Here is a 144,179-nt window from a genome sequence, read left to right as displayed (position 1 = left end):
ATGAAGGGGACCCATGGATCGGGACTCTACTCGGTGGTGAGTTGGAATCATGAAGGAAACTCATGGATCGGGACCCTACTGGGCGGTGAGTTGGAATCATGAAGGAGACCCATGGATCGGGACTCTACTGGGCGGTGAGTTGGAATCATGAAGGAGACCCATGGATCGGGAACCTACTGGGTGGTGGCTGGTGAGTTGGAATCATGAAGAAGACCCATGGATCGGGACTCTACTGGGCGGTGAGTTGGAATCATGAAGGAGACCCATGGATCGGGACACTACTGCGCGGTGAGTTGGAATCATGAAGGAGACCCATGGATCAGGACTCTACTGGGCGGTGAGTTGGAATCATGACGGAGACTCATGGATCGGAACCCTACTGGGCGGTGAGTTGGAATCATGAAGGAGACCCATGGATCGGGACTCTACTGGGCGGTGAGTTGGAATCATGAAGGAGACCCATGGATCGGGACTCTACTGGGCAGTGAGATGGAATCATGAAGGAGCCCCGTGGATCGGGACAATACTGGGTGATGAGATGGAAACATGAAGGAGACCCATGGATCGGGACTCTACTGGGTGGTGAGTTGGAATCATGAAGGAGACCCATGGATCTGGACTCTACTGGGTGGTGAGATGGAATCATGAAGGAGACCCATGGATCGGGACAATACTGGGTGATGATATGGAATCATGGAGGAGACCCATGGATCGGGACTCTACTGGGTGGTGAGTTGGAATCATGAAGGAGACCCATGGAGCGGGACTCTACTGGGTGGTGAGATGGAATCATGAAGGAGACCCATGGATCGGGACAATACTGGGTGATGAGATGGAAACATGAAGGAGACCCATGGATTGGGACTCTACTGGGTGTGGAGTTGGAATCATGAAGGAGACCCATGGATCGGGACTCTACTGCGCGGTGAGTTGGAATCATGAAGGAGACCCATAGATCAGAACTCTACTGGGTGGTGAGTTGGAATCATGAAGGGGACCCATGGATCGGGACTCTACTCGGTGGTGAGTTGGAATCATGAAGGAAACTCATGGATCGGGACCCTACTGGGCGGTGAGTTGGAATCATGAAGGAGACCCATGGATCGGGACTCTACTGGGCGGTGAGTTGGAATCATGAAGGAGACCCATGGATCGGGAACCTACTGGGTGGTGGCTGGTGAGTTGGAATCATGAAGAAGACCCATGGATCGGGACTCTACTGGGCGGTGAGTTGGAATCATGAAGGAGACCCATGGATCGGGACACTACTGCGCGGTGAGTTGGAATCATGAAGGAGACCCATGGATCAGGACTCTACTGGGCGGTGAGTTGGAATCATGACGGAGACTCATGGATCGGAACCCTACTGGGCGGTGAGTTGGAATCATGAAGGAGACCCATGGATCGGGACTCTACTGGGCGGTGAGTTGGAATCATGAAGGAGACCCATGGATCGGGACTCTACTGGGCAGTGAGATGGAATCATGAAGGAGCCCCGTGGATCGGGACAATACTGGGTGATGAGATGGAAACATGAAGGAGACCCATGGATCGGGACTCTACTGGGTGGTGAGTTGGAATCATGAAGGAGACCCATGGATCTGGACTCTACTGGGTGGTGAGATGGAATCATGAAGGAGACCCATGGATCGGGACAATACTGGGTGATGATATGGAATCATGGAGGAGACCCATGGATCGGGACTCTACTGGGTGGTGAGTTGGAATCATGAAGGAGACCCATGGAGCGGGACTCTACTGGGTGGTGAGATGGAATCATGAAGGAGACCCATGGATCGGGACAATACTGGGTGATGAGATGGAAACATGAAGGAGACCCATGGATCCGGACTCTACTGGGTGGGGAGTTGGAATCATGAAGGAGACCCATGGATCGGGACTCTACTGCGCGGTGAGTTGGAATCATGAAGGAGACCCATAGATCGGGACTCTACTGGGTGGTGAGTTGGAATCATGAAGGAGACCCATGGATCGGGACTCTACTGGGTGGTGAGTTGAAATCATGAAGGAGACCCATGGATTGGGAATCTACTGGGCGGTGAGTTGGGATCATGAAGGAGTCCCATGGATCGGGACTCTTCTGGGTGGTGAGTTGGAATCATGAAGGAGACCCATGGATCGGGACTCTACTTGGCGGTGAGTTGGAATCATGAAGGAGAATCATGGATCTGGACTCTACTGGATGGTGAGTTGCAATCATGAAGGAGACCCATGGATCAGGACTCTACTGGGTGGTGAGATGGAATCATGAAGGAGACCTATGGATCGGGACAATACTGGGTGATGATATGGAATCATGAAGGAGACCCATGGATCAGGACTCTACTGGGTGGTGAGTTGGAATCATGAAGGAGACCCATGGAGCGGGACTCTACTGGGTGGTGAGATGTAATCATGAAGGAGACCCAGGGATCGGGACAATACTGGGTGATGAGATGGAAACATGAAGGAGACCCATGGTTCGGGACTCTACTGGGTAGTGAGTTGGAATCATGAAGGAGACCCATGGATCGGGACTCTACTGGGTGGTGAGATGGAATCATGAAGGAGACCCATGGATCGGGACAATACTGGGTGATGATATGGAATCATGAAGGAAACCCATGGATCAGGACTCTACTGGGTGGTGAGAGGGAATCATGAAGTAGACTCAAGAATCGGGACAATACTGGGTGATGATATGAAATCATGAAGGAGACCCATGGATCGGGACTCTACTGGGTGGTGAGTTGGAATCATGAAGGAGACCCACGGATCGGGACTCTACTGGTTGGTGAGTTGGAATCATGAAGGAGACCCATAGATCAGGACTCTACTGGGCGGTGAGTTGGAATCATGAAGGAAACTCATGGATCGGGACCCTACTGGGCGATGAGTTGGAATCATGAAGGAGACCCATGGATCAGGACTCTAGTGGGAGGTGAGTTGGAATCATGAAGGAGACCCATTGATCGGGACTCTACTGGGTGGTGAGATGGAATCATGAAGGAGCCCCATGGATCGGGAAAATAATGGGTGATGAGATGGAAACATGAAGGAGACCCATGGATCGGGACTCTACTGGGTGGTGAGTTGGAATCATGAAGGAGACCCCTGGATCGGGACTCTACTGGGTGGTGAGATGGAATCATGAAGGAGACTCATGGATCGGGACAATACTGGGTGATGATATGGAATCATGGAGGAGACCCATGGATCGGGACTCTACTGGGTGGGGAGTTGAAATCATGAAGGAGACCCATGGATCGGGACTCTACTGGGTGGTGAGTTGGAATCATGAAGGAGACCCATGGATCGGGACTCTACTGGTTGGTGAGTTGGAATCATGAAGGAGACCCATAGATCAGGACTCTACTGCGCGGTGAGTTGGAATCATGAAGGAGACCCATAGATCAGGACTCTACTGGGTGGTGAGTTGGAATCATGAAGGAGACCCCTGGATCGGGACTCTACTGGGTGGTGAGTTGAAATCATGAAGGAGACCCATGGATCGGGAATCTACTGTGCGGTGAGTTGGGATCATGAAGGAGTCCCATGGATCGGGACTCTACTGGGCGGTGAGTTGGAATCATGAAGGAGACCCATGGATCGGGACTCTACTTGGCGGTGAGTTGGAATCATGAAGGAGACTCATGGATCTGGACTCTACTGGATGGTGAGTTGCAATCATGAAGGAGACCCATGGATCGGGACTCTACTGGGTGGTGAGATGGAATCATGAAGGAGACCTATGGATCGGGACAATACTGGGTGATGATATGGAATCATGAAGGAGACCCATGGATCAGGACTCTACCGGGTGGTGAGTTGGAATCATGAAGGAGACCCCTGGAGCGGGACTCTACTGGGTGGTGAGATGGAATCATGAAGGAGACCCAGGGATCGGGACAATACTGGGTGATGAGATGGAAACATGAAGGAGACCCATGGATCGGGACTCTACTGGGTGGTGAGTTGGAATCATGAAGTAGACCCATGGATCGGGACTCTACTGGGTGATGATATGGAATCATGAAGGAGACCCATGGATCAGGACTCTACTGGGTGGTGAGTTGGAATCATGAAGGAGACCCATGGATCGGGACAATACTGGGTGATGATATGAAATCATGAAGGAGACACATGGATCAGGACTCTACTGGGTGGTGAGTTGGAATCATGAAGGAGACCCATGGATCGGGACTCTACTGGGTGGTGAGTTGGAATCATGAAGGAGACCCATGGAGCGGGACTCTACTAGGTGGTGAGATGGAATCATGAAGGAGACCCATGGATCGGGACAATACTGGGTGCTGAGATGGAATCATGGAGGAGTCCCATGGATTGGGACTCTACTGGGTGGTGAGTTGGAATCATGAAGGAGACCCATGGATCGGGATTCTACTGGGTGGTGAGATGGAATCATGAAGGAGACCCATGGATCGGGACAATACTGGGTGATGATATGGAATCATGAAGGAGACCCATGGATCGGGACTCTACTGGGTGGTGAGTTGGAATCATGAAGGAGACCCATGGAGCGGGACTCTACTGGGTGGTGAGATGGAATCATGAAGGAGACCCATGGATCGGGACAATACTGGGTGATGAGATGGAAACATGAAGGAGACCCATGGATTGGGACTCTACTGGGTGGGGAGTTGGAATCATGAAGGAGACCCTTGGATCGGGACTCTACTGCGCGGTGAGTTGGAATCATGAAGGAGACCCATAGATCAGAACTCTACTGGGTGGTGAGTTGGAATCATGAAGGAGACCCATGGATCGGGACTCTACTCGGTGGTGAGTTGGAATCATGAAGGAAACTCATGGATCGGGACCCTACTGGGCGGTGAGTTGGAATCATGAAGGAGACCCATGGATCGGGACTCTACTGGGCGGTGAGTTGGAATCATGAAGGAGACCCATGGATCGGGAATCAACTGGGTGGTGGCTGGTGAGTTGGAATCATGAAGGAGACCCATGGTTCGGGACTCTACTCGGCGGTGAGTTGGAATCATGAAAGAGACCCATGGATCGGGACACTACTGCGCGGTGAGTTGGAATCATGAAGGAGACCCATGGATCAGGACTCTACTGGGCGGTGAGTTGGAATCATGAAGGAGACTCATGGATCGGAACCCTACTGGGCGGTGAGTTGGAATCATGAAGGAGACCCATGGATCGGGACTCTACTAGGCGGTGAGTTGGAATCATGAAGGAGACCCATGGATCGGGACTCTACTGGGCGGTGAGATGGAATTATGAAGGAGCCCCGTGGATCGGGACAATACTGGGTGATGAGATGGAAACATAAAGGAGACCCATGGATCGGGACTCTACTGGGTGGTGAGTTGGAATCATGAAGGAGACCCATGGATCGGGACTCTACTGGGTGGTGAGATGGAATCATGAAGGAGACCCATGGATCGGGACAATACTGGGTGATGATATGGAATCATGGAGGAGACCCATGGATCGGGACTCTACTGGGTGGTAAGTTGGAATCATGAAGGAGACCCATGGATCGGGATTCTACTGGGTGGTGAGATGGAATCATGAAGGAGACCCATGGATCGGGACAATACTGGGTGATGATATGGAATCATGAAGGAGACCCATGGATCGGGACTCTACTGGGTGGTGAGTTGGAATCATGAAGGAGACCCATGGAGCGGGACTCTACTGGGTGGTGAGATGGAATCATGAAGGAGACCCATGGATCGGGACAATACTGGGTGATGAGATGGAAACATGAAGGAGACCCATGGATCCGGACTCTACTGGGTGGGGAGTTGGAATCATGAAGGAGACCCATGGATCAGGACTCTACTGGGTGGTGAGTTGGAATCATGAAGGAGACCCATGGATCGGGACTCTACTGGGGGGTGAGTTGAAATCATGAAGGAGACCCATGGATCGGGAATCTACTGGGCGGTGAGTTGGGATCATGAAGGAGTCCCATGGATCGGGACTGTTCTGGGTGGTGAGTTGGAATCATGAAGGAGACCCATGGATCGGGACTCTACTTGGCGGTGAGTTGGAATCATGAAGGAGACTCATGGATCTGGACTCTACTGGATGGTGAGTTGCAATCATGAAGGAGACCCATGGATCAGGACTCTACTGGCTGGTGAGATGGAATCATGAAGGAGACCTATGGATCGGGACAATACTGGGTGATGATATGGAATCATGAAGGAGACCCATGGATCAGGACTCTACTGGGTGGTGAGTTGGAATCATGAAGGAGACCCATGGAGCGGGACTCTACTGGGTGGTGAGATGTAATCATGAAGGAGACCCAGGGATCGGGACAATACTGGGTGATGAGATGGAAACATGAAGGAGACCCATGGTTCGGGACTCTACTGGGTGGTGAGTTGGAATCATGAAGGAGACCCATGGATCGGGACTCTACTGGGTGGTGAGATGGAATCATGAAGGAGACCCATGGATCGGGACAATACTGGGTGATGATATGGAATCATGAAGGAGACCCATGGATCAGGACTCTACTGGGTGGTGAGAGGGAATCATGAAGTAGACTCAAGAATCGGGACAATACTGGGTGATGATATGAAATCATGAAGGAGACCCATGGATCGGGACACTACTGGGTGGTGAGTTGGAATCATGAAGGAGACCCATGGATCGGGACTCTACTGGTTGGTGAGTTGGAATCATGAAGGAGACCCATAGATCAGGACTCTACTGGGCGGTGAGTTGGAATCATGAAGGAAACTCATGGATCGGGACCCTACTGGGCGATGAGTTGGAATCATGAAGGAGACCCATGGATCAGGACTCTACTGGGCGGTGAGTTGGAATCATGAAGGAGACCCATTGATCGGGACTCTACTGGGTGGTGAGATGGAATCATGAAGGAGCCCCATGGATCGGGAAAATAATGGGTGATGAGATGGAAACATGAAGGAGACCCATGGATCGGGACTCTACTGGGTGGTGAGTTGGAATCATGAAGGAGACCCCTGGATCGGGACTCTACTGGGTGGTGAGATGGAATCATGAAGGAGACTCATGGATCCGGACAATACTGGGTGATGATATGGAATCATGGAGGAGACCCATGGATCGGGGGGCTTCTATTGGGTGGTGAGTTGGAATCATGAAGGAGACCCATGGATCGGGACTCTACTGGGTGGTGAGATGGAATCATGAAGGAGACACATGTATCGGGACAATGCTGGGTGATGATATGGAATCATGAAGGAGACCCATGGATCGGGACTCTACTGGGTGGTGAGTTGGAATCATGAAGGAGACCCATGGAGCGGGACTCTACTGGGTGGTGAGATGGAATCATGAAGGAGACCCATGGATCGGGACAATACTGGGTGATGAGATGGAAACATGAAGGAGACCCATGGATCGGGACTCTACTGGGTGGGGAGTTGGAAGGAGACCCATGGATCGGGACTCTACTGCGCGGTGAGTTGGAATCATGAAGGAGACCCATAGATCAGAACTCTACTGGGTGGTGAGTTGGAATCATGAAGGAGACCCATGGATCGGGACTCTACTCGGTGGTGAGTTGGAATCATGAAGGAAACTCATGGATCGGGACCCTACTGGGCGGTGAGTTGGAATCATGAAGGAGACCCATGGATCGGGACTCTACTGGGCGGTGAGTTGGAATCATGAAGGAGACCCATGGATCGGGAATCAACTGGGTGGTGGCTGGTGAGTTGGAATCATGAAGGAGACCCATGGTTCGGGACTCTACTGGGCGGTGAGTTGGAATCATGAAAGAGACCCATGGATCGGGACACTACTGCGCGGTGAGTTGGAATCATGAAGGAGACCCATGGATCAGGACTCTACTGGGCGGTGAGTTGGAATCATGAAGGAGACTCATGGATCGGAACCCTACTGGGCGGTGAGTTGGAATCATGAAGGAGACCCATGGATCGGGACTCTACTGGGCGGTGAGTTGGAATCATGAAGGAGACCCATGGATCGGGACTCTACTGGGCGGTGAGATGGAATTATGAAGGAGCCCCGTGGATCGGGACAATACTGGGTGATGAGATGGAAACATAAAGGAGACCCATGGATCGGGACTCTACTGGGTGGTGAGTTGGAATCATGAAGGAGACCCATGGATCGGGACTCTACTGGGTGGTGAGATGGAATCATGAAGGAGACCCATGGATCGGGACAATACTGGGTGATGATATGGAATCATGGAGGAGACCCATGGATCGGGACTCTACTGGGTGGTGAGTTGGAATCATGAAGGAGACCCATGGATCGGGATTCTACTGGGTGGTGAGATGGAATCATGAAGGAGACCCATGGATCGGGACAATACTGGGTGATTATATGGAATCATGAAGGAGACCCATGGATCGGGACTCTACTGGGTGGTGAGTTGGAATCATGAAGGAGACCCATGGAGCGGGACTCTACTGGGTGGTGAGATGGAATCATGAAGGAGACCCATGGATCGGGACAATACTGGGTGATGAGATGGAAACATGAAGGAGACCCATGGATCCGGACTCTACTGGGTGGGGAGTTGGAATCATGAAGGAGACCCATGGATCGGGACTTTACTGCGCGGTGAGTTGGAATCATGAAGGAGACCCAAAGATCAGGACTCTACTGGGTGGTGAGTTGGAATCATGAAGGAGACCCATGGATCGGGACTCTACTGGGGGGTGAGTTGAAATCATGAAGGAGACCCATGGATCGGGAATCTACTGGGCGGTGAGTTGGAATCATGAAGGAGACCCATGGATCGGGACTCTACTTGGCGGTGAGTTGGAATCATGAAGGAGACTCATGGATCTGGACTCTACTGGATGGTGAGTTGCAATCATGAAGGAGACCCATGGATCAGGACTCTACTGGGTGGTGAGATGGAATCATGAAGGAGACCTATGGATCGGGACAATACTGGGTGATGATATGGAATCATGAAGGAGACCCATGGATCAGGACTCTACTGGGTGGTGAGTTGGAATCATGAAGGAGACCCATGGAGCGGGACTCTACTGGGTGGTGAGATGTAATCATGAAGGAGACCCAGGGATCGGGACAATACTGGGTGATGAGATGGAAACATGAAGGAGACCCATGGTTCGGGACTCTACTGGGTGGTGAGTTGGAATCATGAAGGAGACCCATGGATCGGGACTCTACTGGGTGGTGAGATGGAATCATGAAGGAGACCCATGGATCGGGACAATACTGGGTGATGATATGGAATCATGAAGGAGACCCATGGATCAGGACTCTACTGGGTGGTGAGAGGGAATCATGAAGTAGACTCAAGAATCGGGACAATACTGGGTGATGATATGAAATCATGAAGGAGACCCATGGATCGGGACTCTACTGGGTGGTGAGTTGGAATCATGAAGGAGACCCACGGATCGGGACTCTACTGGTTGGTGAGTTGGAATCATGAAGGAGACCCATAGATCAGGACTCTACTGGGCGGTGAGTTGGAATCATGAAGGAAACTCATGGATCGGGACCCTACTGGGCGATGAGTTGGAATCATGAAGGAGACCCATGGATCAGGACTCTAGTGGGAGGTGAGTTGGAATCATGAAGGAGACCCATTGATCGGGACTCTACTGGGTGGTGAGTTGGAATCATGAAGGAGACCCCTGGATCGGGACTCTACTGGGTGGTGAGATGGAATCATGAAGGAGACTCATGGATCGGGACAATACTGGGTGATGATATGGAATCATGGAGGAGACCCATGGATCGGGACTCTACTGGGTGGGGAGTTGAAATCATGAAGGAGACCCATGGATCGGGACTCTACTGGGTGGTGAGTTGGAATCATGAAGGAGACCCATGGATCGGGACTCTACTGGTTGGTGAGTTGGAATCATGAAGGAGACCCATAGATCAGGACTCTACTGCGCGGTGAGTTGGAATCATGAAGGAGACCCATAGATCAGGACTCTACTGGGTGGTGAGTTGGAATCATGAAGGAGACCCCTGGATCGGGACTCTACTGGGTGGTGAGTTGAAATCATGAAGGAGACCCATGGATCGGGAATCTACTGTGCGGTGAGTTGGGATCATGAAGGAGTCCCATGGATCGGGACTCTACTGGGCGGTGAGTTGGAATCATGAAGGAGACCCATGGATCGGGACTCTACTTGGCGGTGAGTTGGAATCATGAAGGAGACTCATGGATCTGGACTCTACTGGATGGTGAGTTGCAATCATGAAGGAGACCCATGGATCGGGACTCTACTGGGTGGTGAGATGGAATCATGAAGGAGACCTATGGATCGGGACAATACTGGGTGATGATATGGAATCATGAAGGAGACCCATGGATCAGGACTCTACCGGGTGGTGAGTTGGAATCATGAAGGAGACCCCTGGAGCGGGACTCTACTGGGTGGTGAGATGGAATCATGAAGGAGACCCAGGGATCGGGACAATACTGGGTGATGAGATGGAAACATGAAGGAGACCCATGGATCGGGACTCTACTGGGTGGTGAGTTGGAATCATGAAGTAGACCCATGGATCGGGACTCTACTGGGTGGTGAGATGGAATCATGAAGGAGACCCATGGATCAGGACAATACTGTGTGATGATATGGAATCATGAAGGAGACCCATGGATCAGGACTCTACTGGGTGGTGAGTTGGAATCATGAAGGAGACCCATGGATCGGGACAATACTGGGTGATGATATGAAATCATGAAGGAGACACATGGATCAGGACTCTACTGGGTGGTGAGTTGGAATCATGAAGGAGACCCATGGATCGGGACTCTACTGGGTGGTGAGTTGGAATCATGAAGGAGACCCATGGAGCGGGACTCTACTAGGTGGTGAGATGGAATCATGAAGGAGACCCATGGATCGGGACAATACTGGGTGCTGAGATGGAATCATGGAGGAGTCCCATGGATTGGGACTCTACTGGGTGGTGAGTTGGAATCATGAAGGAGACCCATGGATCGGGATTCTACTGGGTGGTGAGATGGAATCATGAAGGAGACCCATGGATCGGGACAATACTGGGTGATGATATGGAATCATGAAGGAGACCCATGGATCGGGACTCTACTGGGTGGTGAGTTGGAATCATGAAGGAGACCCATGGAGCGGGACTCTACTGGGTGGTGAGATGGAATCATGAAGGAGACCCATGGATCGGGACTCTACTGCGCGGTGAGTTGGAATCATGAAGGAGACCCATAGATCAGAACTCTACTGGGTGGTGAGTTGGAATCATGAAGGAGACCCATGGATCGGGACTCTACTTGGTGGTGAGTTGGAATCATGAAGGAAACTCATGGATCGGGACCCTACTGGGCGGTGAGTTGGAATCATGAAGGAGACCCATGGATCGGGACTCTACTGGGCGGTGAGTTGGAATCATGAAGGAGACCCATGGATCGGGAATCAACTGGGTGGTGGCTGGTGAGTTGGAATCATGAAGGAGACCCATGGTTCGGGACTCTACTCGGCGGTGAGTTGGAATCATGAAAGAGACCCATGGATCGGGACACTACTGCGCGGTGAGTTGGAATCATGAAGGAGACCCATGGATCAGGACTCTACTGGGCGGTGAGTTGGAATCATGAAGGAGACTCATGGATCGGAACCCTACTGGGCGGTGAGTTGGAATCATGAAGGAGACCCATGGATCGGGACTCTACTGGGCGGTGAGTTGGAATCATGAAGGAGACCCATGGATCGGGACTCTACTGGGCGGTGAGATGGAATTATGAAGGAGCCCCGTGGATCGGGACAATACTGGGTGATGAGATGGAAACATAAAGGAGACCCATGGATCGGGACTCTACTGGGTGGTGAGTTGGAATCATGAAGGAGACCCATGGATCGGGACTCTACTGGGTGGTGAGATGGAATCATGAAGGAGACCCCTGGATCGGGACAATACTGGGTGATGATATGGAATCATGGAGGAGACCCATGGATCGGGACTCTACTGGGTGGTGAGTTGGAATCATGAAGGAGACCCATGGATCGGGATTCTACTGGGTGGTGAGATGGAATCATGAAGGAGACCCATGGATCGGGACAATACTGGGTGATGATATGGAATCATGAAGGAGACCCATGGATCGGGACTCTACTGGGTGGTGAGTTGGAATCATGAAGGAGACCCATGGAGCGGGACTCTACTGGGTGGTGAGATGGAATCATGAAGGAGACCCATGGATCGGGACAATACTGGGTGATGAGATGGAAACATGAAGGAGACCCATGGATCCGGACTCTACTGGGTGGGGAGTTGGAATCATGAAGGAGACCCATGGATCAGGACTCTACTGGGTGGTGAGTTGGAATCATGAAGGAGACCCATGGATCGGGACTCTACTGGGGGGTGAGTTGAAATCATGAAGGAGACCCATGGATCGGGAATCTACTGGGCGGTGAGTTGGGATCATGAAGGAGTCCCATGGATCGTGACTGTTCTGGGTGGTGAGTTGGAATCATGAAGGAGACCCATGGATCGGGACTCTACTTGGCGGTGAGTTGGAATCATGAAGGAGACTCATGGATCTGGACTCTACTGGATGGTGAGTTGCAATCATGAAGGAGACCCATGGATCAGGACTCTACTGGCTGGTGAGATGGAATCATGAAGGAGACCTATGGATCGGGACAATACTGGGTGATGATATGGAATCATGAAGGAGACCCATGGATCAGGACTCTACTGGGTGGTGAGTTGGAATCATGAAGGAGACCCATGGAGCGGGACTCTACTGGGTGGTGAGATGTAATCATGAAGGAGACCCAGGGATCGGGACAATACTGGGTGATGAGATGGAAACATGAAGGAGACCCATGGTTCGGGACTCTACTGGGTGGTGAGTTGGAATCATGAAGGAGACCCATGGATCGGGACTCTACTGGGTGGTGAGATGGAATCATGAAGGAGACCCATGGATCGGGACAATACTGGGTGATGATATGGAATCATGAAGGAGACCCATGGATCAGGACTCTACTGGGTGGTGAGAGGGAATCATGAAGTAGACTCAAGAATCGGGACAATACTGGGTGATGATATGAAATCATGAAGGAGACCCATGGATCGGGACTCTACTGGGTGGTGAGTTGGAATCATGAAGGAGACCCATGGATCGGGACTCTACTGGTTGGTGAGTTGGAATCATGAAGGAGACCCATAGATCAGGACTCTACTGGGCGGTGAGTTGGAATCATGAAGGAAACTCATGGATCGGGACCCTACTGGGCGATGAGTTGGAATCATGAAGGAGACCCATGGATCAGGACTCTACTGGGCGGTGAGTTGGAATCATGAAGGAGACCCATTGATCGGGACTCTACTGGGTGGTGAGATGGAATCATGAAGGAGCCCCATGGATCGGGAAAATAATGGGTGATGAGATGGAAACATGAAGGAGACCCATGGATCGGGACTCTACTGGGTGGTGAGTTGGAATCATGAAGGAGACCCCTGGATCGGGACTCTACTGGGTGGTGAGATGGAATCATGAAGGAGACTCATGGATCGGGACAATACTGGGTGATGATATGGAATCATGGAGGAGACCCATGGATCGGGACTCTATTGGGTGGTGAGTTGGAATCATGAAGGAGACCCATGGATCGGGACTCTACTGGGTGGTGAGATGGAATCATGAAGGAGACACATGTATCGGGACAATGCTGGGTGATGATATGGAATCATGAAGGAGACCCATGGATCGGGACTCTACTGGGTGGTGAGTTGGAATCATGAAGGAGACCCATGGAGCGGGACTCTACTGGGTGGTGAGATGGAATCATGAAGGAGACCCATGGATCGGGACAATACTGGGTGATGAGATGGAAACATGAAGGAGACCCATGGATCGGGACTCTACTGGGTGGGGAGTTGGAAGGAGACCCATGGATCGGGACTCTACTGCGCGGTGAGTTGGAATCATGAAGGAGACCCATAGATCAGAACTCTACTGGGTGGTGAGTTGGAATCATGAAGGAGACCCATGGATCGGGACTCTACTCGGTGGTGAGTTGGAATCATGAAGGAAACTCATGGATCAGGACCCTACTGGGCGGTGAGTTGGAATCATGAAGGAGACCCATGGATCGGGACTCTACTGGGCGGTGAGTTGGAATCATGAAGGAGACCCATGGATCGGGAATCAACTGGGTGGTGGCTGGTGAGTTGGAATCATGAAGGAGACCCATGGTTCGGGACTCTACTGGGCGGTGAGTTGGAATCATGAAAGAGACCCATGGATCGGGACACTACTGCGCGGCGAGTTGGAATCATGAAGGAGACCCATGGATCAGGACTCTACTGGGCGGTGAGTTGGAATCATGAAGGAGACTCATGGATCGGAACCCTACTGGGCGGTGAGTTGGAATCATGAAGGAGACCCATGGATCGGGACTCTACTGGGCGGTGAGTTGGAATCATGAAGGAGACCCATGGATCGGGACTCTACTGGGCGGTGAGATGGAATTATGAAGGAGCCCCGTGGATCGGGACAATACTGGGTGATGAGATGGAAACATAAAGGAGACCCATGGATCGGGACTCTACTGGGTGGTGAGTTGGAATCATGAAGGAGACCCATGGATCGGGACTCTACTGGGTGGTGAGATGGAATCATGAAGGAGACCCATGGATCGGGACAATACTGGGTGATGATATGGAATCATGGAGGAGACCCATGGATCGGGACTCTACTGGGTGGTGAGTTGGAATCATGAAGGAGACCCATGGATCGGGATTCTACTGGGTGGTGAGATGGAATCATGAAGGAGACCCATGGATCGGGACAATACTGGGTGATGATATGGAATCATGAAGGAGACCCATGGATCGGGACTCTACTGGGTGGTGAGTTGGAATCATGAAGGAGACCCATGGAGCGGGACTCTACTGGGTGGTGAGATGGAATCATGAAGGAGACCCATGGATCGGGACAATACTGGGTGATGAGATGGAAACATGAAGGAGACCCATGGATCCGGACTCTACTGGGTGGGGAGTTGGAATCATGAAGGAGACCCATGGATCGGGACTTTACTGCGCGGTGAGTTGGAATCATGAAGGAGACCCAAAGATCAGGACTCTACTGGGTGGTGAGTTGGAATCATGAAGGAGACCCATGGATCGGGACTCTACTGGGGGGTGAGTTGAAATCATGAAGGAGACCCATGGATCGGGAATCTACTGGGCGGTGAGTTGGAATCATGAAGGAGACCCATGGATCGGGATTCTACTTGGCGGTGAGTTGGAATCATGAAGGAGACTCATGGATCTGGACTCTACTGGATGGTGAGTTGCAATCATGAAGGAGACCCATGGATCAGGACTCTACTGGGTGGTGAGATGGAATCATGAAGGAGACCTATGGATCGGGACAATACTGGGTGATGATATGGAATCATGAAGGAGACCCATGGATCAGGACTCTACTGGGTGGTGAGTTGGAATCATGAAGGAGACCCATGGAGCGGGACTCTACTGGGTGGTGAGATGTAATCATGAAGGAGACCCAGGGATCGGGACAATACTGGGTGATGAGATGGAAACATGAAGGAGACCCATGGTTCGGGACTCTACTGGGTGGTGAGTTGGAATCATGAAGGAGACCCATGGATCGGGACTCTACTGGGTGGTGAGATGGAATCATGAAGGAGACCCATGGATCGGGACAATACTGGGTGATGATATGGAATCATGAAGGAGGCCCATGGATCAGGACTCTACTGGGTGGTGAGAGGGAATCATGAAGTAGACTCAAGAATCGGGACAATACTGGGTGATGATATGAAATCATGAAGGAGACCCATGGATCGGGAATCTACTGGGTGGTGAGTTGGAATCATGAAGGAGACCCATGGATCGGGACTCTACTGGTTGGTGAGTTGGAATCATGAAGGAGACCCATAGATCAGGACTCTACTGGGCGGTGAGTTGGAATCATGAAGGAAACTCATGGATCGGGACCCTACTGGGCGATGAGTTGGAATCATGAAGGAGACCCATGGATCAGGACTCTACTGGGCGGTGAGTTGGAATCATGAAGGAGACCCATTGATCGGGACTCTACTGGGTGGTGAGATGGAATCATGAAGGAGCCCCATGGATCGGGAAAATAATGGGTGATGAGATGGAAACATGAAGGAGACCCATGGATCGGGACTCTACTGGGTGGTGAGTTGGAATCATGAAGGAGACCCCTGGATCGGGACTCTACTGGGTGGTGAGATGGAATCATGAAGGAGACTCATGGATCGGGACAATACTGGGTGATGATATGGAATCATGGAGGAGACCCATGGATCGGGACTCTATTGGGTGGTGAGTTGGAATCATGAAGGAGACCCATGGATCGGGACTCTACTGGGTGGTGAGATGGAATCATGAAGGAGACACATGGATCGGGACAATGCTGGGTGATGATATGGAATCATGAAGGAGACCCATGGATCGGGACTCTACTGGGTGGTGAGTTGGAATCATGAAGGAGACCCATGGAGCGGGACTCTACTGGGTGGTGAGATGGAATCATGAAGGAGACCCATGGATCGGGACAATACTGGGTGATGAGATGGAAACATGAAGGAGACCCATGGATCGGGACTCTACTGGGTGGGGAGTTGGAATCATGAAGGAGACCCATGGATCGGGACTCTACTGCACGGTGAGTTGGAATCATGAAGGAGACCCATAGATCAGGACTTTACTGGGTGGTGAGTTGGAATCATGAAGGAGACCCATGGATCGGGACTCTACTGGGCGGTGAGTTGAAATCATGAAGGAGACCCATGGATCGGGAATCTACTGGGCGGTGAGTTGGGATCATGAAGGAGTTCCATGGATCAGGACTCTACTGGGCGGTGAGTTGGAATCATGAAGGAGACCCATGGATCGGGACTCTACTTGGCGGTGAGGTGGAATCATGAAGGAGACTCATGGATCTGGACTCTACTGGATGGTGAGTTGCAATCATGAAGGAGAACCATGGATCAGGACTCTACTGGGTGGTGAGATGGAATCATGAAGGAGATCTATGGATCGGGACAATACTGGGTGATGATATGGAATCATAAAGGAGACCCATGGATCAGGACTCTACTGGGTGGTGAGTTGGAATCATGAAGGAGACCCATGGAGCGGGACTCTACTGGGTGGTGAGATGGAATCATGAAGGAGACCCAGGGATCGGGACAATACTGGGTGATGAGATGGAAACATGAAGGAGACCCATGGATCGGGACAATACTGGGTGATGATATGGAATCATGAAGGAGACCCATGGATCGGGACTCTACTGGATGGTGAGTTGGTATCATGAAGGAGACCCATGGATCGGGACTCTACTGGGTGGTGAGATGGAATCATGAAGGAGCCCCATGGATCGGGACAATACTGGGTGATGAGATGGAAAAATGAAGGAGACCCATGGATCGGGACTCTACTGGGTGGTGAGTTGGAATCATGAAGGAGACCCATGGATCGGGACTCTACTGGGTCGTGAGATGGAATCATGAAGGAGACTCATGGATCGGGACAATACTGGGTGATGATATGGAATCATGAAGGAGACCCATGGATCAGGACTCTACTGGGTGGTGAGAGGGAATCATGAAGTAGACTCAAGAATCGGGACAATACTGGGTGATGATATGAAATCATGAAGGAGACCCATGGATCGGGACTCTACTGGGTGGTGAGTTGGAATCATGAAGGAGACCCATGGATCGGGACTCTACTGGTTGGTGAGTTGGAATCATGAAGGAGACCCATAGATCAGGACTCTACTGGGCGGTGAGTTGGAATCATGAAGGAAACTCATGGATCGGGACCCTACTGGGCGATGAGTTGGAATCATGAAGGAGACCCATGGATCAGGACTCTACTGGGCGGTGAGTTGGAATCATGAAGGAGACCCATTGATCGGGACTCTACTGGGTGGTGAGATGGAATCATGAAGGAGCCCCATGGATCGGGAAAATAATGGGTGATCAGATGGAAACATGAAGGAGACCCATGGATCGGGACTCTACTGGGTGGTGAGTTGGAATCATGAAGGAGACCCCTGGATCGGGACTCTACTGGGTGGTGAGATGGAATCATGAAGGAGACTCATGGATCGGGACAATACTGGGTGATGATATGGAATCATGGAGGAGACCCATGGATCGGGACTCTATTGGGTGGTGAGTTGGAATCATGAAGGAGACCCATGGATCGGGACTCTACTGGGTGGTGAGATGGAATCATGAAGGAGACACATGGATCGGGACAATGCTGGGTGATGATATGGAATCATGAAGGAGACCCATGGATCGGGACTCTACTGGGTGGTGAGTTGGAATCATGAAGGAGACCCATGGAGCGGGACTCTACTGGGTGGTGAGGTGGAATCATGAAGGAGACCCATGGATCGGGACAATACTGGGTGATGAGATGGAAACATGAAGGAGACCCATGGATCGGGACTCTACTGGGCGGTGAGTTGGAATCATGAAAGAGACCCATGGATCGGGACACTACTGCGCGGCGAGTTGGAATCATGAAGGAGACCCATGGATCAGGACTCTACTGGGCGGTGAGTTGGAATCATGAAGGAGACTCATGGATCGGAACCCTACTGGGCGGTGAGTTGGAATCATGAAGGAGACCCATGGATCGGGACTCTACTGGGCGGTGAGTTGGAATCATGAAGGAGACCCATGGATCGGGACTCTACTGGGCGGTGAGATGGAATTATGAAGGAGCCCCGTGGATCGGGACAATACTGGGTGATGAGATGGAAACATAAAGGAGACCCATGGATCGGGACTCTACTGGGTGGTGAGTTGGAATCATGAAGGAGACCCATGGATCGGGACTCTACTGGGTGGTGAGATGGAATCATGAAGGAGACCCATGGATCGGGACAATACTGGGTGATGATATGGAATCATGGAGGAGACCCATGGATCGGGACTCTACTGGGTGGTGAGTTGGAATCATGAAGGAGACCCATGGATCGGGATTCTACTGGGTGGTGAGATGGAATCATGAAGGAGACCCATGGATCGGGACAATACTGGGTGATGATATGGAATCATGAAGGAGACCCATGGATCGGGACTCTACTGGGTGGTGAGTTGGAATCATGAAGGAGACCCATGGAGCGGGACTCTACTGGGTGGTGAGATGGAATCATGAAGGAGACCCATGGATCGGGACAATACTGGGTGATGAGATGGAAACATGAAGGAGACCCATGGATCCGGACTCTACTGGGTGGGGAGTTGGAATCATGAAGGAGACCCATGGATCGGGACTTTACTGCGCGGTGAGTTGGAATCATGAAGGAGACCCAAAGATCAGGACTCTACTGGGTGGTGAGTTGGAATCATGAAGGAGACCCATGGATCGGGACTCTACTGGGGGGTGAGTTGAAATCATGAAGGAGACCCATGGATCGGGAATCTACTGGGCGGTGAGTTGGAATCATGAAGGAGACCCATGGATCGGGATTCTACTTGGCGGTGAGTTGGAATCATGAAGGAGACTCATGGATCTGGACTCTACTGGATGGTGAGTTGCAATCATGAAGGAGACCCATGGATCAGGACTCTACTGGGTGGTGAGATGGAATCATGAAGGAGACCTATGGATCGGGACAATACTGGGTGATGATATGGAATCATGAAGGAGACCCATGGATCAGGACTCTACTGGGTGGTGAGTTGGAATCATGAAGGAGACCCATGGAGCGGGACTCTACTGGGTGGTGAGATGTAATCATGAAGGAGACCCAGGGATCGGGACAATACTGGGTGATGAGATGGAAACATGAAGGAGACCCATGGTTCGGGACTCTACTGGGTGGTGAGTTGGAATCATGAAGGAGACCCATGGATCGGGACTCTACTGGGTGGTGAGATGGAATCATGAAGGAGACCCATGGATCGGGACAATACTGGGTGATGATATGGAATCATGAAGGAGGCCCATGGATCAGGACTCTACTGGGTGGTGAGAGGGAATCATGAAGTAGACTCAAGAATCGGGACAATACTGGGTGATGATATGAAATCATGAAGGAGACCCATGGATCGGGAATCTACTGGGTGGTGAGTTGGAATCATGAAGGAGACCCATGGATCGGGACTCTACTGGTTGGTGAGTTGGAATCATGAAGGAGACCCATAGATCAGGACTCTACTGGGCGGTGAGTTGGAATCATGAAGGAAACTCATGGATCGGGACCCTACTGGGCGATGAGTTGGAATCATGAAGGAGACCCATGGATCAGGACTCTACTGGGCGGTGAGTTGGAATCATGAAGGAGACCCATTGATCGGGACTCTACTGGGTGGTGAGATGGAATCATGAAGGAGCCCCATGGATCGGGAAAATAATGGGTGATGAGATGGAAACATGAAGGAGACCCATGGATCGGGACTCTACTGGGTGGTGAGTTGGAATCATGAAGGAGACCCCTGGATCGGGACTCTACTGGGTGGTGAGATGGAATCATGAAGGAGACTCATGGATCGGGACAATACTGGGTGATGATATGGAATCATGGAGGAGACCCATGGATCGGGACTCTATTGGGTGGTGAGTTGGAATCATGAAGGAGACCCATGGATCGGGACTCTACTGGGTGGTGAGATGGAATCATGAAGGAGACACATGGATCGGGACAATGCTGGGTGATGATATGGAATCATGAAGGAGACCCATGGATCGGGACTCTACTGGGTGGTGAGTTGGAATCATGAAGGAGACCCATGGAGCGGGACTCTACTGGGTGGTGAGATGGAATCATGAAGGAGACCCATGGATCGGGACAATACTGGGTGATGAGATGGAAACATGAAGGAGACCCATGGATCGGGACTCTACTGGGTGGGGAGTTGGAATCATGAAGGAGACCCATGGATCGGGACTCTACTGCACGGTGAGTTGGAATCATGAAGGAGACCCATAGATCAGGACTTTACTGGGTGGTGAGTTGGAATCATGAAGGAGACCCATGGATCGGGACTCTACTGGGCGGTGAGTTGAAATCATGAAGGAGACCCATGGATCGGGAATCTACTGGGCGGTGAGTTGGGATCATGAAGGAGTTCCATGGATCAGGACTCTACTGGGCGGTGAGTTGGAATCATGAAGGAGACCCATGGATCGGGACTCTACTTGGCGGTGAGGTGGAATCATGAAGGAGACTCATGGATCTGGACTCTACTGGATGGTGAGTTGCAATCATGAAGGAGAACCATGGATCAGGACTCTACTGGGTGGTGAGATGGAATCATGAAGGAGATCTATGGATCGGGACAATACTGGGTGATGATATGGAATCATAAAGGAGACCCATGGATCAGGACTCTACTGGGTGGTGAGTTGGAATCATGAAGGAGACCCATGGAGCGGGACTCTACTGGGTGGTGAGATGGAATCATGAAGGAGACCCAGGGATCGGGACAATACTGGGTGATGAGATGGAAACATGAAGGAGACCCATGGATCGGGACAATACTGGGTGATGATATGGAATCATGAAGGAGACCCATGGATCGGGACTCTACTGGATGGTGAGTTGGTATCATGAAGGAGACCCATGGATCGGGACTCTACTGGGTGGTGAGATGGAATCATGAAGGAGCCCCATGGATCGGGACAATACTGGGTGATGAGATGGAAAAATGAAGGAGACCCATGGATCGGGACTCTACTGGGTGGTGAGTTGGAATCATGAAGGAGACCCATGGATCGGGACTCTACTGGGTCGTGAGATGGAATCATGAAGGAGACTCATGGATCGGGACAATACTGGGTGATGATATGGAATCATGAAGGAGACCCATGGATCAGGACTCTACTGGGTGGTGAGAGGGAATCATGAAGTAGACTCAAGAATCGGGACAATACTGGGTGATGATATGAAATCATGAAGGAGACCCATGGATCGGGACTCTACTGGGTGGTGAGTTGGAATCATGAAGGAGACCCATGGATCGGGACTCTACTGGTTGGTGAGTTGGAATCATGAAGGAGACCCATAGATCAGGACTCTACTGGGCGGTGAGTTGGAATCATGAAGGAAACTCATGGATCGGGACCCTACTGGGCGATGAGTTGGAATCATGAAGGAGACCCATGGATCAGGACTCTACTGGGCGGTGAGTTGGAATCATGAAGGAGACCCATTGATCGGGACTCTACTGGGTGGTGAGATGGAATCATGAAGGAGCCCCATGGATCGGGAAAATAATGGGTGATCAGATGGAAACATGAAGGAGACCCATGGATCGGGACTCTACTGGGTGGTGAGTTGGAATCATGAAGGAGACCCCTGGATCGGGACTCTACTGGGTGGTGAGATGGAATCATGAAGGAGACTCATGGATCGGGACAATACTGGGTGATGATATGGAATCATGGAGGAGACCCATGGATCGGGACTCTATTGGGTGGTGAGTTGGAATCATGAAGGAGACCCATGGATCGGGACTCTACTGGGTGGTGAGATGGAATCATGAAGGAGACACATGGATCGGGACAATGCTGGGTGATGATATGGAATCATGAAGGAGACCCATGGATCGGGACTCTACTGGGTGGTGAGTTGGAATCATGAAGGAGACCCATGGAGCGGGACTCTACTGGGTGGTGAGGTGGAATCATGAAGGAGACCCATGGATCGGGACAATACTGGGTGATGAGATGGAAACATGAAGGAGACCCATGGATCGGGACTCTACTGGGTGGGGAGTTGGAATCATGAAGGAGACCCATGGATCGGGACTCTACTGCGTGGTGAGTTGGAATCATGAAGGAGACCCATAGATCAGGACTTTACTGGGTGGTGAGTTGGAATCATAAAGGAGACCCATGGATCGGGACTCTACTGGGCGGTGAGTTGAAATCATGAAGGAGACCCATTGATCGGGAATCTACTGGGCGGTGAGTTGGGATCATGAAGGAGTTCCATGGATCAGGACTCTACTGGGCGGTGAGTTGGAATCATGAAGGAGACCCATGGATCGGGACTCTACTTGGCGGTGAGGTGGAATCATGAAGGAGACTCATGGATCTGGACTCTACTGGATGGTGAGTTGCAATCATGAAGGAGAACCATGGATCAGGACTCTACTGGGTGGTGAGATGGAATCATGAAGGAGACCTATGGATCGGGACAATACTGGGTGATGATATGGAATCATAAAGGAGACCCATGGATCAGGACTCTACTGGGTGGTGAGTTGGAATCATGAAGGAGACCCATGGAGCGGGACTCTACTGGGTGGTGAGATGGAATCATGAAGGAGACCCAGGGATCGGGAAAATACTGGGTGATGAGATGGAAACATGAAGGAGACCCATGGATCGGGACAATACTGGGTGATGATATGGAATCATGAAGGAGACCCATGGATCGGGACTCTACTGGATGGTGAGTTGGTATCATGAAGGAGACCCATGGATCGGGACTCTACTGGGTGGTGAGATGGAATCATGAAGGAGCCCCATGGATCGGGACAATACTGGGTGATGAGATGGAAAAATGAAGGAGACCCATGGATCAGGACTCTACTGGGTGGTGAGTTGGAATCATGAAGGAGACCCATGGATCGGGACTCTACTGGGTCGTGAGATGGAATCATGAAGGAGACTCATGGATCGGGACAATACTGGGTGATGATATGGAATCATGGAGGAGACCCATGGATCGGGATTCTACTGAGTGGTGAGTTGGAATCATGAAGGAGACCCATGGATCAGGACTCTACTGGGTGGTGAGTTGGAATCATGAAGGAGACCCATGGAGCGGGACTCTACTAGGTGGTGAGATGGAATCATGAAGGAGACCCAAGGATTGGGACAATACTGGGTGATGATATGGAATCATGAAGGAGACCCATGGATCAGGACTCTACTGGGTGATGAGATGGAAACATGAAGGAGACCCATGGATCGGGACTCTACTGGATGGTGAGTTGGTATCATAAAGGAGACCCATGGATCCGCACTCTACTGGGTGGTGAGATGGAATCATGAAGGAGCCCCATGGATCGGGACAATACTGGGTGATGAGATGGAAACATGAAGGAGACCCATGGATCTGAACTCTACTGGGTGGTGAGTTGGAATCATGAAGGAGACCCATGGATCGGGACTCTACTGGGTGGTGAGATGGAATCATGAAGGAGACTCATGGATCGGGACAATACTGGGTGATGATATGGAATCATGGAGGAGACCCATGGATGGGGACTCTACTGGGTGGTGAGTTGGAATCATGAAGGAGACCCATGGATCGGGACACTACTGGGTGGTAAGATGGAATCATGAAGGAGACCCATGGATCGGGACAATACTGGGTGATGATATGGAATCATGAAGGAGACCCATGGATCAGGACTCTACTGGGTGGTGAGTTGGAATCATGAAGGAGACCCATGGAGCGGGACTCTACTGGGTGGTGAGATGGAATCATGAAGGAGACCCATGGATCGGGACAATACTTGCTGATGAGATGGAAACATGAACGAGACCCATGGATCGGGACTCTACTGGGCGGTGAGTTGGGATCATGAAGGAGTCCCATGGATCGGGACTCTACTGGGCGGTGAGTTGGAATCATGAAGGAGACCCATGGATCGGGACTCTACTTGGCGGTGAGTTGGAATCATGAAGGAGACTCATGGATCTGGACTCTACTGGATGGTGAGTTGCAATCATGAAGGAGACCCATGGATCGGGACTCTACTGGGTGGTGAGATGGAATCATGAAGGAGACCTATGGATCGGGGCAATACTGGGTGATGATATGGAATCATGAAGGAGACCCATGGATCAGGACTCTACTGGGTGGTGAGTTGGAATCATGAAGGAGACCCATGGAGCGGGACTCTACTGGGTGGTGAGATGGAATCATGAAGGAGACCCAGGGATCGGGACAATACTGGGTGATGAGATGGAAACATGAAGGAGACCCATGGATCGGGACTCTACTGGGTGGTGAGTTGGAATCATGAAGGAGACCCATGGATCGGGACTCTACTGGGTGGTGAGATGGAATCATGAAGGAGACCCATGGATCGGGACAATACTGTGTGATGATATGGAATCATGAAGGAGACCCATGGATCAGGACTCTACTGGGTGGGGAGAGGGAATCATGAAGTAGACTCAAGAATCGGGACAATACTGGGTGATGGTATGAAATCATGAAGGAGACACATGGATCAGGACTCTATTGGGTGGTGAGTTGGAATCATGAAGGAGAACCATGGATCGGGACTCTACTGGGTGGTGAGTTGGGATCATGAAGGAGTCCCATGGATCGGGACTGTTCTGGGTGGTGAGTTGGAATCATGAAGGAGACCCATGGATCTGGACTCTACTGGGCGGTGAGTTGGAATCATGAAGGAGACTCATGGATCGGAACCCTACTGGGCGGTGAGATGGAATCATGAAGGAGACCCATGGATCGGGAATCTACTGGGCGGTGAGTTGGAATCATGAAGGAGACCCATGGATCGGGACTCTACTGGGCAGTGAGATGGAATCATGAAGGAGCCCCGTGGATCGGGACAATACTGGGTGATGAGATGTAAACATGAAGGAGACCCATGGATCGGGACTCTACTGGGTGGTGAGTTGGAATCATGAAGGAGACCCATGGATCGGGACTCTACTGGGAGGTGAGATGGAATCATGAAGGAGACCCATGGAACGGGACAATACTGGGTGATGATATGGAATCATGGAGGAGACCCATGGATCGGGATTCTACTGGGTGGTGAGTTGAAATCATGAAGGAGACCCATGGATCGGGAATCTACTGGGCGGTGAGTTGGGATCATGAAGGAGTCCCATGGATCGGGACTCTACTGGGCGGTGAGATGGAATCATGAAGGAGACCCATGGATCGGTCTCTACTTGGTGGTGAGTTGGAATCATGAAGGAGACTCATGGATCGGGACTCTACTGGTCTGTGAGTTGGAATCATGAAGGAGACCCATGGATCGGGACTCTACTGGGTGGTGAGATGGAATCATGAAGGAGACCCATGGATCGGGACAATACTGGGTGATGATATGGAATCTTGGAGGAGACCCATGGATCGGGACTCTACTGGGTGGTGAGTTGGAATCATGAAGGAGACCCATGGATCAGGATTCTACTTGGTGGTGAGATGGAATCATGAAGGAGACCCATGGATCGGGACAATACTGGGTGATGATATGGAATCATGAAGGAGACCCATGGATCAGGACTCTACTGGGTGGTGAGTTGGAATCATGAAGGAGACCCATGGAGCGGGACTCTACTGGGTGGTGAGATGGAATCATGAAGGAGACCCAGGGATCGGGACAATACTGGGTGATGAGATGGAAATATGAAGGAGACCCATGGTTTGGGACTCTACTGGGTGGTGAGTTGGAATCATGATGGAGACCCATGGATCGGGACTCTACTGGGTGGTGAGATGGAATCATGAAGGAGACCCATGGATCGGGACTCTACTGCGCGGTGAGTTGGAATCATGAAGGAGACCCATAGATCAGGACTCTACTGGGTGGTGAGTTGGAAACATGAAGGAGACCCATGGTTTGGGACTCTACTGGGTGGTGAGTTGGAATCATGAAGGAGACCCATGGATCGGGACTCTACTGGGTGGTGAGATGGAATCATGAAGGAGACCCATGGAGCGGGACTCTATTGGGTGGTGAGATGGAATCATGAAGGAGACTCATGGATCGGGACAATACTGGGTGATGAGATGGAAACATGAAGGAGACCCATGGATCGGGACTCTACTGGGTGGGGAGTTGGAATCATGAAGGAGACCCATGGATCGGGACTCTACTGCGCGGTGAGTTGGAATCATGAAGGAGACCCATAGATCAAGACTCTACTGGGTGGTGAGTTGGAATCATGAAGGAGACCCATGGATCGGGACTCTACTGGGTGGTGAGTTGAAATCATGAAGGAGACCCATGGATCGGGAATCTACTGGGTGGTGAGTTGGGATCATCAAGGAGTCCCATGGATCGGGACTCTACTTGGTGGTGAGTTGGAATTATGAAGGAGACCCATGGTTCGGGACTCTACTTGGCGGTGAGTTGGAATCATGAAGGAGACTCATGGATCGGGACTCTACTGGGCGGTGAGTTGGAATCATAAAGGAGACTCATGGATCGGGACTCTACTGGGCGGTGAGTTGGAATCATGAAGGAGACCCATAGATCGAGACTCTACTGGGCGGTGAGTTGGAATAATGAAGGAGACCCATGGATCGGGACTCTACTGGGTGGTGGGATGGAATCATGAAGGAGCGCCATGGATCGGGACAATACTGGGTGATGAGATGGAAACATGAAGGAGACCCATGGATCGGGACTCTGCTGGGTGGTGAGTTGGAATCATGAAGGAGACCCATGGATCGGGACTCTACTGGATGGTGAGATGGAATCATGAAGGAGACTCATGGATCGGGACAATACTGTGTGATGATATGGAATCATGGAGGAGACCCATGGATCGGGACTCTACTGGGTGGTGAGTTGGAATCATGAAGGAGACCCATGGATCGGGACTCTACTGGGTGGTGAGATGGAATCATGAAGGAGACTCATGGATCGGGACAATACTGGGTGATGATATGGAATCATGGAGGAGACCCATGGATCGGGAATCTACTGGGTGGTGTGTTGGAATCATGAAGGAGACCCATGGATCGGGACTCTACTGGGTGGTGAGATGGAATCATGAAGGAGACCCATGGATCGGGACAATACTGGGTGATGTTATGGAATCATGAAGGAGACCCATGGAGCGGGACTCTACTGAGTGGTGAGATGGAATCATGAAGGAAACCCATGGATCCGGACAATACGGGGTGATGAGATGGAAACATGAAGGAGACCCATGGATCGGGACTCTACTGGGTGGGGAGTTGGAATCATGAAGGAGACCCAGGGATCGGGACTCTACTGGGTGGGGAGTTGGAATCATGAAGGAGACCCATGGAGCGGGACTCTACTGGGTGGTGAGATGGAATCATGAAGGAGACCCAGGGATCGGGACAATACTGGGTGATGAGATGGAAACATGAAGGAGACCCATGGTTTGGGACTCTACTGGGTGGTGAGTTGGAATCATGATGGAGACCCATGGATCGGGACTCTACTGGGTGGTGAGATGGAATCATGAAGGAGACCCATGGATCGGGACTCTAATGCGCGGTGAGTTGGAATCATGAAGGAGACCCATAGATCAGGACTCTACTGGGTGGTGAGTTGGAAACATGAAGGAGACCCATGGTTTGGGACTCTACTGGGTGGTGAGTTGGAATCATGAAGGAGACCCATGGATCGGGACTCTACTGGGTGGTGAGATGGAATCATGAAGGAGACCCATGGAGCGGGACTCTACTGGGTGGTGAGATGGAATCATGAAGGAGACTCATGGATCGGGACAATACTGGGTGATGAGATGGAAACATGAAGGAGACCCATGGATCGGGACTCTACTAGGTGGGGAGTTGGAATCATGAAGGAGACCCATGGATCGGGTCTCTACTGCGCGGTGAGTTGGAATCATGAAGGAGACCCATAGATCAGGACTCTACTGGGTGGTGAGTTGGAATCATGAAGGAGACCCATGGATCGGGACTCTACTGGGTGGTGAGTTGAAATCATGAAGGAGACCCATGGATCGGGAATCTACTGGGTGGTGAGTTGGGATCATGAAGGAGTCCCATGGATCGGGACTCTACTTGGTGGTGAGATGGAATCATGAAGGAGACCCATGGTTCGGGACTCTACTTGGCGGTGAGTTGGAATCATGAAGGAGACTCATGGATCGGGACTCTACTGGGCGGTGAGTTGGAATCATAAAGGAGACTCATGGATCGGGACTCTACTGGGCGGTGAGTTGGAATCATGAAGGAGACCCATGGATCGAGACTCTACTGGGCGGTGAGTTGGAATAATGAAGGAGACCCATGGATCGGGACTCTACTGGATGGTGAAATGGAATCATGAAGGAGCCCCATGGATCGGGACAATACTGGGTGATGAGATGGAAACATGAAGGAGACCCATGGATCGGGATTCTGCTGGGTGGTGAGTTGGAATCATGAAGGAGACCCATGGATCGGGACTCTACTGGATGGTGAGATGGAATCATGAAGGAGACTCATGGATCGGGACAATACTGTGTGATGATATGGAATCATGGAGGAGACCCATGGATCGGGACTCTACTGGGTGGTGAGTTGGAATCATGAAGGAGACCCATGGATCGGGACTCTACTGGGTGGTGAGATGGAATCATGAAGGAGACTCATGGATCGGGACAATACTGGGTGATGATATGGAATCATGGAGGAGACCCATGGATCGGGACTCTACTGGGTGGTGTGTTGGAATCATGAAGGAGACCCATGGATCGGGACTCTACTGGGTGGTGAGATGGAATCATGAAGGAGACCCATGGATCGGGACAATACTGGGTGATGATATGAAATCATGAAGGAGACCCATGGAGCGGGACTCTACTGGGTGGTGAGATGGAATCATGAAGGAAACCCATGGATCCGGACAATACTGGGTGATGAGATGGAAACATGAAGGAGACCCATAGATCAGGACTCTACTGGGTGGTGAGTTGGAATCATGAAGGAGATCCATGGATCGGGACTCTACTGGGTGGTGAGGTGAAATCATGAAGGAGACCCATGGATCGGGACTCTACTGGGTGGGGAGTTGGAATCATGAAGGAGACCCATGGATCGGGACTCTACTGCGCGGTGAGTTGGAATCATGAAGGAGACCCATGGATCGGGACTCTACTGGGTGGTGAGGTGAAATCATGAAGGAGACCCATGGATCGGAATCTACTGGGCGGTGAGTTGGGATCATGAAGGAGTCCCATGGATCGGGACTCTACTGGGCGGTGAGATGGAATCATGAAGGAGACTCATGGATCGGGACTCTACTTGGTGGTGAGTTGGAATCATGAAGGAGACTCATGGATCTGGACTCTACTGGTCGGTGAGTTGGAATCATGAAGGAGACCCATGGATCGGAACTCTACTGGGTGGTGAGATGGAATCATGAAGGAGACCCATGGATCGGGACAATACTGGGTGATGATATGGAATCTTGGAGGAGACCCATGGATCGGGACTCTACTGGGTGGTGAGTTGGAATCATGAAGGAGACCCATGGATCAGGATTCTACTTGGTGGTGAGATGGAATCATGAAGGAGACCCATGGATCGGGACAATACTGGGTGATGATATGGAATCTTGAAGGAGACCCATGGATCAGGACTCTACTGGGTGGTGAGTTGGAATCATGAAGGAGACCCATGGAGCGGGACTCTACTGGGTGGTGAGATGGAATCATGAAGGAGACCCAGGGATCGGGACAATACTGGGTGATGAGATGGAAACATGAAGGAGACCCATGGTTTGGGACTCTACTGGGTGGTGAGTTGGAATCATGAAGGAGACCCATGGATCGGGACTCTACTGGGTGGTGAGTTGAAATCATGAAGGAGACCCATGGATCGGGAATCTACTGGGCGGTGAGTTGGGATCATGAAGGAGTCCCATGGATCGGGACTCTACTGGGTGGTGAGTTGGAATCATGAAGGAGACCCATGGTTCGGGACTCTACTTGGCGGTGAGTTGGAATCATGAAGGAGACTCATGGATCGGGACTCTACTGGGCGGTGAGTTGGAATAATGAAGGAGACCCATGGATCGGGACTCTACTGGGTGGTGAGATGGAATCATGAAGGAGCCCCATGGATCGGGACAATACTGGGTGATGAGATGGAAACATGAAGGAGACCCATGGATCGGGACTCTACTGGGTGGTGAGTTGGAATCATGAAGGAGACCCATGGATCGGGACTCTACTGGGTGGTGAGATGGAATCATGAAGGAGACTCATGGATCGGGACAATACTGGGTGATGATATGGAATCATGGAGGAGACCCATGGATCGGGACTCTACTGGGTGGTGAGTTGGAATCATGAAGGAGACCCATGGATCGGGACTCTACTGGGTGGTGAGATGGAAACATGAAGGAGACTCATGGATCGGGACAATACTGGGTGATGATATGGAATCATGGAGGAGACCCATGGATCGGGACTCTACTGGGTGGTGAGTTGGAATCATGAAGGAGACCCATGGATCGGGACTCTACTGGGTGGTGAGATGGAATCATGAAGGAGACCCATGGATCGGGACAATAGTGGGTGATGATATGGAATCATGAAGGAGACCCACGGAGCGGGACTCTACTGGGTGGTGAGATGGAATCATGAAGGAGACCCATGGATCGGGACAATACTGGGTGATGAGATGAAACATGAAGGAGACCCATGGATCGGGACTCTACTGGGTGGGGAGTTGGAATCATGAAGGAGACCCATGGATCGGGACTCTACTGCGCGGTGAGTTGGAATCATGAAGGAGACCCATAGATCAGGACTCTACTGGGTGGTGAGTTGGAATCATGAAGGAGACCCATGGATCGGGACTCTACTGGGTGGTGAGTTGAAATCATGAAGGAGACCCATGGATCGGGAATCTACTGGGCGGTGAGTTGGGATCATGAAGGAGTCCCATGGATCGGGACTCTACTGGGCGGTGAGTTGGAATCATGAAGAAGACCCATGGATCGGGACTCTACTTGGCGGTGAGTTGGAATCATGAAGGAGACTCATGGATATGGACTCTACTGGATGGTGAGTTGCAATCATGAAGGAGACCCATGGATCGCAACTCTACTGGGTGGTGAGATGGAATCATGAAGGAGACCTATGGATCGGGTCAACACTGGGTGATGATATGGAATCATGAAGGAGACCCATGGATCAGGACTCTACTGGGTGGTGAGTTGGAATCATGAAGGAGACCCATGGAGCGGGACTCTACTGGGTGTTGAGATGGAATCATGAAGGAGACCCATGGATCGGGACAATACTGGGTGATGATATGGAATCATGAAGGAGACCCATGGATCAGGACTCTACTGGGTGGTGAGAGGGAATGATGAAGTAGACACAAGAATCGGGACAATACTGGGTGATGATATGAAATCATGAAGGAGACACATGGATCAGAACTCTACTGGGTGGTGAGTTGGAATCATGAAGGAGACCCATGGATCGGGACTCTACTGGGTGGTGAGTTGGAATCATGAAGGAGACCCATGGAGTGGGACTCTACTAGGTGGTGAGATGGAATCATGAAGGAGTCCCATGGATCGGGACTCTACTGGGCGGTGAGTTGGAATCATAAAGGAGACTCATGGATCGGGACTCTACTGGGCGGTGAGTTGGAATCATGAAGGAGACCCATGGATCGAGACTCTACTGGGCGGTGAGTTGGAATAATGAAGGAGACCCATGGATCGGGACTCTACTGGGTGGTGAGATGGAATCATGAAGGAGCCCCATGGATCGGGACAATACTGGGTGATGAGATGGAAACATGAAGGAGACCCATGGATCGGGACTCTACTGGGTGGTGAGTTGGAATCATGAAGGAGACCCATGGATCGGGACTCTACTGGGTGGTGAGATGGAATCATGAAGGAGACTCATGGATCGGGACAATACTGGGTGATGATATGGAATCATGGAGGAGACCCATGGATCGGGACTCTACTGGGTGGTGAGTTGGAATCATGAAGGAGACCCATGGATCGGGACTCTACTGGGTGGTGAGATGGAATCATGAAGGAGACTCATGGATCGGGACAATACTGGGTGATGATATGGAATCATGGAGGAGACCCATGGATCGGGACTCTACTGGGTGGTGAGTTGGAATCATGAAGGAGACCCATGGATCGGGACTCTACTGGGTGGTGAGATGGAATCATGAAGGAGACCCATGGATCGGGACAATAGTGGGTGATGATATGGAATCATGAAGGAGACCCACGGAGCGGGACTCTACTGGGTGGTGAGATGGAATCATGAAGGAGACCCATGGATCGGGACAATACTGGGTGATGAGATGAAACATGAAGGAGACCCATGGATCGGGACTCTACTGGGTGGGGAGTTGGAATCATGAAGGAGACCCATGGATCGGGACTCTACTGCGCGGTGAGTTGGAATCATGAAGGAGACCCATAGATCAGGACTCTACTGGGTGGTGAGTTGGAATCATGAAGGAGACCCATGGATCGGGACTCTACTGGGTGGTGAGTTGAAATCATGAAGGAGACCCATGGATCGGGAATCTACTGGGCGGTGAGTTGGGATCATGAAGGAGTCCCATGGATCGGGACTCTACTGGGCGGTGAGTTGGAATCATGAAGAAGACCCATGGATCGGGACTCTACTTGGCGGTGAGTTGGAATCATGAAGGAGACTCATGGATATGGACTCTACTGGATGGTGAGTTGCAATCATGAAGGAGACCCATGGATCGCAACTCTACTGGGTGGTGAGATGGAATCATGAAGGAGACCTATGGATCGGGTCAACACTGGGTGATGATATGGAATCATGAAGGAGACCCATGGATCAGGACTCTACTGGGTGGTGAGTTGGAATCATGAAGGAGACCCATGGAGCGGGACTCTACTGGGTGTTGAGATGGAATCATGAAGGAGACCCATGGATCGGGACAATACTGGGTGATGATATGGAATCATGAAGGAGACCCATGGATCAGGACTCTACTGGGTGGTGAGAGGGAATGATGAAGTAGACACAAGAATCGGGACAATACTGGGTGATGATATGAAATCATGAAGGAGACACATGGATCAGAACTCTACTGGGTGGTGAGTTGGAATCATGAAGGAGACCCATGGATCGGGACTCTACTGGGTGGTGAGTTGGAATCATGAAGGAGACCCATGGAGTGGGACTCTACTAGGTGGTGAGATGGAATCATGAAGGAGACCCATGGATCGGGACAATACTGGGGGATGAGATGGAAACATGAAGGAGACCCATGGATCGGGACTCTACCGGGTGGTGAGTTGGAATCATGAAGGAGACCCATGGATCGGGACTCTACTGGGTGGTGAGATGGAATCATGAAGGAGACCCATGGATCGGGACAATACTGGGTGATGAGATGGAAACATGAAGGAGGCCCATGGATCGGGACTCTACTGGGTGGTGAGATGGAATCATGAAGGAGACCCATGGATTGGGACAATACTGGGTGATGATATGGAATCATGAAGGAGACCCATGGGTCAGGACTCTACTGGGTGATGATATGGAAACATGAAGGAGAACCATGGATCGGGACTCTACTGGGGGTTGAGATGGAATCATGAAGTAGACTCAAGAATCGGGACAATACTGGGTGATGAGATGGAATCATGAAAGAGACCCAGGGATCGGGACTCTACTGGGTGGTGAGTTGGAATCATGAAGGAGACCCATGGATCGGGACTCTACTGGATGGTGAGTTGGTATCATGAAGGAGACCCATGGATCAGAACTCTAATGGGTGATGAGATGGAATCATGAAGGAAACCCAGGGATCAGGACAATACTGGTTGATGAGAAGGAATCATGAAGGAGACCCATGGATCGGGACTCTACTGGGTGGTGAGATGGAATCCTGAAGTAGACTCAAGAATCGGGATAATACTGGGTGATGAGATGGAATCATGAAAGAGACCCATGGATCGGGACTCTACTGGATGGTGAGTTGCAATCATGAAGGAGACACATGGATCGGGACAATACTGGGTGATGATATGGAATCATGAAGGAGACCCAGGGATCGGGACAATACTGGGTGATGAGATGGAAACATGAAGGAGACCCATGGTTCGGGACTCTACTGGGTGGTGAGTTGGAATCATGAAGGAGACCCATGGATCAGGACTCTACTGGGTGGTGAGATGGAATCATGAAGGAGACCCATGGATCGGGACAATACTGGGTGATGATATGGAATCATGAAGGAGACCCATGGATCAGGACTCTACTGGGTGGTGAGAGGGAATCATGAAGTAGACTCAAGAAACGGGACAATACTGGGTGATGATATGAAATCATGAAGGAGGCCCATGGATCGGGACTCTACTGGGTGGTGAGTTGGAATCATGAAGGAGACCCATGCATCGGGACTCTACTGGGCGGTGAGTTGGAATCATGAAGGAGACCCATGGATCGAGACTCTACTGGGCGGTGAGTTGGAATAATGAAGGAGACCCATGGATCGGGACTCTACTGGGTGGTGAGATGGAATCATGAAGGAGCCCCATGGATCGGGACAATACTGGGTGATGAGATGGAAACATGAAGGAGACCCATGGATCGGGACTCTACTGGGTGGTGAGTTGGAATCATGAAGGAGACCCATGGATCGGGACTCTACTGGGTGGTGAGATGGAATCATGAAGGAGACTCATGGATCGGGACAATACTGGGTGATGATATGGAATCATGGAGGAGACCCATGGATCGGGACTCTACTGGGTGGTGAGTTGGAATCATGAAGGAGACCCATGGATCGGGACTCTACTGGGTGGTGAGATGGAATCATGAAGGAGACTCATGGATCGGGACAATACTGGGTGATGATATGGAATCATGGAGGAGACCCATGGATCGGGTCTCTACTGGGTGGTGAGTTGGAATCATGAAGGAGACCCATGGATCGGGACTCTACTGGGTGGTGAGATGGAATCATGAAGGAGACCCATGGATCGGGACAATAGTGGGTGATGATATGGAATCATGAAGGAGACCCACGGAGCGGGACTCTACTGGGTGGTGAGATGGAATCATGAAGGAGACCCATGGATCGGGACAATACTGGGTGATGAGATGAAACATGAAGGAGACCCATGGATCGGGACTCTACTGGGTGGGGAGTTGGAATCATGAAGGAGACCCATGGATCGGGACTCTACTGCGCGGTGAGTTGGAATCATGAAGGAGACCCATAGATCAGGACTCTACTGGGTGGTGAGTTGGAATCATGAAGGAGACCCATGGATCGGGACTCTACTGGGTGGTGAGTTGAAATCATGAAGGAGACCCATGGATCGGGAATCTACTGGGCGGTGAGTTGGGATCATGAAGGAGTCCCATGGATCGGGACTCTACTGGGCGGTGAGTTGGAATCATGAAGAAGACCCATGGATCGGGACTCTACTTGGCGGTGAGTTGGAATCATGAAGGAGACTCATGGATATGGACTCTACTGGATGGTGAGTTGCAATCATGAAGGAGACCCATGGATCGCAACTCTACTGGGTGGTGAGATGGAATCATGAAGGAGACCTATGGATCGGGTCAACACTGGGTGATGATATGGAATCATGAAGGAGACCCATGGATCAGGACTCTACTGGGTGGTGAGCTGGAATCATGAAGGAGACCCATGGAGCGGGACTCTACTGGGTGTTGAGATGGAATCATGAAGGAGACCCATGAATCGGGACAATACTGGGTGATGATATGGAATCATGAAGGAGACCCATGGATCAGGACTCTACTGGGTGGTGAGTTGGAATCATGAAGGAGACCCATGGATCGGGACTCTACTGGGTGGTGAGTTGGAATCATGAAGGAGACCCATGGAGTGGGACTCTACTAGGTGGTGAGATGGAATCATGAAGGAGACCCATGGATCGGGACAATACTGGGGGATGAGATGGAAACATGAAGGAGACCCATGGATCGGGACTCTACCGGGTGGTGAGTTGGAATCATGAAGGAGACCCATGGATCGGGACTCTACTGGGTGGTGAGATGGAATCATGAAGGAGACCCATGGATCGGGACAATACTGGGTGATGAGATGGAAACATGAAGGAGGCCCATGGATCGGGACTCTACTGGGTGGTGAGATGGAATCATGAAGGAGACCCATGGATTGGGACAATACTGGGTGATGATATGGAATCATGAAGGAGACCCATGGGTCAGGACTCTACTGGGTGATGATATGGAAACATGAAGGAGAACCATGGATCGGGACTCTACTGGGGGTTGAGATGGAATCATGAAGTAGACTCAAGAATCGGGACAATACTGGGTGATGAGATGGAATCATGAAAGAGACCCAGGGATCGGGACTCTACTGGGTGGTGAGTTGGAATCATGAAGGAGACCCATGGATCGGGACTCTACTGGATGGTGAGTTGGTATCATGAAGGAGACCCATGGATCAGAACTCTAATGGGTGATGAGATGGAATCATGAAGGAAACCCAGGGATCAGGACAATACTGGTTGATGAGAAGGAATCATGAAGGAGACCCATGGATCGGGACTCTACTGGGTGGTGAGATGGAATCCTGAAGTAGACTCAAGAATCGGGATAATACTGGGTGATGAGATGGAATCATGAAAGAGACCCATGGATCGGGACTCTACTGGATGGTGAGTTGCAATCATGAAGGAGACCCATGGATCGGTACAATACTGGGTGATGATATGGAATCATGAAGGAGACCCATGGATCAGGACTCTACTGGGTGGTGAGTTGGAATCATGAAGGAGACCCATGGAGCGGGACTCTACTGGGTGGTGAGATGGAATCATGAAGGAGACCCAGGGATCGGGACAATACTGGGTGATGAGATGGAAACATGAAGGAGACCCATGGTTCGGGACTCTACTGGGTGGTGAGTTGGAATCATGAAGGAGACCCATGGATCAGGACTCTACTGGGTGGTGAGATGGAATCATGAAGGAGACCCATGGATCGGGACAATACTGGGTGATGATATGGAATCATGAAGGAGACCCATGGATCAGGACTCTACTGGGTGGTGAGAGGGAATCATGAAGTAGACTCAAGAAACGGGACAATACTGGGTGATGATATGAAATCATGAAGGAGGCCCATGGATCGGGACTCTACTGGGTGGTGAGTTGGAATCATGAAGGAGACCCATGGATCGGGACTCTACTGGGTGGTGAGTTGGAATCATGAAGGAGACCCATGGATCAGGACTCTACTGGGCGGTGAGTTGGAATCATGAAGGAGACTCATGGATCGGGACCCTACTGGGCGGTGAGTTGGTATCATGAAGAAGACCCATGGATCGAGACTCTACTGGGCGGTGAGTTGGAATCATGAAGGAGACCCATGGATCGGGACTCTACTGGGTGGTGAGATGGAATCATGAAGGAGCCCCATGGATCGGGACAATACTGGGTGACGATATGGAATCATGGAGGAGACCCATGGATCGGGACTCTACTGGGTGGTGAGTTGGAATCATGAAGGAGACCTATGGATCGGGACTCTACTGGGTGGTGAGATGGAATCATGAAGGAGACCCATGGATCAGGACAATCCTGGGTGATGATATGGAATCATGAAGGAGACCCATGGATCGGGACTCTACTGGGTGGTGAGTTGGAATCATGAAGGAGACCCATGGAGTGGGACTATACTGGGTGGTGAGATGGAATAATGAAGGAGACCCATGGATCGGGACTCTACTGGGTGGTGAGATGGAATCATGAAGGAGACCCATGAATCGGGACAATACTGGGTGATGAGATGGAAACATGAAGGAGGCCCATGGATCGGGACTCTACTGGGTGGTGAGATGGAATCATGAAGGAGGCCCATGGATTGGGACAATACTGGGTGATGATATGGAATCATGAAGGAGACCCATGGGTCAGGACTCTTCTGGGTGATGAGATGGAAACATGAAGGAGAACCATGGATCGGGACTCTACTGGGGGTTGAGAGGGAATCATGAAGTAGACTCAAGAATCGGGACAATACTGGGTGATGAGATGGAATCATGAAAGAGACCCATGGATCGGGAGTCTACTGGGTGGTGAGTTGGAATCATGAAGGAGACCCATGGATCGGGACTCTACTGGATGGTGAGTTGGTATCATGAAGGAGACCCATGGATCGGAACTCTACTGGGTGATGAGATGGAATCATGAAGGAAACCCATGGATCAGGACAATACTGGTTGATGAGAAGGAATCATGAAGGAGACCCATGGATCGGGACTCTACTGGGTGGTGAGATGGAATCCTGAAGTAGACTCAAGAATCGGGACAATACTGGGTGATGAGATGGAATCATGAAAGAGACCCATGGATCGAGACTCTACTGGATGGTGTGTTGCAATCATGAAGGAGACCCATGGATCGGGACAATACTGGGTGATGATATGGAATCATGAAGGAGACCCATGGATCAGGACTCTACTGGGTGGTGAGTTGGAATCATGAAGGAGACCCATGGAGCGGGACTCTACTGGGTGGTGAGATGGAATCATGAAGGAGACCCAGGGATCGGGACAATACTGGGTGATGAGATGGAAACATGAAGGAGACCCATGGTTCGGGACTCTACTGGGTGGTGAGTTGGAATCATGAAGGAGACCCATGGATCAGGACTCTACTGGGTGGTGAGATGGAATCATGAAGGAGACCCATGGATCGGGACAATACTGGGTGATGATATGGAATCATGAAGGAGACCCATGGATCAGGACTCTACTGGGTGGTGAGAGGGAATCATGAAGTAGACTCAAGAAACGGGACAATACTGGGTGATGATATGAAATCATGAAGGAGGCCCATGGATCGGGACTCTACTGGGTGGTGAGTTGGAATCATGAAGGAGACCCATGGATCGGGACTCTACTGGGTGGTAAGTTGGAATCATGAAGGAGACCCATGGATCAGGACTCTACTGGGCGGTGAGTTGGAATCATGAAGGAGACTCATGGATCAGGACCCTACTGGGCGGTGAGTTGGAATCATGAAGGAGACCCATGGATCGAGAATCTACTGGGTGGTGAGTTGGAATCATGAAGGAAACCCATGGATCTGGACTCTACTGGGTGGTGAGATGGAATCATGAAGGAGCCCCATGGATCGGGACAATACTGGGTGACGATATGGAATCATGGAGGAGACCCATGGATGAGGACTCTACTGGGTGGTGAGTTGGAATCATGAAGGAGACCCATGGATCGGGACTCTACTGGGTGGTGGGATGGAATCATGAAGGAGACCCATGGATCGGGACAATACTGGGTGATGATATGGAATCATGAAGGAGACCCATGGATCGGGACTCTACTGGGTGGTGAGTTGGAATCATGAAGGAGACCCATGGAGCGGGACTCTACTGGGTGGTGAGATGGAATAATGAAGGAGACCCATGGATCGGGACAATACAGGGTGTTGAGATGGAAACATGAAGGAGACCCATGGATCGGGACTCTACTGGGTGGGGAGTTGGAATCATGAAGGAGACCCATGGATCGGGACTCTACTGCGCGGTGAGTTGGAATCATGAAGGAGACCCATAGATCAGGACTCTACTGGGTGGTGAGTTGGAATCATGAAGGAGACCCTGGAATCTGGACAATACTGGTTGATGAGATGAAACATGAAGGAGACCCATGGTTCGGGACTCTACTGGGTGGTGAGTTGGAATCATGAAGGAGACCCATGGATCGGGACTCTACTGGGTGGTGAGATGGAATCATGAAGGAGACCCATGGATCGGGACAATACTGGGTGATGATATGGAATCATGAAGGAGACCCATGGATCAGGACTCTACTGGGTGGTGAGAGGGAATCATGAAGTAGACTCAAGAAACGGGACAATACTGGGTGATGATATGAAATCATGAAGGAGGCCCATGGATCGTGACTCTACTGGGTGGTGAGTTGGAATCATGAAGGAGACCCATGGATCGGGACTCTACTGGGTGGTGAGTTGGAATCATGAAGGAGACCCATGGATCAGGACTCTACTGGGCGGTGAGTTGGAATCATGAAGGAGACTCATGGATCGGGACCCTACTGGGTGATGAGATGGAAACATGAAGGAGACCCATGGATCGGGACTCTACTGGGTGGTGAGTTGGAATCATGAAGGAGACCCATGGATCGGGACTCTACTGGGTGGTGAGTTGGAATCATGAAGGAGACCCATGGATCGGGACAATACTGGGTGATGATATGGAATCATGAAGGAGACCCATGGATCGGGACTCTACTGGGTGGTGAGTTGGAATCATGAAGGAGACCCATGGAGCAGGACTCTACTGGGTGGTGAGATGGAATCATGAAGGAGACCCATGGATCGGGACTCTACTGGGTGGTGAGTTGGAATCATGAAGGAGACCCATGGATTGGGACAATACTGGGTGATGATATGGAATCATGAAGGAGACCCATGGATCGGGACTCTACTGGGTGGTGAGTTGGAATCATGAAGGAGACCCATGGAGCAGGACTCTACTGGGTGGTGAGATGGAATCATGAAGGAGACTCATGGATCGGGACTCTACTGCGTGATGAGTTGGAATCATGAAGGAGACCCATAGATCAGGACTCTACTGGGTGGTGAGTTGGAATCATGAAGGAGACCCATGGATCGGGACTCTACTGGGTGGTGAGTTGGAATCATGAAGGAGACCCATGGAGCGGGACTATACTTGGTGGTGAGATGGAATAATGAAGGAGACCCATGGATCGGGACTCTACTGGGTGGTGAGATGGAATCATGAAGGAGACCCATGGATCGGGACAATACTGGGTGATGAGATGGAAACATGAAGGAGACCCATGGATCGGGACTCTACTGGGTGGTGAGATGGAATCATGAAGGAGACCCATGGATTGGGACAATACTGGGTCATGATATGGAATCATGAAGGAGACCCATGGGTCAGGACTCTACTGGGTGATGAGATGGAAACATGAAGGAGAACCATGGATCGGGACTCTACTGGGGGTTGAGAGGGAATCATGAAGTAGACTCAAGAATCGGGACAATACTGGGTGATGAGATGGAATCATGAAAGAGACCCATGGATCGGGAGTCTACTGGGTGGTGAGTTGGAATCATGAAGGAGACCCATGGATCGGGACTCTACTGGATGGTGAGTTGGTATCATGAAGGAGACCCATGGATCGGAACTCTACTGGGTGATGAGATGGAATCATGAAGGAAACCCATGGATCAGGACAATACTGGTTGATGAGAAGGAATCATGAAGGAGACCCATGGATCGGGACTCTACTGGGTGGTGAGATGGAATCCTGAAGTAGACTCAAGAATCGGGACAATACTGGGTGATGAGATGGAATCATGAAAGAGACCCATGGATCGAGACTCTACTGGATGGTGAGTTGCAATCATGAAGGAGACCCATGGATCGTGACAATACTGGGTGATGATATGGAATCATGAAGGAGACCCATGGATCAGGACTCTACTGGGTGGTGAGTTGGAATCATGAAGGAGACCCATGGAGCGGGACTCTACTGGGTGGTGAGATGGAATCATGAAGGAGACCCAGGGATCGGGACAATACTGGGTGATGAGATGGAATCATGAAGGAGACCCATGGATCAGGACTCTACTGGGTGGTGAGAGGGAATCATGAAGTAGACTCAAGAAACGGGACAATACTGGGTGTTGATATGAAATCATGAAGGAGGCCCATGGATCGGGACTCTACTGGGTGGTGAGTTGGAATCATGAAGGAGACCCATGGATCGGGACTCTACTGGGTGGTGAGTTGGAATCATGAAGGAGACCCATGGATCGGGACTCTACTGGGTGGTGAGTTGGAATCATGAAGGAGACCCATGGATCGGGACAATACTGGGAGATGATATGGAATCATGAAGGAGACCCATGGATCGGGACTCTACTGGGTGGTGAGTTGGAATCATGAAGGAGACCCATGGAGCAGGACTCTACTGGGTGGTGAGATGGAATCATGAAGGAGACCCATGGATCGGGACTCTACTGGGTGGTGAGTTGGAATCATGAAGGAGACCCATGGATCGGGACAATACTGGGTGATGATATGGAATCATGAAGGAGACCCATGGATCGGGACTCTACTGGGTGGTGAGTTGGAATCATGAAGGAGACCCATGGAGCAGGACTCTACTGGGTGGTGAGATGGAATCATGAAGGAGACTCATGGATCGGGACTCTACTGCGCGGTGAGTTGGAATCATGAAGGAGACCCATAGATCAGGACTCTACTGGGTGGTGAGTTGGAATCATGAAGGAGACCCATGGATCGGGACTCTACTGGGTGGTGAGTTGGAATCATGAAGGAGACCCATGGAGCGGGACTATACTTGGTGGTGAGATGGAATAATGAAGGAGACCCATGGATCGGGACTCTACTGGGTGGTGAGATGGAATCATGAAGGAGACCCATGGATCGGGACAATACTGGGTGATGAGATGGAAACATGAAGGAGACCCATGGATCGGGACTCTACTGGGTGGTGAGATGGAATCATGAAGGAGACCCATGGATTGGGACAATACTGGGTCATGATATGGAATCATGAAGGAGACCCATGGGTCAGGACTCTACTGGGTGATGAGATGGAAACATGAAGGAGAACCATGGATCGGGACTCTACTGGGGGTTGAGAGGGAATCATGAAATAGACTCAAGAATCGGGACAATACTGGGTGATGAGATGGAATCATGAAAGAGACCCATGGATCGGGAGTCTACTGGGTGGTGAGTTGGAATCATGAAGGAGACCCATGGATCGGGACTCTACTGGATGGTGAGTTGGTATCATGAAGGAGACCCATGGATCGGAACTCTACTGGGTGATGAGATGGAATCATGAAGGAAACCCATGGATCAGGACAATACTGGTTGATGAGAAGGAATCATGAAGGAGACCCATGGATCGGGACTCTACTGGGTGGTGAGATGGAATCCTGAAGTAGACTCAAGAATCGGGACAATACTGGGTGATGAGATGGAATCATGAAAGAGACCCATGGATCGAGACTCTACTGGATGGTGAGTTGCAATCATGAAGGAGACCCATGGATCGGGACAATACTGGGTGATGATATGGAATCATGAAGGAGACCCATGGATCAGGACTCTACTGGGTGGTGAGTTGGAATCATGAAGGAGACCCATGGAGCGGGACTCTACTGGGTGGTGAGATGGAATCATGAAGGAGACCCAGGGATCGGGACAATACTGGGTGATGAGATGGAAACATGAAGGAGACCCATGGTTCGGGACTCTACTGGGTGGTGAGTTGGAATCATGAAGGAGACCCATGGATCAGGACACTACTGGGTGGTGAGATGGAATCATGAAGGAGACCCATGGATCGGGACAATACTGGGTGATGATATGGAATCATGAAGGAGACCCATGGATCAGGACTCTACTGGGTGGTGAGAGGGAATCATGAAGTAGACTCAAGAAACGGGACAATACTGGGTGTTGATATGAAATCATGAAGGAGGCCCATGGATCGGGACTCTACTGGGTGGTGAGTTGGAATCATGAAGGAGACCCATGGATCGGGACTCTACTGGGTGGTGAGTTGGAATCATGAAGGAGACCCATGGATCAGGACTCTACTGGGTGGTGAGTTGGAATCATGAAGGAGACTCATGGATCGGGATCCTACTGGGCGGTGAGTTGGAATCATGAAGGAGACCCATGGATCGAGAATCTACTGGGCGGTGAGTTGGAATCATGAAGGAAACCCATGGATCGGGACTCTACTGGGTGGTGAGATGGAATCATGAAGGAGCCCCATGGATCGGGACAATACTGGGTGACGATATGGAATCATGGAGGAGACCCATGGATCAGGACTCTACTGGGTGGTGAGTTGGAATCATGAAGGAGACCCATGGATCGGGACTCTACTGGGTGGTGAGATGGAATCATGAAGGAGACCCATGGATCGGGACAATACTGGGTGATGATATGGAATCATGAAGGAGACCCATGGATCGGGACTCTACTGGGTGGTGAGTTGGAATCATGAAGGAGACCTATGGAGTGGGACTCTACTGGGTGGTGAGATGGAATAATGAAGGAGACCCATGGATCGGGACAATACAGGGTGTTCAGATGGAAACATGAAGGAGACCCATGGATCGGGACTCTACTGGGTGGGGAGTTGGAATCATGAAGGAGACCCATGGATCGGGACTCTACTGCGCTGTGAGTTGGAATCATGAAGGAGACCCATAGATCAGGACTCTACTGGGTGGTGAGTTGGAATCATGAAGGAGACCCAGGGATCGGGACAATACTGGTTGATGAGATGGAAACATGAAGGAGACCCATAGTTCGGGACTCTACTGGGTGGTGAGTTGGAATCATGAAGGAGACCCATGGATCGGGACTCTACTGGGTGGTGAGATGGAATCATGAAGGAGACCCATGGATCGGGACAATACTGGGTGATGATATGGAATCATGAAGAAGACCCATGGATCAGGACTCTACTGGGTGGTGAGAGGGAATCATGAAGTAGACTCAAGAAACTGGACAATACTGGGTGATGATATGAAATCATGAAGGAGGCCCATGGATCGTGACTCTACTGGGTGGTGAGTTGGAATCATGAAGGAGACCCATGGATCGGGACTCTACTGGGTGGTGAGTTGGAATCATGAAGGAGACCCATGGATCAGGACTCTACTGGGCGGTGAGTTGGAATCATGAAGGAGACTCATGGATCGGGACCCTACTGGGTGACGAGATGGAAACATGAAGGAGACCCATGGATCGGGACTCTACTGGGTGGTGAGTTGGAATCATGAAGGAGACCCATGGATCGGGACTCTACTGGGTGGTGAGATGGAATCATGAAGGAGACTCATGGATCGGGACAACACTGGGTGACGATATGGAATCATGGAGGAGACCCATGGATCGCGACTCTACTGGGTGGTGAGTTGGAATCATGAAGGAGACCCATGGATCGGGACAATAATGGGTGATGATATGGAATCATGAAGGAGACCCATGGATAGGGATTCTACTGGGTGGTGAGTTGGAATCATGAAGGAGACCCATGGAGCAGGACTCTACTGGTTGGTGAGATGGAATCATGAAGGAGACCCATGGATCGGGACAATACTGGGTGATGAGATGGAAACATGAAGGAGACCCATGGATCGGGACTCTACTGGGTGGGGAGTTGGAATCATGAAGGATACACATGGATCGGGACTCTACTGCGCGGTGAGTTGGAATCATGAAGGAGACCCATAGATCAGGACTCTACTGGGTGGTGAGTTGGAATCATGAAGGAGACCCATGGATCGGGACTCTACTGGGTGGTGAGTTGAAATCATGAAGGAGACCCATGGATCGGGAATCTACTGGGTGGTGAGTTGGGATCATGAAGGAGTCCCATGGATCGGGACTCTACTGGGCGGTGAGTTGTAATCATGAAGGAGAGCCATGGATCGGGACTCTACTTGGCGGCGAGTTGGAATCATGAAGGAGACTCATGGATCTGGACTCTACTGGATGGTGAGTTGCAATCATGAAGGAGACCCATGGATTGCGAATCTACTGGGTGGTGAGATGGAATCATGAAGGAGACCTATGGATCGGGACAACACTGGGTGATTATATGGAATCATGAAGGAGACCCATGGATCAGGACTCTACTGTGTGGTGAGTTGGAATCATGAAGGAGACCCATGTGGCGGGACTCTACTGGGTGGTGAGATGGAATCATGACGGAGACCCAGGGATCGGGACAATACTGGGTGATGAGATGGAAACATGAAGGAGACCCATGGATCGGGACTCTACTGGGTGGTGAGTTGGAATCATGAAGGAGACCCATGGATTGGGACTCTACTGGGTGGTGAGATGGAATCATGAAGGAGACCCATGGATCGGGACAATACTGGGTGATGATATGGAATCATGAAGGAGACCCATGGATCAGGACTCTACTGGGTGGTGAGAGGGAATCATGAAGTAGACTCAACAATCGGGACAATACTGGGTGATGATATGAAATCATGAAGGAGACACATGGATCAGGACTCTACTAGGCGGTGAGTTGGAATCATGAAGGAGACTCATGGATCGGGACCCTACTGGGTGATGAGATGGAAACATGAAGGAGACCCATGGATCGGGACTCTACTGGGTGGTGAGTTGGAATCATGAAGGAGACCCATGGATCGGGACTCTACTGGGTGGTGAGATGGAATCATGAAGGAGACTCATGGATCGGGACAATACCGGGTGACGATAGGGAATCATGGAGGAGAGCCATGGATCGGGACTCTACTGTCTGGTGAGTTGGAATCATGAAGGAGACCCATGGATCGAGACTCTACTGGGTGGTGAGATGGAATCATGAAGGAGACCCATGGATCGGGACAATACTGGGTGATGATATGGAATCATGAAGGAGACCCATGGATCGGGACTCTACTGCGCGGTGAGTTGGAATCATGAAGGAGACCCATAGATCAGGACTCTACTGGGTGGTGAGTTGGAATCATGAAGGAGACCCATGGATCGGGACTCTACTGGGTGGTGAGTTGAAATCATGAAGGAGACCCATGGATCGGGAATCTACTGGGCGGTGAGTTGGGATCATGAAGGAGTCCCATGGATCGGGACTCTACTGGGCGGTGAGTTGGAATCATGAAGGAGAGCCATGGATCGGGACTCTACTTGGCGGTGAGTTGGAATCATGAAGGAGACTCATGGATCTGGACTCTACTGGATGGTGAGTTGCAATCATGAAGGAGACCCATGGATCGCGACTCTATTGGGTAGTGAGATGTAATCATGAAGGAGACCTATGGATCGGGACAACACTGGGTGATGATATGGAATCATGAAGGAGACCCATGGATCAGGACTCTACTGGGTGGTGAGTTGGAATCATGAAGGAGACCCATGGAGCGGGCCTCTACTTGGTGGTGAGATGGAATCATGAAGGAGACCCAGGGATCGGGACAATACTGGGTGATGAGATGGAAACATGAAGGAGACACATGGATTGGGACTCTACTGTGTGGTGAGATGGAATCATGAAGGAGACCCATGGATCGGGACAATACTGGGTGATGATATGGAATCATGAAGGAGACCCATGGATCAGGACTCTACTGGGTGGTGAGAGGGAATCATGAAGTAGACTCAAGAATCGGGACAATACTGGGTGATGATATGAAATCATGAAGGAGACACATGGATCAGGACTCTACTGGGTGGTGAATTGGAATCATGAAGGAGACCCATGGATCGGGACTCTACTGGGTGGTGAGTTGGAATCATGAAGGAGACCCATGGAGCGGGACTCTACTAGGTGGTGATATGGAATCATGAAGGAGACCCATGGATCGGGACAATACTGGGTGATGAGATGGAAACATGAAGGAGACCCATGGATCGTGACTCTACCGGGTGGTGAGTTGGAATCATGAAGGAGACCCATGGATCGGGACTCTACTGGGTGGTGAGATGGAATCATGAAGGAGACCCATGGATCGGGACAATACTGGGTGATGAGATTTAAACATGAAGGAGACCCATGGATCGGGACTCTACTGGGTGGTGAGATGGAATTATGAAGGAGACCCATGGATTGGGACAATACTGGGTGATGATATGGAATCATGAAGGAGACCCATGGGTCAGGACTCTACTGGGTGATGAGATGGAAACATGAAGGAGACCCATGGATCGGGACTCTACTGGGGGTTGAGAGGGAATCATTAAGTAGACTCAAGAATCGGGACAATACTGGGTGATGAGATGGAATCATGAAAGAGACCCATGGATCGGGACTCTACTGGGTGGTGAGTTGGAATCATGAAGGAGACCCATGGATCAGGACAATACTGGGTGATGATATGGAATCATGGAGGAGACCCATGGATCGGAACTCTACTGGGTGATGAGATGGAATCATGAAGGAAACCCATGGATCAGGACAATACTGGGTGATGAGAAGGACTCATGAAGGAGACCCATGGATCGGGACTCTACTGGGTGGTGAGATGGAATCCTGAAGTAGACTCAAGAAACGGGACAATACTGGGTGATGAGATGGAATCATGAAAGAGACCCATGGATCGGGACTCTACTGGATGGTGAGTTGCAATCATGAAGGAGACCCATGGATCGGGACAATACTGGGTGATGATATGGAATCATGAAGGAGACCCATGGATCGGGACTCTACTGCGCGGTGAGTTGGAATCATGAAGGAGACCCATAGATCAGGACTCTACTGGGTTGTGAGTTGGAATCATGAAGGAGACCCATGGATCGGGAATCTACTGGGCGGTGAGTTGGGATCATGAAGGAGTCCCATGGATCGGGACTCTACTGGGCGGTGAGTTGGAATCATGAAGGAGACCCATGGATCGGGACTCTACTTGGCGGTGAGTTGGAATCATGAAGGAGACTCATGGATCTGGTCTCTACTGGATGGTGAGTTGGAATCATGAAGGAGACCCATAGATCAGGACTCTACTGGGTGGTGAGTTGGAATCATGAAGGAGACCCATGGATCGGGACTCTACTGGGTGGTGAGTTGAAATCATGAAGGAGACCCATGGATCGGGAATCTACTGGATGGTGAGTTGGGATCATGAAGGAGTCCCATGGATCGGGACTCTACTGGGTGGTGAGATGGAATCATGAAGGAGACCTATGGATCGGGACAACACTGGGTGATGATATGGAATCATGAAGGAGACCCATTGTTCAGGACTCTACTGGGTGGTGAGTTGGAATCATGAAGGAGACCCATGGAGCGGGACTCTACTGGGTGGTGAGATGGAATCATGAAGGAGACCCAGGGATCGGGACAATACTGGGTGATGAGATGGAAACATGAAGGAGACCCATGGATCGGGACTCTACTGGGTGGTGAGTTGGAATCATGAAGGAGACCTATGGATCGGGACTCTACTGGGTGGTGAGATGGAATCATGAAGGAGACCCATGGATCGGGACAATACTGGGTGATGATATGGAATCATGAAGGAGACCCATGGATCAGGACTCTACTGGGTGGTGAGAGGGAATCATGAAGTAGACTCAAGAATCGGGACAATACTAGGTGATGATATGAAATCATGAAGGAGACACATGGATCAGGACTCTACTGGGTGGTGAGTTGGAATCATGAAGGAGACCCATGGATCGGGACTCTACTGGGTGGTGAGTTGGAATCATGAAGGAGACCCATGGAGCGGGACTCTACTAGGTGGTGAGATGGAATCATGAAGGAGACCCATGGATCGGGACAATACTGGGTGATGAGATGGAAACATGAAGGAGACCCATGGATCGGGACTCTACCGGGTGGTGAGTTGGAATCATGAAGGAGACCCATGGATCGGGACTCTACTGGGTGGTGAGATGGAATCATGAAGGAGACCCATGGATCGGGACAATACTGGGTGATGAGATGGAAACATGAAGGAGACCCATGGATCGGGACTCTACCGGGTGGTGAGTTGGAATCATGAAGGAGACCCATGGATCGGGACTCTACTGGGTGGTGAGATGGAATCATGAAGGAGACCCATGGATCGGGACAATACTGGGTGATGATATGGAATCATGAAGGAGACCCATGGATCGGGACTCTACTGGGTGGTGAGTTGGAATCATGAAGGAGACCCATGGAGCGGGACTCTACTGGGTGGTGAGATGGAATCATGAAGGAGACCTATGGATCGGGACAATACTGGGTGATGAGATGGAAACATGAAGGAGACCCATGGATCGGGACTCTACTGGGTGGGGAGTTGGAATCATGAAGGAGACCCATGGATCGGGACTCTACTGCGCGGTGAGTTGGAATCATGAAGGAGACCCATAGATCAGGACTCTACTGGGTGGTGAGTTGGAATCATGAAGGAGACCCATAGATCGGGACTCTACTGGGTGGTGAGTTGAAATCATGAAGGAGACCCATGGATCGGGAATCTACTGGGCGGTGAGTTGGGATCATGGAGGAGTCCCATGGATCGGGACTCTACTGGGCGGTGAGTTGGAATCATGAAGGAGACCCATGGATCGGGACTCTACTTGGCGGTGAGTTGGAATCATGAAGGAGACTCATGGATCTGGACTCTACTGGATGGTGAGTTGCATTCATGAAGGAGACCCATGGATCGCGACTCTACTGGGTGGTGAGATGGAATCATGAAGGAGACCCATGGATCGGGACTCTACTGGGTGGTGAGATGGAATCATGAAGGAGACCCATGGATCGGGACTCTACTGGGTGGTGAGATGGAATCATGAAGGAGACCGATGGATCGGGACAATACTGGGTGATGATATGGAATCATGAAGGAGACCCATGGATCGGGACTCTACTGGGTGGTGAGTTGGAATCATGAAGGAGACCCATGGAGCGGGACTCTACTGGGTGGTGAGATGGAATCATGAAGGAGACCCATGGATCGGGACAATACTGGGTGATGAGATGGAAACATGAAGGAGACCCATGGATCGGGACTCTACTGGGTGGGGAGTTGGAATCATGAAGGAGACCCATGGATCGGGACTCTACTGCGCGGTGAGTTGGAATCATGAAGGAGACCCATAGATCAGGACTCTACTGGGTGGTGAGTTGGAATCATGAAGGAGACCCATGGATCGGGACTCTACTGTGTGGTGAGTTGAAATCATGAAGGAGACCCATGGATCGGGAATCTACTGGGCGGTGAGTTGGGATCATGAAGGATTCCCATGGATCGGGACTCTACTGGGCGGTGAGTTGGAATCATGAAGGAGACCCATGGATCGGGACTCTACTTGGCGGTGAGTTGGAATCATGAAGGAGACTCATGGATCTGGACTCTACTGGATGGTGAGTTGCAATCATGAAGGAGACCCATGGATCGCGACCCTACTGGGTGGTGAGATGGAATCATGAAGGAGACCTATGGATCGGGACAACACTGGGTGATGATATGGAATCATGAAGGAGACCCATGGATCAGGACTCTACTGGGTGGTGAGTTGGAATCATGAAGGAGACCCATGGAGCGGGACTCTACTGGGTGGTGAGATGGAATCATGAAGGAGACCCAGGGATCTGGACTCTACTGGATGGTGAGTTGCAATCATGAAGGAGACCCATGGATCGGGACTCTACTGGGTGGTGAGAAGGAATCATGAAGGAGACTCATGGATCTGGACTCTACTGGATGGTGAGTTGCAATCATGAAGGAGACCCATGGATCGGGACTCTACTGGGTGATGAGATGGAATCATGAAGGAGACCCATAGATCAGGACTCTACTGGGTGATGAGATGGAATCATGAAGGAGACCCATGGATTGGGACTCTACTGGATGGTGAGTTGCAGTCATGAAGGAGACCCATGGATCGGGACTCTACTTGGTGATGAGATGGAATCATGAAGAAGACCCATGGATCGGGACAATACTGGGTGATGATATGGAATCATGAAGGAGACCCATGGATCAGGACTCTACTGGGTGGTGAGTTGGAATCATGAAGGAGACCCATGGAGCGGGACTCTACTGGGTGGTGAGATGGAATCATGAAGGAGACCCAGGGATCGGGACAATACTGGGTGATGAGATGGAAACATGAAGGAGACCCATGGTTCGGGACTCTACTGGGTGGTGAGTTGGAATCATGAAGGAGACCCATGGATCAGGACACTACTGGGTGGTGAGATGGAATCATGAAGGAGACCCATGGATCGGGACAATACTGGGTGATGATATGGAATCATGAAGGAGACCCATGGATCAGGACTCTACTGGGTGGTGAGAGGGAATCATGAAGTAGACTCAAGAAACGGGACAATACTGGGTGTTGATATGAAATCATGAAGGAGGCCCATGGATCGGGACTCTACTGGGTGGTGAGTTGGAATCATGAAGGAGACCCATGGATCGGGACTCTACTGGGCGGTGAGTTGGAATCATGAAGGAGACCCATGGATCGGGACTCTACTGGGTGGTGAGTTGGAATCATGAAGGAGACCCATGGATCAGGACTCTACTGGGCGGTGAGTTGGAATCATGAAGGAGACTCATGGATCGGGATCCTACTGGGCGGTGAGTTGGAATCATGAAGGAGACCCATGGATCGAGAATCTACTGGGCGGTGAGTTGGAATCATGAAGGAAACCCATGGATCGGGACTCTACTGGGTGGTGAGATGGAATCATGAAGGAGCCCCATGGATCGGGACAATACTGGGTGACGATATGGAATCATGGAGGAGACCCATGGATCAGGACTCTACTGGGTGGTGAGTTGGAATCATGAAGGAGACCCATGGATCGGGACTCTACTGGGTGGTGAGATGGAATCATGAAGGAGACCCATGGATCGGGACAATACTGGGTGATGATATGGAATCATGAAGGAGACCCATGGATCGGGACTCTACTGGGTGGTGAGTTGGAATCATGAAGGAGACCTATGGAGTGGGACTCTACTGGGTGGTGAGATGGAATAATGAAGGAGACCCATGGATCGGGACAATACAGGGTGTTCAGATGGAAACATGAAGGAGACCCATGGATCGGGACTCTACTGGGTGGGGAGTTGGAATCATGAAGGAGACCCATGGATCGGGACTCTACTGCGCTGTGAGTTGGAATCATGAAGGAGACCCATAGATCAGGACTCTACTGGGTGGTGAGTTGGAATCATGAAGGAGACCCAGGGATCGGGACAATACTGGTTGATGAGATGGAAACATGAAGGAGACCCATGGTTCGGGACTCTACTGGGTGGTGAGTTGGAATCATGAAGGAGACCCATGGATCGGGACTCTACTGGGTGGTGAGATGGAATCATGAAGGAGACCCATGGATCGGGACAATACTGGGTGATGATATGGAATCATGAAGAAGACCCATGGATCAGGACTCTACTGGGTGGTGAGAGGGAATCATGAAGTAGACTCAAGAAACTGGACAATACTGGGTGATGATATGAAATCATGAAGGAGGCCCATGGATCGTGACTCTACTGGGTGGTGAGTTGGAATCATGAAGGAGACCCATGGATCGGGACTCTACTGGGTGGTGAGTTGGAATCATGAAGGAGACCCATGGATCAGGACTCTACTGGGCGGTGAGTTGGAATCATGAAGGAGACCCATGGAGCGGGACTCTACTGGGTGGTGAGATGGAATCATGAAGGAGACCTATGGATCGGGACAATACTGGGTGATGAGATGGAAAAATGAAGGAGACCCATGGATCGGGACTCTACTGGGTGGGGAGTTGGAATCATGAAGGAGACCCATGGATCGGGACTCTACTGCGCGGTGAGTTGGAATCATGAAGGAGACCCATAGATCAGGACTCTACTGGGTGGTGAGTTGGAATCATGAAGGAGACCCATAGATCGGGACTCTACTGGGTGGTGAGTTGAAATCATGAAGGAGACCCATGGATCGGGAATCTACTGGGCGGTGAGTTGGGATCATGGAGGAGTCCCATGGATCGGGACTCTACTGGGCGGTGAGTTGGAATCATGAAGGAGACCCATGGATCGGGACTCTACTTGTCGGTGAGTTGGAATCATGAAGGAGACTCATGGATCTGGACTCTACTGGATGATGAGTTGCATTCATGAAGGAGACCCATGGATCGCGACTCTACTGGGTGGTGAGATGGAATCATGAAGGAGACCCATGGATCGGGACTCTACTGGGTGGTGAGATGGAATCATGAAGGAGACCCATGGATCGGGACTCTACTGGGTGGTGAGATGGAATCATGAAGGAGACCGATGGATCGGGACAATACTGGGTGATGATATGGAATCATGAAGGAGACCCATGGATCGGGACTCTACTGGGTGGTGAGTTGGAATCATGAAGGAGACCCATGGAGCGGGACTCTACTGGGTGGTGAGATGGAATCATGAAGGAGACCCATGGATCGGGACAATACTGGGTGATGAGATGGAAACATGAAGGAGACCCATGGATCGGGACTCTACTGGGTGGGGAGTTGGAATCATGAAGGAGACCCATGGATCGGGACTCTACTGCGCGGTGAGTTGGAATCATGAAGGAGACCCATAGATCAGGACTCTACTGGGTGGTGAGTTGGAATCATGAAGGAGACCCATGGATCGGGACTCTACTGTGTGGTGAGTTGAAATCATGAAGGAGACCCATGGATCGGGAATCTACTGGGCGGTGAGTTGGGATCATGAAGGATTCCCATGGATCGGGACTCTACTGGGCGGTGAGTTGGAATCATGAAGGAGACCCATGGATCGGGACTCTACTTGGCGGTGAGTTGGAATCATGAAGGAGACTCATGGATCTGGACTCTACTGGATGGTGAGTTGCAATCATGAAGGAGACCCATGGATCGCGACCCTACTGGGTGGTGAGATGGAATCATGAAGGAGACCTATGGATCGGGACAACACTGGGTGATGATATGGAATCATGAAGGAGACCCATGGATCAGGACTCTACTGGGTGGTGAGTTGGAATCATGAAGGAGACCCATGGAGCGGGACTCTACTGGGTGGTGAGATGGAATCATGAAGGAGACCCAGGGATCTGGACTCTACTGGATGGTGAGTTGCAATCATGAAGGAGACCCATGGATCGGGACTCTACTGGGTGGTGAGAAGGAATCATGAAGGAGACTCATGGATCTGGACTCTACTGGATGGTGAGTTGCAATCATGAAGGAGACCCATGGATCGGGACTCTACTGGGTGATGAGATGGAATCATGAAGGAGACCCATAGATCAGGACTCTACTGGTTGATGAGATGGAATCATGAAGGAGACCCATGGATTGGGACTCTACTGGATGGTGAGTTGCAGTCATGAAGGAGACCCATGGATCGGGACTCTACTTGGTGATGAGATGGAATCATGAAGAAGACCCATGGATCGGGACAATACTGGGTGATGATATGGAATCATGAAGGAGACCCATGGATCAGGACTCTACTGGGTGGTGAGTTGGAATCATGAAGGAGACCCATGGAGCGGGACTCTACTGGGTGGTGAGATGGAATCATGAAGGAGACCCAGGGATCGGGACAATACTGGGTGATGAGATGGAAACATGAAGGAGACCCATGGTTCGGGACTCTACTGGGTGGTGAGTTGGAATCATGAAGGAGACCCATGGATCAGGACACTACTGGGTGGTGAGATGGAATCATGAAGGAGACCCATGGATCGGGACAATACTGGGTGATGATATGGAATCATGAAGGAGACCCATGGATCAGGACTCTACTGGGTGGTGAGAGGGAATCATGAAGTAGACTCAAGAAACGGGACAATACTGGGTGTTGATATGAAATCATGAAGGAGGCCCATGGATCGGGACTCTACTGGGTGGTGAGTTGGAATCATGAAGGAGACCCTTGGATCGGGACTCTACTGGGTGGTGAGTTGGAATCATGAAGGAGACCCATGGATCGGGACTCTACTGGGTGGTGAGTTGGAATCATGAAGGAGACCCATGGATCAGGACTCTACTGGGCGGTGAGTTGGAATCATGAAGGAGACTCATGGATCGGGATCCTACTGGGCGGTGAGTTGGAATCATGAAGGAGACCCATGGATCGAGAATCTACTGGGCGGTGAGTTGGAATCATGAAGGAAACCCATGGATCGGGACTCTACTGGGTGGTGAGATGGAATCATGAAGGAGCCCCATGGATCGGGACAATACTGGGTGACGATATGGAATCATGGAGGAGACCCATGGATCAGGACTCTACTGGGTGGTGAGTTGGAATCATGAAGGAGACCCATGGATCGGGACTCTACTGGGTGGTGGGATGGAATCATGAAGGAGACCCATGGATCGGGACAATACTGGGTGATGATATGGAATCATGAAGGAGACCCATGGATCGGGACTCTACTGGGTGGTGAGTTGGAATCATGAAGGAGACCTATGGAGTGGGACTCTACTGGGTGGTGAGATGGAATAATGAAGGAGACCCATGGATCGGGACAATACAGGGTGTTCAGATGGAAACATGAAGGAGACCCATGGATCGGGACTCTACTGGGTGGGGAGTTGGAATCATGAAGGAGACCCATGGATCGGGACTCTACTGCGCTGTGAGTTGGAATCATGAAGGAGACCCATAGATCAGGACTCTACTGGGTGGTGAGTTGGAATCATGAAGGAGACCCAGGGATCGGGACAATACTGGTTGATGAGATGGAAACATGAAGGAGACCCATGGTTCGGGACTCTACTGGGTGGTGAGTTGGAATCATGAAGGAGACCCATGGATCGGGACTCTACTGGGTGGTGAGATGGAATCATGAAGGAGACCCATGGATCGGGACAATACTGGGTGATGATATGGAATCATGAAGAAGACCCATGGATCAGGACTCTACTGGGTGGTGAGAGGGAATCATGAAGTAGACTCAAGAAACTGGACAATACTGGGTGATGATATGAAATCATGAAGGAGGCCCATGGATCGTGACTCTACTGGGTGGTGAGTTGGAATCATGAAGGAGACCCATGGATCGGGACTCTACTGGGTGGTGAGTTGGAATCATGAAGGAGACCCATGGATCAGGACTCTACTGGGCGGTGAGTTGGAATCATGAAGGAGACTCATGGATCGGGACCCTACTGGGTGACGAGATGGAAACATGAAGGAGACCCATGGATCGGGACTCTACTGGGTGGTGAGTTGGAATCATGAAGGAGACCCATGGATCGGGACTCTACTGGGTGGTGAGATGGAATCATGAAGGAGACTCATGGATCGGGACAACACTGGGTGACGATATGGAATCATGGAGGAGACCCATGGATCGCGACTCTACTGGGTGGTGAGTTGGAATCATGAAGGAGACCCATGGATCGGGACAATAATGGGTGATGATATGGAATCATGAAGGAGACCCATGGATAGGGACTCTACTGGGTGGTGAGTTGGAATCATGAAGGAGACCCATAGAGCAGGACTCTACTGGTTGGTGAGATGGAATCATGAAGGAGACCCATGGATCGGGACAATACTGGGTGATGAGATGGAAACATGAAGGAGACCCATGGATCGGGACTCTACTGGGTGGGGAGTTGGAATCATGAAGGATACACATGGATCGGGACTCTACTGCGCGGTGAGTTGGAATCATGAAGGAGACCCATAGATCAGGACTCTACTGGGTGGTGAGTTGGAATCATGAAGGAGACCCATGGATCGGGACTCTACTGGGTGGTGAGTTGAAATCATGAAGGAGACCCATGGATCGGGAATCTACTGGGTGGTGAGTTGGGATCATGAAGGAGTCCCATGGATCGGGACTCTACTGGGCGGTGAGTTGGAATCATGAAGGAGAGCCATGGATCGGGACTCTACTTGGCGGCGAGTTGGAATCATGAAGGAGACTCATGGATCTGGACTCTACTGGATGGTGAGTTGCAATCATGAAGGAGACCCATGGATTGCGAATCTACTGGGTGGTGAGATGGAATCATGAAGGAGACCCATGGATCGGGACAATACTGGGTGATGATATGGAATCATGAAGGAGACCCATGGATCGGGACTCTACTGGGTGGTGAGTTGGAATCATGAAGGAGACCTATGGAGTGGGACTCTACTGGGTGGTGAGATGGAATAATGAAGGAGACCCATGGATCGGGACAATACAGGGTGTTCAGATGGAAACATGAAGGAGACCCATGGATCGGGACTCTACTGGGTGGGGAGTTGGAATCATGAAGGAGACCCATGGATCGGGACTCTACTGCGCTGTGAGTTGGAATCATGAAGGAGACCCATAGATCAGGACTCTACTGGGTGGTGAGTTGGAATCATGAAGGAGACCCAGGGATCGGGACAATACTGGTTGATGAGATGGAAACATGAAGGAGACCCATGGTTCGGGACTCTACTGGGTGGTAAGTTGGAATCATGAAGGAGACCCATGGATCGGGACTCTACTGGGTGGTGAGATGGAATCATGAAGGAGACCCATGGATCGGGACAATACTGGGTGATGATATGGAATCATGAAGAAGACCCATGGATCAGGACTCTACTGGGTGGTGAGAGGGAATCATGAAGTAGACTCAAGAAACTGGACAATACTGGGTGATGATATGAAATCATGAAGGAGGCCCATGGATCGTGACTCTACTGGGTGGTGAGTTGGAATCATGAAGGAGACCCATGGATCGGGACTCTACTGGGTGGTGAGTTGGAATCATGAAGGAGACCCATGGATCAGGACTCTACTGGGCGGTGAGTTGGAATCATGAAGGAGACCCATGGAGCGGGACTCTACTGGGTGGTGAGATGGAATCATGAAGGAGACCTATGGATCGGGACAATACTGGGTGATGAGATGGAAACATGAAGGAGACCCATGGATCGGGACTCTACTGGGTGGGGAGTTGGAATCATGAAGGAGACCCATGGATCGGGACTCTACTGCGCGGTGAGTTGGAATCATGAAGGAGACCCATAGATCAGGACTCTACTGGGTGGTGAGTTGGAATCATGAAGGAGACCCATAGATCGGGACTCTACTGGGTGGTGAGTTGAAATCATGAAGGAGACCCATGGATCGGGAATCTACTGGGCGGTGAGTTGGGATCATGGAGGAGTCCCATGGATCGGGACTCTACTGGGCGGTGAGTTGGAATCATGAAGGAGACCCATGGATCGGGACTCTACTTGGCGGTGAGTTGGAATCATGAAGGAGACTCATGGATCTGGACTCTACTGGATGGTGAGTTGCATTCATGAAGGAGACCCATGGATCGCGACTCTACTGGGTGGTGAGATGGAATCATGAAGGAGACCCATGGATCGGGACTCTACTGGGTGGTGAGATGGAATCATGAAGGAGACCCATGGATCGGGACTCTACTGGGTGGTGAGATGGAATCATGAAGGAGACCGATGGATCGGGACAATACTGGGTGATGATATGGAATCATGAAGGAGACCCATGGATCGGGACTCTACTGGGTGGTGAGTTGGAATCATGAAGGAGACCCATGGAGCGGGACTCTACTGGGTGGTGAGATGGAATCATGAAGGAGACCCATGGATCGGGACAATACTGGGTGATGAGATGGAAACATGAAGGAGACCCATGTATCGGGACTCTACTGGGTGGGGAGTTGGAATCATGAAGGAGACCCATGGATCGGGACTCTACTGTGTGGTGAGTTGAAATCATGAAGGAGACCCATGGATCGGGAATCTACTGGGCGGTGAGTTGGGATCATGAAGGATTCCCATGGATCGGGACTCTACTGGGCGGTGAGTTGGAATCATGAAGGAGACCCATGGATCGGGACTCTACTTGGCGGTGAGTTGGAATCATGAAGGAGACTCATGGATCTGGACTCTACTGGATGGTGAGTTGCAATCATGAAGGAGACCCATGGATCGCGACCCTACTGGGTGGTGAGATGGAATCATGAAGGAGACCTATGGATCGGGACAACACTGGGTGATGATATGGAATCATGAAGGAGACCCATGGATCAGGACTCTACTGGGTGGTGAGTTGGAATCATGAAGGACACCCATGGAGCGGGACTCTACTGGGTGGTGAGATGGAATCATGAAGGAGACCCAGGGATCTGGACTCTACTGGATGGTGAGTTGCAATCATGAAGGAGACCCATGGATCGGGACTCTACTGGGTGGTGAGAAGGAATCATGAAGGAGACTCATGGATCTGGACTCTACTGGATGGTGAGTTGCAATCATGAAGGAGACCCATGGATCGGGACTCTACTGGGTGATGAGATGGAATCATGAAGGAGACCCATAGATCAGGACTCTACTGGGTGATGAGATGGAATCATGAAGGAGACCCATGGATTGGGACTCTACTGGATGGTGAGTTGCAGTCATGAAGGAGACCCATGGATCGGGACTCTACTTGGTGATGAGATGGAATCATGAAGAAGACCCATGGATCGGGACAATACTGGGTGATGATATGGAATCATGAAGGAGACCCATGGATCAGGACTCTACTGGGTGGTGAGTTGGAATCATGAAGGAGACCCATGGAGCGGGACTCTACTGGGTGGTGAGATGGAATCATGAAGGAGACCCAGGGATCGGGACAATACTGGGTGATGAGATGGAAACATGAAGGAGACCCATGGTTCGGGACTCTACTGGGTGGTGAGTTGGAATCATGAAGGAGACCCATGGATCAGGACACTACTGGGTGGTGAGATGGAATCATGAAGGAGACCCATGGATCGGGACAATACTGGGTGATGATATGGAATCATGAAGGAGACCCATGGATCAGGACTCTACTGGGTGGTGAGAGGGAATCATGAAGTAGACTCAAGAAACGGGACAATACTGGGTGTTGATATGAAATCATGAAGGAGGCCCATGGATCGGGCCTCTACTGGGTGGTGAGTTGGAATCATGAAGGAGACCCATGGATCGGGACTCTACTGGGTGGTGAGTTGGAATCATGAAGGAGACCCATGGATCGGGACTCTACTGGGTGGTGAGTTGGAATCATGAAGGAGACCCATGGATCAGGACTCTACTGGGCGGTGAGTTGGAATCATGAAGGAGACTCATGGATCGGGATCCTACTGGGCGGTGAGTTGGAATCATGAAGGAGACCCATGGATCGAGAATCTACTGGGCGGTGAGTTGGAATCATGAAGGAAACCCATGGATCGGGACTCTACTGGGTGGTGAGATGGAATCATGAAGGAGCCCCATGGATCGGGACAATACTGGGTGACGATATGGAATCATGGAGGAGACCCATGGATCAGGACTCTACTGGGTGGTGAGTTGGAATCATGAAGGAGACCCATGGATCGGGACTCTACTGGGTGGTGAGATGGAATCATGAAGGAGACCCATGGATCGGGACAATACTGGGTGATGATATGGAATCATGAAGGAGACCCATGGATCGGGACTCTACTGGGTGGTGAGTTGGAATCATGAAGGAGACCTATGGAGTGGGACTCTACTGGGTGGTGAGATGGAATAATGAAGGAGACCCATGGATCGGGACAATACAGGGTGTTCAGATGGAAACATGAAGGAGACCCATGGATCGGGACTCTACTGGGTGGGGAGTTGGAATCATGAAGGAGACCCATGGATCGGGACTCTACTGCGCTGTGAGTTGGAATCATGAAGGAGACCCATAGATCAGGACTCTACTGGGTGGTGAGTTGGAATCATGAAGGAGACCCAGGGATCGGGACAATACTGGTTGATGAGATGGAAACATGAAGGAGACCCATGGTTCGGGACTCTACTGGGTCGTGAGTTGGAATCATGAAGGAGACCCATGGATCGGGACTCTACTGGGTGGTGAGATGGAATCATGAAGGAGACCCATGGATCGGGACAATACTGGGTGATGATATGGAATCATGAAGAAGACCCATGGATCAGGACTCTACTGGGTGGTGAGAGGGAATCATGAAGTAGACTCAAGAAACTGGACAATACTGGGTGATGATATGAAATCATGAAGGAGGCCCATGGATCGTGACTCTACTGGGTGGTGAGTTGGAATCATGAAGGAGACCCATGGATCGGGACTCTACTGGGTGGTGAGTTGGAATCATGAAGGAGACCCATGGATCGGGACTCTACTGGGTGGTGAGTTGGAATCATGAAGGAGACCCATGGATCGGGACTCTACTGGGTGGTGAGATGGAATCATGAAGGAGACTCATGGATCGGGACAACACTGGGTGACGATATGGAATCATGGAGGAGACCCATGGATCGCGACTCTACTGGGTGGTGAGTTGGAATCATGAAGGAGACCCATGGATCGGGACAATAATGGGTGATGATATGGAATCATGAAGGAGACCCATGGATAGGGACTCTACTGGGTGGTGAGTTGGAATCATGAAGGAGACCCATAGAGCAGGACTCTACTGGTTGGTGAGATGGAATCATGAAGGAGACCCATGGATCGGGACAATACTGGGTGATGAGATGGAAACATGAAGGAGACCCATGGATCGGGACTCTACTGGGTGGGGAGTTGGAATCATGAAGGATACACATGGATCGGGACTCTACTGCGCGGTGAGTTGGAATCATGAAGGAGACCCATAGATCAGGACTCTACTGGGTGGTGAGTTGGAATCATGAAGGAGACCCATGGATCGGGACTCTACTGGGTGGTGAGTTGAAATCATGAAGGAGACCCATGGATCGGGAATCTACTGGGTGGTGAGTTGGGATCATGAAGGAGTCCCATGGATCGGGACTCTACTGGGCGGTGAGTTGGAATCATGAAGGAGAGCCATGGATCGGGACTCTACTTGGCGGCGAGTTGGAATCATGAAGGAGACTCATGGATCTGGACTCTACTGGATGGTGAGTTGCAATCATGAAGGAGACCCATGGATTGCGAATCTACTGGGTGGTGAGATGGAATCATGAAGGAGACCTATGGATCGGGACAACACTGGGTGATTATATGGAATCATGAAGGAGACCCATGGATCAGGACTCTACTGTGTGGTGAGTTGGAATCATGAAGGAGACCCATGTGGCGGGACTCTACTGGGTGGTGAGATGGAATCATGACGGAGACCCAGGGATCGGGACAATACTGGGTGATGAGATGGAAACATGAAGGAGACCCATGGATCGGGACTCTACTAGGGTGGTGAGTTGGAATCATGAAGGAGACCCATGGATTGGGACTCAACTGGGTGGTGAGATGGAATCATGAAGGAGACCCATGGATCGGGACAATACTGGGTGATGATATGGAATCATGAAGGAGACCCATGGATCAGGACTCTACTGGGTGGTGAGAGGGAATCATGAAGTAGACTCAAGAATCGGGACAATACTGGGTGATGATATGAAATCATGAAGGAGACACATGGATCAGGACTCTACTAGGCGGTGAGTTGGAATCATGAAGGAGACTCATGGATCAGGACTCTACTGGGTGGTGAGTTGGAATCATGAAGGAGACCCATGGAGCGGGACTCTACTGGGTGGTGAGATGGAATCATGAAGGAGACCCAGGGATCGGGACAATACTGGGTGATGAGATGGAAACATGAAGGAGACCCATGGTTCGGGACTCTACTGGGTGGTGAGTTGGAATCATGAAGGAGACCCATGGATCAGGACACTACTGGGTGGTGAGATGGAATCATGAAGGAGACCCATGGATCGGGACAATACTGGGTGATGATATGGAATCATGAAGGAGACCCATGGATCAGGACTCTACTGGGTGGTGAGAGGGAATCATGAAGTAGACTCAAGAAACGGGACAATACTGGGTGTTGATATGAAATCATGAAGGAGGCCCATGGATCGGGACTCTACTGGGTGGTGAGTTGGAATCATGAAGGAGACCCATGGATCGGGACTCTACTGGGTGGTGAGTTGGAATCATGAAGGAGACCCATGGATCGGGACTCTACTGGGTGGTGAGTTGGAATCATGAAGGAGACCCATGGATCAGGACTCTACTGGGCGGTGAGTTGGAATCATGAAGGAGACTCATGGATCGGGATCCTACTGGGCGGTGAGTTGGAATCATGAAGGAGACCCATGGATCGAGAATCTACTGGGCGGTGAGTTGGAATCATGAAGGAAACCCATGGATCGGGACTCTACTGGGTGGTGAGATGGAATCATGAAGGAGCCCCATGGATCGGGACAATACTGGGTGACGATATGGAATCATGGAGGAGACCCATGGATCAGGACTCTACTGGGTGGTGAGTTGGAATCATGAAGGAGACCCATGGATCGGGACTCTACTGGGTGGTGAGATGGAATCATGAAGGAGACCCATGGATCGGGACAATACTGGGTGATGATATGGAATCATGAAGGAGACCCATGGATCGGGACTCTACTGGGTGGTGAGTTGGAATCATGAAGGAGACCTATGGAGTGGGACTCTACTGGGTGGTGAGATGGAATAATGAAGGAGACCCATGGATCGGGACAATACAGGGTGTTCAGATGGAAACATGAAGGAGACCCATGGATCGGGACTCTACTGGGTGGGGAGTTGGAATCATGAAGGAGACCCATGGATCGGGACTCTACTGCGCTGTGAGTTGGAATCATGAAGGAGACCCATAGATCAGGACTCTACTGGGTGGTGAGTTGGAATCATGAAGGAGACCCAGGGATCGGGACAATACTGGTTGATGAGATGGAAACATGAAGGAGACCCATGGTACGGGACTCTACTGGGTGGTGAGTTGGAATCATGAAGGAGACCCATGGATCGGGACTCTACTGGGTGGTGAGATGGAATCATGAAGGAGACCCATGGATCGGGACAATACTGGGTGATGATATGGAATCATGAAGAAGACCCATGGATCAGGACTCTACTGGGTGGTGAGAGGGAATCATGAAGTAGACTCAAGAAACTGGACAATACTGGGTGATGATATGAAATCATGAAGGAGGCCCATGGATCGTGACTCTACTGGGTGGTGAGTTGGAATCATGAAGGAGACCCATGGATCGGGACTCTACTGGGTGGTGAGTTGGAATCATGAAGGAGACCCATGGATCGGGACTCTACTGGGTGGTGAGTTGGAATCATGAAGGAGACCCATGGATCGGGACTCTACTGGGTGGTGAGATGGAATCATGAAGGAGACTCATGGATCGGGACAACACTGGGTGACGATATGGAATCATGGAGGAGACCCATGGATCGCGACTCTACTGGGTGGTGAGTTGGAATCATGAAGGAGACCCATGGATCGGGACAATAATGGGTGATGATATGGAATCATGAAGGAGACCCATGGATAGGGACTCTACTGGGTGGTGAGTTGGAATCATGAAGGAGACCCATAGAGCAGGACTCTACTGGTTGGTGAGATGGAATCATGAAGGAGACCCATGGATCGGGACAATACTGGGTGATGAGATGGAAACATGAAGGAGACCCATGGATCGGGACTCTACTGGGTGGGGAGTTGGAATCATGAAGGATACACATGGATCGGGACTCTACTGCGCGGTGAGTTGGAATCATGAAGGAGACCCATAGATCAGGACTCTACTGGGTGGTGAGTTGGAATCATGAAGGAGACCCATGGATCGGGACTCTACTGGGTGGTGAGTTGAAATCATGAAGGAGACCCATGGATCGGGAATCTACTGGGTGGTGAGTTGGGATCATGAAGGAGTCCCATGGATCGGGACTCTACTGGGCGGTGAGTTGGAATCATGAAGGAGAGCCATGGATCGGGACTCTACTTGGCGGCGAGTTGGAATCATGAAGGAGACTCATGGATCTGGACTCTACTGGATGGTGAGTTGCAATCATGAAGGAGACCCATGGATTGCGAATCTACTGGGTGGTGAGATGGAATCATGAAGGAGACCTATGGATCGGGACAACACTGGGTGATTATATGGAATCATGAAGGAGACCCATGGATCAGGACTCTACTGTGTGGTGAGTTGGAATCATGAAGGAGACCCATGTGGCGGGACTCTACTGGGTGGTGAGATGGAATCATGACGGAGACCCAGGGATCGGGACAATACTGGGTGATGAGATGGAAAAATGAAGGAGACCCATGGATCGGGACTCTACTGGGTGGTGAGTTGGAATCATGAAGGAGACCCATGGATTGGGACTCTACTGGGTGGTGAGATGGAATCATGAAGGAGACCCATGGATCGGGACAATACTGGGTGATGATATGGAATCATGAAGGAGACCCATGGATCAGGACTCTACTGGGTGGTGAGAGGGAATCATGAAGTAGACTCAAGAATTGGGACAATACTGGGTGATGATATGAAATCATGAAGGAGACACATGGATCAGGACTCTACTAGGCGGTGAGTTGGAATCATGAAGGAGACTCATGGATCGGGACCCTACTGGGTGATGAGATGGAAACATGAAGGAGACCCATGGATCGGGACTCTACTGGGTGGTGAGTTGGAATCATGAAGGAGACCCATGGATCGGGACTCTACTGGGTGGTGAGATGGAATCATGAAGGAGACTCATGGATCGGGACAATACTGGGTGACGATAGGGAATCATGGAGGAGAGCCATGGATCGGGACTCTACTGTGTGGTGAGTTGGAATCATGAAGGAGACCCATGGATCGAGACTCTACTGGGTGGTGAGATGGAATCATGAAGGAGACCCATGGATCGGGACAATACTGGGTGATGATATGGAATCATGAAGGAGACCCATGGATCGGGACTCTACTGCGCGGTGAGTTGGAATCATGAAGGAGACCCATAGATCAGGACTCTATTGGGTGGTGAGTTGGAATCATGAAGGAGACCCATGGATCGGGACTCTACTGGGTGGTGAGTTGAAATCATGAAGGAGACCCATGGATCGGGAATCTACTGGGCGGTGAGTTGGGATCATGAAGGAGTCCCATGGATCGGGACTCTACTGGGCGGTGAGTTGGAATCATGAAGGAGAGCCATGGATCGGGACTCTACTTGGCGGTGAGTTGGAATCATGAAGGAGACTCATGGATCTGGACTCTACTGGATGGTGAGTTGCAATCATGAAGGAGACCCATGGATCGCGACTCTACTGGGTAGTGAGATGTAATCATGAAGGAGACCTATGGATCGGGACAACACTGGGTGATGATATGGAATCATGAAGGAGACCCATGGATCAGGACTCTACTGGGTGGTGAGTTGGAATCATGAAGGAGACCCATGGAGCGGGACTCTACTTGGTGGTGAGATGGAATCATGAAGGAGACCCAGGGATCGGGACAATACTGGGTGATGAGATGGAAACATGAAGGAGACACATGGATTGGGACTCTACTGTGTGGTGAGATGGAATCATGAAGGAGACCCATGGATCGGGACAATACTGGGTGATGATATGGAATCATGAAGGAGACCCATGGATCAGAACTCTACTGGGTGGTGAGAGGGAATCATGAAGTAGACTCAAGAATCGGGACAATACTGGGTGATGATATGAAATCTTGAAGGAGACACATGGATCAGGACTCTACTGGGTGGTGAATTGGAATCATGAAGGAGACCCATGGATCGGGACTCTACTGGGTGGTGAGTTGGAATCATGAAGGAGACCCATGGAGCGGGACTCTACTAGGTGGTGATATGGAATCATGAAGGAGACCCATGGATCGGGACAATACTGGGTGATGAGATGGAAACATGAAGGAGACCCATGGATCGTGACTCTACCGGGTGGTGAGTTGGAATCATGAAGGAGACCCATGGATCGGGACTCTACTGGGTGGTGAGATGGAATCATGAAGGAGACCCATGGATCGGGACAATACTGGGTGATGAGATTTAAACCTGAAGGAGACCCATGGATCGGGACTCTACTGGGTGGTGAGATGGAATTATGAAGGAGACCCATGGATTGGGACAATACTGGGTGATGATATGGAATCATGAAGGAGACCCATGGGTCAGGACTCTACTGGGTGATGAGATGGAAACATGAAGGAGACCCATGGATCGGGACTCTACTGGGGGTTGAGAGGGAATCATTAAGTAGACTCAAGAATCGGGACAATACTGGGTGATGAGATGGATTCATGAAAGAGACCCATGGATCGGGACTCTACTGGGTGGTGAGTTGGAATCATGAAGGAGACCCATGGATCAGGACAATACTGGGTGATGATATGGAATCATGGAGGAGACCCATGGATCGGAACTCTACTGGGTGATGAGATGGAATCATGAAGGAAACCCATGGATCAGGACAATACTGGGTGATGAGAAGGACTCATGAAGGAGACCCATGGATCGGGACTCTACTGGGTGGTGAGATGGAATCCTGAAGTAGACTCAAGAAACGGGACAATACTGGGTGATGAGATGGAATCATGAAAGAGACCCATGGATCGGGACTCTACTGGATGGTGAGTTGCAATCATGAAGGAGACCCATGGATCGGGACAATACTGGGTGATGATATGGAATCATGAAGGAGACCCATGGATCGGGACTCTACTGCGCGGTGAGTTGGAATCATGAAGGAGACCCATAGATCAGGACTCTACTGGGTTGTGAGTTGGAATCATGAAGGAGAACCATGGATCGGGAATCTACTGGGCGGTGAGTTGGGATCATGAAGGAGTCCCATGGATCGGGACTCTACTGGGCGGTGAGTTGGAATCATGAAGGAGACCCATGGATCGGGACTCTACTTGGCGGTGAGTTGGAATCATGAAGGAGACTCATGGATCTGGTCTCTACTGGATGGTGAGTTGCAATCATGAAGGAGACCCATGGATCGGGACTCTACTGGGTGGTGAGATGGAATCATGAAGGAGACCTATGGATCGGGACAACACTGGGTGATGATATGGAATCATGAAGGAGACCCATTGTTCAGGACTCTACTGGGTGGTGAGTTGGAATCATGAAGGAGACCCATGGAGCGGGACTCTACTGGGTGGTGAGATGGAATCATGAAGGAGACCCAGGGATCGGGACAATACTGGGTGATGAGATGGAAACATGAAGGAGACCCATGGATCGGGACTCTACTGGGTGGTGAGTTGGAATCATGAAGGAGACCTATGGATCGGGACTCTACTGGGTGGTGAGATGGAATCATGAAGGAGACCCATGGATCGGGACAATACTGGGTGATGATATGGAATCATGAAGGAGACCCATGGATCAGGACTCTACTGGGTGGTGAGAGGGAATCATGAAGTAGACTCAAGAATCGGGACAATACTAGGTGATGATATGAAATCATGAAGGAGACACATGGATCAGGACTCTACTGGGTGGTGAGTTGGAATCATGAAGGAGACCCATGGATCGGGACTCTACTGGGTGGTGAGTTGGAATCATGAAGGAGACCCATGGAGCGGGACTCTACTAGGTGGTGAGATGGAATCATGAAGGAGACCCATGGATCGGGACAATACTGGGTGATGAGATGGAAACATGAAGGAGACCCATGGATCGGGACTCTACCGGGTGGTGAGTTGGAATCATGAAGGAGACCCATGGATCGGGACTCTACTGGGTGGTGAGATGGAATCATGAAGGAGACCCATGGATCGGGACAATACTGGGTGATGAGATGGAAACATGAAGGAGACCCATGGATCGGGACTCTACCGGGTGGTGAGTTGGAATCATGAAGGAGACCCATGGATCGGGACTCTACTGGGTGGTGAGATGGAATCATGAAGGAGACCCATGGATCGGGACAATACTGGGTGATGATATGGAATCATGAAGGAGACCCATGGATCGGGACTCTACTGGGTGGTGAGTTGGAATCATGAAGGAGACCCATGGAGCGGGACTCTACTGGGTGGTGAGATGGAATCATGAAGGAGACCTATGGATCGGGACAATACTGGGTGATGAGATGGAAACATGAAGGAGACCCATGGATCGGGACTCTACTGGGTGGGGAGTTGGAATCATGAAGGAGACCCATGGATCGGGACTCTACTGCGCGGTGAGTTGGAATCATGAAGGAGACCCATAGATCAGGACTCTACTGGGTGGTGAGTTGGAATCATGAAGGAGACCCATAGATCGGGACTCTACTGGGTGGTGAGTTGAAATCATGAAGGAGACCCATGGATCGGGAATCTACTGGGCGGTGAGTTGGGATCATGGAGGAGTCCCATGGATCGGGACTCTACTGGGCGGTGAGTTGGAATCATGAAGGAGACCCATGGATCGGGACTCTACTTGGCGGTGAGTTGGAATCATGAAGGAGACTCATGGATCTGGACTCTACTGGATGGTGAGTTGCATTCATGAAGGAGACCCATGGATCGCGACTCTACTGGGTGGTGAGATGGAATCATGAAGGAGACCTATGGATCGGGACAATACTGGGTGACGATATGGAATCATGGAGGAGACCCATGGATCGGGACTCTACTGGGTGGTGAGTTGGAATCATGAAGGAGACCCATGGATCGGGACTCTACTGGGTGGTGAGATGGAATCATGAAGGAGACCGATGGATCGGGACAATACTGGGTGATGATATGGAATCATGAAGGAGACCCATGGATCGGGACTCTACTGGGTGGTGAGTTGGAATCATGAAGGAGACCCATGGAGCGGGACTCTACTGGGTGGTGAGATGGAATCATGAAGGAGACCCATGGATCGGGACAATACTGGGTGATGAGATGGAAACATGAAGGAGACCCATGGATCGGGACTCTACTGGGTGGGGAGTTGGAATCATGAAGGAGACCCATGGATCGGGACTCTACTGCGCGGTGAGTTGGAATCATGAAGGAGACCCATAGATCAGGACTCTACTGGGTCGTGAGTTGGAATCATGAAGGAGACCCATGGATCGGGACTCTACTGTGTGGTGAGTTGAAATCATGAAGGAGACCCATGGATCGGGAATCTACTGGGCGGTGAGTTGGGATCATGAAGGATTCCCATGGATCGGGACTCTACTGGGCGGTGAGTTGGAATCATGAAGGAGACCCATGGATCGGGACTCTACTTGGCGGTGAGTTGGAATCATGAAGGAGACTCATGGATCTGGACTCTACTGGATGGTGAGTTGCAATCATGAAGGAGACCCATGGATCGCGACCCTACTGGGTGGTGAGATGGAATCATGAAGGAGACCTATGGATCGGGACAACACTGGGTGATGATATGGAATCATGAAGGAGACCCATGGATCAGGACTCTACTGGGTGGTGAGTTGGAATCATGAAGGAGACCCATGGAGCGGGACTCTACTGGGTGGTGAGATGGAATCATGAAGGAGACCCAGGGATCTGGACTCTACTGGATGGTGAGTTGCAATCATGAAGGAGACCCATGGATCGGGACTCTACTGGGTGGTGAGAAGGAATCATGAAGGAGGCTCATGGATCTGGACTCTACTGGATGGTGAGTTGCAATCATGAAGGAGACCCATGGATCGGGACTCTACTGGGTGATGAGATGGAATCATGAAGGAGACCCATAGATCAGGACTCTACTGGGTGATGAGATGGAATCATGAAGGAGACCCATGGATTGGGACTCTACTGGATGGTGAGTTGCAGTCATGAAGGAGACCCATGGATCGGGACTCTACTTGGTGATGAGATGGAATCATGAAGAAGACCCATAGATCAGGACTCTACTGGGTAGTGAGATGCAATCATGAAGGAGACTCAAGAATCAGGACAATACTAGGTGGTGAGATGGAATCATGAAGGAGACCCATGGATCGGAACTCTACTGGGTGGTGAGTTATTAGCAAACAGAACTAGAGCATTTCAATGAGATTGGGCCTCATTCTGAGTCAACCGGTCCAGTATTAAAGTGCCGGTATTCACGAATACTGCACTTTACTGTACCAACCAATTACGGGTTTGCTGGTGGCCTGGGTAAGGCAGGTGCCCTCTGCTGGTGCCGGTAATGACAGCACATCCCCTCATGGAATCCCATGCCGAGTGCCGGAAACGGTAACAGCCTCTGCCGGTATCCTGGCAGGGTTTACCTGCAGGGTTATTAGGAGGCCCATTGTATTTAAAGTGTAACTTGCATGAAGGGAACAGCCAACATTAGCACTTACACACTGCACTGTTGGGTCCACTGCATGCATCTTTAAACCTTTACAATGTGGAGTGTAAAAAACAAGCAAATATCCTTTGGGCATCTCCTTTTTCAATCTGGTTTTATGGCCCCTATTGTAATAATCACGATTAGCAAGTGGCGTGGACGTTTCCATTGGAATCCACCTGATATTAGTAGGTGTTAAATGGAGGCGGATTCCATAGGTGTCCATTTGTTTTGCTCCTACAAGAAAATGTCATGCAGTTGAGCAAAAAATAACTGCTCTTTAAAGACAGAGGCTAAAACCACAGAGGGGCGGGGAAGGTGTGCAGGTGTGGATAGTGATCATGGGGGAGGGACGGTAGCTGGGGGTAGCGAGAGAATGAGGATGGGTGAGTGGGTGTGGGTAGAGATTGTGTGGGGAAGGTGGGGGGCAGGGTTGGTAGATGGGCGAGAGAGTGGAGGAAGTGTGGGGGTGTGGGTAGAGATAGCGGGGGAAGGTGGGTAGCTGGGGCTAGATAGAGTGGAGGAAGGGTGGTGTCTGATGGTGAGAGAGTGGGGGAAGGATGGGTGACTGGAGGTGAGAGAGTGGGGGAAGGATGGGTGACTGGGGTGAGAGTGTGGGAGGGGTCAGTGGGTGTGGGTAGAGAATGTGGGGAGGGTGGGTACCTGGAGGTTGAGATAACGGGGGAAGGATGGGTGGGTGTGGGTAGAGATAGCAAAGGGAGGGTTGGTAGCTGGGCTAGAAAGTGTGGGGGAAGGATGTGTGGGTGTGGGTAGGGAGTGGGGAAAGGGTGGGTGGCTGGGGGTAGAGAGAGTGGGAGAAGGATGGGTGGGTGTGGTAGAGTGGGGGTAAGGGTGGTACTGGGGGTAGAGCGAGTGGGGGAAGGTTGGGTGGGTGTGGGAAGTGTGAGTGGGGGAAGGGTGGGTGTAGAGAGAGTGGGGTAGGTGGATGGGTGTGGGTAGAGAGAGTGGGGTTAGGGTGGGTGGGGGATAGAGTGAGTGTGGGAAGGGTGAATTGCTGGGGTTAGAGAGAGTGGAGGAAGGGTGGGTGTAGTTAGAGTGGGACTGCGGTGGTTGGGTATAGAGTGTGGGTGGGTGTGGGTAGAGAGAGTGGGGTTAGGGTGGGTAGGACAGAGAGAGTGGAGGCACGGTGGGTGTAGAGAAAGTGGGGGGTGGGTTGGGAGTAGAGAGCATGGGAATAATGTGTGTGGGTGGAGGTAGAGAGGGTGGAGAAACTGTGAGTGGTGTTAGTTGGTGTGCACAAACATGAAGAAAAAAGCAGCATCAGGAGGACTTGTCAAAGAAGCCCTAAAAACTCCCAACCTGCACACATAATGGGGGCGGGGTGAGTATGTGGGGGTAGGGAGACAGTTGGAGTGTGGTGTGGGTAGAGAGGGTGGGGCTGGGGTAGAGAGAGTAGGAGCTTGGTGGGGGTAGGGAGGCAGCCTTAGGAAGCTAATAAACAGATCTGCCGTGAAAGGTAGCCCAATTGCCAGTTGCTACCTTTCTCTCTCTCTCTCTCCCCCTCCCTCTCTCTCTCTCCCCCCCTCTCTCCTTCCCTCTGTCTCTGTCTCTCTCTCTGTCTCTCTCCTCTCTCTCTCTCCTTCTCTCTCTCTCTCTCCCCTTCTCTCTCTCTCTCTCTCTCTCTCTCTCTCTCTCATAACTTTTCTTAACACAGTTTAAATGTTGTTTTTGAAAATATGCAGATACACTACACTTCACCGCTGTAAGCCTTTTCTTGCCTTTCAACAGGCCTCATAAAAAGTACAGTGGTACAGGAAAAACACTGGTGGTAATTCCATTACCCCCACCTTTTGGGGGTTAAAAGAAGTACTGCAGTTTTCCCTGCACTGCTGAAGAAGAAGTTTGGCCTCTAAGCAACGAGCATCAATCAGGCTGGAGGTAAATCCAGCGCTTTACCACCAAAGATTGATGGAAGTATTGCCGCAGAAGTCTGCCAAAATCTCCATTGCGTCCTATGGACTCCAAAAATGGGGACTAACAACACCCTTCACTTAGAATCCCATGGAAAATGTGGGATCAAGCGAGTTTGGCGGTAATTCAGAAAACCTACCGCTGAATTACCAACGCCCCCACAATGAGGCTCAACTTTTAACATTGTTTAACAATATTTGTTTCTTTCTCCCTTTTAAATGTGTTAAATGTGTGAAGGTTAACACTGTTATATTTTAAGCATGTCCTTCTGTCTCTCAATCGGAAGTGCTCGAGAGCACCCCTTTGGCATTGGCATGTTTAAAGACCACCGGCTTGCCCCCTTGCCACAGTCCGTTCCCGCTCTCCCCCAACCCCCGCAACCCTCAGAGTCTCACCAGCACTATTTCCCTCCTCTACACCAAGCTCCATCAATTCTCGCCTAACGAAGAGCAGCAAAGGTCAGGTGTGTGGAGATGTCTTGCTGGAAGGGATGACTCTACCATAATCCTATTACCCTCCCACACTTCTAATGTCCTTTTATCGAGTTTAACAGTGGTGGGGTGAAAGGGTAATGGCTGCCTTTCCCTCCCACCCATGCACGCGCCGTCCCCCGAGAACAGCAATGTGTTTAAGGATTGCAGAAATTGCTGCAGTAATGAAAATATATCGTGGAGGCAATCACCACCTGCCTTGGTGCTATAAACCTGTGCAGACGGATGGATGCTAAGTGTTTTCACACGAGGACTTCCTCCTGAACTGTGTACACAGAGGTTTGACAGGCCATTAAAATGTACAATCTGTTAACATTTTAATTAAAAACATGTAAAAATAAGATAAGGATGATACTTTATTCAATCCACGTATTTGAATAGTTCTTTTAGCAGTTAAATGTGCACTTGTATGGTTAGAGCTAGTGTGCTCCTTGCAGGTCTGGCAGCACAGCTTTGAGTTACTCCTGGAGAGAGGCATTCTATCACGGGTTGGGCAGAGCGGCAAAAATGTGGCAGTAACGCCATTACCGCCGCATTGCCGCGCCTCCCAGTCCCGAGTTTGGGTAGAAAGTTGAGACTTACCTCCAGCTCGTTGCTGGAGGTAAATCTTGGTGCTTTCCGCCCATTTGCAGTGCTATTACAGTAGCGGTAATAGCGTGGCGGTAATAGCACCCAGAATGTCCCATTGGGAATGGGGACTTACTGCCCGCTGCAACTCAGTATCCGGCGCTAATAGCGCCAGACCGAGTTGCGGTAACGCAATTTGCGTTGACGGTATTCCAGCAGATTCATAGCCGGGATACCGCCAAGGTCCTGATAGAGGCCTTACTCTTCTTTTTCCAGAATCAATATAGGAGTTAGTCCAACTTACTCCTGCTAACTTCGGTTTCAATGGAATATCACCCCTACATGAGTTGGACAAGAATTAGTCAGACTAACCTTTGGTCATCTCCTTTTGAATCGAATACCCAACTCTCTCTCTCCAGGATCTGGTCATAACTCCTGGTAATCTCCTTTTAAGTCGAATATCCTCTCTCCAGGATTTGGTCGTTAGGCAGCATTATATGCAGTACCCTTTGAGAACACCACACACAATTAAGACAACAAGTGACAGTACAAATTCACCTTTGGTACAAGCCCATACTACACAGTTAAAGTGGTAGTGATGGCTGAGCAGCCAGACTTATCTCAAGAGTAAGTGAGCAGTATCAAATAGTTACACAAAGGACAGCAATGACTATGATTCAAACAAACACTGGGCCTCATTAGGACCCAGGAGGTAAGGGGTTTACGGCGGCGTAAACAGCGCCGACCCTTACCGCCTGATTCCAAGGTCCCTTAGCGCCATGGAGGATTTAACACCTGCTTTTAGCAGGTGTTAAAATCCATGGCGCTAAGGGACCTTGTTGTTAATTACGCCACCGTAATTTACGGTGGCGTAATTAACGCCTTCCCCACTCCCATTATGCCCTATGGGGCAAAAATGGGAATGGGGAAGGGTAAATGGGTTAATGGGGACTTACCGCCCCGCCAACCTCGGAATGGGGCGGTAAGTCCGCCAACCACCATGGCGTAAACATAGTTTACGCCATGGTGGTAAAGGTACGACCCAGGCGGTAACTTACCGCCTGGGTCGTAATGAGGCCCACTGACTCAAGGTTTTCAAGTAAAATAATATATATTTATTTTACTCTTCAGTTGTATAACATTTCACTATTCTTAGCAGTTTAAAAATCACACTCTTAATGCACTACACAACTCCCAATAAATTCCCTGCAAGTTAAGCTCACAAAATGAAGTGGGAGCAAAATGGCACTCCAGCAATTTAATGGGAGGGAAAGACAAAGTTAATAGAAATTGAACCACACCAACAGGTTAGGACTCAGGGCAATTGAGCAAGAGGAACTAAAGTGCTAGAATCAGGTAGAAAAGGCTTTCGCCAAAGTCAATAGGACAAAAGGCTTTTGCTCAAGATCACACGGTTCAGGGTAGTTCGCAGTAAAGTTCGTGCCACAGATTCTGGACGAGGTTTGTTGGCAGAAAAGTTAGTTCAAAGAGAAGAGAAGGATAAGCCCACGGATTGGAGAAAGATTTCAAACACTTTCACTGCGGTTGAACGAAACGAACAACCGGATTTGTGCAGTACATTAAAACGGAGAAGAAGCTGTAGCTGAGGCGGACATTCCTGGCAGTTCCTGCAGGCTCACAGTTCCTGAAGCGACTGTCGGACTGACAAGAAGTAGGAAGACTGGAGGGTCCTGCATTACCCATTGAAGAAACAAGCAGCAGAACACAGCAACAATTAAAAGGTGCGCTCCTTAAAACCCAAGCAGGGTCTGACCTTCCTGGCTATCCGGCCCACTGTAGCTCTGTACAGTGAATTCGACCAGAGGAGGGGTGCTGGCTTTCAGTTTGGGTGAACTGGTTGGTCCCACCAGCTCAAGGGAAGAAGTTTCTTGGAGGATCTTCTCTGTCGTCGGATTCTGAAGATTTGGACCTGCAGCAGTGCTGCACCGTTGTAGGGGTCCTCTTCCATCAGCTCCTTGTTGGTTCTTTCGTTCCAGTGGCGACTCTGTCTTTCCAGTCCCAGAGACCTGCTTTTTATGCAGTGTTTTCCCATTCACACAGCCTGGCTGTCAATCACACAGCAGGGTGGCTGTCCTGACGAGGACAGTCACCCAGCCAATCAAACAGGAGTGGGACTTGGGTAACCAAGCGAAACCCATGGCAGGGGTCCTAAAACCCCTCCCTCACATCCTGCCTACACAGACTTTCTGGCGCCACAAGGAGGACTTCTGTGCAGAAACCTGTGAAAAAACGGTGAACAAAGGGACCAAACCTGGGTTTGGCGCGCAGAGTAAAACGTGAGAAAGACATTTACAAAAAGAAAGGGTGAATAAACCCAACCTAAAACAATACCATTGTTATTTAAGATAACCAACCGCGGTATGAAAAATAGGGTAGTTACCACTGCCACCAGCCAAGTCCTGATGTAAGGGGAGTGATACAATGCTCCAAGAGACACAGACAAAAAGGGATAATAATTAACCCTTTCCAATACTCCATGTAAGATGGGGTGTACTGAGTCTGTGGTTTAAAGTGACTAAATAAAGTTAATGGCAACTTTATCTTTTCTGGGAGACAGTAGGCAGTCCCAGAAAATGGAGTCAGTGGGAAGTCTCAGAGACAACCCTTTGTCACTGCACTGAAGGTGCTGTGTAACACACATGAACAATATGATTCCATGGAGTGGGTGAGGCTCCATTGCCCAAGATCACACAAAAAGTAGAAATACACTCAGAAAAACACATGTAAGAGTGGGAAAAAGGCTCATACTCTTACCAGGTGAAAATAAACAAACCCTAGAAATCCAGCAAAGCTGCTGAAGGACTCATTAGGTAAGGGAAATCAGCCATTTATGAGAATTCTCCCTAACAGTCACGAATAAGTGAAGATTCACTTCTGGTTATCATATTTTCAGTCAAATGGCCTCTCTCCAGGATCTTGTCAAGAATGAGCCAAGAATTACTCCTGCATATCACCTTTCAAATTGAATAGCATCTCTCCAGGATCCGGTCAAGAATAAGTCAAGAGTTACTTCTGGTTATCGAATATCCTATATCCAGGATCTGGTCAAGAGTAAGTCAAGAATTCATCCTTGTTATCATCTTTTGAATCGAATAGCCTCTCTCCAGGATCTGGTCAAGAATAAGTCAATAATTACTCCTGGTTATCAACTTTTGAATTGAATAGCCTCCCTCCAGGATCCGGTCGAGAATAATTCAAGAGTTACTCCTGGTTATCATCTTTTGAATCGAATAGCCTCTCTTCAGGATCCGGTCAAGAATAAGTCAAGAGTTACTTACTCCTGGTTATCACCATTTGAATTATATAGCCTTTCTCCAGGATCCGGTCAAGAAGAAGTCAAGATTTACTCCTGGATATCACCTTTTGAATCATGTAGCCTCCTTTCAGGATCCGGTCAAGAACATGTCAAGAGTTACTCCTACTTATCACCTTTTGAATCGCAAAGACTGTCTTCAGGCTCTGGTCAAGAGTAAGTCAAGAGTTATTCCTGGTTATCACATTTTTAATCGGATAGCCTCTTTCTGGGATCTGGTGAAGGATATCCCAAGAGTTGCTCCTGGTTATCACCTTTTGAGTCGAATGGCCTCTCTCCAGGATCTGGTCAAGAATAAGCCAAGAGTTACTCCTGGTTATCACCTTTTTCAGTCGAATGGCCTCTCTCCAGGATCTGGCCAAGAATAAGTCAAGAGCCACTCCTACTTATCACCTATTGAGTACTATCAGTCACCTTTCAGGAATTAGCCGCATGATCTCTAGGAAGTGTTAAGCAGTTCAGTCGGCTGAGAGGGAGTGCCTGCATGCTATGTGTTGACTGCATCCAGAAAATATGGGAACTATATGCTCACCTAATAAGATAGATACCAGACTTTTGTGTCTTGCAAAGATTTTCACTCTAATTTAGCCAACTATATTGGGTGGGTATGGTATGGTAATGCAAGTGTTTCAAAGCGCTCAAAGAGGGAGGGAGCAGCGGAAAAAAACAACTTTAATTCAGAGCCCCAGATTTCTGAACGAAAATCAGTCTGCCCAGGCAGAGTAAGTGCATATAATACAATTAACAGTGTAGATAACAGCAAATAGGTCAGAAGACGACTCTGAAGTTTTTCCAAGAGCATAGAGGCGACACCATGCAGGAGGGGATACAGGGAGGAAGAGATAGACGATCTTCAGGCATGGCACACTCAGATCATGCAAGTAGGGTAGAGGACCAGAGACAACAAATAACAATTTACAATGGATTTATTTATTTATTTTATTGTTTACGTTTGTAGCAGCGCACAAAGCCCAGGGGCATCTAGGGACTAGTTACAGGAAGAGGGGAACAGATAATTTGAGAAGCCAAGTCTTTGGTTCATCCTGAAAGAAGGTTCCACACGCCTATGGGGGGAACACGTTATTTGCAAGTCTTAAGGATCATCCTGAAGGTATTGTAGGAAGGTTTCCTGCGCAGGAAGAGAGGGAGTGAGTTCCAGAGTGTGGCAGTAGTGACAGGGAAACTGGAGCCACTAGCTCTGCTCCGCTTATATTTGGGGATGGTGAGGCGGTGACTGTAGGTAATTCTGAGTGGTCTGGCGGCACAGTGTCTTGTAAGTCTCTGTGAGAGAAAAGGAAGTGTGGAGTTGGTGAGGCAGCGGTGGGCAATGGAGAGGATTTTTAATGTGATTGATTCCCTGACGGGCATTCAGTGTGCCTTTCCTCTGGCTTCTGTGACATGGTCATGTTTGCCAAGGTCCAGGGCAGTCCAGAGGGCATTGTTTTGGATAATTTGAAGTGTTTTGAGGTTTCTTTCGGTGGTTACGCATAGGAGTGCATTGCAATAATCAAGTTGCTTACTGGCATTGATGAGTTTGATGGCGAAACCTGCAGTTGAGGCGATATGGTTGACTAGCCAAGTCATGCTGAGGATGGCATCCAGGTAGATGGCCGGTGTCTTTAACACGGGAGAAACGGCGATGGTGTGGCCATCGATGTTGAAGGCTTTATAGGCGGGTCATGTTTGGCAAGGTGGGCTGGATTGCCAATTTTTCCCCAGAAGCTTCTCTCTAGGATTGACTATTGCAATATCCTCCTCCTGGATCTACCTTCTTTCACTCTGCGACCCCTCCAGCTAATCCAGAATAGGTTAGCAAGACTTATCCTTGGCCTTAAGCCCAGCGACCTCGTCTCTCCTCCTTAAAAAGTCTTAATTGGCACCTGGTTGCTGCACGGATTTAATTCAAATCCCCCTGCATCATCCATAAGGCTGTCTGGGCCCAGGGACCACACTATCTTCTACATTATCTTACTAAATATTCTCCGTCTAGACCACTTTGTTCCTCTGCACCAACTCTTTGCATGTAAAGCGTTTTGCTAAACAGAGGGTATGTGGTCCATCGCCTTCCTCGGCTGGATCCCTCCAATGGAACAGCCTACCCCTGACTCTGCGCCTTGGTTAGGACTTTCTTAAATTCCAGAAGCTCCCCGAGACCTTCCTCATCACCTCCTCCTTCCCTTCTTCTCTTCTCTGCTAATCCCAAAGTTGCTGTGATTGTAGTGCGGGGGCTCTTATGCATCCTCGGTGCCACTGACCTCCCAGACCAAATCGGCCCAACTCCTGTCTTCCCTCAGTACTTGCCCTGGCACAACCTCCGCCCTGGAGGATTGCACTTACTCCTGATGTGGCCCTTGACCATGTAGCACTCAACAACAAAGCACTTCATCTGTGGCTCACCCATGAGCCCGAATCCCCCAGCACTTACTCCCTCTGCCCATTTCCTTGCTATGCTTGCACGTTCTGAATACTCACAAGGCAAAGTAGGTTCGTCCTTTCTCCTTTTCACTCCATTGATATTATTAATTATTGTGTTATGTTATGCATTTCACACCCTTGTCCCCCCCCCCTTCGCCCTGTGGGCGCTTTGAAACAGTATTTTACTTGCTGTATAAGCACCTAACAAGCAAACAATAAAAAGACACAAAAAAGGAGAAGCTCATTTTTGTAGTCGTTTAGAAACAGGATGTGGGGGCCATCAGGATGAGACAGTCTCCTAGATAGTTTTTACTTTTATGGAGTCTAGATGATGACCACCTGTGAGGGGGATAAGGATCTGGGTGTCAATGGCATAGTTTGTATATGTAATTCCGAGGGAGTCCAAGTGATCAAAAGGGATTTAGTGTAAACATTATATAGGGTAGAGGAAATGCAGGAGTTTTGTGGTATGCCACATGTAGTGGGAGCCAGAGGGGCGGATGAGTTGTCAGCAAAGACTCTGCATGATCTGTTTGCAAGGAATGAGACAATCCTGGTAGTTGCTCCGGTGGAGAATAAGGCGAGGTGGAAAGGTGGTGGCAAAGGGTAGAGTGGTCTACAAGTTCGAAGGCAGCAGAGAGGTCGAGGAGTAGAAGGAGGGTGCGGTTACTTGAATCGCTTGCATCATCAGGCTGGTTTTTCAGGTCAAGCAGTGCCGATTCAGTGCCATGTCCCGGACATAATCTTAATTGTCGGGGGCTACAGAGGCGGTGTAGGTCCAGGAATTTCTGAATTTGGAGGTAGGTAGCTTTGTCAATGTTATTGAGGACGAATGGGATGGTAGTGATGGGCCGATAGTTGGTTGGGGTAGCCGGGTTGAGTGAGGGCTTTGAAAAGAGCAGTGAGTTCAAAGATTGTTTGAGCGAGGAGGGGACTGTGCTGGATTCAAATGAGGCATTGATAATGTTGGCAATGGTTCGGCACATTCTTTGATGAGGGGAGCAGGGCAGACATCATTTTTGTACAGCAAGGGTTTGAGACCCTTTGGGATATAGCCAACCTCGTGAACTGCAACTAGTTGGAAGTTGAAGAGTGGGATCTGGTTTGGATTGGCGTGTGCTGGAGGGGTGGGGGTTTGGGGATTTGTTTTGATAAAATCAAACTTAGACTTGATTATGTCTTGGAGCGTTGTGACTTTGCCTAAGAGGGCATCTTGAAAATGTTTGCACCATAGGTCGTTTTTGATGACAGTGGAGGGTGGAATGACTGGGGTTTCTAAATCTCAGAGAATTGTGAATAATTCTCTTGAATTAGAGTTGGATATGGCAATCCGGTTGTTGAATAGTGTGACATTGGCGTGTGTACGGCATGTTTTATTCTTTTGATGAGTTGTTGAACTTGGATTTGTTGGCTGTATTGGGGGTTTTGTGCCATGCGGCCTCCATTGCACGTTGTTTGGTACAGAGGGCGTGTAGGGAAGAGGTGAACCAGGAGTTTATACTTTTAGTGTTATGTTGGCTTGTGTTCCTTAAGGGTGCAAGAGTATTGATAGCATTGGTAAGGAAGACGATCCATCTATGAGATACAACCAGGGTTTTTTCAGATCATATACGAAAAAAAACTATTAGAAATAAAAGGACGAATAATGAGTTCATGTAGTGAATGAATCGACAGGGAAATCCTGCCAAAAAACTCCTGGGAAAATGGTAGCGCTTCGACATATATTGAATGTTTGGTTCTCTCGTCAGACTTATTTAGCAATCACAATATATTAATTGCTACTTTTGACCCGAGAATACCTTGTGAGAAGGCCTACTTGCTGGTAAATCTGATGGTCAGTCCCAGTTGGAACAAGATTGCTAGGAGAATTATGAATGTTAGAGACTTTAATGATGAGTTGTCCTGAACATTTGAGGGTTTAAATCTGAAATGGAAATTAACCATGCTTACGACAGCGAACTTCCTGAAGTTCATAATTGTTCAGGGACAAACATTGCACGACCTTGATGACAAAATTTTCATTCCTTTGATGAAATAGTACAAAAAAACACTATCTATTAAGGAAGAACATGCGCCAATTGAACAATCAATGCCTCGAAGAAGAGGTGAGATGTAAAAAAGTATGTCAGTTGCTCTAGGCATATGCAAACTGGCTTAGAGGGTATTACTTCCTAATTTGGAAAGACAGTGAATATATGTTACAGGTTATCATATGCAAACATTCCTGTAACTTTTGGGACTTTACTTGCAATCTGAATTATTGATATTGATATTTTATTTCTATCGCGCTCGTACACAAGTGTTTCAGAGCGCGACAAGGCAAGGGAGGGGAACAGGGGATAACAAAAACAGCGATCTTACTAGGCCCAGTGACATTGAGAACGCGCATGTGCATGGGAGAGGGGGAGAGGAAAAGTCCATGGAAGGGGGGAGAAGTGGAAAGTGCAAAGCAGAGGAGAAACAGATAAATAAGAAGAAATAATTAATAAAGGCAACAAACAGTTTTAGTGCAGCCATCAATTTGCAAGTGCTAGGTTTAAGGCAGCAGACAGGGTAGGTCTGATAAGTCCAGGAAGAAAATAGGGGGGCTGTATCGGTATAGATACAGACCCCAGTGCAAGGGATGGCCTGGAGGCAGTGCGGGAGGGTGGCAGGGTGAGCAGGGACCTGGGCCCAGAGGACACAGGGTGGCCAGGTGCACGGTGTCAAGAGAGAACAGATCAGCAGGGGAGAGGAGGAGCGAAGGCAGAAGAAAAGAGGAAGGTCTTGAGGTGCTTCCGGAACCGGAGATGGTTCTCCTCAAGTTTTAGAGTGGCAGGCAGGGAGGCTGTTCCAGAGGGAGGCCCCAGCCGAAGACAGAGATCTACCCCGGCTTGTTTCTTTGAAAAACAACTGACCCTCAGGGAGTTGGAGGTAGAGGAGTGAAGAGGTCGAGAGGGGAGGTATTTGTGATGGGATAGCTGAAGGTATTTTGGACCCAATCCCCAGAAAAGCCTTGTGGACAATGCAGAGGGTATTGAATTTAATCCTTGCATCCACTGGGAGCAAATGGAGAGATTTCAGATCTGGAGAGATACGATCCCAGGGCTTGAGGCCAAGGACAAGTCTTGCAGTCATGTTCTGGATAAGTTGCAGAGGGCAGAGAGTAGAGGCAGCTAGATTTAGAAAGAGGCTGTTACAATAGTCCAAGCTAGAGAGAACCAGAGATTCGGATACCATGAGCTTCTGGGGGAAGGAGAGGAAAGGCAGAGTATCTCTGAGGAGGTGCAGTCAGAAATGTGACTTTTTAGAGACCTCAGAGATGTGGGCGGAGAAGGAAAGGGTGGAGTCAAAGATGACCCACAGGTTCTTAGCCTCGCAGGTGGGGGTAGGAGGAGGGCCAAGAGATGCCAGCCAGAGAGTGAGGGGAAAGGATGGTGAAGGTGTGCCGATGAGGAGGATCTCCGTCTTGCTGGCATTCCGACAAAGATCATTGGCGGCACACCAATCTTGAATGGTAGTATTGATTACAAATGTAACAAGATTCCCAAGTAGTTTGAAAGATCCACTTCCAGGATTTGTACTGTCCTTCAGAAAGAGGAGGAGATGGCAATCCTCCAGTTTCAACTCTGTGGTCTTGAAAGATTGGAGTGGAACAGATTTGAAGCTGGATTGTAAAACTATCCAACGCAAGAACCCCTGACCAAATGGCCTCAGTAACTCCATGTTAAGGCCATACCTGATATGCGGGTAGATTACTGACTATCCTATTTGAGAACGTCTATGAAAATCAGGTCACTGCGATCCCCTGGAAATGTTGTATAATTGTCCCCATTCACAAAAAGTGTGACCGCCTGAATGCCCTTCATTATTGCCCGATATACGTCATCAATGATGAGAGCAACATTTTTGCCTCCTTGGTTCTGCAGGACTTAGAAGTGTGGGCCATAGAAATGGGAAGAATAACTACATGTCAAGTAGGCTTCAGGAAAGGAATGGGAACTTTATTGAATGGTTTTCTCATAAATTGTCTTCAGGAAAAGGCCTGGGTGAAGGATGGATTACCAGTATATGCTGCATTTATTGACTTCTCGCAGGCCTTTGACACAGTGAATAGGGCGCTGCTATGGAAAAATCGAAAGTCTGGAACAACCCACGCCATCTCTTAGAAATCTTGATCCATCGGCATGAAGATGCTTAACTGCAGGTAAAATTGATCAGGCGGGGGAGTTAATTGGAAAGTTTTTATAGGTCTCTGTCAGGGATGTGTCCTCGCCCTCTGCCTGTTCAACGTATACCTTATGGATTTGGGGGGAGGTTTTGTCTATGTGACACCCAAGGTTGTGGATCTATCTATATCGTGGATGACATATGCGGATTCATTGTCCTTCTTGATCACACTCCAAGGGGGCTGCAATGCATGATTGATGCGACTTGTAGATATTCCCACTCAAATGAGTATAAGATCAATCCTACTCGAACCATAATCCTAAAATGTGCTCTGCACCAAAGAAGACTTTATGTTCAAGGCAAGGAAATGTGCACCATTTTGAATCTCTCTCTCTCGCTCTTTATCCTTTTCTGTCCCCCCCAATGTCAGAAGGACAATGGGCCACATTATAGCTTTGCCAGTATCCTGGCGGTGAACCGGCCAGCCGGAGGGATGGAGTTAATCCTCTCATGGGACTCGATGAGGGGATTTACCGTCATTACCAGCCCCGGCAATGCTGGTGCCAGTAATGAGGACTTTTTCTGCCAGTAGGGCACATGGCTTACCTCCAACTTTTAGCTGGAGGTAAGCCAGGTGCCCCAACGGCAAACGCGTAGTCAGGCAGTCCGGTAACATGCCGGTATCCACGAATACTGTTACTTTTTTACCAGACCGCCTAACTTGTGATAAGGCCCAATGTCCATTTCAAGAGCATGGATTGGGCTCCTAAAGGGCGGTAGCTTTAGTCCAATCACCTGGGCACCTTTGTCTATAAAAGAAGAGTTCTCCCACCACTTATTTGAATCATTTTAGGGATCATTTTGAAGCATATTTGGATCTTCACTTGAGAAGATTTTGCTGTAACATGCTGAGAGCAGTCCTCACTAAAGTCCTCCAGCTATAAGGTGAAGGCAGGTGTTCCAACTCAGAGACCAGCTCTGCCCCCTAACCATCCTCAGAGACCATTGGGGTGACATGCTGATGGAACAGGACCTTCCTCTCTGCCAGCTGCAGCAGTACCCAGGACCTCACCGTGTTGGAGGACCCCAGCAGTTGTGTGCCAGACTCCCACCCTTGATTGGCTTGCTACTGAACCAAATTGCATCTCTCTTAAGAGTATAGCCTTCCCTTGGCACACATTAACACAAAAGGTGAAGGAGGTATACCTCTTGACTGTGCTTGTTTCACCTTTACGATAGTGTTGGCTCTTAGTTTGTAGAAGCGTGAGCTGAGTGGGCATTTTCACCTCTATTCATCATTTTACTACTGCAGGGCAGAAGTCAATTTGTCACAGGTTTACCTACTTCTCCTCTTTAACATTGCATGTGCGGAAGGCAGGCTATAATCTTCAGAAGTGGATGTGAGCTAGTATTTATAAAAACACAGAGCACAAGTAAATAATCCCTCTTTGCGCCAGTGTCTTTGCACCACCCTAAACTGCATACAAGCCAAAACCGAACATACACCAAAGAGGACAGAACTGCTTGAGAAAATATATGACATCCCCTGCCATGCAGAAGACGTTTGATGTTTCTAACATTATGACATATTCAGGCACCTCCAAACTTCCGCACGGTGTACCTCTGGCCTGTACCCCTCCCTGAAACTCCTTCAAATGTGGCAACCTGCTCCACATCGCTACTCTCAACTCTTGTTCAGCTTTCAAACATTCCTCTGACATCTGCCATCTCCTGGAAGAGCTTGAATTGGATGTACTCAGTCTCACCGAGACTTGGTTCATGGCCAGCTCTGTCACAGGTTTTGACACTCTCCTTCCTGATGGCTAGAAGATTCTCTTTGAACCCTGAACTAACCATCCTGGTGGGGTTGCAGGCTTGTTTTTCCCGGAGTGGATCCCTGCTTCCATCAGTCCAATACAGGACTACTCCTTTCTTTGAATGCCTGGTCTGCAAGCTCTCTATCTCTCCTGGCCTCTCTCTCACTGTGGCCACTATCTACAGGACACCTGGCCAATTTGCCCTCTTTCTCTCTGAGTGGGCTGAACTCTCCTCCTTGCTCCTTGCCTGTACCCCTCAATGTATACTCCTCAGAGACTTGAACATCCACCTGGATGCTACCACCCCTACTTCAAAACTCTTTCGCAAACGTCTGCGATTATCTATCTATATTCTTCCCTCTGGCCCTACACACTCCGCAGGGCACACCCTGGATGTTCTGACCTCCTCAGACCTCCCCTTCTCTAACCCTCTCACCATTCCTCTCTCTTGCAGTGATCACTTTCTCCTTTCTTCTCACCTCTCGCCTTCTTCCCCGCAGGTCAAGTCGACTCCAGCTCTGCCACCTACCTTCTCTGTCATTAGACCCATGAAGCGTGTGTCAGTTGAGGCTTTTGCCACTACTTGCTCCCCTCCTCCTGCACCTTTGGCTGACTCACATCCTGACACAGCCGTCTCTTACCTTCATCTCTATATTTATAAGACTCTGGATGTCCCTGTATTGAGGATCCGCTTGAAGCCCAAACCCAAGTGCAACTCTTGGTATGATTCCAATCTCGTCACCCTTAAACACAAGTGTAGGGTGGAGGAGAGGAAGTGGAGGGCATTCGGCGCACCCCATGACAAACTGGCCTGCTGCCTGCTCCAAAGGCAGTACAGACTCTCTGTCCTCTCTAAGAAGAGACCCTACATCCAACCGACATCTCTGCGGCATCTAACAACTCAGCTGAACATTTCAAAATCTGCAAGGAGCTGGCTGATCCTGCTGCAGTCTCTGCCTCTCCTGTTCCCTCCCAAGCCCTTTGCACAGCCTTGGCCTCACTATTCACAACTAAATCTCAGGACATCCTTTCCACCCTCTCTTCCTCTACCTCCTCTTTCTCCTCCTCTACCAATCCTGTCCCGTTTGAGGCTGTCTTTTCTCCTTCTTTCTCCTCCTTTTGCCTGTTCACCCCTGATGATGTTTCTATACAAGTCCGTTCTATGAAAGTCTCATCAAAGCATGTTCTCCCCTGCTCATCCAGAACCATCAAGGATCACATCCACACTCAGCCTTGACCGATAACTGCAATTATTACTTTGCCATCAGTCTGCCTTCAGAGCTGCCAGAAGCACGGAAACTGTTCTCTGGAACACCTGTGAAGATTTGCTCTCCAATTTTGACTCTAATCTCCCTTCTTTCCTCACTCTCCTCAATCTATCCTCTGCTTTTGACATAGTCAACCATGCCATCGTGCTCAATCGCCTCCGCGACAACCTTGTATTACTGATCAGGCCCAGGCCTGGTTGACCTCCGTTCTCACCAACTGACCCTCTCAGGTCCAACTGGGATCTTTCCTCTCTTCTATCCCTCTCTCTATACTTGTGGTGTTCCTCAGGGGTCTAACCTCTCTCCCTGGCTCTTCAAACACTACCTGTCACATCTTTCCCACCACATCGCTATTTTCTACTCCAACCTTCAATGCTATACAGATGACACTCAGCTCTTTTCTAGGCTCCCCTCAGGCACCTCTGATTCTTCTCTCATTCCAGACTGTCTGGCCGCAATTCAGGAATGGTGTGTCACCAATGATCTTTGGCTCATGCCAGTAAAACTGAGACCCTCCTTATTGGGACACCCACTCCCTCTTTTCCTCTCTCTCTGGCTGCCAACTCCGGGCCCTCTTCCTGCTCCTTCCTGTGAGGCTAAGAACCTTGGTGTCATCTTCGACTCCACCCTCTCCTTTTCTCTTCACATCTCTGATGTCTCTAAGAAGTCCAACCATCAGCTGCACCTCCTCAGAGGTATTATTCCTTTTCTCACTTTCCCCCAGAAGCTCACTGTCTCCAGAGCCCTGGTCTTCTCTAGGCTAGACTATTGCAACAGCCTCTTTTTAAATCTTCCTGCCTCTACCTTCGACCGTTACAACTTATCCAGAACAGGACTGTGAGACTTGTCCTTGGCCTCATCCCATGGATCGTATCTATCCAACTCTGAAATCTCTTCACTGGCTCCCCGTGGCTGCAAGGATCAAGTTGAAGACCCTATGCATTGTCCACAAGGCTTTCTAGGGCTTTCTCTTCCAAAACATCTTCCTTCTCGAGCTTTCTGCTCATCCACCTCCAACTCTCTGAGGGTGTGACGCTTCTCCAAGCAGAGAGTTGGGGGACAGATCTATCTCCTCGGGTGGGGCCTTCCTCTGGAACAGCCTTCCTGCCTCCCTCAAACTTGAGCAGAACCACCTCCCGTTCCGGAAGCAACTCAAGACCTTCATTTTTGCTTCCGCTTTCTCTCTTCCTCTCCCCTGCTGATGAACCTGACTGCGCCGCGCATTGATCACCTGGTGAAAATCTGAACACGAGCCTAGGCTCCTGCATGTCCAGTTGCCCTTGCACTGCTTCCAGGTTCTCCAGCACTTAAGGGTCTGTATCTGCAACCCTACAGTGCACTTATGAGCCACCTACTGGCTGCACTTGTGAGTTAACTGCACTTCCCTCTTTCCCTCCCCCCTGACACGTCTCCCCTTCCCTCTTCCCAGCACTTGCGTGATCTCAATTACACAAAGCCTAGTAAGATTATTTTGTCCTCCCTTTGTTTCCCCTTCCTTGTCACGCCTAGAAACACTTGTGTACAGGCGCATTATAAATGTCACATTTTATCATATCATAACAGATACATATGGAGAGTTTCTTCATACAAATCCGCGCTCTATAGAAATCGGTCCTGTGAAAAATATGAAAAAGATGATGACTCCCTGCATTAATTGTTGTCCATAAATGTATCCTACAACATGAGTTATAGTATTCATTCTGGGGTATATCATGGAAGCAGCTGCATGAAAAGGACTTACAGTGCCAATGAAAATGTTGCCAAATGCTCCTGTGTACTGTTGGTAACATGGTATCTACTAGATTTCTTCATGCATTAACCACATACAGGGTTGTTCAACTCAGGCCTGAAGGGCCCCGATCCCTGTCGGGTTTTCAGGATACCCCTCATTAATATACAAGAGATTAATTTGCATACCATAATTCTAAATGGATGCTCATTATTCCTCATGAATATTAATGAGGGATATCCTGAAAACCCGTCAGGCACTCGACCCTCGAGTCCTGGAATTGGACAACCCTGCAAGAATCAATAGTAAATTGCATGACTTTTTAACCACTTTTTCTCCAGAAAAATGCTGTAAAATGTACCATTTCGACATATTATTTTAAACATCTTCTCAGGAGAAACAGATTCCCCGCCGCAGTGCTTCTAGCTCTCTTGCTATGCTTGATCGCTTGCGTTCATTTGTGGGAGATGTTAATGCCCCTGCAGTAAAGATAATCACCTGCTGTCCTGACCTTGGACCATTTAGAATGTCATTTCCCGCTTATACGCTTCCTGTCCCCTGGCACCAGAAGCTGCCTTTGCTACTGCCATGTGCATAATAATCTTACTTACTGCACTCAATGGCGGCAGGAACATTTGGGTGCCGGGGCAAAGCACTATTCCCCTTGTTTCTATGTTAGGTGTAAAATATCAGATATGATTCAAAACCTTACATCTCTCTCCTAGTGGGGTTCCATGCCATTTCAACAAAATAAATGACTTCATGGTAATTTACTTTGTGGAATTCACTTTGAATGTTTACTCATTTTCTTTATGAAGGGTCCCCCCCCAACCCTGTTCCCCCCTTCACTAGCAAGCCTACCCCAACCCCACCTCCATTTTACTCCTTAACCCACAAATATATAGATATATTTTTGAAGCAATTCGAAGTAATTTCCATGCAGTAAATTACCACAAAGTAAGTAATTCACTGCATGGCCCCTAGCGGAGTCTGCATCGTGCTGCTGCGGCAGCCGAATCATCATACCCATTTAGGCGCGAGTGGCGGCGCCTTGAAACACTTGTGTTTAGGCGCGTTATAAATGCCATATCATATCATATCAAGGCTGTCTCTAGAGTCTGTGGTGCAGAATACGCTTATTTGAGGAGCATGGGGGGAGGCCTTTTCAGCAAGGCTTGCAGTCTCCCCCCAACCCCCACATTTTGTTTTTTCCACTGGTGCTGCTTGAGGTAAACTGAATAGTGTTTTCAATGTGGTGAAGAGCCTTTGTACCTGCGAACTAGTAACACCTCCTCCATATAATGCCGTTGCTTTTGCTTAGACGTGGGCTCTCTCAGAATACGTTCGGCTCTGGTCATTACTGGCACATTTAAAAATAGCCCCAATCGTTTGCTTCATTTTTAAAGCTGGCTTGTCTTTCTATCTGTTTGGGGTGAACAAGTAAACAGACGGTTTTAGGACAGGAATCGGCAGGTTGCCTGAAAAAACACTGTTTTTGCCACAAATACCTTTCAGTGAAAATGACCTGGCAGCTGATTGGTCTGCATTACCTGTCCAATCCAAATCTTTCAAAAGGATCGCACGTGAATTAATCAGACTCTGCGGAGAATTGGGGGGTCCCTGCTAAAGTTATGCAGTCACTGGCGCTGCTATACCCGTCCTCATTCAGGCTTTGAAGGGTCGGGCGAAAGAATTAAAATACAGACTTAAATGGAAAGGGGCTGAAACACATCGTTGCCTGACTCCACGAATTCTAGAAAAGGAAGGCGTGGTGGCGCTGTCGCGTCTAAGCGTACGACCCCACTATTAGCCTAAACATTCAATAAATCGGGGGTATTCTCACAGAATGTCCGTGATTTCACCAAATCAACTTCACCTAAAGGAGAAATCGGCAATTTCTTTTCCCTTGAAATTACTTTTTAATTATGCAGGGGGAAACCCCCCGAAACCCCTCCCCCCAGTCCCCCTCTACCTTATCCTGGCCCTTACCCCGCTCCATCTATGTTTTAAAATGTACCTACTTACCTAACCAATTCGAAGAAAACAAAAGAAATAAAAATCGAAGATTTCTGAGTAGGTGAAATTAGATTCGGTGAAATCTACAGTATAGATTTCAAAATCAGTGACTATGGACCAGCGCTTCTGAATCACGTGCCCTGTTCAATAGAAGGCTGTGGCTTTGATAAAAAACTGATTTAGTAGTGGAATGATATAAGTTAGAGACTGATATTCAGTGCATAGCCCCCCAATCCCTAACTGGGTTTCTGATTGAATCTCATTACTTGCTCTGCATTCCACCAGTGTCTCTGAACACAACTTGCTGAACATTGTAAATGATGAATCGATCAGAGACACAGGTCTGGAGCAGGCGGGCACATCTGTGCCCCCTTTCTGGAATGGCAGATGTATTGTGGCAGGTTTCCAGGTCTCCGGATACAATCCCCAATCTATGAATGCATCAAATGTGTTACGTAACAAAGGCCCCAACATATCAGGGGTCAGCTTATATATATGCACTGGGATGACATGTGGGCCGGACTAGTTATTTAAACCTTATGCGTTGTATTGTTACACTCACCTTAGTAAGGGAAAAGTCAATTTGTGGTCCAATAATCCTTGAAACTTTAATTAAACTATCATAAATTTGAGTTGTTTTTCAAAGACCTGGTATATCTTTATAAATTTGTCTATCCGACTATCTGAGCTAAAGGTGTTGTTAGTTTTAAAGGCATGGTGGCAGTTAAAGTCTTTAGCGACAAAGTTCCTGAAGTTTCTGGAACTGGTCTCCTTGGAGACCACCGAGAGATGTTCCCAAGCCACACCCACAGGATCACAGGTCACAGACTTCTGTTTGCTAAGTAAGACACGTCGTCCTTATTTATGACCAGTATCCAACCAAAGGGTTCGATTCCCTGGCCGTAATGGCACCACTCACTGAGCTGCATGTTCCTTTACCCTGTCCAGCAAGATTATAAATACTGTTGCTGTCTCCAAAGACTGGCCAACAGTTGGGAGAGATTCCCCCAGGACTTAGAGGCATCGTTAAGAATAGTCCAGGCTAATCTTGCATTCAGAGTACACTCCTAGAGATGTTTTCAGTGGCAAGCATTTGTTTATACTGAATATATATTGTCAATAATATTTTATTCACCATTCTGTTGCACTTGAACGTTCTGAATACTCACAAGGCCTAGTAGGTCCGTCCTCTTTTCCTCCCCCCATTGCTCTTAAATATTGTGTTTTATTGTATCTTAATGTATTACTGTATTACATGTTGTGTTTTTAATGTATGTCCCCACCCCTGTTCCCTCCCCTGCCCTGTGGGTGGTTTGAAACTATAAGCGCCTAACAAGCGAATAATAAATAAATAAATAAATAAATAAATGTCTCCTGAATGACACCCTTCTGGCCTGTTTGGTGTGGCGTTGGCAACCTGCACTTTGTGGTTCACTTATCCTCACACCGTTGGCAGCAGGGCAGTAAGGATAATAGCGGTATGGCGAAATAGCGGCAGTTACAGGTTTGCCACCGTTTTTGCCGTATCGCTATATTACAACACACGAGGTTACTATGAAGACTTGACTCCAGCACGTGGCATTAGGAGTTGCCCCCTCGGATTTATCCAGGCGTAATGATCCCGAACTGTAAATGCCTCTAAACCCCAAAGAAGTTTTATGGGACTCCAAAATAGGGGCTCACATCGCCCCTATTTATGTGTATACAGATTTATCGCTAGAATGAGTGGAGGTAAGGGAAACGAGTTTGGTAGTGTTTCCGCCGAGGTGATTGTAATTGTTTATAACGCGCTTAATACCCAGTGGTTTCTTAGCGCAGACCCGGGGATCGAACCTGTGTTGCTCCTGTCGTCTTGCTTCCCAGGCGAGCACGTTGCCCCTGACAAAGGGTCTCATTACGAGCTTGCCGGTCCGGATACAACAGTACAGGTAAGCTTGCCGGTACCATTGTATCCGGACCGCAAACTCTGAGTTGTGCTCGCGGCTGCCTTTCAGTCCGCCAGGTCTGGCCTGGCGGAATGAAAGGCACCCGCAAGTACAGCATGTCGGATGCACCGGCACCGTTATAAACGGTGCAAGTGCATCCGACCTCCACATTCCCATTGGGGAAGAATTTTTTCCGGGCCCAGGAATGGCCAGTGTCTGGAAAGGCTGTAATGACCCGGTAATTGCCCATTTCTGGGCACCGGAAAGAAATTAATACCGGCAGCAGCTGTCCCTGTGTTACAGGCACGGCTACCGCCAGCCTCGTAATGAGGCTCAAAGTCTGATTCTGCAATCAGTGCATGAAATATAAGTTCTTCTAAACCATCTATGCATCTCATCAACATTAGACCTCACCAAAACACATAATTACACATCTGTCAACAGTAAGAACAATAGCACCGGTGAACACACCTGGGGCCAGATTACAGAAACTTTGCACCGGTGCAAGTGCAAAGTTGCACGCTATTAGCACTAGGGCAACGTTTGTCCTGTTTTTCAAAACACTGGGACGCATTGGATAACCATTGGAATCTGGCAAGTGCAGTTTGGCAAGGTATAAGCACCAGGGAATAAAGTGTCAATGTTCACAAAAGCAAATACAAATTCCTATACGTGATTTCAATGGAGAGAAAAGTACCTCTTTGTCTGATATCCCGAGTGCCTCCTGAATGCAAGTTCCCATAAAGTCCTAAAAACATAAAACCCAGTAAAGAAAAGAAGACGATTTCTAATCATAGTTCCCTTAAAAAATGCCCTCAAAGCTCCCCTCAATTTTTCCATGGGCTTGCTGATTCTAATGAGAACTTGGTCTCTTCGGCAGACGCTGGAAGTGTTGTTCGTAGTGTCTTTTATGTAGATGTAGCGAATCAATTGCGGGTAATCCATGAACGTGTGACATCATCACCAGGTGATGCCCTCATCAAGTCGTATTTTTATTGAAAATGCAGCACGGGCAATGATAGCTTGCTTTTTTAGCGAGTAAAGTAAAACATTAAATATTTATAGCATGAGGACTTCACTGCATCAATTTTCAGGAAAAACAAACCCCACTGGCAATTGAGTCATATTTAAGCAATATAACCCATGCAGGGGCATTACCAGTCAGGTAATGCCCCACGGCATAAGTTAGAAACCCGAGCAAAGCGAGGCCTTTAACATTAGCACTGGGCATTACCTGACCGGTAATAACTCCCCTTCAAGGGTTATATTGCTATTATCACCCTGACACATTGTACCAGGGTACTAATAGTGATTTTCTTAACTTGAGAAAAAATTACAAATCAAGATGGCCACCATGGACCAGCGAGTCCCTTCTCCCTTTCCATGGCGGCCATTGCTATGTCGAAGATGCGCTGGGAATACTAGTGAGGGACAAGGCAGCACCAGGTAAGTGGGGCAGGAGTGAGGGGATTGGAGATGTGGAAAAGGGGGCAAGGGGTGGGATGAGGGCAAGGGGATGCGAGGGGAGCACTTCCCTAATTCCCCGCAAGGGAAGATGGAGGCCTCCACCTCAAGGGAGGCTTGGAGCGGGGGTTTTACAGTGTGGTAAAGCTCGTGTTCTGAGCCTCCTGATTGGCTGGAAGGCAGCCACACCCCTTCGCCAGGTACTAATTGTAGATAGACTCGAAAACATAGCAATGCATATAGTCTCAGCAGGATAGCTCTGGGGCAACGTGCTGCCTTGGAAGCAAGGACACACGGAGCAACACAGGTTTGGTGGCGTTCCGCACTTAGAAACCTCTGAAGTGCGTTATAAATACCATATTATATATCATAGACATAAATCTATGGGGATTAGAATTAGCATCTGGTTAGCCAAACTGAAGCTATGGAATTCGGCTTCATACGTCTCTCTTTTTAAGTTACATACATCGACCTTGTAATAACAGGCGTCCTAATGAAACAGAGGCCTGTTTTCCCTTTTCACTGAGCAAGCAGCAGTCATCAGTCCTGCCAAATGTTCATGTTTTAAAAGCAAACACATATTTGCTGCATGACAGTGTTTGCGCCGAGTAAGCACCCCTGGCTGAGCAGACACGGCGAAGCAATTGTCCACTTTAGCGCCATCATTTCAGGTAAGTACATAACAGGCAATTTTCCCCGGGCATCTCTGCGCTTATCATCGGAACCGAAATGTCCTCATGTTTTCATGTTTGCTCTCACTGCAATCTCCCATTCACTGGGGAATTGAGCACCTGCTGCCTACCACGAGCCTGTATTACGGGAACTAACGTCTAACACTGGCCTGTCATCTACTCTCTAGCGGGAAGCGCCAGAGTTACAGGCCCACATTCCCAGAAGTGATTTATTTATTTATGTATTAAGAATTCGTATAACACCATGCCACATGCCCATGGGCCTCATTTGTTGGCTGGGGGACAACACATTAGTACTAGGGTTTGCACCCGTTGGCTCACCGGGTGTTTTGGACTACAACTCCCATAAGCCCATGCCAAGATGGTCAATGGTGACAGATTATGAGCATTGAAGTTCAAGATGTCTGCAGAGGGAACAGGCTGCAGACCAGTGCAAGCCATGTATCATATTTTTAAAACATGCGTTTCACATGCAAACCTCCATTGGCGACTTACCTGCAACCACAACGAGTATGGTCTGATTCAATCCTGGGGAAAAACCATCCATCTTTTATTTTTAAAATCCACACAATAATGCCCCAAATCTTACTAGATATTTCTTGACTTGTACACCCCGCTGGCGGCTCACCAAGGACTTTTTCTTACGCTCCTGATCCACCAATTTGCATTCGCACCACTGGAAATATTTTCAAAATGGCCGCCATTTTATTCTGTGGATTTTTGAAGGGTCAAGCGGTTTTATTTCAGCTCTCCTGGAGTCTACCCCTCCCTACAGATGGCAAAGCGGGCGCAAGAGGAGTGAAATAGGGCCAAAAGAGACAAGGTTTGTGAGGCTCCTGGTAGGAAAAAAGCCTGAGGTTTTACTGGTTTTTTGGGCATGATTAATCACCTCTGCCATCACCCTTCTGCCTCTCTAGGATAGACCCCACAGGGTTCAGACCCTGCTCAACCTACTCAAACCCACAGACCAGGCCTGGAGCACACTGCAAACCCGTTATGGGCCTTGGTAAGGCCCAGTGGCCACTTTGGGTGGCTGATCGGGTCTGCGGGGCTAGTGCTAGTCTGCAGACCTGTCACGCACCACTGGAAGTGTGGATGGATCCAAGTGAGTGCCGTTCCCCATAATGCGAGGATTCGCCCACTCTGTCTATGATGTACTGAAATGCCTCGCTAACCAGTGCACCTGGCCACTTAAGCAATGTCCATCAGAGGTTGATGGGCCCGATGTAATCCTACATCACTTTTCCGCTTAGTCTAAGTCCAAAGGTCACCCAGCTTTACTGGAGTAAGTGGGTGACGCAGTTCTAGGAAGCTGCAGTGCAGAGTGGTGTCTTCCTTGAACATTTAGAAAACAAAATGGGAGGCGAGTCGAGGTGATCCAGTAGTTGTGTGGGTCGATTTAGGGAGCTAGGCCAGGTTCTGGAGGTTCGAAGGATGCCATCTTCAGGTGATGGCAGTTCCAAGTGAGATCTCAGAGGAATTCGAAATGTAAGCCCTAAATGGCCTTGGGATGTTAGGACTTCTAAGGCTTAACCCCATAGGAGGGTTGGGGGTTGGTGAATACCCACATTCTTGGTTTCTTTGCTGGGTAGACACTGGTCGAGAGGCCAGCAGGTTCAGGTATATGGCTTGGCTACCAAATCTGCTGTAGGGTCACTGTGGCGTTCCAACGTATTGGCCTGTTTAGGCAATTAGGTGGGCCAGACTGACCACGGCGTCTTCAAGATAGCATTTAGATGGTTCATTGGACTCTTCCTCACACTTGTCGACTTTCCGGGGTGTGTACAAGGAGTCGGCTATGCGCGGTTATCTGCTTGTTCTCTGTAGTGCCCCGATATCCTGGTGATTTGTCCTTCCTCCAAGATGACACACCGTACCTAGGATAGCACAAGAGAACACAGACTGAAGAGGCATGATCCTACATCGCTGAAGGTGTAGTCCTGCAGGTTCTAGATAGATAAGTTCTTGTCCAGGATGAAGGGGCCGGGTGAGGACCTCTAGCATCTGTGAAGAGCCAGAGGTCCCTGTTGCGAAGATCTACAGGATGTCTTGTAGGTGAAAAGACATGAAGTCTCAATAGGACCAAATCCCCTGCATCTTCAGGAGCACATAATTGGCAGTTCTGCTGAGACCCTGCAAAAGGACCTTATTGCCCGTTGTAGCCCATGCTGCTCTCTTGACAATTCGTAGCACGCGTCAAAACAGCTGACAGTAATCAACGTATATGGATTGCGAGAACCTGACTCTCAAATTTAAAATGACATAGGAGCATGCCTCTTCACCCTGTGTTCTCTTGCTCCTGCTTGGCTACTGGAAACATGGTAACCTTTGGGTTTTTCTAATTTAAACATAAACTTCAGGACCAGAAGCTGTTCAGGTACCCAAATGTCTCTTAACTGTTCGCCATGCTTAAATCAATGCATCAGTTTATCGTGCTTAGAGGCCCCCACTATGTTTACCGTTGCACAAACTCAAATTTGGTCTACCTCTTTGAAATAGAAGATGTTATTGAGTCAAGGAATGACCACTGGAAAGGATAATTGATGTGCATAATTTAAAGAAGAATTGTATTGTAGATATCCTTTTAGAAGATTCTGAATCTGACTTCTTGTGCATGATCGAAACCTGGTTCACTGCAACCTCCAGTCCAGACATAGTACACATGCTTCCTCCTAAATATAACATTCTGCAACTTGATCGCTCCGCCTCCAAAGCTGGGGGAGGGGTTGCTATTACATTTAAAAAATGTGATGTTAGTTAAGAGTCAGACTGCCCCTGATACCTCGTTCCATCTCCTGGTGGTCTACCGGCCACCAGGATATGCGACCAACCACTTTTTGGACGAGTTTATACAATTGGTCACTGATCTTTCCCTGAGCCACTTCAAATTAGCTATCTTAGGCGATTTTAACCTGCACCTGAACAACCCGAATAATCTACAGGCCAAAAGACTTATGTATTCTCTGAATGGTTGTTCCTTTACTCTGAAAAGTCATTGCCCTACTTATACGGGAGGGAACCAGTTGGACCTAATTGTGTTAAACTTTAATGGCTTTCTTACTTTCGTCCCCTTCCTTTGTCTTGCTCGGAACACTACTCGCTGCCCTTCTCTCTGCCCTCAACAATGACCTAATGTGTCATTCTAAACCCGTCGACACTGGGCGAAGGTCTGCCCTAATTCTATCCCAAATTCACTCTTAAAGGGATAGTGTGGAAAAATAAAAGATCCCTGTAATGCCCTGAGCGGTGCCATGCAGGAGACTGTGGACACTATGGCCCCTTTTACGTCTTGAGTTGGTCGTTCTAAGCCCTCTGCCCCCTGGTTCTCGGCAGCCATTAGGCTACGTAGACAACAATGTCGACAAGCTGAACGTCAGTGGCACAGTCATTTCAATCCTTCCGCCAAAATGACCTACATACAGGCCCACACTATGTATCAGACCGTTATATTAAAAAGCCAAATCCTGTTACTATGGTGAGCGCATATTGACAGATTCACGCTCAGCCAGGGAACTGTTTCAAGTTGCAAAGGAACGGTCCACCCCAGTGCTACCTCTCCTTAAGACCTTACAGACACAAGCTCTTTGCAACTACATTGCCTTTTTTAGGGACAGAATCTGCAATATTCTGGATCTGATAGGTACAGGAAGGTCGGACCTTGTAGACCTTGACCTTTTAACTTTCAAAGTCGAGAAGACACGAAATCGCATTTTTCAATTCAGCACTGTGACAGGTAGTATGGTCTCTTCGTCATTGCTGAAACTCAGGTCCCAATGGACAATTGACCAAAGGTCGTAATGGGGCAGCAGGCCGGATGAAAGCATGTCCATGCACAATGGCCTGTGCGACACCAGCCATTAGGCTTGCCCAGATCTGAAAACCAGATTCCGCGGCTCTGCATTCCCTTGATAGACCCTGGGAGACTGATGAGTAGTGACATGAGTGCCACTCGGGTGCGCTGAACCTGAGCTGGATCTTGAGCTCCGCATCCATCACATTGCCATCATTGCATTTGGTGGGCTGATGTTGGTATGTGTCTGTAGATTGAAAAGTAGATGGTAGTTGGCAGATGCTCAGGATTTGGAAGCAAGATGGCAGTGCAGGGCACAACAGCACCATGCCTATGACCGCGGTCCTTTCCAAGCCAGCAGATTGCCCGTTGAGTCTGCACCAGGACCTGTCACTGCTCCTAGAGTAGAAATGCCTTCCTCCCCAGGACCTATGGGACTAATTGCATCCTTTACAGAGAGCAGGGATTCCCTGCTGCTGAGCACAGAATGTGGGGGCAGACCCCCTAATCAAGGGGAAGTAAATAGAGTGATAGCACACATTTATCGTTTTAAGCATGAAGGTAGACCAGCTTTAGAGCTCTTCAGAGTCCAAAGACACTGCTTCTTGGCACTGGACTGAAAGCAAAGAGGGTGCAGAGAGTTGGCAGAAATAAACTGGTTTTAGGATGAGAATTGTTTAGAAGTGAATTAATTAGAAAGTCGAAATGTGATGGAGAGCACTTCATTTAGTGATTTGAGGAGCAGAATGCCTTGACTGGCTGCAGCCATCCCACAGGAGAGCACCTGAAGGCCTTATGCTGATAACTATTTAATTCAAGTATGGTAGCCCAAATCCTGGTTTGACCTTGCACTCTCTATCTCTCATCAATACAATTCCCATCATGTCACTGACCCAGGTGGGGAAGAAGGACAAAGACACAGGCTTGATGGTTTTCTACTCCTCTCTTCCGGGCTCTCTTAATGAAGTTTAGGAAATTTAGATACAAGAGTTTCTGGGTGAAACAGTTGTCGACTCGCCGGCTATCAAGGCCTCCATTGGGCTGCCTTTCTCAGATGTCTTTCATAACGATGGATAGTTGGTGTCTGTTGATTGTCCAGGTTCTTCTTCTAGCGACCTAGGTGATGGAACCCTACGCCATCGTCCCAGCTCGATATTGGTCAACCAAAGAATCGACTAGTAAGAAAGGGTCTTGAGATAACAGAGAACCCAGAGGAAAGAACGGGTAGTGGATAGTCACATGGGTAATGAGTGAAGGATGGGTGCCCGGGAGCCCTGTCCTCGCTCCGACATGTTGTAGAATATGCTTGTACGGTGCACGGCATAGAAACCCCACTTCCCTCCTTGTGGGGTCTTTCAAGTCCTCCTATTTCATTAGCTCTCTGGGCTGTGCGCTAATTTTTTCTTCAGGCCACTGAGGTTTTTTCTGCAGGTTTTCCTGCATCCGTTGCATCAATCGGCGATGGATTGCACATGCAGCTCAAGAACTCCCGATGGAAATTGGACCAACATCTTTCCCTATCGCATGCAGATAACCTGCAGGCTTCTCTGGGGTATCACAACCTTGATGCCTGAAGAGAGGCAGAATTCCTGCAGACCTTTCTGGCTTTTGTGGTACCTGAATTACAATTCGGGGAGCCCTGGCTCGCCCCTGATCTACCCGGGCACCAACAATGTCAGTACATGTTAAGCAGCTGCTGGAAGCAGTTAGGGTGATCATACATTTCTCTCATGGCTGCCACTGTTACTTGTCTCTGCCAGTCCCTCATGCACGCAGGGCAGAGATCCATTCAAATTAGCCACAGGATGCAGAAATATGCACAGGAATCTGAGATCAGCCCAGATTGCAGTGCCAGACACTGCCCGCGTGGATAAGGAGGACAATCGGGTAGCGAGGCCCCCACACTGCCGATGTACACTCTCGGCTGGATCATCTTCTCTGAGTGGAATTAGGTCATTTAGGCGACCCTTTGATGATATTTTCCCTCACCCGCTTAACATCTGCAGCCTTGTTTGATGCACCCCTCCAGGTCCTAAGTCTTTGTGGGGTACTTGGCTGAAGGGCTCTCTGTGTGCGCCCGTCGTGGCTTGTGCGGGTCTTTAGTGAGACAGTGGGAGAGACCGATGCACTACCTACGGCGTTGATGGGCGCAAGTCAGGGGTACCTGCCTCTCCTGTGTGCCAATCTGCTCTCGATTGGTTTGGTGGAGAAACTTGGGAGTATATTATCTATAGGGAAGGGCTGACGATCTGATGCCCTACAGTGTTTTGGGTCGGTTTATCCGCTTATGTGATAGAGTGTGACATGGCTAAAGAGGAGACCTAAGTGGTGGTTTGGATTAGCGTTGATGTGCCAATGGCTAAGCCTGTGGTGGCCTTCTGTGGGGGGTTTGTGGGTGTAGTGTAAGGTCTTACGAGATCCTAGCAGTTAGTTGGGGGAAGAGGTGAGTTTGCCATACAGGGCAAAGCTCCTGCAGCCTTGAACTCCTACCCCTGGCCTTTTGCATGCAGGTCACGTTTCTCAAGGCCACCTGCCAATCCCCTCTGTCGCTCTCTGTCTCAAATAGATACATGGTATCCCAATGAGGAAAGAAAACAAGCATGCGAGTTGGCAGATGAGGGTAAGGGGCATTTTCAAAGCTCTGGAACAGGAGGCACAAACCTTTGGTTCAGAAAAAGGACTGCTTAAAATGTCAGGGCTGCAGTCACCCGGATGTGGTGCAGCTCATCTTGGGGCCAACTCACCTCTGCCATTTCCCTGCATTTCTTGCAGAATTTCTTATGGTGGGCAATCCTCATATATGCCCATTGAAGTCCCCAGCTTTTCCTTACCCGCTAAACATTAAAAAAAAAATATGTAACACTGCACCCCACATAAAAATTAAATGAAAAAGTGGCAAAAAACGTCAGTGAAAAAATTGCAGGGAAATACTACTGTGAGTTCAGCCAGTACCAGCCACTACCTTTACCTTCCCTAGTAGGCTGGGCAGCAGGCTGAGAGATGCCTCGGACCTAGCAGTAACGTACTCAGGGGCTGTGCTCAGTGGCCGGCTTGAACTTTTGCCCATCAAGGGCAGGGCTTGTTGAGGCAAGTAAGGATTTGTCAGGCATACCTTGGGCATTGGTCAGGGCACGGGTCAGAATCCCTACTGGCTTCTCCCAGAGGTCTCCCCTTCTGTCTCCCACAAGCCCCAATGGAAGTGTTTCAGATTTGGGGATGCCCCAGAGTAATAATCGCAATAAATAAAATATAAATACAAAACACGCCTTTGCAAAAAGTAGCAACGCAAAGTGGTATTCTCAATTTCGGATAACAATAATAATAATAATAATAATAATAATACATAATAATAATAATACATAATAATAATAATAATAATAATAATAATAATAATAATAATACACAATAATAATAATAATACACAATAATAATACTACTAATAGTAGTAATACTAAGAATAATAATTATTAATAATAACAATACGACTAATAATAATAACATATAATAATAATAATAATAATAATACTCCATAATAATACTGCTAATAATGTAATAATAATAATAATAATACAAAACAATAATACTAATAGTAGTAATAATAAAAATAATAATTAATAATAATAACAATATGACTAATAATAATAATAAAATATAATAATAATAATAATAATACACAATAATAATACTACTAATAGTAGTAATACTAAGAATAATAATTAATAATAACAATACGACTAATAATAATAATAACATATAATAATAATAATAATACTCCATAATAATACTGCTAATAATAATAATAATAATAATAATAATAATAATAATAATAATAATAAAACAATAATACTAATAGTAGTGATAAAATAATAATTAATATTAATAACAATACGACTAGTAATAATAATAATAATAATAATAATAATAATAATAATGATAATAATAATAATAATAAAAATACATAAAACATTTAATCTGTAAATTGTAACCCGAAATTGTACATTGTAAATTGCATTTCTCTTTCTTTCTTTTTCACTCTGTGGCTAAAAAAAATTGTTCACTCAATTTTAATGCAAAAAAAATAAAAAATAATACAAACCATTAAATAATAATAATAATAATGTTTGAAACCCACCCACTTTACCGATTCTCAAAGGAGTAGCGCCAGAGGGCTTAAGACGAGAGAAGGACCTGCGGCACAGCATTTCCTTTTGCAGGGCAAGCAGCTATGCTGTCTGGGGTTAGGTACAATAAACAAACAGGTAGTCATGGAGGGACTCCATCCACCACATTTCCAACTGAGAAGCAGCACTGGATAGCCAGACACTAGAGAGAAGACATCAACACTGTTTATCAAATACTGAGCAGGGTAGTTTGAGAAATAATAAAATATCATCAGCTAAGCTGCCAGTGTCAAATCAGTAGAGCCCACATTAACCCTCTGAGTAGATTGGCATTCCCTTACATACACGGGAGGAGAGATCAGGGGCAACGTGCTCGCCTTGGAAGCAAGACGATGTGGAGCAATACAAGTTTGATCCCCGGGTCTGCGCTTAGAAACCTCTGAGTATTAAGCTGGTTATAAATAACCTATCATGTCATACTGAAGAAATGCACCAATGGCTACAAGTATAGAATTTGGAGCAATGGGCAGTGTTTCCCAATACACCTATATAAAGAGAATTCAGCACAACATGTCCCATTAAGACTAATATGAGCAAGGGGTTTGGTGCCTTAAATAGTTTTTGGAAAGTATACCAAAAATACAAATGGCACTTCAAGGCCTGTTGTAGGAGAGCCACTCAACTGTGTCAAAGGCCTTTCTGGCAATCAAGCCTAATTCATCATACGTCTTTCAATCAATTTATGTCAGCACTTAGCCTTGTGTTACCCAAAGAAACCGCCCTATTACCAATTCCAGATTACTTATGTCTCACTCAGAAAGTAATACAAGGTTTTAATCTGTGAGCTGCAATTTGTATGCACATTTTTCAATCTAAACTAAGAAAATGAATGGGGGTTGTAATGTTCCAGACCCAGGTTTAGGTAGTAAGATAGGCATTGATTAATTAAAGGAACGCACAGATTTCCGTCATCAATGAAGTTAGCGAAGAGTTGCAAAAGGTCTGGGGACACACCTTTACACAATTGGAGACATTTCTACAGACAGACTGTCCTGACCACAATACACTTCATGATTTCTCTAATGTATATGGATTCTCAAAGATAGCTGAGATCATTATATTTATGCATTAATGTTTTCTTGAAAATGTTTCCAGGTGAAGAGTCAGAAGAGCATACATTCTAATTTAAAAAAAAAAACACAAAGGTCCCTCAGCCAAGGAAACCAATATGCCAGAGGAGTCTTCAATGAATTGAATTAAAGTGCACTGTTTTTTTAAAGTTTTCAAATATGAGTCAAACACCTTCCGTGCCTTATCATATTGTGATTAGATTTCAGATGTATATGTTAAAAGGGAATTGCATGCATTTTAAGTGATTTATGTAGCATAATCTGTAATGAAGGATGTAATAATTGTCAGCAAGTCCTGCATCGTCTCATTATTACATTTCCTTTCAAATAACTAAATGCCCTTCAGCAATAAGGCTGATTATGTGGCAATCTCTTTTCTTGTTGGGGCTAAATCAGATAGTATGCCATCAGTAAACCGGTATGGAAGTGTCATCAGGTTTTTTTTTCTCCATTAAAATCGTTGACATTTCTGGTGACAAACTAAGGAATTATTAAATGACCATCTGGCAGTAGAGCTAGATTTAAATAAAGGAATTTATTGCAGGAGAGTAATAAGACAATAGCATAATAGAAATTGATGATTCTATTATTAATCCAGGTAATGATTTCGTCATGCAAATGTGATCAATTTGAGACTGGGTTCGGTGGGGGGTGGAAAAGAAAGTAAACTCCACCTCGACGGGTCCGTCTCCAGGAGGCAATCACTCCAGTCTCTTTCATACATCTTAGAAATTCCTTGCATGTTTTCCTCACAGTGAATTTTTATGGAACACTTCCTGTCAGGAATGGGATTCAGTGCCTCGTTCAAATTTCTGCAGATTTAGATCTTGGAAATAATCCCACCAGTATGAGTTTTTTTTATTGTTTTATTATTTAACAGCTTTGCCCAATGCCAAGTGTTTTTCCTGAAGACACATTAATAAAGGTTTTACCCATACAGGTCAGATTAGATATTTTGCTTTTTAACAAGGTTGTGTATAATAATATTCCAAGATATACATTTAAAACATGAGGTGGTATAGCATTTTTGCAGAGGCATAACTGAAATTAGCAGTAGGGCAAAACATTCCTTAGTGAAAATAACATATTCTTTTAATATATGTTTGAACCAGAGCAACTTTTTGCCCTAGTCCTAGTAATTTCCCCTGGTGCAAAAATGCATTGAGAGACATTGTCTTTTTGCCTCAGGACAACTGATGCCCTTGTGATCGTTTCACTGCATAAAGTTTCTGAAATACTGCTCATGATTTTGTCAGTTTAAGGTTCATGTGATCCTTTTACTTTGTCTTTTCTCCACTAGGATCCATACATCACCTTCATTCGATATCTCGGGACGTCCTGCACACTTTCTTATGACGTCATAAGTTCATTTTCTCAGCTCTTTCTCATATTCCTTCAGGGAGTTCCTCCTGCAGGTTGTCATCAACTCGAGGGTACATTCAACAGGGTTGTCTCAATGGATATCTCCTTCCAAATACTGGCTGTGGTATTGGCACGATAGCTAGTGTCAGGAACGGTCTCATGTCTCCAATCCAAAGGAGGTAGGGGGGGCGCGATCTCCTGCGGATGTATACAGCTGCTCCTCTACAACTTCATCTGCAATAAATGACTAGCTGATTTAAAAAGAAAAAACAGGTAAGACACCCGAGGAAAGGTAAGACGTGCAATAAACAAAACTTGGAGCAATACATGTAAGTCCAACAAATTCTGCAGATATATAGAAAAAAACACCAACATAAAACAGTTGCTTAGTTGTAAGGAGCAGGTTCGAGAAAGTAAAGGACCTATTAAGACCACAAAGGGCTAGCCCAAACCGCCAGCAAGGACATCAATACATGACGCGCATGGAGTCTAAATAATGTTCACATACAGAATTCACCTGAGAAGCTGAGCAATATGACAAGGAGTTAACAAAAAGGCCCATGCAAATGTAGATGCTAAGTGGTAATGTGAAATAGACGCAGAATGCAATAGATAATCGGTTTCAGAAGAAGAGCATCTACAATTCTAGTAAAATGGAGAAGCAGATAAACTCTTATGATTATCAGGGATCCACCCTGATCTTTAAGGTCAGAGAGTGAACTTCCCTGAGCTCTACCAGTGGGCCTAGATTCATCCCTGGTTTTATCAGGGAGGCCTGAAGGATCATCCAGGCCTTTTGGATTCATTCTGCTTCTGTGAGTGTCAGGCCTCTGATGAAGTGAACAATTCCACCTGTCTTCTCTAAAGGAAGTAGGGCACATCTCTTTAGAAATCGAAGATGGACTGGATACTGGAGCAGTCTTATCCTAGCCAATGAAGCCCATTAACTGAAGGGATTTGCCAACATCTTCCGGTAAATATAATTCCCTGGTTCTCCATGAAGGGTAGATCAAGTGAAGGAATTATCCTTGCCGGTTCATTGTTCCATATCAGAAACCTCTTTACCTCACTTCAGGTCTGAAGTGCAGAAATGATTTTCTTTTATTCATAGTGGCTTTTCAAAATTCAGCCATACTAAATATCTTGCTTCCACAAAAGCAAAGATCTTGCCGGGAATCCAGCATGCCTGTTGATGCCTTCGGTGGCGGACATGTTTAGCTGCAGAAACTTTGACTGAAATCTAGGGGCACACGGTATTTCCAGATGAAGCTCAAAAGGTATTCCAAGTAGCTACAGAATCATTGCTCCATGAATGAGATTAGCCTTCTCTTGTTTTTCAACCAGGCCAAATCACTTGAAGTTGTCTCTTCTCCTCCAAACTCTGAATCCATATCAGCGACCTTCAGTGTCTGATCTCTGCTAAGCATATGCTCCAGGCCCTCCACTATGTCTTTAGAAGAAGCCGACCTTACAGCATAAGGGTTCATCTCTTCCCACACACCAGCAACTTCAACCTGTACCTCCTGTGCTTGTCTTCCAGTGGAAGTGTTTGAAGGTTCACTGGGTCAGAGTTTGTGAAATATTTTGCAAACATCTTGTTGCAGTTTCTTAGTAACATCCTTCTCAGGGACTAAAGACGCATTGCTCTTGTGCCAGGACACAAATAGTTAACACATCAAGCGCCAGGAGAAGGGTAAAGCTACCAGCAAGAGCGGGGCCATTATTGGCAACTGAAGGACCACAAAGCTTCAGCCCTATCATGAGTAGTGTTGCTGACACAATTCTGTAGTACAGTGCTAAGCACTGTATGAGGCTATGACTTAATGCAGAGGGTGATCTTCCCGTGCAGTCCACAGAGAAAGTAACTTGAAATATATTCCCATCACAGGATTATGCGACAGAGCATAAACAGTATAGGCATAGGCTGAACAAGCAGGGTAGGCAGACATCATGATGCACATGTCAGATAAAATACTAAATGGGGGCCATGCCTAGCCATTGCACATGTATGATGCGACTAGTAGGGGCCACCATCTACTGCTCTATATATTAAACCAGTCCATTGAGTGAAGGGGAGTGGCCGGTGCAGACTCTTGGAGTGAAAACATTTGAAGGATGCTCCACTCCACACCATAAAAGCTGGAGTGTAGGCAATGGGCCACATCACCACTAAGGATAGACAGAGTGGCACCACAAGCAAAATGGCAGTGGCGTGGGACAATGCGGGCCGCGTGCAGTGGAACGCCTCACCTCATAATATCTGTGAGGTAAGCTGAGGAATGACTCTTATTTGGAAAGCGCATGGACCAGTCTCACCATAAAAGACCTACGAAATGGGCATCCAGTCACCCCACCGGCGGCATGCACCGTGGCACATTTCTTCCCCTGGAGTTGCCTGATAATGAAAGCTAAATAGATGGCCTCATATCATGATGGCAGATCTTATGAGATGGCAGTGGACCAAGCCACTGGACTAGGAAGCCGCTGACAACCAATATGTATTTTTCCAAATGCACCTAGATAGTGACTAAAGTGTGTCCAGATAGGGGCCATTGGCATGTCCAGGGCACTCTTTGAATATATGTTGAGAGGTTATGTAATTGAAGGATTGTTAAGCAATGGCTTTTACAGACTTTGACAACTATGTTTAAAATCCAGGGCAGCATTTTCCATGATATGAAGCTTGTCCTCATTGACCTCCCACCCATTTACATTCTTTCTCGATGGCCTCTCGCTACGGCTAATATATTTAGTAATTCTCAGCTATAGCGATAATTACGCTGCTTTGTTTAATATGTGATCCAATGATGAGTAAAATTGTCAGCATAATGATGCTGTTGCAAATGCACTGGCTAGAGCTGTGTGAGAACCACAGCAGTGAACTACTTTTCTGTGCGTATCTGCTTGGCTGTTAAATGGCGCAACCCCATCTGTGAATCAACGAAAGACTGTATAACAAGGGGGTGCGTTAAAAGGGTGCAATACTGTGGTTATAATTAAAAGGGTGGACTGTTAAGGCTGAGCCTGGAAAGCTGTCAGAGAGAGGAACAGAGAGTTACATGCAGAGGATGGGCGTTAGAAGGGGAAAGGCAGATAGATTCACAAGGAACATGTTGTTGATTCTGTGGAAGTGACCCTTCTGTAAGCTTCACACTACCCTGCTTAACAGTAGGTTTAGGTCCCTGGGGCGGCATAAATACATCCATCCTTGCCGCCATTGGCTTCCATTCCCTACCTTTCAATGTGCCAATTGACTGGAACAAATGGAACGTCTTGTTTTGTGTCATTGTCTTTCATTCACATGCACAGGTGATAAACTCCAAAGTTACCTCTGAAAGCTGCATTATTTATCTCATTCTTATGCTACGGCCTCATGAGATGTTTTACATTTTCCTATAAAAAGTCTAAAACGTGTGTGGTCGCATCCATGTAGACGCGTGCAAATGTCACAATTACAATCTTTCTTTGAAACACATGCTGGGTTTGATGCAGACAGAGCCAGTTGAAGTGTCCCTCCTGTTCAGACTGGTGACACTAAGCTGAATACAGTCTCAAGGTCCGGAAGAAACAAGAGATGAACCGGAAGTGTCTCTACACTCACCTCTAGTTATCTAATCCGCAAGCAAATGCGATGGAGGGAAAAGCTGATAAGGGACACAGCTCGAAAAGCGGCCTTTTCCAAGTGAAGACGCTCACCGACGACCCATGAACTCTACAATTGCTGCAGTTATGAACAAGAGAGAGAAGAACAAGAAAGCCAGGAAAAGAGCAGTTAGTAAAAGGAACCGACCACAGCAACATGTGGGCACTCGAACCAGTTGGCTCCTGAAGGACAATGAAGCAAGTGTAACTGATCCGGTGGCTTCGACTTTTAGACAGATTGCTTCCTCAATAAAAGCAGAGGAGATAAATCCAAAGAAGCCTCATATGGCTTCAGGGGGGCCTGTGATACTCACTGCAGGTTCAGAAGTAGCATGCCAGGGACGTGATAACGTTTCCCACAAAGGCAGCATGGCTGCGCCAATCTTGGACGCTCAAATATTAACAATAAGGAACAAAATGGATGTTTGTCCAAAAAGGCATATCAATAGATCAGAACTGCTGTGAAAATGTGTGAAGATCCCTTCCCTGCGTATCTTAAATTCTTGTCATTTTGAGATCATTGAGCCAGTGAAGTTAGGCTCAGGGGGACGTCACGTGTACATTGTTGTTTACCGATGACAGCTTCTTTAATTAGAGCTCAGATTGAATCACTCACATTTCTGGGGTACGAATTAAATAAGGCAACTCCCCCTTCAGAGGCTGGGGTATGTTGTGATCATTGTAGACATACTCTGAAAATTAATATTTCTTCTGTGACATCAAAAATTGGAATAGCCTTCGATGTTTTCGACAATGTGAAAGGTTGGCTTTGGTTAAAAAGCATGTTACCAGGTATTGAGGGCTCGCAAAAGTGAGAACTCGAGTTGGCCTCTTGGAATAACAGGGGCCATTCTCACTTTCTTCAGAAAGGGCCCTCCCTTGACTGTCCACTTCAGCATTCAGTGTTCGGCGCCCGTTTGGCGGGTACATTACAGGGGTAAAACAGGAATTAAACTCTATCCTGATATATCCAGTTGATCTGGACGGTAATGTATTGGCAGTAGAAATAATGTTGGAGGGGTTAACCAAATTAAAATGACTGTTAGCGATTCATGTACACGACCCCCTGATGGTCCTGGGACCGGAGACATATTTGTTGCATTGATGCCCTTATACCAAAATGGGTCAAGGATTCTGTGCAAGATTCTATTGTTCTGGGGGGGATTTTAATGCCAGATGTGGACAATATTCCAGTGCACGTAAATACCTGACCATCTCTTCTGATAGCAAAATGGTCCAAAAAGAAGCCAACGCCAGAGGAGAAAGATGGCTGTGGTTTTTGAGTGATTGGGGATTGGACATTTTGAATGGGAGAACCTGTGGCGATACCCCCAGGAAACCTACTTGGTATTTGGGTGCAAAGAGGGCTACCCTGGATTATGTTTGTGGTAATGCCACTTTGATTGAAAGAGTGAGTGACCTAAAAGCTTGCCGGGCATCATCCAGTGCCCATGCTTTGCTTAGTCTTCACTGGCATTTAAAGACACAGGAGAAATTGTCTAGAGGTCCCGGTGGGCTGATCCCCAACCTGCCAGGAAATCGATTGTCCTGGTCTGAAGGTAACATATGTAAAGCTTGTGCCACTCTGAGGTTGGAGTCGAAAGATGCTTATTCTATATTGACTCTGCTACAGCCGACGAATTTGAACCATGGTTGGCTACTGTTGCTCGTAGAACTGGAATGGTTATGGGTGAACCCATAGCAATAGCCGCCAAAAAGGCTGTGCACACCTACGATGATGAAATTCATAAAGCCAAACGATTACTCCATAAAGAGCTGCAGTATTTAAAAACTGAAGCAGACTCTCTATGTACGTATATCAGAGGGAGTCGAGAAGGTTAAACATCATTATAGTAATTGGCTCAGAAGGAGACAACTCTTGACTGCGAATTGGCAGTTTATGATAGATACATTGACTAGTGGGAATTCCAGGCAAATGTGGATATGATATATGATATGATATGGCATTTATAATGCACCTATACACAAGTGTTTTAAGGTGCGACGAGGAAAGGGGGAAACAAAGAGAGGACAAAGACAACGATCTCACTAGGCCAAGTGACATTGAGATCGCGCAAGTGCAGGGGAGAGGGGAGTGGAAAATGCCAGGGGAGGGGGGAGGAGGGGAAAGTTCAGGGCACATGATCAAAAACAAGTAGTGCGGCCAGCAGGTGGCAGTGCAAGGGTTAAGTGCAGATAACAAATGTCTAATAAGTGCAGGTAAGGGGACTGTAGGGTTGCAGATACAGAACCAAGTGCAAGGGTTGCCCGGAGGCAGTGCAGGTGTGCAACTGGGCGGGCAGGGACCTGTGACTGGAGTTCAGAGGGTAGCCAGGTAGCCAGTGCAGTATCAGACAGCAAATGGAGAGTGTTACATCTAGATAGGGGGCCCTCCAAACTGGCAATCTTAAATCCCCATCTCCAAATGGACCTGGGTTAATTTTATTGACGACGCAATGTTTGATCCAGGCAGTGATGATGCTGTATTTATCCCCAGTAACCATGAAAGACCCATTGACTTCAATCTTGGAAATTTGTGCTGTCACATTAAAAAATTAAGACGTCTAGAGCACCAGAACGAAACGTTTTGTCAGCTGCCGTATTGAAGCGGGATAATCGCCTTTGGTCAGGTGTATTGTGAGCCCTTTTCCAAAGGTCATGTGGCGCCCGTAAGATTTCGGGGTCCTGAAAAGGATCTATTCTGGTTCCCGGTTTTTAAATCATTTACTTCCTGAAAATTACCGACTATTGTCCCTTTTAGACATAACCGGTAAGGTTTTCGCAATTTACGCGTTCGAACATCTACAGACCTGGGTTACTAATAATAATATTCTGCACCCAGCCACAGTCCTTCTGTATATATTACGTTTGTGGATTTTCGGTCGGCCTTCGACCAAGTGAATCGTAGGATCTTATGGAAAAAATTGAGAGGGTGGCTTGCCCTAGTTGGTTACTTGAGATAATTATGGCCCTGCATTCAGATACCACTGCCCAGATCCGAATGGGTAATGACGGACTGTTGTCCAAACCCATGAGAATAAGTAAGGGGGTAAAGCAGGGCTACATACTTGACCCTCTGCTTTTTAAACTTTAATTTTCCGATTTGCTGGCATGACTGGTCAAGAGTGCACAATGTCCCCCGAAAATTGGACTATGCCCTGTTCCACCTATACTCTACGCGGATTACCTGGTGGTATTCGATCAGCTGCTGATAAGCATGACATCTATGCTGAATGAGGTGGGTCATTACACAAACGGACATGGGTTGTCAGTGAACTTAAATAAAACCAAAACTATGCTGGTTATCTCCAGAGAAGATAAACAACTTTTAAATACCAGCTTGGGGTCTATCGACTATGCAGACACTTATAGATATTTGGGTTTGGAGATGTCGATCAGTTCTGGATACAGTGCTGTAGTTGAAACTAAATCCAGAAGAGCCAAACAAATCAGCTTTTTAGTCTGGAAGTTTGCGACTGAAGATGCTGGTTTCCCTCTAGGGGGTGTGTTTGCCCTTTATAATCAGTGTTTCTTTCCCTCGGTCCTCCATGGTTTGGCGGCCCTGGTGCCCAAGAACTTGAAATGGATAAATGTGGTGGTGGGCTTCTTCTGGCGTAATATATTGGGGCTCCCACGGTCTACCTCAATTGAGTATGTTTGTCTTGGATTGGGCTTAGTTTCATTAAAAACATTACTTTTAAACCGTAGGGGTGAACCCTTTTTGAAGGCAACCATGTCCGCTCAATGCCCATTGTTGGCCAAACTTGGGGATAGTTACTGCCTGTAACATGGTACAAATATTTGTGGCGTCATAAGGGGTGCTAGCCTCACAGACTGCGCTCATACAAGCATGAAATTCAACCAAAGTATATTACTTGTAGGAAAAATAATAAGAGACAATGAATAGGTTTATACGGAAAAGATTCCTGTATTAGAGTGCACAATCAAAAATATTCTAAATCAAACTTCTCTGATGGTACTACCAATATACATTTTTTGGCAAACACATTGGATCCCATATAAAACAAACTTTGATTGGCAATTAATAAAGTCTTTGATCTTAATTTCCAGACCTCCATGGCATTTAAATACTTTAGTTGGCGATAATGTGAATTTGCAGAAGTTACACGTACCACATTTATAGAAAACTGCTGGTTTAGTGCTTGGAGTTAGCCAGTGTTCCTGTCCAATTGGTTCAGGTTTGAGGAAAGAGGGACTTAGAAGATTTCTGAGCGTAGTTGCTTTGGTAAAGATGATGTTTGGTCGTTCCATAATATAGTTAGTCAGGTCTGCATCTAAGAGCAGAATATGCCAGTGTTTGTTCAATATCTGGTAAATAAGTTTACTATCCTGAGAGTATTTGGTAATAAAGTTCACAAGTTTGGGGTACGTTGATTGATCCACCTTGGTTTTGGTTTGTAATAGGGTTTGTCTTGTCACTTTTTGAATAGATTCAGATGTTTGCCTGATTGAAAGTTTAGAGTACCCTCTTGCCCTAAAAGGTTTGCCAAATGGGACCGGCCGTGTAACTATGAACATCTTACGAAGCTGCACGGGTACTCGCAGGTGGCTCAGGTTGTCCATAAATACATGAAGCCACAACTTTATTTGTTACGCTGCCCAGACCTGGCCGTTCGTAGGTATCATCTGCAAATGCGTACCAATCGTCTCCCCGTTCGTGCCATATGCGGAGCAAAATGGAACTTACCGCAGGAAGCCAGATTCTGCAGAACATGCAAGATTCCGACTAATCGGAAGACTGTCAAACATGTGCTTATCTAATGCCCTAGATTAGGACCTCTATATATGCTGATTTTGGGCAACTTTCCTTATGATTAAGATGCTATTAAATCCTCTGAGTTTTGGGCCTACTGTTTAAACACTGAATCTGGTGCCATGCACATGGCACTTCACAGGGTCTGGAAATTAGTCCTGAATTACCTTTACGGGCAACACCAAAAGTAATTGTGTCTGAGATGTAAGGTATTTTGAGATTTTGTTAATTTTAATATTAGGATTATGGTATTATATAGGAGGTGTACACAGCTAGTATCCCGGGATTATGAAGAATGGATTAGCAACATTTAATGGTAAATCATATTATTTTGGGCTGAATTGTACATGGATTGTGATTGAATTATTGGATTTTATAAGATGTATGGTTGATGTGATAAGCTATAAGATTTTGTATATTTTCATAAAATGCACTGTCAACAGATGATGAATTAGTATTAGTATTTGTATGTTAAATTGGATGATGAATTCATGTATTTGTAAAATTGTTTTGTACGTTTAAAAATTGATGAAATTGTAAAAGTTCTTGATAGAACTAAATACAATAAATAAATAATAATAATGATTATTTATCAATACAGCATGTCCGCTGAATTTATTGACATGCCATTACTGAGCAATGTGTGCTTAAGCAACACAATGATTGAATTCATCTTTACGAGATAGGACGAGGCTGCAGCCCATAGACTTCCTCACTCTGCTCCTCGTGAACTGGGTGATCTCCAGCCCTTTAAGATGAGTAGCAATACCCTGCAGAAGGATGGGGATGCAGACCTTACTCATACATCAATAATGAAAACGACTCAGGTAGTTGGCAAAAAGGATAACTATTTTAATATGAATTATCTAAAGGAGGGAGTACAAAGGACATCAACGGATGTCTCAGCGCACATTCTCTCAATGCGTTACAAAAAATGCAATCTTATACAGCAAACATTCGTCATTGATAATGTTAACCTACATATTACTAACGTCATCCTACGTGGCAAACTACAAAAACCTATTGAAGAAAGTGATTCGGTCTAAAGGGATATCTAAATATACGTTCTATACCAGTATGGGACAGTGAATGAAAGTAATTGATTTCTTAACATCAGGTGGAGCAACTAAGCCCTCCCTTTAAAATGGCCACTATGAACGTTACTAAATACACAACGTCTCATTAGCTTCACAATCTGTAGGACCCTTAATTACGTGGTCCCCTACAAATGGTTGGCACTCAAACCTTTGTCAGTACTTTTACACCTACGTCTAGCAGCTCACAGATTGGACCTCCAGATGCAGATGAGCTCACCAAAAACAGAGCTACCCACTGTAAAGACTGGAGGGGGGTTATCTGCACTCCTGCCCTCTATATGGCAGAGTAAAGGCACAGAGCACCCCAGGCGAGATTCTCTATTGTTGGTATCAATGGACGAGCAATCAAGGCTTAGTTCTCAGGAGGAGATGCGGGCTGGTTCTTAAGTACAGTGTAGCCCAAGCACCCCACAAAGGAATGTCCACACACTGTATTACTGAAAACACAGTCTTTATATAAATAGGCTAAAGTTATGTACGCAATCACAATAACACACTTTGTGCTCAAGATAATCTAAAATGGTAAATATATACAGTTTCTACGTGGTACCACAATTACTCTTTGATTCCATTAAAATGCATCAACTGTACTCAGTTCAAATGTCATACAAATCAGTTAATAAGGGGAACCAACAATAGACATAGGAGGAACGCAGGTTGGTTATAACAATAGGCAGAATACTGGCCCCGTTATCTAGACACAGTTCTGATAAGGATACCCCACCTGGGAAACACTTAAATAAAGATATACTACAAGCCCAGTCCATATATTGTTTATATGAGTCTTATTTCTTTCTATAACAGCTCCACACCCCAAGGTACCTGGAATAGCAGAGTTCGACGTCGGGTCGTCGACGGATCCTTCTTGAGCGGCTCCCTTTAAGGACGGAGCCACGGATCGTCAAGATCCCTCGATGAAATGGTGAACAAAGGCGTCGAGGCAGCAGCTTCAGTCTTGGCGGTGCTCGTCGACGATCAGTTATGGATGTCCTGCGAAGATGAGGCGTGCGGTGCACCTCGACGACAATAGTTTGTTGCAGCAAAGAGTTACTAAAGAAATTTGGCCCATCAGGGGGCGTCGGGTCATCGGCGTCTTTGTGGTCTTCGGGTGGCGGGAAATCCATCTGGCGGATTCACCTCAGCACATCGACGGCCTTGACTTTCTCCGGTGGGACAAAGCGGTCGTCGGTGATGAGCAAGGGAGTCCTTCGTTCAAAGTGTTCTTAGGAAAAGGAGCACTGCGGCTCCGGTCGGCAACGGCGGTAGCTAGGTACTCTCTTGGATCAGTTCCTTGACAGTCACGCAGCTTTAAGCATAGCGAAGGACAGCAGCAGCAATTCATCTTCCAGCCGGCTTCAAGGTTAAGCATCAAGTATCAACTTCAGATTCTGAACGATTTCCATCAGTGAGAGGTCCCCAGATATACTGTTGATCTCCCATTCACTCTGCTGGGTCGCATTCAGGCAACCAATCATTCAGAAGGGCATTCAGGCAGTCAGGCAGCCAATCAAGCTCAGAGTGCATTCAGGCCATTCTTCTCCATCCAGACACTCACAATACGGAATGTGGATTCGGACAAGCACACCGCCATTCAGCACTACACACTGCATTCATACCAGTTTCGGGCAGGGCTGTCACAGTCATTGTGTCAAACACCAGATACGAGACATGCATAACATGAAATGCGTATTGGTCACACACTCCATTCACCCTGGTCTCACCCCACGGGCATACCCACAACATACAGTCATTGGGAAGGCTCCAGCCAGTCTGGCCTGGACTTACCCACACTACCATATATGGAACTTCCACCCAACAGCCAGTCGGGGGAAGGGGCAGAGTCAGGGCTTCCTGGGACTTCAGGAAAATAAGGTAACAGGCTATAGAAAGCAAGAGGCCACAGGGGCCATCTTGTTTCCTATCAGGAATCAACTGATTCCAATGGCAGGGCCTGCGTATCCCAAAATGGAGGATACTCAGAGCACCTGTCAAATTCAGCATGGAGCTGCCACCAGCCCATACCCTGCTCTGTGGGCCACCCACAGGTGCCCAAAAACATACACTAGAAGTACAGGGTTGTACTCCCACCCATGGGTGCCATAAGGGTATGCCAGGGGTATGTTCACCAAACCAAAAAGAGGAAGAGCCGCACCACCAGGAGACCCACATGTACACATGCAAGACAGGAAACACATGATAAAGTAAAGGACAAGGATATGGAGGCCCAGTCCCTCCAATGCATTTCCAGCATCACACCCACCAATTAGCATATCCATCTGTCATCACCGCAGTGGTCTGCTGACAATTAAGACTTTGAACTTGTCCTTGGGAGTGTTCATAGCTCTGGAGAATTCAGGGGAGTAAAGCCACGCTCTGCCCTCAAGTGCAGGTGTTTTAGTCCTGTTCGTTCAACTTCATCTGTCCATGTGACTGTAGAGCCTGATTTCAAGCCTTTAGTGTATTTAAAATTCTATTTTCTAATAAGCCTCTGACGTCTTCCTTGTTTTGTTCATGCCTTCTGAACAGGAGCTTGTTCTTTTACACGCTTTTGTATCCATTGTCAGCTCACCCCAGCTTGATAAGACCTTGGCTTCTTGGCTTGGCTTTATGGCTCATCCAACCTCGCTTTTCTGAGATTGACTTTTAATGCATTTGTTTTCTTACTGCGACACCCTGACAATGAGGCCTTGCTTTTTTAGTCCAGCTCTGCTATAACACCTAGTGGAAACATCCATCCTTTACTTACTTATGCATATATGTATATATTGGCGCATGCCGCAATCTATTCATTATAAAGCTGGCCTCAAGAATACTTGGTCTGCTTGCATTTCTCTGCATCTGTACACGTGTAAAACAGCTTGACATCTTCATCTTTTCTGTGGCATAAGCTTCTTCACCTTGGTCCCAAGATGTCACTTATCTTTGATACTTTCTTGATGCCTTATAGAATATCTGTATTCTCTTGTCTCTGCATCTCTTCTATGTACGTCAGCTCGACTTCACCATTCATCTCGGTCATTCATTTGCTCTGCTTCTTCCCGGATTTCATTCAAATGGCCATCATATTTTCTCGTATGCAGGTATGCTTTTCTCAATGGGAATCTTGCTTCTTTGAGGATTCTCTTTGGTATCAGTAGTCTTAGTGGTACCACACGTGTCTCACACTCTGGCTCCCAACATATAGGCAATATGGGCCACGTGGTTGAGGTGGGGATACTTGATATTGATATTGATATTTTATTTCTATCGCGCTCATACACAAGTGTTTCAGAGCGCGACAAGGCAAGGGAAAGGGAACAGGGGAGAACAAAAACAACAATCTTACTAGGCCCAGTGACATTGAGAACGTGCAAGTTCAGGGTAGAGGGGGAAGGGAGAGAAGTGCATGGAAGGGGGAACAAAAGGAGAGTGCGGAGCGAGAAGGAAAAAACAAAAATAATAATAAAATAATAAATAAAAAGGCAACAAACAATGGGAGCGCAGCCAGCAAGTGGCAAGTGCTAGGATTATGGCAGCAGGCCATGTAGGTCTGAAAGTGCAGGAAGAAAAGGGGAGGGCTGTATGGGTACAGATACAGACCCCAGTCCAGGGGGTGGCCCGGAGGCAGTTCTTGAGGGTGGCAAGATGAGCAGGTACCTGGGCCCAGAGGACAGAGGGTGGCCAGGAGCATGGTGCCGAGGGAGAGCAGAATCAACAGAGGAGAGGGGAGGAGAAGGCAGAAGCAAAGAGGAAGGTTTTGAGGTACTTCCGGAACCAGAGATGGTTCTCCTCAAGTTTTAGAGTGGCAGGGAGGCTGTTCCAGAGGGAGGGCCCAGCCTAAGACAGAGATCTACCCCCAGCTTGTTTCTTTGAGAAATGACTGAGCCTGAATGAATACTTGGCTCCTTCTCTACATTTGCCTTACATGATCAAGAGCCATCTTATTGCAGATGGTTCACCAAGATCTATTGCTGACCTTAGTGAGCAAAGGCCGGAGTGTTGAGATATCATCATAAGATATCGCCAAGTTTGTGTACACCTGAGCTTTTTCTGATTTTTAAGTAAAAAAGTGGTGCAGGTAATTCTGTTCCTAGAAAATAGGTCTGCTAATCAGAACCCCTTTTCATAATGTTCTATGCCAACATTATAGTGCACTCGTGCCTTTGCTTGCTTTGAGATAGCCTTCTGACTCCCCTAGAAATAGCCATTGGCAGCATGGCAGGTACAAAGATTAGATGTGTATTCTAGAACAAAATGTTTCAATATGCAGAGGTGGCTTTTTAATCATGTGCATACAAACCATAATAATTGGGTATCCGAGTCAGCCTAATTGCACGTTGAACTGTAAATATAATCCATACCTGGTTATGGCATATTGGCTACTGGGGTTACATAATTGTACAGCCACAGCTTTTGGGTACCTTATTAGTGTCAGCTTGGGGAACAGTAGTTCAGCTATGGCAAGGCTGATTTGTATTAGCCGTCTGCTCGGGGTGTCTCCACAACAGTCCTGTGGACAATGACCACATAGCTGCTCTTTTGATCGCCCTGAGGTAGGCCAACATATTACCCCCACAGCACATAAACCCTCCCCGGGAGGTCCCCAGGGTACCTGTGCTTCAAAGCCAGTACTAACATCGCAACACCACTCTCACACCAGAGTGCTGAACAATGGAGTTTTGAAGTCAGCAAATATGGGAAGGGGGTGGAGTAAAAGTAGCCCAAAGGTGTCGGTATGCCTGAAGAGTGGTCCCAGCATCTTCGTTCCTGCTCGCCATCCCTACACATCTTGACCATCCCCACTACCTGCAGAGAACCCAGTCTGGGTACACTGTCAAAAGACAAAGAACACTTTTCACAGAAGCTTGGATTGAACCCCTGACATCAGGCTTGCTTTGGACCAATCCACTGTGGCATTTTGTCTCTATTAAGGAAGGGAACCATTCTCTTGGTTGATTCATCTCAATAGTCTCAGAAGAAAATTAAGGATTCACTTTAACTCTTTTGGGGGATACAGTCTATTCCAAAGTTCACTGCCATTGGGGTGAAAACAGAGAGATCCAAAGTAGAGAAAAGCTCTTCCCCTGAACCATTTCCATGGAACATTGGGAGTGGCACTGCTGTGGACCAAGGCCTCTCTGCTGCCTGTGCAATGGAACCAGGTTCCTGCTTACTGGTGGAGAAAGAACACCTGCAGGTTCCAGACAAACCTCCTGAAGTGGAAGTGTGGAACTAACGACGCAGCTTGGAACCCTGTTTATGACCTCAAGACATCTTTGAGCCGGCTCCACCATGCTCAAGTCATTTTGAGCTGATTCATGATCTGCGGTGCTGCTTTCAGTACTCTAAGGATTTCAAAGTACTTACCTGCCTCTTCAAGCTGTCTTGTGACCTAGAGAAGCACATCACCACCACTGCCTTACCACTGGCCCACCACTATGGAATCATCCAGAGAGCCGACTTGACCAAACTTAAACGTCATATCAACCAGGCTTGAAAGCTGACTCAACCCGCTGGAGGCCCAACTTGAATGCTGACTCGACTCACTGGATGTATTGTTTTGACCTGACTCAAGCTTTTGGGACACATCGAATCGAACCACCTTGAGCATTGACTAAATCCACAGAGAACTACACCTCTAAGCTGACTCGACAGCGACTTACCATTGGTTCAATGTGACTCAACCACCTCGACAGCAGGAAAGCACCCAGAAGCTTAGTTTGATGCTATAGAGCACCCAAAACAAAAAACACATGTATTTGAAGAGACCTGTTCCCCCTGGTGCACCTTAAAGGACCATAGTGACTTTCATGTCCCCCTTCTTGCCTTTTGTAGACAAATCCTTGAACATTGACATTGCTAGTGAAATCCTTTGCTGGTGCACCCCTGCCTGTCAACCCAAGGTGCCCCGTATTCTCAATGTCTGTATTTTCTGTGCTTGTTCTCCAGGGGCGGGGCATTAGGTGATTTTAAAGTAGTTGTGCACACTTTTGCATACACCGTAGGGGAGGAAATGGTAGCACACCAAAATATGTGGCAGTGGAAGGGATATGGGCCACAGTTAGTCATAACAGCGGGGGTACTGGGAACTGCCACTAACCAACCTCACTAACAAATCATCCTCCTGCATACACCTCTTAAACTTGGGACCAAACACAAACACACCTCTACAGCACAACAAACCATACACACTTCACTACACCACAACAACAAAACACACCAAACCACACAGCACATGGCAGCTACCAACTGAAAAACACACCTCTGCTCAGTGAACAGTGTCAACAGAACGCGAAGCTGCCAGCAGCACATAACAGCTCTCATGCTCTTTGTCCTGCTCAGTCCTTCTAACTTACCCTACCCATGCTTTACAGATCCACCAGAGCACCAAGAAACCACACAGGTGGCAACAGTGCACAGTATAAGAACCTTTAACATAACATAGCATATTCCTATTTTGCTAGAACCACGATTGGAAATTTGTTTATGTTGGTACCACCTTACTATATCTGAGTGGTAACTGCATCAGGTTCCGCCTCCTATGAAAAGCATAGCCTACCCCAAGGCAGTACCACCCAAAGAGGCAAATGAGGTATACCTGTCGGGCTGTGCCTGTATCACCTTTATGTTTGGGATCCCTGCTGGTTTACTAGTAGTGTGGGGCTGAGAAGGCGGTTTAGCCACTACTCACCCCTGTACTCCTGCAGAGCTGTAGTCATTTTGTCACACAATGGTTGAAAGGATGTTTACAAGTGCCGTAGACAATGTCCATCATTAGCACAATGATCCGTTCAAGTAAAACAGGTTTTTTGTTTGATTGGAGGGGCTTGGAAGTTTTCTCCCATGTATGCATCAGGACGTCTTTTGATAATCATTTGCCTGCCTTTTCTTCTTGTTTTTTGTAGTGACTTGGTTATTATAAAAACGTTTCGCAAAATGAAAAGAAAAACATAAATATGCAATCAATTGGTATACACTTAGTGCAATATGAAAAAGTATTATAAACGTTCTCATGATCTACATAGTCAAAACAGCCGTGCACCTTTAACTGCAAAAACTGTCCAGAAAAACGTGTTTCAAATGTTTTTGTCTTTGCCTTAAAGGAATGATATTTTCTCCATCCAAAAAATGCACAAATCTTTCAAAGCAAGCAATTCTAATTCAGAAGGTTTGCTGGGCAATCACCATATAGATGTTAATTATAATTGTTCTTTTATAGCGCGCTAAATACGAGAGATTAGTTTCTAGGCGTTGGATCGGTATTCAAACCTGTGATGCTCTGCGTTGTGTTGCTTCCAAGACAAACACGTTGCCCCTGAGCTATCCCCCCCTCAGGAGATGTTGCACATGTTTTCATTTGAGATTGTGGTTGCATATTGCAGATTTGATTTGCTCAAAATATGTTTTCTTTCCTCTTGCCACCAAGATCTCTAGGTTTCTAGTACGCTTAATGAACATTTAAAAAAATCTAATTTAATGGTTGGGAAAATTCTCAATATATGCTGGACGCTTGGCACATTCTGGATATATCTTTGAATACTTCTTTTTAGAGGAGATGTGTTGTTAAATATTTGACATGTTCTGTTGCATCCCATTTGTAAGTCTTTTATTTAGTTTCTTTTATTTTCAATTGCAAGTCTTCCTAACATGTTTAATAAGATAATTTCCAAAGCATTTTAGATTTTTAAAATAGGAACACCTGTTTAATTAAGTCTAGACATGCCAAGGTATTTGAAACCGAGTTGTACTAGTAGCATGGATGGGCGTTGATCTTGGACGACCCAAAATTGTTTTATAAAAGAGCTCCTTATTCTCATAAAAAATAATTTAGGACCCTTAAGTATAGACTCCATTATATGTAAAATGGTAGGTAGGTATTACAAACATCAATTTTAGGAGTATTTAAAGGTAAGCCTCCAACAGCAGTAAAGACGGGGGGAAGCAATGGTCTAAGTATATGAAAAGCAGTGGCACTATGTGCCCTGCTGGCCCACCCAACTCCCGAGAAACCCCATCACCAGGTCCCCTCCATCGTGTTATACAAACCCCATACCTGGTTCCCGCCTTGCCCCCATTGCACCTCCACCATTGTGTAAAGGCTGAAAGAAAAAATGTAAACCATTTCGGGATAGTTTCTTATTAAAATAAAAGTATAGGAACAGTGAAATTGAATTTAAAATACCAGAGGAGCACCGGTCCCAACTGCTGCCACTCACTTCGACCATTGGGGGGGAAGACCTGTTTCCATTATTGCCCCATTTACATGAGCAGGCTCTGTCTAGAAAGTAATGGGCCAGGAGGATATCTCAGGGGCAACGTGCTCGCCTTCGAAGCAAGGCGGTACAGAGCAACACAGGTTTGATTCCCTGCTCCGTGTACGTACTTCTAGTCTTTGAGCACCCAAGCACCACGCACATTTCCCATTCTGTTAATTTGGGGACTGGAAGGTCATGATTTTAGTTTTCACAACATTTACTTCCAACACATTTTCCCTTTAAAACGCCCCTATTTTATAGAGTGAGGAGCAAAAGGCTATTGGGCAGACATCAAACAGCAAGATGTCTTCCGCATAACCCGGTCAAGCCAGGATCAATATTGGTGGGAAATTACAATGCCCAGTTCAGGCCATTCCGAGGTCTGCCAAGTATAAATGGAACAGACTGTGTGAAAGATTATAAAATGCATCAATCCACAATTTACCGTTTTTAATGAGTGAATTTCCTATACCTGCTCAATCTAACTTGTGCTGTGTTATTTCTATGCAGTAAAATTATTAGTTTAAGCAAGCCTCCATCTATACCTGCAGCCACAAGCTAAGCCCTGATAGTCTGCATCTATCCATTCTATCTAAAGCTCCTATTAAGTCAAGAAAGGCAGCGTAGAGTGATGGACCTTTTTCTACATTTCTTGGTCTTTTAACGAGGAAACCACTAGAGGTTTTCTCTGTAGCTTGCAGGCCTTTCCTGAAACGCTTTTAAGCAGAGGATTATATGGTTTCTCCTTATCTCCCGCATTTAGTTTCTGCAAAATTAATTAACGAGGCAAAAACCTTCCAAGAAAAGTCTGGCAAGTCAATTAACCTATCATTTTGCAGATCTGAGCTCAGACTTCTTTTGTGCATCCTGATGGAGGCCTTTTGTCCAGTGGCTCTGTAATTCTGAACTTTAAATAATGTTAGCGAAATCATATACTAATTCCCATCTATGCTTATCAGTTTTTAGAATCCTATTGGCCAACCCATCAGGCCCTGGTGCATTGAGTTTTGTAATCTTTCCAATATATCATCGCTTCACAAGCTTCTTGACCAAATGGGCAGATCATCACCAGCCTCGATAGAGGCCACCCACCTTTTATAAACTCACTGCTTAATGGGCCTCTGCCCGGATCCCTCAGAGGTACCATTTTCTTGGGCCACACAAAGAGGCTGTGGTTTTCAGAGGCCATAGCCCAGAATGTATAAAAGTTATTTGAATAAACTGCACATTTTATTTGCCTCCGGCAATTAATGTTAGTGGTTCATTGATGAAATTTCAATCATTTCTTATATCTTTCTTTAATATAACAAATAGCTTTTTTATGCTCGAGGGGCTGATCGCTTCTGCCTTTTCTTGTTTAGTGTTTGGGCATCACTAGGAATGATCTCCCATGCATGTCCCATACTTTTGAAGGACCTTTACATCCCAGATATTCGTTGAGTCAATTTGGACATTATCCTAGGAAAGTCTCTAGGGCTTCTCAAGCCACAACAATCCTCAGTATCACACTCCTTGCCCCTTGTTTCATCCATTAATCTATGCAGGTTGACAATACTAATATTGGACTATTACGGAGAATGAGGCCTGCTAATTGTGCCCATTATGTTTTACCTTCAAAGACATGGTACTAAAAAAGAAGCAAGGCGAAACAAAGAATTAATCTAGCATCAAACTGGCAAGTCCATTAGTTCTAGCAAATTCTTCATGGATGTCGCCCCTTATTTACCTTGACTAACCCCCAACCAGTCATGTTTTTCAGCAAATCTGAGCCTAATTCATTATATTTCTGTTTCTTTAATTGTGCCTTGAGGATATTTTTGATGGAATGCCATTAGGCAAGGGTGAAAAGCCCTGGCTCTGTTTACTTGTTATTTAGTAATAAAATAATGTGGGTAAATCCATCTTTCAAAGGGTAATCTGCTGATCAGATTCGCCTTTCATAAGCTTCATGCCAAAAGCATAGTGCGGACCTGTGCCCTGCTGCATCAGTATCCTGATTCACAGCGCCCGCTCTACCAGTGGCACAGAGCAGGTTCAGAGGTCGCAGGTGCCCATTTGACAGCTGCAGTGACTGCTACGTATCTGCCAGTCAGGGGCTGCATTAAAGGAATGCTCCCAGTACCAACACTATGATGTTTATAACTAGCCTATGATGCTGGCAGGTTAAACTCTTAGATAAAGCTATTCCTGATTTTATGCATGGTGCATGCCACTACTGATCATTGCAGCCCCATCCAATTTGATATCAGGCATGTGTCAGCTCCTTTGAGTCAGCTCAGCTGTGTAAGGTGATGATTAGTCTGGCCAGATTGCCGAGTGAGCTGCGCCTTCCCCTTGCAGAGGAACCCCATTAACGCAGTGCGGGCAAAAAAGACACCGGGTCCAGTCACCTGGGCTTGACACGCCCAGAGAACTCAATCACTACGTTCACCCAGGACCACCTGCAAAATCTATGCATCGCCAACCACTGTGGATGGTATTATGTCCACTTAACTAAGGCTGTAGCTACCAGGCTCCAGCTCCCGCAGACCTCACCTGTACATGCCACATGGCTCTCATTACCTGTTCCCTAGAGGCTGCACATAACACTACCTAATATGGGTGATAGTACAAGCCCCGCCTAATAATACGGATACATGCTCCCCCACTTCCCTCTCCTAGGAAGACACGCCACATCAAAGCCAGTCCAGGGAGACCCGATCTAGGCCCATGATGAAGGCTATTTGACCATCCTGCCGAAACGTCACCAGACGGAACACCCTGAGTGTTGGAAAAAAAAAACTGTCCCTTCTTATTTTTGATCTACATCCAGACGTAGACCGATGACTAGGTCACCCCTTCATTTGTCAATCCTGACCACCCAGTACTCATCAAAAACATAAAAAAGGACATATTAATGACAACTTTTGAATATGATTGTTCTTGTATTTAACACTGGTCTGCTTTTCAATATATCGATTGCAAAAAAAACTTGTTTGTAAAAAAGGCCCACTGTAATTGTTTTCACTGTTCAGCAATTCATTTGCATATATATGTATAATTTTGTACCTGTTTGTTCACTTGGTTCTGTACTGAATATGTGTTTTCTTCTATAATTTACAAAATATGAACACAACAAAAATGCAGAACTTGTTTTCTCCCCTAAAAAACTCTCTTCATATAAGTGTGGAGATTTGTCTGCAACTTAAAACACTGGCTAAATAATAAAAAGCTAAGTGTACTCAATAATTGTTTTTGCTCTTCTACTTCGAATGAAAGCTAGCTAAAAACAGATCTTTCCATACAAAGCATGAAACATAGAAAACCTTTACAGAGAATGTGTATGTAAAGAATTAAATGCATGTGGCAGGATGCCACCTTTTGTTTCCAAAAAGAGCCTGCCAAATGGCAGGACCGGAACCTGAATGGCCAAACCTCTTCTTTGACCTCTTTGTGAGGGTAGGTAATTCCCTCCACCAGAGACAGATGCTCACCAGGCAGCTGCCCTGGACCCAGGCATCAAAGGAAGGGAGTAGCCTCTCACCAGGATGCTGCATTTCTAATGGCTGTTGGTCCTAGAGAGAAAGGGAGGGGCAGGGTTAGATTAGCCAGGAGAGATCTGTACATGGAAGGAGACTTCTACCATTTTGTTTCTCACTGCTGCTTTCTCTTTCCTGTCCCCTCCACTTCCTCTAGAGCAAAGCAATTCAAGAACATTGACTAGAACACTAAAGCAGGCTAGCTTTAGTCCAATCACCTGTGGACTTTTACTTAAGAAGGGCTTTACTACCACTTTCTTTATTCACTCTGGAGCAACACCTGAGAAGGATTCACTGGACCTCGAGAGTTGTACTTTCCAAAGCCCTCAACCACTGAGGTAAAGAAGGAGCAGTCCAAGGCAGAAGAGAGCTCTACCCCCTACCTCTTCTCACGGCACGTTGGGGGTGGCATTTGCTGTGGATCAGGACCTGCCATTCTGCACCAGAATCTCCCAGGGTTGGGAGAACATAACCTGAATGGACTCACCCGATGCCTGAGCCCCTGAATCGTGTCTCACCACCTGGAGGACCAGATCTGCTAAGGCTCACTTCAAACAATGGTTTGTACATAGAGCTGTATCGATGCTACATCGTGCCTTTGCTGAGCCAATCATCTGCTAGGCTCAAATCAACCATTCACCACCATGACCCAACTCCAATCGCGTGAGAGTCACTTGCCGACTAAGACGAGGGGTAACTCCATGCTCAAATTCGCCTCACAAACTGCTGCTTCGCCAAACTGCACATCAGAACAACAGGATCACCATTTCGACAACCAAAGCCCATCAACTGCAACCGCTGGAGCATCATTCATCAACACTTATGGTGGTTACAACCCGACTGGAAATGGCCCAACCTCGAAGGATCCTGGTGAGACCCCTGACCTGCATCGCTGAAAGCTGCCTTCGAGTCACATAGAGCCCTTATTTGCATGTGCTTAAAGTCTGCTTGATGCTTTGGCCCACATAATCCACCATGCCTGAACTGAGCTTGATTCTCTCGCACCAGTGCTCAAAGATGGATTTGCTGCTGTTGACCCTCCAAAGACCCGAAGCAAGGTACTGTCGACCAATAACTGCTCCCTTGGTCCATTAGGGGCGCAGAGACTGCTTAGGTTACTTAAAGGTTTACTTTAATAGTGAATGTATGCACCCCAAATGATAATGTGCAGATAATAGGGGCAGGGTCTCTTCTTTGGCGAGGAAAAGAGGGAGATTAATCAAAACTGAACTAAGTAGCTGGGATTTAATCCTGGCAAATGGAAACCTGAGAACGATAGACCGCCTGAATTTACTTGGGTTAACGGTTCTTCGAGGTCCACTCTGGATTATGTGTTTCTATCGAAATCACTATTTTGGAAATGTGAGACTTTGACAGTGACACCAATGCAATCTAGTGACCTCAAGATGATGGTCCCAACAATGAAGCACGAGTGGGCTTATCAAAAAACTGTAAATTCCCCACTGGTAGTGGAAGTCAATCCTAGGAACCAAGCATTGACATTGAAACCTTCACTCTCATTAACTTTTAGTAAGTGTGTTTTTACTATGGGGTGTAAAGACGAAAATCAGCTCTTGTATCAAATTACCTGTGATAAGGCAATACAAAGGGCATTGGGTAGTTTATATTCCCCAAACCCTAGGGGTACTAGCTAGAGAAAAATAAATTGTTCCTATAGGCATAAGTGCGATAATATTATATCGGGAAAGAAGAGGGAACTAAATAAAGCCCTGAGACAATTAAGAAATTCATCACTCCATTATAATGCAAAAATGAAGTAATTGAAACTTACCTATAAAAACTGGGTTAAAGGCCATTGTTTTATTTTATATATACATCACGAGGAAGCAATTCTCAGCTCTATTGTCCGTAAGAATACCTCTTCTTTCTGGAGATTGATTAAGGAGCCTTTAGCCCAATGCCCTCTCCAATGTCAACCAATTGACCAAGACTAGTGGGAAACCCACTTCTCCTCCTTGTATCCTGAAAACAAGGGGATAAAGAGGTTTTCCCAAAATAACATCTGTTGGGTGGGTCAGGTGAAGATAGACCTATTGGCGATAAAGGGGTTAATTAAGAAAAGTAAAGCCTCAAATGCTCCGGGCCCTAATGGCTTATCAAATGCTACATTAAATTCAAACCCGAACCTTTGGGCACCAATTCTGTATGCCCTATTTTGTGAAATCGTAAAGGACAAAAATGAGCCCTCTTCATGGATAGGGGCAAACATTGTGGTAGTCTATAAAAAGGGAGACAGGCAAAATCCATCCATTTATCAACCTATCTCCCTTTTAGATGCCTCTAGTAATGTTTTTGGAGCCATAATCTTGGAAACCTACAGAATTCGGCAAATACAAATGGAATTGTTGATACATTTCAGTCTGGAGTTCGACAAGGTCTGAATACTGCTCACAACCGTTTTGTGATTAACCACCTAAAAACCCTGGCTATCGTAGAAAAAAAGGGTTTCGTATTCTGTGGTTTGTGATGTTTTGCAGGCGTTTGACTGGGTAAATCGCCTATGCCTTTGGAAAAAACGAATTCAGATGGGATGTCCTTTGGGATTGGTGGATGTTTTGATTGCTATGCATTCGGACACCAAGGTGAGAGTACGTCTTGATCAGAACGGGAATTATATGAGGTGGATTAATAGTCGCTGTGGGCTGCACAAGGGATGTGCCCTAGCCCCATTTTTATTTAGCTTGTATATCAGTGACTATGGATTTTTTCTAAAGAAAATTAGACATTTCCCACCGAAATTAGGAAACCTGCCAATCAGCTATCTGGCATACACCGATGCCACTTCCTTTCTCTCAACACAGATAAAACTCAGCTCCTTTTCTTCCCTGCCAACACTCTTCCTCCTCACTCTCCTCCTCCCTTCATTCTCTTTCCCCCCTCCCAACTCCCCTTCTATCCTCATGCCTGCAGCCTTGGTCTACACATCGACCCCCACCTCTCTCTTTCTCACCACATTTCTCTCACTGCTAGATCTTGCCACTTCCACCTCTATAACATCTGTAAAACGTGTCCTTTCCTAACCTTTCCCACTAAACTCCTAATCTCCTCCCTCATCTTCTCTAGACTCTTCTACTGTTCCACTCTCTTCTTTGGACTACCCTGCTCTCACCTCTCCCCCCTCAACTCCATCTACCACTCCGCGATCCGCTCCCTCTGCCTTCTATCACCTCATGACTCCATCTCCTCTTCCCTTGACTCACTAGGTTGGCTCCCTTTTCACTCCCAGCTTAAATTTAACTTCCTCTGTCTAGTTTTCAAAGCCCTCTATTATCATGTGCCTCCCTATTTATCCTCCCTTTTCACTTTCTACACCCCTTCTCGTTCTCTTTGTTCTGCAGATCTCTTCCTTCTCTCTCCTCCTCCTCCACCCTGTGCCCCTTCCCGCTTCCTCTCTTTACAACTTCTCGCTCCTTTCCATTGTAACCGCCGTCCCTTCCCCCTCCTACCCCTCATTTCACAATTATCTAAAATCCTGCTTCTTCCATTCACCCCCCAGCATCTTTCAGCTTCCTCTCTTTCCACTGAATCTTCCTCCTCCTTCACCTCCTAACCCTCCTCTCTCACTCGTGTCCCCCTCCATACGCACTTAACATCACCAATAATGTAAATTGCTCCTTGTACTGTTTTCTGGCTTGATTCAATGTTATGTATTGCTTGTTGTAATTGCTTGATCCTCATGTAAAGCACTTTGGATTAAAGCGCTATGTAAATCTAAATAAGTACAAATACAAATAGTCATATTTGATCTGACCCCTATTGGCCTTCAAATAGCCTTGACAGCGACCAGTGCTTACTTTGCATATCTAGATTTACAAATCAACATTAATAAATCAAACATTTTAATGCTAAATTATGTGAAAAAAAAACACATTTCAACTGGTCTATACCTAAGAAGCGCTTGGAAGTTTTCCAGAATGAAAAAAAAAATATCTGGGTATTGAGATCGGTTCAAGAAAATACTAACAAATACTAAAAAGTAGCACTTAACTCAGCAAAGTCAATCCATTTTCCATCCTTAAAAACATCACTAATCCATTGAATTCCGCCAAGAAAACATTCCGGCCAAAACAACAACTTGCCATTGTCTGTTTTAGCTTTATTCAACCACAGAGATGCATCAGGCGATTTCAGAGCAACTGAGCCACACATATCATAGATATTCCTCCAAACGTCTCTTAGAAAATCAGCCAAGGGGCATCTCCTACCATGTTTGCTAACAGTCGTGAATATCGCTCTTGGGGCGAGTGGGCCCTTCACACTTGCCTCTGCCATCGCCCACACACTAGGAGAATCCTTCAAAAAAGGAAGAAGAAATTGGCACGAGAAGGCCAAATGATATGCCTTAAAGTTCAGGACACCTAGTCCCCCCTTCTCAACTGGAAGCTGGAGTTTCCAAAGCTTCAGTCTTGGCGGTTTCTCTTCCCAAAGAAAGGACTGGAGAGTGGTATCAATCAACTTCCAAAAATATTGACCAATACTCAGAATATAATTAATTTTTGGCACAGCATTAATATTTAGCAGATTTACCTTAACCCACAGAGATAGATGCAAAACCGACCACCTTTGGACGTTCAATTTCAGTTCCTTACAAACCATGCCTATGTTCTCTTCAACCATATCACTGACATCCGGAGTCAACCAAACCCCCAAGTACTTCAGTTTTTTCTCACACCGTTGAAATCCAAGCCCCACCACCAAAGACTTATCACAACATGCAGTCACCGGCATTACCTCCGATTTAGACCAGTTAATCTTATATCCAGCCACTTCATGAAACCAATTAAGTGTGTTCATCAACGAATGCAGAGACAAATCCAAGTTCCTCAAAACGAATAAAAGATCATCTGCGTAGAACCAAATCTTCTGTTCAACACCGTGAAAGGAAACACCTTGCAAATTCAAATCACATCTCAATGCAATAGCCAGCGGTTCAATGGCTAGGACGAACACCAATGGTGACAATGGACAACCTTGCCTAGTGCCCCTATGTAAATCAAAAGATTCCGACAATAAGCCATTAGTTTTAACATCGGCTGTGGGGCGAGCATATAAAAGGGCAACCCACGCAATGTATTGTTCTCCAATGTTCATATTTCGTAAAACCATAAACAAATATTGCCAGTCAATTCGATCAAATACTTTCTCGGCATCTAAGGAGAAAATCGCCACGTCTTCATCTAAATCCCGTGCATGGGACATGGTCAATAACAAATTCCTGATATTACTGGAAGTCCTACGGCCTTTAACAAACCCAGATTGGTCAGTGTGAATAAGCTTCGGCATGAGTTGTTCAATCCGTAAAGCAAGTAATTTAGCCAAAATCTTATTGTCAGTGTTTATCAAACTAATTGGTCGATAATTTGACGGCAAGTTACCATCCTTGCCCTTCTTTAAAAAGACTGAAATAGTAGCATGGTTTGTAGACGACGGGAGAAGTCCAGCTTCCTTAGATTCAGTATACATATCCTTCAAAAGAACCAACACCCTCGCTGGCAAAATTTTATAGAACTCAACCGGTAAACCATCAGGTCCCCGAGTCTTCCCAGAATTCAATTTACCAATGGCAAACCTGATTTCATCAATTGTGACCTGTCTGTTCAACTCTTCCTTCTCATCACAATTAAAGGATAGTTCCGGGACTTTTTTTTTATTGTCCCTTCGGTTCGGCCATGTGTTTTTAAGCATAACTCGGTAGATCGTAGAAAACTTTCCTATGGACCTTACCCGACTTTTCGTCCATTAACGCACTCGAAATCAGCTGCCATTTTCTGATAATCCTATCATTTCCCCCCATCGCCCTGGCTCTCCTGCTTTTGCGGCACTAAATCAAATCCCCTGAGCCTGACATCAGCAGACGCGTACCGGCCATTTCCCAACGCCAAAGCACGTTTCGTGTCAACAATCGCTGCGCCTCAGCTAATGAAGTGTCGCCATGGAAATGGCAGGACGCCTCTTTCCTCAATAAGTATAAACACACCGTTTCACAACACACAGCAGCAGATTTTCGATTCCATTACTCTCTCTGTGTTACTTTGAGTATTCTGTGACTCGTTTCTGTGCTCTGGTCAGCTACCTTCGCCGCTTCTAGGCCTTGTGAACACCTGTACCATCTCTGTAAATTATTTTACTTTCTTTACCACACAATGGCTACAATAATGCCATATATGTACGAGCCCGAGTACACCGAGCAAGAACTACTGGAAAGGCAAGCACGCGAAAACGATGGGGATTCGGATGGCAGTTGGGAGGACCAGTCAACGGATGAAGAGCCTGGACCATGTCGCATGGACGGCGTCTCCACCTGGTGCACGTGCAATCGGTGCGAGCTAATGCCAACTGAGGAGGAGAACTGCTGCTGCCGTGAAAATTCCGGGTGCTTGGCCTACATTTCGGAAGGCGAGCCAAGTCCGCAATGCATCACCGAGCTGCCAGAGTTCAGGGAAGCCTGCCTCTCATGGACCGTGTTGAGGATGATGATGGTGCTTATGCACGAACTTCGCGGCACTGTTCGTCCGCGTAATCCGAGTAACGAGTAAGTATACTCTGGTTGTGATGTCAGTGATGCCACTACTATGTCATGGTCGTCTTCCACATATAAAATTACATCTACATATCATTCGAATGCATGTAAATTCGTTCCATATTGTGCATTTTATAGATAGAATTTTTTTCAAAGCAGAATGACACTTTTTACCTGAATCGACAGTGATAAGAAAGTTTTGTCATTTTAATACAGTTTGCATCTTTCGTTTTCACAGGTGGTACAGGCTGGTGGCCTATCGTTGCTTCACTTGGTGGCTTCACGGGAGGCTCGGACACCGCGTTCGGAGAGTAATACCTGCCTGTGCGGTACTTGCCATTAGACAACATTTCCCCAGCGACAGTGGACAATACCGTGGATTTTCCCTGGATGTGCTGCAACCGGAACTTTACAATGTGTAATGTTTATTATTTATGTTCAATTGAAATTAAGATCTAAAATAAAACCCAACATATATTTTAACAATGGTTGTTTTGATTTTTTAAATGAATCTAGTGTGTCTCCATTGAATAGTCTTCCTGTGCCTTGTCTTGTCACACCACATGTCTCCGGCCAGCATTCTCCCTCACGCTGGCCGCCCACCTTCAATCCACATAACCGTTGAACCCATATGCAGCAGACATACATATGTTATTTTTCGGGTTGGCATCAAGCCTCCCGGCCTTGCCTCCTCCCCCAAAAATACTTACCATGTACTAGACCCTGCAGCCTGCCTCTTACATGCAGTTAGATGGCCTCTCCTTGGTGAGGCCCTGCGGCAAACGAGTCTTGTCTGCACGACCACCGCCCTAATCCACACCCCCCCGCCCTATCAAAGGCAGTTCGCACCGGGGTACTTGTGCTGCCAAGTGGAGCTGTCAGGGAGCGATAAAGGCCAAGAGGTGCCAAAGACCATGTACACTTCAAAGTGGTCTATAGAGCATGGGTTGTTGTTCCCATGTCTACCTCCAGACCCCGTGTCTCCTGCCAAGCATCCCCCCTCACGCTGGACGGCCCCCTGCAATCCACATAAGTGTGTCTCCATTCACGAGTCTTCCTGTGTCTTGTCTGCACGACCACCGCCCCAATCCACCCCCCCCCCGCCCTATCAAAGGCAGTTCGCACCGGGGTACTTGTGCTGCCAAGTGGAGCTGTCAGGGAGCGATAAAGGCCAAGAGGTGCCAAAGACCATGTACACTTCAAAGTGGTCTATAGAGCATGGGTTGTTGTTCCCATGTCTACCTCCAGACCCCGTGTCTCCTGCCAAGCATCCCCCCTCATGCTGGACGGCCCCCTGGAATCCACATAAGTGTGTCTCCATTCACGAGTCTTCCTGTGTCTTGTCTGCACGACCACCGCCCCAATCCACCCACCCCCGCCCTATCAAAGGCAGTTCGCCCCGGGGTACTTGTGCTGCCAAGTGGAGCTGTCAGGGAGCGATAAAGGCCAAGAGGTGCCAAAGACCATGTACACTTCAAAGTGGTCTATAGAGCATGGGTTGTTGTTCCCATGTCTACCTCCAGACCCCGTGTCTCTTGCCAAGCATCCCCCCTCACGCTGGACGGCCCCCTGCAATCCACATAAGTGTGTCTCCATTCACGAGTCTTCCTGTGTCTTGTCTGCACGACCACCGCCCCAATCCACCCCCCCCGCCCTATCAAAGGCAGTTCGCCCCGGGGTACTTGTGCTGCCAAGTGGAGCTGTCAGGGAGCGATAAAGGCCAAGAGGTGCCAAAGACCATGTACACTTCAAAGTGGTCTATAGAGCATGGGTTGTTGTTCCCATGTCTACCTCCAGACCCCGTGTCTCCTGCCAAGCATCCCCCTTCACGCTGGACGCCCCCCTGCAAACCGCATAATGCCACGACATATACACGTCATTCATTCACAAACACACCCCTGTTTCGAATTCTTTATAACCCACTTCATATTTCTAATGAGAACTTCTTTGCGCTTTGCTAGTCAACCCGTGAAGGTGCTGGTTATCTGCTCTTCGTCTCTGTGAACTTCCGTGACCACTTCGAGGAAACTCGTCAGTTTGCAACCTGTGAACTGCTCCCTGTTCTACGACAAGAAACTACTCTGATCCCTGCATCTAACTGTTTGTTCGTCAAGGTAAGGCCATGTACCATAATCATTTTGCGTCCAAATTCTTTTCGTTCAAGACAGTACATGCAAGGAACTAGTCACATGTTCTGAGTTTAGTCAAATTATCTTTCTATTTTTTTAAAGTTATTCAAATAATTATCCGCATGTGAATAACGTGTATAGTTCCAAGAACCAAAACGAACCTTGCATTGAACCTTTTATGTGTCATTTAATTTTTTAACACATTGGTATTCATAGAGAATTGTTGATCTTTACTTTTCAGAACTTTCCACAATGCCTGCCTGTTCCATTGGCGGTTGCCCTTCGAAGACCCATAATAAATCTGAAGGTACTATAATGCATGTTTTCCCTAAAACAATAGATCAGATAAGAGAATGGGTCCGATATTGCGGATATCCACCGTCTGAGCTTGAAAGTAGCGTCCTAGAAGTCTTTGCGGACAAGAGGGGTGATCGATACCGCATCTGCAGCAGGCACTTTAGCTCAGACGTGTACTCCACATCATTGCTAATAAAGAAGAACACACCGCGAGCGAGGCGAAAATTGCTCTCAACCGCTATTCCCACTCTATTCGTCCACATCCCTCCACTGGTGAGTCAAGTTTACGTATTTATCTCTCGGCCTTGCGGTAGTGTGTAGCATTAGCTAACAATAATTTCCCCATTTATGTATCCACTCAATATGAAGGCGGAAGATTCTCCATCCGTGTCGTTATTGCAGTCATCAGCCACTTCAAGCGCCTATCGGGTAATCTTACTTAGCTTTTCTGCCACTGACTTGTTTTAGGCATGTAAATCAATAGTTTTAATTTATTGTGTAATTATTTTACCTAATGGTACACCCTTGTACTCGTCCTCTAGTCTTTGTTTTCAGTTATAATTATTGTTATCCAAAATACGCAAGTACTGTCTTTCAGGGAGATGCTGAGGAGTCCAACGCATTGACGACAACCGTTGATGTCACTCAGATGCTCGAGGTACGTTTCCGGACAGTTCCATCGATGGAGATCATCAGATCTTGCATTCTTGTAGCGTGATTGTTACACACAATGTTTCTTTCGTTTTTAGCCATTGATATGTCCTTCTGTCGTCGCCCTCCTATGTGTCTTCTTTTTTCAATATTGTGTTCATTACTAATGAAAGTCCTATGTTTCAGGGGGTCGATGGAGCATTAGTCCAAGAAGAAGGGGAGCATGCAGTTACGGGTCGGCGCAACAGCTTGCAGAAGTGTGCACCGTAGTTACATCGTCCCTTGATGTTCTTATGCATTTCGAGGTATGGATACTGACGGTTCGATCAAGCGAAATCATATGACGTGATTACATCCGCTATACTTCCTTCTTTATTAACGCAAGTACTATGTTTCAGGGAGATGACGGAGCTTCTTCTACAAGAACATCACCCCTAGTAGTTGATGCAGATCTCTGGGTGGTGACACTTCCAACGATCGAGCAAATCGAATCATATTTACATATCCATTATTTATTTTAGACAACTGATCATTTGTGCAGGTCTATTTAGATGAGCCGTTGACGCCTGCACAAAGTTTATGTTCTTTTTAACAAAATAGAAAACCATACTAATGCAATTACTGTGTTTCAGGGAGTTACTGAAGCATCATCTTCAATAATATCATCAATGGAAGTCTATGAGGAGCCCGAGGTATGGATCTTGACAGTTCCATCTAACTAGATCAACAATGCGTGAATAATTGTCGTTTGAATGTTCTACACAAAGCGTTCATTCGTGTTTTGCTATTGAGATGTACGTGGGTATTGGTCCCCAAGTACATTTTGTGTTTTCGATATTATTATACATACTAATGAAAGTTCTATGTTTCAGGGAGTCGATGGAGCGTCAGTGCGTGATGGATGTGCTTATCATGAAAATATAGTCGTTGCAGCGCAAGAGGAAGTGGAGACATGCACACACGAGTCGGAGCAACAGCGTCCTGATGTTGAAGTTCGAGGCAAGAAAGTTTCAAAGAAAAGAAAGCAAAAGAAGGTTAGTGTCCTATTCACTATATTATGTTGTTTTTCACTGTTAATAGTTCAATACTGTAAGTTGTGTTTAAACTGAACATCCCTTTTCCAATCTGTCCTCTAGTTGCGAGTGGGTGTGCAAACTAGATCTACACAGACAGTGAAGCGAACGAGAGATCTTGCTTGTCAAACCTTTTGGCAGGGACTTGAGACTGGAGATGCATCGTGCCAATGGGAAGAATATGAAGTGATTGACAACGGAGCTATACCACATCCAGCCATTGATAGTGAATGTCCTCCTGGTAGTTCGGATGCAGTCGGAGATCAATTCACAGAATCCACACCCGCAAAAACTAAGACCGCGAGAAAGTTGAAGAAATTGTTTTATTCACCCATCGCCGGAGAAGGAACAGATGTTGCAATGGAAGAGAATGAAGTGGACGACAATGAAACACCATCAATATCACTGAACAAAGCGGAAGACGATATCAGAGATTCTACCTTTCATGTGAGTGACATGTCCTCAACGTTACAGGCCGAACCAGCTGGGATGCAGAGTGACAGTATAAGGAAAGAGGCCAAATTCATTGTATTCGATAGTTGTTTGATTGATATTATTATTCGGATGAAATGTGGGCATTCGGTTGGTGGGGAAGTATGTGGGGAGCCATTGATTAATGTGACTCGTGCAATTCGAGGCACTAACCTTAAAATACATGCCACCTGTACAAAATATCATCCTTTCTCATGGTCTGCACAACCCATGCTGGGGCAACTGCCAGCAGGCAATCTACTTTGTGCAGCGGCTGCACTTTTTAGTGGTTCAAGTTTTAAAAAGTTAGAGTCTTTCTTTCAGTTTGTGGGAATCCATTTCATTGCGAAAACTCAGTTCTACAAATACCAAACCGATTATCTATTTCCAGCCATTAGCGAAGCATGGAGAATGGAAAAAATGTCTATTGATAGTACATTCGCGGGCAAACGGTTCAGGCTAGCCGGTGATGGACAGTGCGACAGCCCAGGATTTTCAGCCAAGTACTGCACCTACCACTTTCAGGACATGGAAAGTAAGAAAATTGTGAGTTCGGTGGTCGTGCAGGTGTCACAAAGTGCATCCTCAGTGGCCATGGAGAAAGTTGGCTTTGGAGCATCATTGCAAGAACTACAATCGCGGGGAATGGTGATCGACCTGATAGCCACGGACAGACACGTTTCAATTGCCAAGACAATGAGAGAAGAGTACAAAAATATAAATCACCAATTTGACGTTTGGCATCTTGCAAAAACAATCAATAAAAAAATGTCGGCTGCAGGTAAAAAAAAAGATATGCAAGGTATTTCACAGTGGTCAAAGTCAATCAGCAACCATCTTTGGTGGAGCTCAAAAACATGTGGAGGGTCGTTGGAAATTCTACTGGAAAAATGGCAGTCAGTAATGCTACACTGTAGCAACGTTCACCGCTGGAACACAAACCAACATTTCCACAATTGTGAACATGGCCATTTGTCCACAGAGGAGGCACGGAAGAAGAAGTGGTTGATTCCTTCATCACCCACTCACAAAGCCATTGAAAAGATTGTCTTTGATAAAACTATAACAAGAGATTTGAGGGGACTCACGGAATTCTGCCACACAGGAGATTTGGAGGTGTTCCACAATATGTGCCTAAAGTACAGGCCAAAACGATTGCATTTTGGCATGGAGGGCATGATAAATCGGACTCTTCTAGCGGTCTTGGCACATAACCATAATGTTGGCCGTCAACAAAGTAGGACGACCGGAACTTTAGGGACGCTTTGCTACAATAAGGCCTTCACTAAAAGAAGTAAACAATGGGTGATCAAACCAGTGTTTCAGGATATGCAATATGAGTTTATTGAGAGACTTATTGTTGATGTCCTAGATAGGCACATACATGAAGTTGTGAACGAACCTGTGCAGGGGACAACTGCATTGCCACCCAACATTGCCTCTGTTCCATGTCCACCTAAAGAAGAGCTCATTGAGAAATACACATCACGGTTTAAATGATTGTAATTTGATTGTCTGTTCTCTCGAGTCTCCTCATGTCGCAGGCCCATTGAATATGTGTATCTATGTAATGTGTAAATAAAAGTGATTGCTCAGTGTACATGCAATGTGTCTCTCCACCGTTGCCCCTCCCTTCACCGTGCAGTTGTGCGAACCACCCGGGTGTCACCTGTGACTTTGCTCTGGAGTCTCCTCATGTTGCAGGCCCATTGAATATGTGTAACTATGTATTGTGTAAATAAAAGTGATTGCTCAGTGTACATGCAATGTGTCTCTCCACCGTTGCCCCTCCCTTCACCGTGCAGTTGTGCGAACCACCCGGGTGTCACCTGTGACTTTGCTCTGGAGTCTCCTCATGTTGCAGGCCCATTGAATATGTGTAACTATGTATTGTGTAAATAAAAGTGATTGCTCAATGTACATGCAATGTGTCTATCCAACCTTGTTCATTTACGCATTAAATTAAACCAAACAGTAATATAAATCATTTTTCAAAAAATATAGAATGTCTCCGTATTTATGGTTCTCTGGGGCTGCAAATGCACGCAGACAAAATGCAAAGATGGAGTGTAAATTTCAAGTACTGTGAGATGGCCTTACACTGAATGTAGCTAACTAGGAATGTGTGCTCGTTCAAAGTGAAGGTCAGCTGCTTTGATTTTTTGCTCGGGTGCCGGAATGGCCCACGACTCAGTATAAGGTTCTATTGTTATTTGACCTTGACAGGCCGGGACCATCCCGAAAGACTTCTTTTTGGGGGTGTGGGGCAATAACGTAAGAAACGATAATGAATATAAATTCAGAAACGAAAGCCATTTAATGTTCGTTCATTAGAAGAAATAACGTCGGCATAGAAGGAGTGGTATTTCGGGGCTGCCCTACGCACAGACACAATGGAAAATGCAAATATAATGTAAGTAACTCTTTAGATGAGTTTATTCCGCAATTTAATTACTATACAGTAGCTTTAAAGACGGGTTAAGTTGTACTTGTTCGCTCTATGTGGCATATTGTTTTGTACCGCACACTATCTTGAGGAGAACCATCTCCTTTTACGGAAGCACCTCAAAACCTTCCTCTTTGCTTCTGCTTTCTCTCTCCCTCTCCCCTGCTACAACTGGTCCACTGTCTGCGACCTCGGTCCTGGGCCCTTCCACTCTCCACCTGCACTGCCTCCCTGTCAACCCCTGCACTGGGGGACTGTCTCAGTATCCTACAGCCCCCCCTTGACGTATAATACCCAGTTGCACAGTCCTAGCTATGAAATAATTTCCCGACCTAATATATAAAATGAATAATTTTAATAAAGATCTAATGGTGAGACTAATTTCATTTTTTATGTTTTTAAAACAGGTACATCCTTCATTATTGTATGTGTCACGAGTACCAGAAACCGGCGGATGGCTTTTTCAACCGCCAGTTGCTTCTCCGCGTGAACAACGTTACCACCCTGACCATTTTATGGGACGATCGCCAAGTACAAGTATGCCCTTACGCCGTACTAACGGCTAGATGCAACATACAGACCGTTGTGGTGGCCTAGTGCCTCGTTGTTGGAACAGCCATGCGATTATCAGTGCGACCGAAGAGCTTATTTTATCGTAAACCAACACCCTGTGTCCTGCACACGAACATCGCTTGCCTCAAGACGAACTATTTTGGATCGAGAGCAAAGAAAAATGCAAATCGCTGAATATTCTCAAAACATTTGATGTCAAATAAATGTACTTTGCCAAATGTACAATCTTGCCGTTTGCTTTTAAACCACAGTTTCATATTCCGAATTGTGGCGCTGTATTGTGAGATGATCTAAGACCCTGTGTACAGCAAAGGGACATTGCGTGCCTCAAAACGAACTTTTTGGAACGTGAGCAAATAAAAATGAAAATCGCTGAATATTCTCAAAACATTTGATGTCAAATAAATGTACTTTACCAAATTTACAATCTTGCGGTTTAATTTAAAAGTACAGTTTCATATTCCCAATTGTGGCGCGCTGTGTTGTGTGAGCTCATCTGTGTTGATTTCCGGGTTCTGTGTGGAGTCGCGTAGAAGAGGCCTGGGCGCGTTTGCCTACGCAGCTCAGTCACGTCACGGATAGAGGCGGGGAATATGAATGTTTTGATAAAGTCTGTTTCAGGGGCGGGGGATTTGATTTAGGGCCGCAAAAGCAGGTGAGCCAGGGCGATGGGGGGAAATGATAGGATTATCAGAAAATGGCGGCTGATTTCGAGTGCGTTAATGGACGAAAAGTCGGGTAAGGTCCATAGGAAAGTTTTCTACGATCTACCGAGTTATGCTTAAAAACACATGGCCGAACCGTAGGGACAATAAAAAAAAAGTCCCGGAACTATCCTTTAACCTTTGGAACATCCAACCTGCGCATAAAATGTTCACCTTGACCAGTAACATCAGATTCATTTCTATATAAATCAGCATAAAAGATCTTAAAGACTGCATTAATCTCACGCGGATTAAAAGTGGTCACACCATTCCCATCCTGAACTGAAGTAATGGCACCCTCAGAGTGTTGTTGTCTCAATCTGTAAACTAGCCACTTATCGCACTTTTCGCCTCGTTCGAAATAAGTACACTTGATCCTATACAAATCGCTATTAGCTTTCATACTCAAAATGTCATCCAGTTCCTTCTTCAGCTTCCTTAACTCATTCCTCTTACCATCATCATTCGGAGTACACACCAATTTTCTCGTCACCTCAATAATACGAGCATCAATATCCGAAGTCAACTTATCCATTCTCTTCCTTTTGCTGCTAGACAAACTTAGAGCAAGACCTCACATTGTACATTTAAAGGCCTCCCAGATAGTTATTTTACTAAGTTCTTCCGAAGTATTTTCCAACACAAAAAATTCAGCTTCAATCCGAAGCTTCTCCAATAGGACATCATCATATAAAATTGATGTATTCATTTTCCATTGAAACGATCTACAGCACTCAAAGTTCAGAGCTACCCTCATAAAGACAGGAGCATGATCATTAACAGCAATAGAGCCAGTACTGCTGTCCAACAAATTTGCGGTCATCCCACCCACCATGAGTAGCATATCAATTCTCGAATAACTAGAATGCGAGCCAGAATAAAAGGTAAAGTCCCAGACATCATGGTGTTGCAGCCTCCAGCAATCTTTCAAATCAAAATCCTCAATAAGAGTCCTAAATGAAGGATCACAAACCAAATTAAAATCGCCTCCAATCAAAATATTGGGACAATCCAGAGCAAGCAAAAATTGTGACACATCCCTATAGAAGGAACCATCATCCATAGATGGAGCATAGACACTGCAAACACATTCTTAGTCCCCTGAATATCCATCAAAAGAGCAACCATCCTGCCTGCTTTATCACTGCAAGCTTTCAAAATCTTAATCGGTTAACCTTTTCAAACAAGAATTGCAACACCCCTGCTTCTACTGGAATAGCATGAGGTGAAGGCACTGCCAACCCACCTCTTCTGTAAAACACTTACATCCTCTTTCAATAGGTGAGTTTCCTGCAAAAAAAACCCCATCAAATTTCATAGCCTCAATACAATTAAGAATCTTCTGTCGTTTCACCGGATTATTCATACCATTAATATTCCATGAGGTGATCGAAAGACGCGATCCCCTGCTAGCAAACATTGTGAAAGGTCCGAAATGAAACCAAAAAGTAAGCGCTAGTTCAAAAA

The sequence above is a fragment of the Ambystoma mexicanum genome, chromosome 12 (genome assembly GCF_040938575.1).
Source record: "Ambystoma mexicanum isolate Mex_15411 chromosome 12, UKY_AmexF1_1, whole genome shotgun sequence".
NCBI lineage: Eukaryota > Metazoa > Chordata > Amphibia > Caudata > Ambystomatidae > Ambystoma > Ambystoma mexicanum.
The sequence above is the reverse complement of the archived record's forward strand: the minus strand, read 5'-3'. Positions refer to the sequence as shown.